At 39.1% G+C, this 144,179-nt stretch overlaps 1 protein-coding gene and 1 pseudogene across 2 annotated transcripts; both read left to right on the forward strand.

Moving 5' to 3' along the window:
* The first annotated feature begins 6,105 nt into the window (after window positions 1–6,105).
* Window positions 6,106–6,213, forward strand: LOC149204083 (large ribosomal subunit protein eL39z/eL39x pseudogene; annotated as a pseudogene).
* Window positions 6,214–17,190: 10,977 nt separating this feature from the next.
* LOC149204084 (putative L-ascorbate peroxidase 6, chloroplastic/mitochondrial) lies at window positions 17,191–107,481 on the forward strand. Of its 2 annotated transcripts, none has more exons than XM_089394635.1 (12): window positions 17,191–17,412; window positions 17,523–17,669; window positions 31,778–31,898; window positions 31,987–32,087; window positions 32,218–32,305; window positions 104,449–104,516; window positions 104,623–104,709; window positions 105,298–105,372; window positions 105,459–105,536; window positions 105,848–105,952; window positions 106,753–106,839; window positions 107,156–107,481. In XM_089394635.1, exons 1-12 carry the CDS (start codon window positions 17,341–17,343, stop codon window positions 107,309–107,311), a joined length of 1,185 nt encoding a protein of 394 aa, XP_089250761.1. In that variant the 5' UTR covers window positions 17,191–17,340; the 3' UTR covers window positions 107,312–107,481. The 2 variants fall into 2 exon arrangements, with proteins under 2 accessions (XP_089250761.1, XP_089250762.1); XM_089394636.1 differs by having other exon boundaries at window positions 17,194–17,412; window positions 107,024–107,261.
* The last annotated feature ends 36,698 nt before the right edge of the window (window positions 107,482–144,179 follow it).

Below are 144,179 nucleotides of genomic sequence, written 5' to 3' on the forward strand. Positions count from 1 at the left end.
TTTCATTCTTTTATTAATAAATTGTCTGAAGTGGCAGTGTTGGCTCAGGCTGTGGACTGTTTCCTTCTTTTATGGTTTTAACCGCATCAAGAATACTGGTGTATTGATCTGTGATCTGTTTGTGAGCAGTGTCCTTTGGTGTTCTATCTGAGGAACTTACCCTAATTCCTACATGTCAAATACATATTTCTCCTTAATTGCATTCATCACGATTAATATCCTTTGATTATGTGGAGTCATGGAATGTGACATATTAATAGTTTTCCTTGCTCCTCCATCAATGTTCCTTGAGCCAAATTGAACCCTAAATTAGCTTGTTCATATGCTAAATGGTTGTTTTCTCGTTTAATATGATAGAAGTATAATTCTTCAATTTATCCATAAGGAGTTGTATTCTTTGGTACAATGGAGGCAATTCATTTTCCATACAGTCCTTCAACTTGTAGCACTTTTGTATAGTGATGAGAGAATCTCCTAATAAACATAACTAGAGAATTCCCTCAACCACAACAATCTTCATCCCTTGCCAAAGTCCTAGAACTTCTGCCTGGTTGTTTAGGCAATGCCCAAACCCCAAGAAACATTTTCTCAATTTCTCCGGTGCGGTGAAGGATAACCCCTCTTGCTCCTACCTCCCCTAATTTAACTTGGTCAAAATTAATGGCAGAAGTGTCCTCAGACACATAATTTTATTAATCAAAAAAAAATAATTACATAATTGATTTTGCAAGAGTTTACACCCGAATAACACAAACACTCTTGCAATGAGCTATTTATAAGCTCCTTGTCCTAACTACCTCTAATTATGGATCGCTTATTAAATAACAAGTGTCCATTTACAATAAATGCTATAAAAACCAACTAGCTAACAAATCTCCTAAAATAGAGCCTAAGATACGACACATTTGGAGAGTCATATCTAGTTACAACAAAATGTTAATTCTAAAAGTCTCCATTAAATAATTAAACATTCTAGAATAATAATTATTAATTTAATATCTTAAATTAATAATTATTTTATTCTAATTTTATAACCTATGATAAAATTGTATTTTTGGATCATCTAACATTCCCCCCTATGATCCAAAGATACATTACAACAGATACCAAGTTCATCCTTGAACTTAGTAAATTTTATTCTGCCAAGCAGTTTCGTGAAAATGTCGGAGATCTGATCTTCGGAAGGACAATAAACTGGTTTGAGGACATCTTTGGCAATGAGAGATCTGATATGATGATACTTGGTGTCCACATGCTTTGTCTTTGAATGAAAAACTGGGTTCTTGGCAAGTTTGATGGTTGACTGGGTGTCAATGAATAATGATGTAGCTTCTGCCTGAGAAATGCCCAAGTCCTGCAAAATTCTGCGCAACCAAACAATTTCACATGCTGCTTCCCATGCTGAAATATACTCTGCTTCTACTGAAGAAGTGGCCACTGTAGCTTGTTTCTTACAACTCCAAGATACTGCTGCTGACCCCATATTCATTAAATAACCTAATGTTGATGCTCGATCATCAATACTCCCAGCAAAGTCGGCATCAGAATATCCACCAAGTACAAAATTTATAGTCTTTGTGTAAAGAAGACCAAAATCTTTTGTTCCTTGGATATATCGAAGAACTCTTTTGGCTGCATTCCAGTGGCTGTCTCGTGGTTATTGCATAAAACGTGAAAGAATACTGACTGCATAAGATAGATCAGGACGAGTATTTGTCAAATAAATCGAGCTGCCAATCAACTGTCTGTAAGTTGTATTGTCCACCTTTTCGCCCCCTTCAAATTTTGAAAGTTTCAAGTTTTGCTCCATGGGGGTAAGAACGGGCTTGCAATCTTGCATGCCAAATCGCTGAAGAACCTCTACTGCATACTTACTCTGAGAAATGAAAATATAATGTGGACATTGGAAGACTTCAACTCCAAGATAGTAGTGAAGTAATCCCAAATCTGTCATCTTAAAACCTGCTTGCAACTCCTTTTTCACCTGTGCAATATGATCATCATGGTTGCTAGTAATGATCAAATCATCTACATACATAACAAGGATTACCAAATATTTTCCCTGTTGTCGCACATACAAAGTATCATCAGATTCACTTCGTTGAAAACCAACTTTCTTAAGGTAGTCATCCATCTTTGCATACCAAGCTCGGGGAGCTTGTTTTAATCCATATAAAGCCTTAATCAATTTGCAGACTTTATGTTCTTGTCCTTCAATTTCAAAACCTGGTGGTTGGGTCATATACACTTCCTCCTGTAAATCCCTGTTGAGAAAAGCACTTTTCACATCCATTTGATGAACTTTCCATCCTTTTTGAGCGGCCAATGCAAGTGTTAATCAGATGGTGTTCCATTTAGATGTAGGAGCAAAAGTTTCCTCATAATCAATGCCTTCCTGCTGCGCAAAACCTTTTGTGACAAGTCGTGCTTTATACTTTTCAAGTTCTCCCTTTTGATTATACTTAATTCTGTAAACCCATTTGCATCCTATGGGTTTAACATTTGCTGGACAATCAACAAGTTTCCAAGTGTTGTTATCAATTACTGCCTGATATTCTTCAACCATAGCTTGTTGCCATTCTTTAAGTTTTACTGCTTCTTTGTATGTGGAAGGTTCAGTAAAATCATTTACTATCAAGGCAAAATTGCCTTCACTTCTATGTGCCCTTCTGGTGCCTGTTTTATTCTGTTCATCAGGCTTTACATCTTTCAAAAGTTGAACTGCCCATTTCGGAAGTTGGTGCTCACTTGTTTGCGCTTCTGTAAAGTCCCCATCATTGTAAAGAGGATTAATATAAACTGATGTTCGTCGTTCAAGTGAAGAATGTGGAGAATCACTGTCAGAAGAACTGCTGCTACTTGGAGATGCAGATGAACTTCTAGAAGACCCAGATGATGTTGTTGATGTAGATGGACTGGATGACTCATCTTCAGAGGAAGGAAAATCAAGTTCATACCAATTTGGTGAAGTTGGTTGACTTTGCATTTTTCCATTTCTTTTACTTCCCTTAGTTTCTAACTTGTGAAGAAGATTTTCAATTTCTTCAGCACTCTTACTTTCAGTTTCATCAAAAATGACATCCTTGCTTACAATAAATTTCCCATTGGTCAAAAGATGATACCCTTTCTTCTCATCAGAATAGCCAATCATTGTGCATTTTAAACTTCTTGACTCAAGCTTAGTTCGTTTTTCTTTCGGAACTAAGGCATAACATACTGACCCAAAAACTCTAAGATGTTTAACTCGAGGTTTGAACCCAAACCAAGCTTCATAAGGTGTGATTCCGTCTAAAGAAGCAGTTGGAGATCTGTTTCTTAAGTAGACAGCTGTATGTATTGCTTCTGCCCAATATGTTGGACTTAACCTCTTGAAAGTTAACATGGATCTCGCCATTCCTAACAAGGTACGATTCATTCTTTCGACTACTCCATTTTGCTGTGGAGTGTAAACATTTGTAAGATGTCGTCTTATGCCATTTTCACTGCAATAAGTTTTGAATTCATTTGAAGTGAATTCTCCCCCATTATCTGTCCTGAGAGTACCTATCTTTTCTTTGACTTCATTTTCAACAAGTTGGCGAAAATTTTTAAATTTATCAAATGCTTCTGACTTGTTCTTCAAAAAGTAAACCCAAGTCATTCTGCTGAAATCATCAATGAATAGTAAGAAATATTTGCATCCACCAAAGGAAGTTTGTAGTGGTCCACAAACATCACTGTGAACTAGTTGTAGCCGCCTGTTTGCACGCCATGAACTTGTTGGAAAACTTTCTCGATTTTGTTTGCCATAAATGCAAGCTTCACATTTTGCATTTTCCCTTTTGAAAGTGGGAAGTCCTTTAACCATTCCTTGTTTCTACAATTGAGAAAGACTCTCAAAATTCAAATGTCCATATCTTACATGCCATAGTCTTATAGGTGAAATACCTGTAGTCACTGCCCCTGCAAAATCAGAATGCCTTGGAATAACTGTCCCTTTCATCCGTAACAGTTTTCCATCTTCATAACCTGTCATGACTGTTTTCAAGTTCTGTTTGATTGAATTAATCTTGACTAAACCATCTTCCATAATCACCTGATGTCCTGCTTGTCGAATCGTGACTAAAGAGAGCAAATTTTTCTTAAAACTCGGTACATACCATACATTGGAAGTCATTTTTTCTCCATTGCCAGGGAGAAAAACTTTAACTGCTCCTTTTCCATAAGGAGTATGTTTTGTATCATCAGCAAGAAAAATGGAATTAAGTTGGCAATCTTGAAAATTCCAGAAAAAATCATGTCGACAAGTCATGTGTTGAGTTGCCCCAGAATCCAAGATCCAGGCATCTTCATAGTCACTTCTAAGATGGGATGAAAGTTGTGATACTGGCGAGGAAGTAAAAACATATTCTGAGTTATCTTCATCTTGATCATTGGCAAATTGTGTTGAATGTTGCTGAAACTTGGGAGTTTTATTAAGTGAAGTTTGACAATCTTCAGCATAATGGCCAAATTTGTTACATCTTCGACACACAATTTGACTTAAGTCTCTTCCTCTTCCTGAAGATTGTCCTCTGCCTCTGCTTTGACTTCTATTTTGAGATTGTCCTCTACCTTGATTATTATATCCTTGTCCTTGAAAATTGCCTCTTCCTTGGTTGTTTCCTCTACCTTGAAAATTATTTCTTCCTCCTCTGTTAAAATTGTTTCCTCTGCTTTGGCTTTGACCTCGATTATGTGTTGCTTGATTCTGATTCCATCTGCCTGTTCCTCGAGAACTATCTACTGAAGACTTACTAGTTCTGGCCTCTGTGAGAAAAACATCTTCACCAACTTTCTTCTTCTTCCCAAAAGTTTTATCATGTTGAGTTAACATTTCACAGAGTTCATCAAACTTTAGTTTCTCTAATTTCCCAGTTACTTGTAGAGTCTCCAAAAAATGCGTGTAGGAAGAAGGAAGTCCAACAATTACAATTGTGACCATAAAGCTATCATCAATTGCGGGAAAACCAGCATTAATAATTTCTTGCCTAATATTCTTAAGTCTTGAGATATATTCAAGAACATCACCGCCTTCAGTTAATTTTTGTTGCAACAATTTTAATTGTAGATCAACTTTCTTTGATTCAGGCTGAGTATCAAAGAGGTCTTTAAAAGTTTTCAAAGCAGACCATGCATCTGTAACATTTTCTATATGGACATACATTTCATCATTCACAGAAGATTTAATAAGAGCTAAGGCTTTAGCATTCTTGATTTCCCATTTTGCTAGTGCAGTTGCATCTGTGGGTTTATTCGGCTTAACATCTCCATCACATATTCCCTGCCATAATTCATTGTAAATGAGAGTGCTTTCGATGAGACGATGCCATGTTTTATAAGATTTTGTGCCTTCAAGTTTGTCGGAATCAGAAATTTTTTTTATCAACTTAGACATTGTAGTGTTAAGACTTCACACCACGAATCAAGCTCCAAAAAAAAACAAGATGCGCAACACAACAGCAACACACGACGCAAAAAACGAACTATTAGGGCTTGGCCTTGGCCCTCGAATAGTCATCAAAACAGGAGAAAATTGACTGAGCTTTGCACTTGGCTCTAGTCAATTTCTCAAATTTTTACAAGGCAACTTTCAAAAATTTGATTTTTACAATGGTGCTTTTGCACAATCTGGTAAAAAAAATGATACCCCCCTCAAAGTAAAATTACTTTGAGTTACAATGTCACACTTAACCCCAAATAAAAATTACATATAGAATCTCCTTATTACTCCAAAAATTACAAATGACCTTATTACTCCACAAACAATAAATTCCCAAAATTAAAAAATCACCAGATCTCTCCAAAATACAATATGCCTTCATATCTTCTTCCAAAACCCATGATTTTTCAGTGAAAGTAAACACACTATAGATGAATTCAATCTAACAGAACTAGTTGTTTTCAGCCGCAAATGTGACGGTAAACTACCATAAAGAATGAACTGCAAACACATGCTTGGGGTATAAATTTACAAGATCTCTTTGATATGCTTAAAAAAAAACTTTACGAAGATCGAATTTTTGATGCTGGCTGACGTTGGAGTGTTGACTGAAGATGATACATTTGTTGACGCTGACTGTGAATATGAGGCAAAACAAGCCGTTTCCTCACTGGATCAGGATGAGGACTGACAACATCATCAAGTACAATGCAAAGCGCACGCATTGGCATAGAACAAAACTTGGCCTATGAGGCTGGAACAGTACATGTTACTTGAGTTTTTATTTGGAATGGATGTATTTTGGTACTGTAGAAATGCCAAGCGCAGGCATTAGCATAGAACAGGTTAAAACACCTATGGCAAAATTGTGTAACAGGCGGATCTGACAATCTTATCTAGCTGCCATTTGTACACCTGCGGAAGAGCCTACACATTGAATTTCAGAGCTGTTGATGTTCTCGAATGATGAATTCATGGCCAAAAACCGACCTCACGTCGTTCTCCTGGAGCAATTTGCGTCAATCTTTAACGCCAAACAATAAGTTTCCCGTTAAAAAAGACTTTATTAATAATCCCTTGCAATAGAAACCGATATTTTCAAATACTGAGCTCGAAGATTTAATATATTCATATTGTTCCGTAAACACAAGCTCTGTGTGCTTGACGTGCAGAAAATGTTGTCAATGTTATGCGTCCAAAGCTCAGAACATGAAAATGTCATCCATAATTAAATACAGAGACTTTATAGATCGATTCAGACTTGCAATAACTACTTCCCTACATTCATTGTTCCAGCCCGCCTACCTCGTTCATCAAGTCCGCGCAGTGTGAAAACTACTAACGCATGACCCACACTCATTTTTCATTGATGGTAGGAATGAAACTAGATTTAAGGGAAATGATTTTTGGGAGCCTGCAAACTTTTCACGCAGGGTGCTTATGTACTTATGAATACGATGAACTAACCCGTTGCAAACAGTAATCTAATGTGACATAAAAAAAACTCAGATCCAAGAACCCACCCAAGATTTTAAATCCTCCATCGCCAGGCCAAAAATCACAGTAAAAAACTTTTATTTCTTCCGAAGGGGCTATTCAATCATTAATAAAATTTCTATTCCTTTTAAACAAAAAATTGGACAAATACCATACCAATCATTTGCTAATCAATTCAACGGAGTGTTCCAAAAAATTTGTAGATCTGGAATCTCCTCCTCCAATTCACTGCATCATTACTGGAGCTCTGATACCACAATAATGGCAGAAGTGTCCTCAGACACATAATTTTATTAATCAGAAAAAAATAATTACATAATTGATTTTGCAAGAGTTTACACCCGAACAACACAAACACTCTTGCAATGAGCTATTTATAAGCTCCATGTCCTAACTACCTCTAATTATGGATCACTTATTAAATAACAAGTGTCCATTTACAATAAATGCTATAAAAACCAACTAGCTAACAAATCTCCTAAAATAGAGCCTAAGATACGACACATTTGGAGAGTCATATCTAGTTACAACAATATGCTAATTCTAAAAGTCTCCATTAAATAATTAAACATTCTAGAATAATAATTATTAATTTAATATCTTAAATTAATAATTATTTTATTCTAATTTTATAACCTAAGATAAAATTGTATTTTTGGATCATCTAACAAAAATCTTAAACATTACATCACAACATCTCTACCATAATGGGCTTGAAAGCACCTACACAAAAAGTGACATGTGTTTCATAATCGACAATTTCATATATATATATTCCTTAATTTTTTTGTTTTGTTTTGTTTTGTTTTGTTTTTTTGTTTTTTGTTTTTTTGTTTTGTTTTTACAGAAATAGTTATGAGATTTCATTAAATGTTTGGCAAAAAGCCATAATTCCGGTTACAAATAACAAAGCTAGTTTCTAGGCATCTCTTCAACAAGCTGGACATAGCGTAAAATGTTTGTGAATCGCCTCTTTTTACAATTTATCAAATGAACTCTTGATGCTGATTTCCCGAGCTTATGAATGCATACAAATTGATTCAATAAAAAGCAGAAGAACATAGAAGTTTAGGGAATTGTGTCCCAAGAGGTTTCATTATCTCTGAGAATAGTTCCGGCAGCTAGCTGGACTGCCTTATTTGCCTCTATGTCTGCTTCTTTGTTGTTGTTTCTTAGGATATGAAAAAATTTCAAATTTATGAGCTTTTTCATGCCTTTAATTCTTGTAATTGTCCTTGCAAGTCGTAGATCTGCTGAATTTGTGTTGGTCGCCATTGCTTTGATGATGACCTGGGAATCACCGAAAACTATTGCCTCCATGTGTCCCAGCTCTTTGAGCAGTTTGATCCCTTGAAAAAGGGCCATCTCTTTAGCTTGTATGCTTGAGGAGTGGCCCAGTCCCCATGCAAATCTGTGTATAGATGTTTCTTTTGGGTTATAATGAGCCCTCCTACGCCAACCATTCCTGGATTTCCCTTGGCTGCCTGTGACATAAAAAAAAATCAGATCCAAGAACCCACCCAAGATTTTAAATCCTCCATCGCCAGGCCAAAAATCACAGTAAGAAACTTTTATTTCTTCTGAAGGGGCTATTCAATCATTAATAAAATTTCTATTCCTTTTAAACAAAAAATTGGACAAATACCATACCAATCATTTGCTGATCAATTCAACGGAGTGTTCCAAAAAATTTGTAGATCTGGAATCTCCTCCTCTAATTCACTGCAGCATTACTGGAGCTCTGATACCACAATAATGGCAGAAGTGTCCTCAGACACATACTTTTATTAATCAGAAAAAAATAATTACATAATTGATTTTGCAAGAGTTTACACCCGAACAACACAAACACTCTTGCAATGAGCTATTTATAAGCTCCATGTCTTAACTACCTCTAATTATGGATCACTTATTAAATAACAAGTGTCCATTTACAATAAGTGCTATAAAAACCAACTAGCTAACAAATCTCCTAAAATAGAGCCTAAGATACGACACATTTGGAGAGTCATATCTAGTTACAACAATATGTTAATTCTAAAAGTCTCCATTAAATAATTAAACATTCTAGAATAATAATTATTAATTTAATATCGTCTGTATGGGGTAGCTCAAGTGGCAATGGCCGTGGAAATATAGTCTCACCGAACCGGAGATCTTGGGTTCGATTCTTGTGCTACCCTCCCTTGAAATGGGGTGAATAACGGACATGTAAAAACTCGAAAATGAGAAGGTCCCACCTAAGCTTACAAAAAAATATAATTATTAATTTAATATCTTAAATTAATAATTATTTTATTCTAATTTTATAACCTAGGATAAAATTGTATTTTTGGATCATCTAACAAAAATCTTAAACATTACACCACAACATCTCTACCATACTGGGCTTGAAAGCACTACAAAAAAAGTGACATGTGTTTCATAATCGACAATTTCATATATATATATATATATATATATATATATATTCCTTAACTTTTTTGTTTTGTTTTGTTTTTTTGTTTTGTTTTGTTTTTACAGAAACAGTTATGAGATTTCATTAAATGTTTGGCAAAAAGCCATAATTCCGGTTACAAATAACGAAGCTAGTTTCTAGGCATCTCTTCAACAAGCTGGACATAGCGCAAAATGTTTGTGAATCGCCTCTTTTTACAATTTATCAAATGAACTCTTGCTGCTGATTTCCCGAGCTTATGAATGCATACAAATTGATTCAATAAAAAGCAGAAGAACATAGAAGTTTAGGGAATTGGGTCCCAAGAGGTTTCATTATCTCTGAGAATAGTTCCGGCAGCTAGCTGGACTGCCTTATTTGCCTCTATATCTGCTTCTTTGTTGTTGTTTCTTAGGATATGAAAAAATTTCAAATTTAGGAGCTTTTTCATGCCTTTAATTCTTGTAATTGTCCTTGCAAGTCGTAGATCTGCTGAATTTGTGTTGGTCGCCATTGCTTTGATGATGACCTGGGAATCACCGAAAACTATTGCCTCCATGTGTCCCAGCTCTTTGAGCAGTTTGATCCCTTGAAAAAGGGTCATCTCTTTAGCTTGTATGCTTGAGGAGTGGCCTAGTCCCCATGCAAATCTGTGTATAGATGTTTCTTTTGGGTTATAATGAGCCCTCCTGCGCCAGCCATTCCTGGATTTCCCTTGGCTGCCTGTGACATAAAAAAAAATCAGATCCAAGAACCCACCCAAGATTTTAAATCCTCCATCACCAGGCCAAAAATCACAGTAAGAAACTTTTATTTCTTCTGAAGGGGTTATTCAATCATTAATAAAATTTCTATTCCTTTTAAACAAAAAATTGGAAAAATACCATACCAATCATTTGCCAATCAATTCAACGGAGTGTTCCAAAAAATTTGTAGATCTGGAATCTCCTCCTCCAATTCACTGCAGCATTACTGGAGCTCTGATACCACAATAATGGCAGAAGTGTCCTTAGACACATAATTTTATTAATCAGAAAAAAATAATTACATAATTGATTTTGCAAGAGTTTACACCCGAACAACACAAACACTCTTGCAATGAGCTATTTATAAGCTCCATGTCCTAACTACCTCTAATTATGGATCACTTATTAAATAACAAGTGTCCATTTACAATAAATGCTATAAAAACCAACTAGCTAACAAATCTCCTAAAATAGAGCCTAAGATACGACACATTTGGAGAGTCATATCTAGTTACAACAATATGCTAATTCTAAAAGTCTCCATTAAATAATTAAACATTCTAGAATAATAATTATTAATTTAATATCTTAAATTAATAATTATTTTATTCTAATTTTATAACCTAGGATAAAATTGTATTTTTGGATCATCTAACAAAAATCTTAAACATTACATCACAACATCTCTACCATACTGAGCTTGAAAGCACCTACACAAAAAGTGACATGTGTTTCATAATCGACAATTTCATATATATATATTCCTTAATTTTTTTGTTTTGTTTTGTTTTGTTTTTTTGTTTTGTTTTTACAGAAAGAGTTATGAGATTTCATTAAATGTTTGGCAAAAAGCCATAATTCCGGTTACAAATAACGAAGCTAGTTTCTAGGCATCTCTTCAACAAGCTGGACATAGCGCAAAATGTTTGTGAATCGCCTCTTTTTACAATTTATCAAATGAACTCTTGCTGCTAATTTCCCGAGCTTATGAATGCATACAAATTGATTCAATAAAAAGCAGAAGAACATAGAAGTTTAGGGAATTGTGTCCCAAGAGGTTTCATTATCTCTGAGAATAGTTCCGGCAACTAGCTGGACTGCCTTATTTGCCTCTATGTCTGCTTCTTTGTTGTTGTTTCTTAGGATATGAAAAAATTTCAAATTTATGAGCTTTTTCATGCCTTTAATTCTTGTAATTGTCCTTGCAAGTCGTAGATTTGCTGAATTTGTGTTGGTCGCCATTGCTTTGATGATGACCTGGGAATCACCGAAAACTATTGCCTCCATGTGTCCCAGCTCTTTGAGCAGTTTGATCCCTTGAAAAAGGGCCTTCTCTTTAGCTTGTATGCTTGAGGAGTGGCCCAGTCCCCACGCAAATCTGTGTATAGATGTTTCTTTTGGGTTATAATGAGCCCTCCTGCGCCAGCCATTCCTGGATTTCCCTTGGCTGCCTGTGACATAAAAAAAAATCAGATCCAAGAACCCACCCAAGATTTTAAATCCTCCATTGCCAGGCCAAAAATCACAGTAAGAAACTTCTATTTCTTCTAAAGGGGCTATTCAATCATTAATAAAATTTCTATTCATTTTAAACAAAAAATTGGACAAATACCATACCAATCATTTGCTAATCAATTCAACGGAGTGTTCCAAAAAATTTGTAGATCTGGAATCTCCTCCTCCAATTCACTGCAGCATTACTGGAGCTCTGATACCACAATAATGCCAGAAGTGTCCTCAGACACATAATTTTATTAATCAGAAAAAAATAATTACATAATTGATTTTGCAAGAGTTTACACCCGAACAACACAAACACTCTTGCAATGAGCTATTTATAAGCTCCATGTCCTAACTACCTCTAATTATGGATCACTTATTAAATAACAAGTGTCCATTTACAATAAATGCTATAAAAACCAACTAGCTAACAAATCTCCTAAAATAGAGCCTAAGATACGACACATTTGGAGAGTCATATCTAGTTACAACAATATGCTAATTCTAAAAGTTTCCATTAAATAATTAAACATTCTAGAATAATAATTATTAATTTAATATCTTAAATTAATAATTATTTTATTCTAATTTTATAACCTAGGATAAAATTGTATTTTTGGATCATCTAACAAAAATCTTAAACATTACACCACAACATCTCTACCATACTGGGCTTGAAAGCACCTACACAAAAAGTGACATGTGTTTCATAATCGACAATTTCATATATATATATTCCTTAATTTTTTTGTTTTGTTTTGTTTTTTTGTTTTGTTTTTACAGAAACAATTATGAGATTTCATTAAATGTTTGGGAAAAAGCCATAATTCCGGTTACAAATAACGAAGCTAGTTTCTAGGCATCTCTTCAACAAGCTGGACATAGCGCAAAATGTTTGTGAATCGCCTCTTTTTACAATTTATCAAATGAACTCTTGCTGCTGATTTCCCGATCTTATGAATGCATACAAATTGATTCAATAAAAAGCAGAAGAACATAGAAGTTTAGGGAATTGGGTCCCAAGAGGTTTCTTTATCTCTGAGAATAGTTCTGGCAGCTAGCTGGACTGCCTTATTTGCCTCTATGTCTGCTTCTTTGTTGTTGTTTCTTAGGATATGAAAAAATTTCAAATTTAGGAGCTTTTTCATGCCTTTAATTCTTGTAATTGTCCTTGCAAGTCGTAGATCTGCTGAATTTGTGTTGGTCGCCATTGCTTTGATGATGACCCGGGAATCACCGAAAACTATTGCCTCCATGTGTCCCAGCTCTTTGAGCAGTTTGATCCCTTGAAAAAGGGCCATCTCTTTAGCTTGTATGCTTGAGGAGTGGCCCAGTCCCCACGCAAATCTGTGTATAGATGTTTCTTTTGGGTTATAATGAGCCCTCCTGCGCCAGCCATTCCTGGATTTCCCTTGGCTGCCTGTGACATAAAAAAAAATTAGATCCAAGAACCCACCCAAGATTTTAAATCCTCCATCACCAGGCCAAAAATCACAGTAAGAAACTTTTATTTCTTCTGAAGAGGCTATTCAATCATTAATAAAATTTCTATTCCTTTTAAACAAAAAATTGGACAAATACCATACCAATCATTTGCTAATCAATTCAACGGAGTGTTCCAAAAAAATTGTAGATCTGGAATCTCCTCCTCCAATTCACTGCAACATTACTGGAGCTCTGATACCACAATAATGGCAGAAGTGTCCCCAGACACATAATTTTATTAATCAGAAAAAAATAATTACATAATTGATTTTGCAAGAGTTTACACCCGAACAACACAAACACTCTTGCAATGAGCTATTTATAAGCTCCATGTCCTAACTACCTCTAATTATGGATCACTTATTAAATAACAAGTGTCCATTTACAATAAATGCTATAAAAACCAACTAGCTAACAAATCTCCTAAAATAAAGCCTAAGATACGACACATTTGGAGAGTCATATCTAGTTACAACAATATGCTAATTCTAAAAGTTTCCATTAAATAATTAAACATTCTAGAATAATAATTATTAATTTAATATCTTAAATTAATAATTATTTTATTCTAATTTTATAACCTAGGATAAAATTGTATTTTTGGATCATCTAACAAAAATCTTAAACATTACATCACAACATCTCTACCATATTGGGCTTGAAAGCACCTACATAAAAAGTGACATGTGTTTCATAATCGACAATTTCATATATATATATATTCCTTAATTTTTTTGTTTTGTTTTGTTTTGTTTTTTTGTTTTTTGTTTTTTTGTTTTGTTTTTTGTTTTTTTGTTTTGTTTTTACTTATGAGATTTCATTAAATGTTTGGCAAAAAGCCATAATTCCGGTTACAAATAACGAAGCTAGTTTCTAGGCATCTTTCAACAAGCTGGACATAGCGCAAAATGTTTGTGAATCGCCTCTTTTTACAATTTATCAAATGAACTCCTGCTGCTGATTTCCCGAGCTTATGAATGCATACAAATTGATTCAATAAAAAGCAGAAGAACATAGAAGTTTAGGGAATTGTGTCCCAATAGGTTTCATTATCTCTGAGAATAGTTCCGGTAGCTAATTGGACTGACTTATTTGTTTCTATGTCTGCTTCTTTGTTGTTGTTTCTTAGGATATGAAAAAATTTCGAATTTATGAGCTTTTTCATGCCTTTAATTCTTGTAATTGTCCTTGCAAGTCGTAGATCTGCTGAATTTGTGTTGGTCGCCATTGCTTTGATGATGACCTGGGAATCACCGAAAACTATTGCCTCCATGTGTCCCAGCTCTTTGAGCAGTTTGATCCCTTGAAAAAGGGCCATCTCTTTAGCTTGTATGCTTGAGGAGTGGCCCAGTCCCCACGCAAATCTGTATATAGATGTTTCTTTTGGGTTATAATGAGCCCTCCTGCGCCAGCCATTCCTGGATTTCCCTTGGCTGCCTGTGACATAAAAAAAAATCAGATCCAAGAACCCACCCAAGATTTTAAATCCTCCATCGCCAGGCCAAAAATCACAGTAAGAAACTTTTATTTCTTCTGAAGGGGCTATTCAATCATTAATAAAATTTCTATTCCTTTTAAACAAAAAATTGGACAAATACCATACCAATCATTTGCTAATCAATTCAACGGAGTGTTCCAAAAAATTTGTAGATCTGGAATCTCCTCCTCCAATTCACTGCAACATTACTGGAGCTCTGATACCACAATAATGGCAGAAGTGTCCTCAGACACATAATTTTATTAATCAGAAAAAAATAATTACATAATTGATTTTGCAAGAGTTTACACCCGAACAACACAAACACTCTTGCAATGAGCTATTTATAAGCTCCATGTTCTAACTACCTCTAATTATGGATCACTTATTAAATAACAAGTGTCCATTTACAATAAATGCTATAAAAACCAACTAGCTAAAAAATCTCCTAAAATAGAGCCTAATATACGACACATTTGGAGAGTCATATCTAGTTACAACAATATGCTAATTCTAAAAGTCTCCATTAAATAATTAAACATTCTAGAATAATAATTATTAATTTAATATCTTAAATTAATAATTATTTTATTCTAATTTTATAACCTAGGATAAAATTGTATTTTTGGATCATCTAACAAAAATCTTAAACATTACATCACAACATCTCTACCATACTGGGCTTGAAAGCACCTACACAAAAGGTGACATGTGTTTCATAATCGACAATTTCATGTATATATATTCCTTATTTTTGTTTTGTTTTTTTGTTTTTTGTTTTTTTGTTTTGTTTTTACAGAAACAGTTATGAGATTTCATTAAATGTTTGGCAAAAATCCATAATTCCGGTTACAAATAACGAAGCTAGTTTCTAGGCATCTCTTCAAGAAGTTGGACATAGCGCAAAATGTTTGTGAATCGCCTCTTTTTACAATTTATCAAATGAACTCTTGCTGCTGATTTCCCGAGCTTATGAATGCATACAAATTGATTCAATAAAAAGCAGAAGAACATAGAAGTTTAGGGAATTGGGTCCCAAGAGGTTTCATTATCTCTGAGAATAGTTCCGGCAGCTAGCTGGACTGCCTTATTTGCCTCTATGTCTGCTTCTTTGTTGTTGTTTCTTAGGATATGAAAAAATTTCAAATTTAGGAGCTTTTTCATGCCTTTAATTCTTGTAATTGTCCTTGCAAGTCGTAGATCTGCTGAATTTGTGTTGGTCGCCATTGCTTTGATGATGACCTGGGAATCACCGAAAACTATTGCCTCCATGTGTCCCAGCTCTTTGAGCAGTTTGATCCCTTGAAAAAGGGCCATCTCTTTAGCTTGTATGCTTGAGGAGTGGCCCAGTCCCCACACAAATCTGTGTATAGATGTTTCTTTTGGGTTATAATGAGCCCTCCTGCGCCAGCCATTCCTGGATTTCCCTTGGCTGCCCCATCAAAGAAGAGAGAAGGGAGTGTTTGTTTGGACATCCAAGATTGGAATTCTTCTTCGTTTTTCTTGATTTTCCAATCTTTGAGAGATATAGATGAGGTTTTCGGTTTTTGGAAATTGAGGTTGAGGGCTGCCCCAAACTCAATATCCTGCTGGCTTAGATTTGTGTCATCGCTTTTGTCTCTTAGCCACTCATTTAACTGACCTTTCACTGTATTTGCTACTAGTCTAAAGTCCTGTTCCTTGTTTCTGAAAATCCTTCTGTTCCTCTCCATATATTCCTTAAAATTTTACTAACCATCTAAAATTACCATTACTTTAGAGGAGTGCCAAAACTTTTTTGAAAAGTGACGAGTGTTTCATAATATATATATATATATATATATATATATATATATATATATATATATATATATTCCTTAACGTTTTCTTAGTCAATATATTTGAAGTTATCTAAGACTACCATCACGAAATCCGCCTCTTTCTTAGCCCAAGGGATAGAGTGAGGCTGCTGGTACCAGGCTAGCCCACATATATACTCACTTAAGAGTTCACAAGGCTCAAAGACAATACAACAATATTTATCAAGACATTTTAGCTCATCATGTCACTAACAAAGATTTGAAGCTGGTAAAGATAATAACCATTTTGCCTAACCAACTAAGATAACCCCAATTAACAAGATTACCCTTACTTTACAAAAAAAAATCAAAACTTAAAAAAAAAATGACAAATATTTCATAATTCCTTCAAATTTTATTAAGTAATATTTTTGAACTTTATAATGTTTATAATTAATTTTTATTTAAAATTAGTAAAAAGATGTTATTTAATCGGGTGACAATTTTGTGCATTTGTGATAAGATTACAAAAACATTGACTTTTTGATGGGAAAAAAAGACCCCGGCAACACCCAAATTCCTTAAACTAGACAACTAAAATATAAATTTCCGAAAATTTCATCAAATTCGTGCTAGATTTCCATTGGTTTTTCAAATAAAATATCGCCTCCTTACACTATTCTCGTTAAAACTGTCAAGCATAATCGTCATACATATAATTTTTTTTTTCGCTTTTGGTTTTCCGCGTTTGTAAGGGGTGCCCTTTGAAGATCTACAAAGTCCAAATACAATGCATCGAACACAAAAAAATAAATAATGGGTCGCTTGCTGTCAGTTCATTCCACTTACTCCCATGTCCTAAATACCCATATATCACTCACATAAGGTGATAAACGTGGCAAAATTCTCCCTGCTGGAGCAGCTTATCAACAAGCTGCGAATCCTTTTGTGGAAAATCAATGGCTATGGCTTTGGGGTTTGCAGCAGGTTCCTCTTTGACCCTCCAGCACAACTCCACACGTTTTCCGAAGGTATGTATGCGGGCAGAATTTTAATCCATGGGATTTCATTTGAGTGAATGCCAGCAATCGTAATAATGGCCATGTTCTTTTCATTTTATTTTTGGATGCGTTGTTTTCAGATATCAACTAGCAGAAGCAGCAGGGGAAGGTGCCGAGTAGGCTATGTGTCTACAGTCATTTGCTTTGCATCCGATCCTCAGCAACTCAAACAGGCCAGACAGGACCTGAACGACCTCATTAAAACCACTCGCTGTAATCCACTTCTAGTAAGTTCCATTCATTCCAACCTCAAATGCAAATTCTGAATTTTCTTCTGATACTGGTAATCAACTGCTGTTTATTGTTTGTTTTTGCTTGCTCAGCCTCCCTCTTTCTCCTTTGTGGTACGTGTTGGGTGGAGTGTCCACAAAGGTAGTGGGGATGAATATCAGTGCTTGTTCGGCCTTCCTCTTGTGCTCTGTGGGACGTGTTGAGTAGGGGAATGTGTATCAGAGATGAACAGCCGCGTGTCTTACAGAAAACCAAATCTGATTGATAGCTTAAATGGGCATGAAGGATAACCCCATCATTATCATTTAAGGAACATCTGAGTAGTGAGTAGCTAGTCCCAAGGGGGAATGGATTTTATGACTCAATAAGTCCTCCTTTTCTCTTTCTCTCGGTTGCCCCCAGAATGCTGCAGTCAATAGGATAGGGACCCTGGATATTATAAATCGATATTGAATGCCTACGGACTTACAAGGAGCCGAAATCTGCGGCCCCCAGAATGCTGCAGTTAATAGGATAGGGACCATGGATATTTAAACCCCATTCTTCATGATTGATTGATATTTTTCTTGGATGGCTTTCTTCCATTCATCATGATTAGTGGCTTGTTCAAATGTGGTTGGTTCTGCTTCAATCAGTTTTGTCATATATGTTGCATATTCGGAATACCTCTTTGGTTTCTTGCTTTCTCTGAAAGAACCTTTCGCTGCTCCATGTCCTTCGACATCTTCCATGTGTGGTTTTCAACCAATTTGGCCGCTTCTTTACTTCGGGAATGATTGTAATTTGTAAGTTGAATGGGTTCACTTGTTCCTTCTTCTTCTTGAAATGTAGGAGCTTTGTCATGTTACTCTTCTTCTTCAAAGAGTGGTATATGTTCTTCATCAGATTCAATGGGAGTTTCCTTGGACTTTTTGTATGCAAAGCTTTCATCAAATATTACATCTCTGCTAACTTCAATTCTATGATCTTTTTTTACGTAGATTCTATAAGCCTTTGATGAAAGGCTATAACCTACAAAGATACCTTTTATATTAGTAGAATCTAACTTCTTTCTCTTAGCCTTAGGAATATGAATGTAGGTAGGGCGTCCAAAGATTCAGAGATGATCTACATTTGGCTTCTTCCCTGAAAATGCTTCTTCAAGTGTCATATTTTCAAGAATTTTATGAGGACTTCTATTTTGTATGCATACTACCGTCATAACTAATTCTCCCCATAAGAATTTTGGAAGGTCTTGGTCATATATCATGGTTCTAATGCATCCTTCGATGGTCCTATTCTTTCTCTTAGCTACTCCATTTTGTTGAGGATTATAGGGAACAATGAGCTCCCTCTTAATACCTGCTTCTTTGCGAAAGGCTATGAGTTCCTTAGATGTATTCTCTCCACCATTTTCGGATCTAAGGGTCTTTATCTTTCTTTCTGTCAAGATCTCCACTTCTTATTTGAACTTTTGAAAGATTTTATCCCTAGATTTCAGAAGATAAATCCAAGTTTTCCTAGAGTGATCATCAATGAAGGTCACATAATATAGATAGACTCTAAGAGGTTTATCTGCCATTGGTCCACATATATCAGAATGAATGAGGTCTAATACTTCTTTAGACCTTGTGTTATTGCTTGCAAATGGTTTTTTTGTATTCTTTCCCAAAGCACATCCCTTACATACTCCTTCATGGTCCTCCTTCAAGTTGGGGATGCCTTTCACCATTTGACTTCGGATGGGAAATATTTTATAATGAAGGTGTCCATACCTTCTATGCCAAAGCTTAGAGGGAATATCCATGTGAACAAGAGCTTGAGGAGGAGGTGTTAGAAGTCTATACAACCTCCTCTCACGAATACTAATAACCCTAGCTTTTTCAACACTAGAGTCCCTTCCCCAAACAAGAACTTTTCCATCTACAAAGGCCACTCTTATCTCCTTTATCTTCGAGACAAGAAATAGAAAGTAAATTCTTTTTTAAACCTGGGACATAGAGAATGTTGTTGAGATGAAGTTTTCCACCATCTTCTATTAGCTCCAATGAAGTAGATCCAAGACCTTTAACTGGATAGTGTGAAAAATCGGTGATCCGATTCCTACTGCAACAAACTGATGATATTTCTCCTATTTGTTAAATACTTGAACAAATTACTTGTAGTTTTCTACAACAAATATCGAAATAAACACACACACACATCTACATAGTTGTTTTTGGACAATGTCCCCAAAAAAACCCAACTTAGGAAAACCGGTGCAACAACTGAGGGTTTTAATTATTATGCAGTAGTAAATATGAGTACAAATTGTTGGATGCCCAAACTGGCTATCCGATACAAAGAAATACTGGCAAAAAGTTAGTGAGAAGATTCTCACACTAATTTGGGAGATCTGACTCTGACTAGGGACTTGCTAACTGGTCCACGTTGCGTCTGCGCAACTTCTGCGTCAACCCTACGCAGATTTGCGTCACATTGGCTGAGCTTTGCGTCAATCCCTCCGTTGTCTGGAAATTCGACCTCCTGGCCCGCTAGTTCACACCCCGGCTTCTGGCACTGAATCTTGTCTCTCCAACTGGAATTCGAACTCCCTTTGAAGCTCTGCATTGCCTCTGCATGGCACTGCGTTGCCTCTGCGTGGCACTGCGTTGCCTTTGCGTGGCATTTCGATGCCTCACTGAACTACTCTCTGCATTGCACTCCTCGGGTCTGGAAAACTTCCTTCGGTTTACTGTCCCTGCCCCTCTCTCATCGCTTCGACTTTACTGAATCACTTCTAGCAACTCACAACTACTACTCAAGAAATCCGTTCTCTAGCAAAATCGAATTGCTCAAGTGTATTTTTCCAACCACATTGAACTCCTCCTTATAATCTCTCATTGGAGCTCCAATGGCCAGGATTAAAACATAATCAATGGCTAAGATTAACTTGGAGTTGATCCTTGTCTTCTTCTAGAAGATTCACACCCGATTTAATTAATACCCTTTAATTAACCAAATTTCCTAAGTTTAGACTTAGGGAACCATTTAAAAAAGTTAATTATTTTAATTAAATCATCTCTAGGTGGAATTTCCAAAAATGATTTCTGGGTTTTGGAGAATGCATGTGTCTTAGCCTCTCTGCAAAGTTTCAAGGCTAGAGCACATCCGATGCTACAAAAATCAACACTCCCTCTTAGTGAGGAATGTGCTCTAGTGATGCTCCAACCCACTGGAGCATCACTCTGACTCTGCAACACCTCTTGCTGCATTGTTGATGTCTAGCTCTACTGCGCACCAACCACTGCACAACTCTGATATGAGCTGCATCTATGCTGCTGCTGACCCTACTAAACTGCTGTCAACTACTGCATTTGCACTGTAATCCTCTCTCCATCTGCTGCTGCTGCAACTGCAACATCTGCAATGGAAAAACATCCAAAATACTGAACTAACTATGTTCAGTATGATGCATCTGTCGTTCGATTTCTGGCTGCTGCTAGACTCTGCGTTGTCACTGAAGCCTCTGTGCTATGCTAACTCTGATTTGTGCCAACTTCACTGCTGCGAACTCTGCTCTGCGCTGCTCAGTGTCTGACCTACTAGCCACTGCATCCGTCACTTTGGCCCCTGACTACACCACCTGACACTAGTCCATCTTGCTACTGCTGACCATGGGCTCCCGTAGCAAGGTCTTGATCCAAGAGGTGGACTCCTCAAGGATCCTGCCCATCCTATAACTTTCTGATTCTACAACTATAGATCACCCCACCTCACCCTTGGAGGCTTCTCGACAATCATGGCAAACTCTTCGTCCAACCTAGAGGAAAGCCTGTCAATATCAACAGATGCAGCTTGTTGATCCTGCTTCTCCTCCTGGTCCGTCTTTCTGAGAGGACACTGAGTGATGTAGTGGCCCATCTCACCACACTTGAAGCCCTTGATCTTTGAAACGTCCTTTTTCCTCTGATGCTGTTGATGCTGCCCCTTTGATGCAAGGGCCACATCCTCCTCTTCCTTCACGACCTTCGTCCCACTGTTGCTACTGTCACTGGTTGTGGCCTTCACCAGATCACGCCTCATCTCCTCTTGTTGTAGATCAGCCCATACACGTTCCCAATTTGGTAGGTGTTCTCTTCCCAGGATGCTCTGGGCAAACACTTGCCAATCTTCAGAAATGCTATTCAGCGCTAATCGAACAAACTCTGTAGGTTGGGGCCTTGACCCTACTGAAGTCAACTGATCCTGTACTTCCTGAATCCTCTTAAGGAAGGGGTCTATTTTGTCGCCTTTCTGCATTCTCGTGCATCTCAACTTCTCTTTGAAGTACATCTTCTGCTGCTCGGAAGATCCCTTGTATAGCGTAGCAAGTGCTTCCCACATTTGTCGGGCAGTATCTTTGCCAGCTATGTGAGACACCATGTGATCTTGAACTCCATCGAGAATCAACTTCTTTGCCTTGGCCATCTCACCCTTGTACTTCTTGAGTGGATTTGCATCGGTGGACACAACTACCACACTATTGACATACATCTTGAGATCATGCTCATCTAGAAGGCAAGAAATCCTGGCCTTCTAGATCACATAGTTGGAGGCTCCATCCAATTGATCTTGATCTCTCAACCCAACTGATGCCATCTCTCCTGAAAAAGTCGAATTGCTCTCTCTTCTCCTCGCAACTGCTACCCAACTATTCACATTCCCTTTTGGAGTGAGAAATCATGCACACAACTATTGCTGCCCTGCTTGGAAAATTCGAACTACTTGACTAGAAGTCCTCTGAGGAAGAAATTCCCTTAGTATGTGCTATTCTTTCCTTCTGACGCTATTTTGCCACTATTGCAAAATAACTGCGTCCCAGTTGAAGATCAACCATGCAAGGAAACTGCGCTGCTCCTTTTTTGTCTCTGGAAAGCTTCGAGATGGAGAATTGAATTTCTTTGTCGACTCACTTAGAGAAATCGATCTCACTCAAAACTTCGCCCTCCTTGGCCCAAGGATTGCGCTGCCTCTGGGGGTTCGAACTACTGCCAAGGCAGGATTTCGAAGCTCCTTTTTCCTTTCTGCTTTGAGCTCTCTTGCTCACGATCTATGCTCTGATACCATGTGAAAAATCAGTGACCCGATTCCTACTGCAGCAAACTAATGATATTTATCCTCTTTGTTAAATACTTGAACAAATTACTTGCTGTTTTCTACAACAAATATCGAAATACATACACTGCAGCCTACACAAAATAACTATTGCGGAAATTAAATACGACACATGAGAGAAATAAACACACACACATCTACATAGTTGTTTTTGGACAATGTCCCTTGAAAAACCCAACTTGGGAAAATCGGTGCAGCATGTGAGGGTTTTAATTATTATGCAGTAGTAAATTTGAGTACAAATCGCTAGATGCCCAAATTGGCTATCCGTTACAAAGAAATATTGGTGAAAAGTTAGTGTGAAGAATCTCACACTGATCCGGGAGATCCGACTTTGATAAGGGGCTTGTTGATTGGCCCCATGCTACCTTTGCGCAACTTCTGCATCACATTGGCTGGGCTTTGCGTCAATCCCTTTGCTGACCTCCTGTTGTTTGGAAATTCGACCTCTTGGACCTCCGGTCTCACACCGTGACTTTTGGCACTGAATTTCGTCTCTCCAGTTGGAATTGGAATTGGAATTCCCTCTAAAGCTCTACCCTGCCTCTGCATGGTACTGTGCTGCCTCACTACTTCTCTCTACCTTCTCTGCCTTGCACTCCCCAGATCTGGAAAAATTCCTCCGGTCTACTATCCCTGCCCCTTTCTCACTGCTTCGACTTTACTGAATCAAACTCACAGCGGTTACTCAGGAAATTGATTCTCTAGCAAAATCAAACTGCTCAAGTGTATTTCTCCAACCACATCAAGCTCCTTATAATCTCTCTTTGGAGCTCCAATGTTAGGATAAAACATCGTCGATGGCTAAGATTAACTTGGAGTTGATCCTCGTCTTCTTCTAGAAGATTCACACTTGATTTAATTAATACCCTTTAATTAACTAGATTTCCTAAGTTTAGACTTAGGGAACCATTTAGAAAAGTTAATTATTTTAATTTAATCATCTCTAGTCTAGAAACAATTTATGGGTTTTGGAGAATGCATGTGTCTTAGCCTCTCTGCAAAGTTTCAAGGCTAGAGCATAGTCGATGCTACAAAAATCAACACATAGTTCTTCTTGTCTCCAAGCTCCACTTAATGAGATGATGATCCTTTTGATATGGTTTGAAGTTGTCCACTTTCTCCTGTCATGTGTTTTGAGGCTCCACTATCAATGATCCAAGCATTGTCATTATCAAATATACCTGTAAGTGCATAAAAGAGTCCTCCATATTTTACTCCTTTTGATATGTTGTAGATGACCTTGATACCAAAGCTTCTTGCTACTTCCAAGAGACCTTTAAGGGTCCTGAGTCCCATCTTCAAATAACTTGCCATTGTTGAGAGATCTTCCTTTCAAGAGTGCTTTCCATCAATAGATAGCCAACAATGTGATCCTTAAATAGTCCTTTCTTCACCTTAGCTCCGATACCATGTTGAGAAATCAATGCATGTAGTTATTAGGGTTTTGATTCCTCTATTTTGATAATTACTTGTGATATGTGTTGGCTTCTTTACTTCTTTGTTATTATGATCTTTCGTCGAGCAATTACCAAACAAAAAATACATGAAGATCGCAAAAACAAGAGACACAAGATGTAGGCATTCAGTTAGGGCAAAACCCAATCAAACTCTTCTTCTATAATAGAACCAAGTCAAAGTGAGACAATCGAAGGCCTTTTGACCAAGACAAAGACTTCCTCCAATCACCAAGTCAACCTCCTTCCAAGTAGCCAAAGTCAACAAGGGTCAACACCCTCAAAATCTTCTCTAATTGAAATTTCGGCCCTCCTGCAACAGTTTGGACTTGCAGTAAGATCAGAAATTTTGGCCTCCTGCAATTGGCCAGAAACCCTAGAAAAACTCACATGTGAGAGAGAGAGAGAGAGAGAGATGCCTTAAACTTGTCTTTTTCACTTCTCCTTGACTTTGTCTCTCTTCCTCTAGACTTTGCTCTTCTTTTTGTCTTCTTTCCACTGCAAATCAAACTTGTGATGGATTGATGCCAAAGAGGTTGAATTCTCCTTATATATATACTGTTTCCATAAGGTCGAATAGCCCCAAATATGGATGACTTCATCAACGCAAGGCTGACTTGATGATTAGGTGTAAAATGACTATTTTGACTCCAAAATAATTTTTCTTTACATAATACAAAAGCCCAATAAGGGTCAAATACATATGGCAATGACTCTTATGGCTCAAGAAAAACCTAGAAGCCTTCAATGGAGGCTTTGACCTAATGTACAAATGAAAAGAGCATGAAACCCATGCTTCAAAAGTAATTTTCTTTTTCTTCTTTTTCAATTTTACAATAAATACATAATGATGAAGTACAATAGCAATTATGAAGACTGACCATAGTTACATTTTCAACAATTTCTTCATTCAAACATCTGATGATCGTGTTTTGACTCCAGTTGCTCAATAGTGGTTGATTGATGCAAATACTCTAGAATGGGTTTTCAAGCTCAAAGGTAGTGACCATTGCCCCTTCTCTGTGGCCCTTGATGCCTTGTCTCGATGCGTGGGAAGGGTTTCTCTTGCTCTTGTAGGTTCAATTCCTCTGTCTGAATAGAATGTTATGGCTAGAAGAACACTAAGTCAATGGAGTATTATTTTAATGATTGTTTAGTATGATTCATTAGTTGCATGTTAGTGCTGTGATCTTCTTGGATGCCAGGCCTGATGCCAGATGGGTCGGTGACAAGGGGAGGTGGTAGGTTCCCCTTGCAGATTGATGTTTAATCATAACAACTTCAATGTTTTCTATTAATTTAGCTGGAAATGTTGTTCATGTAAGAAGTTCTAAATTTGGACCTTTCCATGAGCCACGGGGTCAAAGCAAACTGTTGCATTTTTTAATCTAAGAAGTGGGACCATGTAAATGGATGTTGGGCGTATGAGTCAAAGATAAAATTATTTTCTTGGGGGGTTGATTCACCTTTGTGGGAACTCATTATATTTTTAATGTACATGTGCCAAAACCACTTTTATTATTTTATTTCATGCAATAGTTTTTTAAGTTCTAGAAGTTAGAATAGGTTTAAGGGACTCCATAGAAAATTATTATTTTATTGTAAAGGAATTTCCTTACCTCCTCTATATAAAGGAAGGTTTTCCTCATTTTTGTAATCATGGTTGGATAGCAGGGGCATTCCTCTTCCTGGGGCTGAATGAGCATTTTCTTGGTGCCATTTGTCTTTTGGGTTTATTATGTGATGCATGTTTCAATCTAGTAGGATTTTCTTTCTTGGTTCTTTTTGCAGTATTATTAAGGGTTTAATTTGTAAATGATTTAGGACCACCATAAGACATAGTGGGATTGATCCACCAAGGGACAAGGATCACGCGGAAGGGGGTTGTCATAGACGTAGGTATTCATGTCCCATTTGTTGGTGTGAACTAATTGTTGAGCCTCGTTGCTAGGTAGACCCTCGAGGGATTTCCCTTAGTGAACATTTGTCTTGTTTTATTCTTGTTATCCACCCAAATTAGGTAACCCCGAGGAGAACAAAATTCTCCTCATTTGATGGTTAGCTAGCGAGCAACCCCATGATGTTCAACACAACATTATGCTAGAGTTTACCAGCGATTGCTCCAGTCAAATCGATCCCATCTGGTATTCTTCTTAAAGGAAGGTTGGTCATCTCTTGGTAGGTACTCTAACCATTCTTGTAATCATGTGCTTTCATTTAATGTTATGGTCATATGGATATGGATCACGGGAAAACTGGATGATTGATTGATTTCGAATGTATCCTTGTTCCCACACTTCACTTGGGAGGTTATTTTATGACTCTAGTCCAATGGGAACCCCTTTGAGGCCTTAGGGTTTAAGAAGGGCACTATTTTGGAGGAATTGATTGATACAGCGTGTATAAGGTAATCCATACTACTTTCCATCTCTCCCATTATCCATCTCCATTCTTCGGGCTGGTAGTCATTGGTTATTGGGATTGGCACCCGATATCCACATCCTTGAGTGAAGACCCAAAAAATTGACCCTAGAGGTTGATGTAATGGAAAGAATGTTAAATGCATATAAAGTGACAATGAAAGAAGTTGTATAATGCAAAAAGTGGCTAGGATAATATTTAGCACTTTGGCAAAAGCCTAGCGTGAGCTCTACCCTCCTCAATAGCGACATCTTAAAGGGGTGTTGGAAAAGCATAAAGCAAGCTTTGGCTCCCAAGTGATGCACCAAATAAAGACAAATCATTAAAGTAAAAGGCACACTAGAGGGGTGTAAAAAGTAGGCTGAGAAAAGGGGTAACTCATGCCACCATGATTGCTCCTCCTTACATCATTACACTCAAAATGTTGGACCTCACAGTTGTGGCACCTACCTTGAAGTCTCTTCCACTCCACAAAAACCGTTTCACACACCTATGGATTGATGGGTCAACCTAGGACATGTCACTATCGCTGGAAACACCTAATATAGTTGTTGACCTAATTATCCTTGACATAAGTGAGGTAACTTGTTTAAAAGTCCTATTCTACTTAGAGCTTTGAAGGTGAGTTTCGTGTGAAGTATTTCTATGCCCCTACCATTAGATATGGTTCACTAGGATGCTTTGATGGTTTCATGTCCCTAGTGAAGATGATCTCACTTGATCTTGTGAGGTTTTGTTTAGGTGGTATCACATATGTAGTAGAGATCCCTTGAGGGATAGTTTGATGATCTCACTTGATCTTGAGAGGTTTTGTTTAGGTGGTATCGCATATGCAGTAGAGATCCCTTGAGGGATAGTTTGATTCTTCTTCAACACCTTCTTGCAGGTACTTTTCCCCGTTTTGAGATTAGACTTGATTTTGTCGCCAAAACGTTGCCCTTCTAGAGATGAGCTCCAACTACTACACCACCTCTTAATGAGCCTCCACATGTTGAAACACCAAGCTTGAAAACTTGGGCATTGAACTATTTGATGATGTGCCTAGATGACCTAGGATCTCCCTAAGCTAGCCTTGACCTTGTTTGATGGATGCTACCTTGTTTTGGAGCCTAAATGAGGATGGTTATCACAAAGATGACTTGGAAGGGCTAGCACATCCCTCTTTGATGCCAATACTTGCCTTAAGATTTGCCATGTCACTTCCACACGCATGAAAAGGGTGACCAAGGGCTTCTTTTGGATATTGTCATGGTGGAGGAGGTGACTTTTGGAGATGTACCAATGCAATTTGGGATTTTTTTGGAGTGAGGAGCACTCTTGGACCATTGCCTTAGTTCCTTGATGCATTATTGCCTATTTTGGAGGATGATTTCATGGTGGAGACTATTTTTCTCCCACACGTGTGGGTTAATTTTGACATTTTGCTATGTTTTAAAGCTATTTGAAAGTTGACTTGTGACCTTTGACCTAGTTGAATGCTCAAGTAAAATTGTTTAGGGGTTTTTCTTGTAAAATCATGAAAAAGTGACTTGGTTCCCCTCATATAAATAGAGGGGAGTCACTTTTCATTTTATTGTCACTTATCATCACACTTCTCTCTCTTTGGAAGCGTGCACTAGCTCTTGTCTTCTATTCTACTTGGCCGCAAATGTGATTCTATGGTGCAAATTTGTCTTGGAGAAGGATTTTTGCTTGAGAAAGGTTTCTTGGGATTGATTGAAGAGATTCTTGTAGAAAATTTTTAAGTTTATTATTTATCTTCTATATTTTGCATGCTACCTTATGTAAATTAAGGTTTCTATGTGTGCAAAGGTTAAAATTGTTATATTTATCTTGAAACCTTGATTTCCTATGCCATGCAAATTTGTCCTTAAATCCTTCAAGAGAACTCTAAATTGTGCATCCCTTGAACTTAAAATCTCCCTCTTAAGGAAGCTTCTAGGGTTTGTAAGAAGAGGCCTTAGCCCTCTCACCCTCTTCATCAAGGTTGCCTCCATTAAAATTTGCCCTAGGTAACTCCATTGCCCATTTCGATCAAGGCACTAGTCTAGGAGATGGTGATCAATCTCTCTTCTATAAATATTTTCTCTCTCTTTCCTCTAAAATTCTAGATATCTAAGGTTAGGGTTAGGGTTTCTTTGAAATATTGCTAAAAAGTAATTCTACTTGATGTGTTGCTTTCCTTTTAGTAGGGATTGCATTTAATAATTAATAAAAGGAAAATAAAACATATATTGCTTTATGAAACCCTAATTTTAGGGATGACATCATCATTAATATTACAACTTTATGCATGTTTCATCCATAAAAACTCAATTACAAACCCTAAATCTTGCATATCTAATTTATAGTCTTTCTCCAATGTTGATTTATCACTGTAAGGCTATTTATCTAGCTGTTATATGACATTGCATCCCATATCATTGAAAATCTATCAAACCCTAACTTATGACAACTCTCCAATTTACTTAAGTGGTCTAAGGATAGAGTGCTTGAATTTTGGTGAAGAATATGTTAGCCCTCCTAGCTCCACCAGCACCCTATCCCAATCATTAGAGCTATTCTTCACCTTAAACCCTTCTTGTTGAATATCCTTTAGGTGATCTATATAGAGAGAAGCCTCCCTTGTGGTTTATTTGCCAGTAAACAACTGGTGAAAGGCCATTGAGGGCAAAGTGGTGGTCGATCTTTTGTTTCCATGAGGTTTGGATCTACCTAGTGAGACTTTATGCTAGGCCTGCTAGATTTTGTGATAGCAATGCCATAGTCGATCCTTGTGGTGAGGGCAATCCTATTGAGGCTCTTTAGTGGGTTCTTGACCTTGTAGTTTACCCTCATTTGGCAGGAAAATACCATCCTTAGATACTAGCCCCCCCACACCCCCTTCTAATCCATTTTTCTAAGTAACTGACCTAGGGAGGGTCAATCTTCTTGATCTCTTCTCGTCCTAGCATTCCCTTGACTTCATTGCCGTTGAATATTGGCACTAATCTTCATCACTATTTCCCTTAACTTTTAAAAAAGCATTTCAGTCACTGGGGGTATTTGTGATCTCAATTTTCTCCTTATTGTTTATGCCCTAGTAATCTTTAGGGAAGCACCCCTCGAAGCCAGAGGAGAGTCGGCCTAAAGAGGCAATGTAGGTCATTGAGGTGACAGTGACCTATTGAGGTTCCACTCATATTGTACGATGTGGGTTGGAGCATTCATCATTTTAACTCACAATTTGAGCGGTAACACAGGTATCAATTATCCACCATTTTGGGCACACTATCTTTGCACTTCTATCTATGCAGGCGTGTGTATTGGTTGAGTAGAATAGGTTTTGTCTGGTTCTCCTTAGGTGCTTCGTGCATCTGGTTAAGATACATTGTATCCTCCCTATGTCTCTTGTTCTGTAAAAGGGATCTAGGGCACACCACTATGTTGGTTGGCAAGTTTTACTTTTGGGCTATAGCAGTGTAAATTTCTTCTTTCAGTAATTACAAGATAGACACAATATTTAGTGTTCCGCATTGTGTATTTGTTGTTTGTAATTTTTAGCAATGTGTGTTTGTAGCTTAGTATATTCAAAGATTGTTGTTTTGATTGAGGTTTTCAATTTTTTAGCTATCTAGGTTTATGCTAATTTATCTGAGTGTATAATATACTTACCATGGTTTAAAATTTAATACTATTGTAACACATGCCTCAATAGCTATTTAATTTGATATTGAGTTACTTGTAATGGCTTCTATCAACCAATAATGTCAGACATTTACTTGGTGATGGTAAAAATATCCTCAATGCATTAAAAGTTAAAGCCTGATCTTTTTAAAATTTATTTCTTTGTAGGCATCATGTCAATTGGATTTTAAGAAAACTGCTTCAGTTGCTTTCAAAATTCAAATCATAGTAGATGGATGCCTCATATTTTAGACAAGCTATTCTGGTGCTCTGGTATATGAATTGTGCTCTGAGTATATGAATTATGCTCTGGATATTTGAATTGTTATATTTTACCACTTCGTGGCATGAATTGGTTTCAGTGTCTATATCCTTCAACGGATATCCAGTTAATGTTCATAATAGTGTTGCACATATGCGATAATATCGGAGTTATCGCGATATTATTTCCGAAACCCAGCTTGCTGATAATATTGCTGGTAATTATTGCGATAATTTGCTGAAAATAAAATTATCGCGATAATTTAGGTAATTATCACGATAATTTGGAAATTGTCACCCTGTTTTTTGTCAGGTTCACCTTATAACCAAATTTTTGTTATATTAACCTTCATTTTTTAAAAGTGGGTTAGGGGACTGAGCAGTGAGGGTATTTTAATTTTTTTCCATTAAGCAAAACAGGGGGAAATCTGTTGTTTTCATTTCCCATGATTCATCTCATTAGATACATATGTTCTTTTCAAAATTTGAATATTTTCTGTATTGTTTGGTGGACCAATCTTTTGGTCTGGTTTTGATAACATTGTTGAGGATGCTATGACAATTTTCCATCAAGCAAACAAGGGGAAATTGTTGTTTCCATTGCCATGATATGTGATGTACCATTTGACATCTTATATATTGATTTTATTTTAATATTTATGTAACGATGCGTTTGTTTGATGTTAATGTTGCTTTACAAGTTCAAAAAATGAAAAAAAAATTATTATTTTTTGATTTTTTAAAGTTTCCCAATAATTTCCGATATTTTCCCCGATAATTTAAATTTTAGACCCCTGGAAATAAATTGCCGATAACGATAAATGTAGCAATGGTTCATATTGTGGAGTTCTTGGATTCATTTCTCACAGATTGTTAAGATGTACAAACTGATACCGTGGAAGATTTAAAAAAGCCTTATTATCTTTATAAATTTTTTGAGGATGATCCTCTTCTTCCTGTGATGGCTTGAGCTTGAATGAGTTTGAAACCTAAATCTGGTTAAGTTTTCCTTCTGAAAATCTCTCATCTTCGATGCATTTTTCAGGATAGGACCAACTTACAGCATCATTTGGTTCAATTAGAAGTATATGGATGTGATGTGAGATTAATTATAAGATTACAAGTTATTTAAATATTGCTAAAGGTTCATAGCATAACGACATCTCTCATGTCTTTACATGCAGGTTCGAGTGGGATGGCATGATGCTGGAACATATGACAAGAACATTCAAGAGTGGCCAAAGTGTGGTGGAGCAAATGGGAGCTTGCACTTTGAGATAGAACTAAACCACAAAGCAAATGCTGGTAATGTCCATTATTTCATTTTTTTTTCCCTTAATTTATTACTGGCTTATGTTTCTAAACACTCTGGTACCTATTTTTGCTATGACAGGTCTTGTAAATGCATTGAAGCTGTTACAGCCCATCAAAGACAAGTATCCAAATATTACCTATGCAGATTTGTTCCAGTTAGCCAGCGCCACAGCTATTGAGGTCTCTGTCTCTCTGGGGCATGCACAAATATCTTTTGATGACAATAGTTCTTTTAGCATCATGTAGTTTTAAGTTGATAAACTCTGCTCAGTGTTTCCTATTCTCTAACTGAACAATTGAAATCTTTCAGGATGCTGGAGGCCCTGAAATTCCTATGAAATATGGGCGACTGGATGCACCTAGACCTGAAGATTGTCCACCAGAAGGAAAGCTCCCAGGTATACAAATGCACTTTTGGGGTAACTTGTATCCATGTAGTAAACAACAGATAGGCTTCTGAAAAAAATGAATAATGTCATGGAGTGTGCATATTTTTTGAGTTGATAAAACTTATATGTTTCCATACATTTCATTCTAACTTGTAGTTTAAAGTTATTTTAGGAATCCTTCTCTGTTGTATTTACTATTTTCTAGTTGCAGCCAATATTTTTGGAGCAGCTATTGTGGCAGACCTAGAAGAATTTTGGGATTCTGCAAGTATTTGCTAGTTATGCTAGTCTTCTTAGAACCTTTTCTCAATTAATCAATGCCCCATTGATGACCTTGGGGAAGAATATTTGTGGTTGCTTAAGCTTGATCTAGCAGACTCTGGGCTTCTGAAGTTGACTACGTGTATTTAAGTTCACCCTATTTGGTTTCTTCTGCCACTTGCACCCTTCCATTGTCAACACATCAACCTTGCAGAATCAGCATTCTTCACCATCTATGAAGAATGATTCATGGTATCTTTCAAAATCTTATTCTCTTCATTTATTTTACAAAAATCTGGCTTTCTTGTCTGTGGAAAGCTGCCTATGTTCTTTTGCACCTACCATTCATCATTTTACTGCTTATCATAGCTAAGGATATTGTGTCATGACTCATGAACAACTAGTTTGATGATGGCCATGGATCTGTCATTTGATTATGGTTGTGGATCTGCCCACGATACTGCCTAATTTGATCAATTCACATGAGACAGATAATATGGTATACAATGTACATCATCAATTCTTATCTCTAGCTTCATCTGGACCTTGGATTTTAGGAGTGGATACTGATGGCTTACCTCAGTTGCATCAGTCACTTTGGTCTTCTTGGGTTCCCATCTTGTAAACTCACTTTATAGAACACTTAGCAATAAAGTGTTTCTTTCTTTCCATTTTTTTCTTTCTTGTTTTGGGATGGAGAGCATTGCATGTAAAATTTACATAGCTCATAACTATTGCACTCTGACTCAGTGAAGAAGGCGACTTGACATACTCGGCATACTCAGCGTACTTGACAGTAGAGAAATACACAACACATTCATTTTAATTCAAGAGAAATTGTTGACAAGAATAGCAAGTATTGGCTCGGTGTACCATTATTACTGTCTTTTACTTGCCAATACTTGACATTATGGCTAGTATTGACCAGTCAACAGTAATTACCAAGTAAATGGAAGTCAGAAGAGTGTTGAGTGCATGCTTATCACAAGGCTGTGCTCCCCCTTACTTGGGAGTCATACTCAGGAGTACCACAAACATGACATATCTCTTGGTGCACAAGAGGAATCATTCCAAGAGGACAGCTATCACAAACTCTTGATGGTGTGATAGTTATCTGGATTTTGAAAGAAGGAAGAATGTGGTGAATATTTGGCACATTGATGGGTTACTTCAGAGAATACATAGAATACCATGACTTGGTCGTGCATATCTGTACTCTGCTGTGATGCTACTGGATAGGTTCTTTTCCATCTAGTTAAGTCCAATCAATCCTGGCTGTTTGGCAGACTCCTAATCATCATCCTCCTACAAGAACTTGGTCAGATACGAAAAATCATTCATGTTGAATATAAGTCCTAAAACCAAAGGGGAAACATGCCTAGTTTATAGAAAAACTAAGGAAACTTATTTAGTCTGTAAAAGTTATGCACACTGAAAACAGATTGGCTCATTAATGTGGCACTAAGGCCTATGTTTTGATGGTCTTTTCGTAGTTTATTAGGATAAACAGATAAAGTTTAAACTCCTTTGCAGTATATCCACTAGGTACTTTGTTATACCTGCATATAAGATTATTAAGAGAAAGTACATTTCGGTTGCCTCCTCTTCTGCACTTGTATGACTTCTAGGAACTGATAAGAAAGTTGCTTTGTCTGGACACTTTTTGATAAACAGTTTTGCTTCAAATTTCTCTGATTGTCATTGCAGTATTTATTTGGTATTTTGGGACTTGGACTTCACTCTTTGAAAAACCCATCTACCAATTTCTGTTTTAGGCTTTTATAAACAGTACATTATATCCTTTAGATGGTCCAGACTCCATCGCATGCATTTAATGAAAAATGGATTCCCACACTTCCATGGCCATTGCCAGATCTTTTTTGTGCTTATGATAGTCATAAACAGGATAGAAATATAGTGATTCATGCAAAGAAGAAATACTATCCTAATCAGTTGCCATGATGGATAAGTGTTAAAATTGGCAACTAGGGCCAAACTCCATGTGGGTCATCTTATTTATGGCAGCTGATATTTTTCTTGGATCCCTCTCATCGAGAGCTGTATGATTGATCTAAAGATCATCCGATTCCGATAAGTATCCATGGAGTTATGAATTTATTTACGTTATAAGACAATTCGTCAAGGTCGGCCAGCAACCAAATAAACTCCACATGTGCTCAACGTTTTAGTATAAATAGAGGTGGCCTTTAAGTCATTTCAACACACTTGGGATCTCTTTCTCTCTCTACTTGTCTTTGGGTTTTAGTAGGAGGAGAGATCCTAAGGAATAATGTTGCCTTGATCCAGAGGGCAGAAAGCTGAAATTGCTGGAAAAGCCGGAACTGTTGGAAAATCCGGAATTGTTGGAAAATCCGAAACTATCAGAAAAGCCGGAACTGTCGAAAAGCCGGAATTGTCGGAAAAGGCGGAACTGTCGAAAAGCCGGAATTGTCAGAAAAGACAGAACTGTTGGAAAAGCCAAAAAGCCGGAAAAGCCGGAACTGCCGGAAACGCTGGAAAAGTCGGAATTGCCGGAAAAGCCGGGACTACCGGGACTGTTGGAACTGTTGGGAACAACCGGAACTGCTAGAATTTGGAATTGCCGAAACAGCCGGAGCATCTGTCTCCGAAGGAGACTAGCATGCAAGGGATAGCTAACTAACATTGGTACAATTGTATGGTACTTAGCAGCAAATACATCAAGCATGCAATGTTACAACTAGCATGCAAGGGACAACTAGCGTGCAACAACAATCATGCTAAGGACAACAAGCATGCTAGGGACAACAAGCAAGCAAGGTGTACCCAACACATAGGTCAGGATGGCAACATGGTGTAGCAATGGCACATAATGCAGTGCAGTGATGGGTACAGTCATGATTAATGAAGTGTGATGAGATGCAACATAGTGATGATGGGTGTAGCATGGTGAGGTGCAGCATGATGATGAAATGCAACGCAACGATAGGTGAAGGAGTCACCTTGGAGAATTCGTTGAAGCAGCATGTCTTCAACTGATCTCATGTATCATCTTCTTAGAGATGATCTATGCTCTTATCTAGATAAGTCAAAGTGTTGACTTCTGTTGTAAACGTACTATATTTTTTTCTCTCTCTCTCTCTCTCTCTCTCTCTCTGCTGAACTATTGAAGAACATATAAGAAGAATTGATCAAGGGTTTCCCCACATTGGGGGTTGTCCCTGGCTAGCGTCACATCTTGTGTCCTCTTGTCTTGGCTTGTCTTTTGCGATTTATGTTTATGTTCTATCTACAGTTTACTTTAATGCTGATGTGATTGCTAATATGGAAAATATATGGAGCTAACTGTGAAAATTGAAATAAATTGTTCTAAGCATAGAACATACCTAAAATTAACATGGTATCAGAGTTGAGGTGAAGATAATGCCCAAGCAAGAGTGAAAGAGCAATCACTGAAAATAGTTGGGAAAGGACAAAAGGATCAGTGGATTCTTCATCCTTCTTCAAATTCACCAAGGGTGAAGTCGAGGCAGAGAATATTATCAAAATGGCGCAGCAGAATATGGCCTACCTAAAGATCAGTTCATTGGAAGATCGGATCTCAAGGTGGAAGGAAAGGCAGATAACTAGTTCGGCCATTATGCGAACGAGTGTCCGAATGGTAGGGACACATCACTTGATGATGATAACAATCATTCCAGGGACATCTTCAATGATCAAAGGAATGACATGTAATGCAGATCATCAAGGAAATGGCCGACTCTTCATAGAAAGCAAGGAACCCCAGGTATGAAGAATCAAATGTTGTTTTTGATAAGATGAAGAAGCGTTATCTTGTATTGGCCCTCTCCTTCAGATTCTTTGGGAATATGGCTTATAGATTGTAGTGCTTCAAGGCACTTCATCGTATAGATGGGTGCACTCTCTAATTTGGTAGAGATGGAAACAATCGTGGGATTATACTTGGAGCTGATGCCACCTATCCCGGAAAGGGTGTAGGGAATGTTAACTCTCAATTGAATAAGGGTAACTCGATTCATTTACAAAATCTCTTTTATGTACTTGATTGCAAGAAGAACTTGGTGTCCATCTCGGAAATCAAAGTCAAAGGTTTTAGATTGGCATTCATCGATGGAAAGGTACGTGTTAAAAAATATAATTTTCAAAGATGCTTTTTCTCATGGGTTCAGGGTTGACAATTTGTATCAAGTTGCAGGATGGTTCATTGGGGATCATGTCAATTGACATATCGCATCTATAACACCGGAGGTCTACCTATGGGGCCCTACCTGATGTGAGTCAAATGGTGATAGGGATGTCTGAATTCAAGTAGAGCATGAAGGTACATGTCTGAGATGTACCTAAGGAAAATCTTATAAGGGGACCATTCCCCTCATGTAGCAGGTCCACAAGTTTGGAACAACCCGAGGAGTTTGAGATTCATGATCGGGAATCTCATGTATTCAGGTGGAAGAAAGCCCTCTATGGCTTGAAGCAAAACACCCCGGGTGTAGTATGAGAGGATTGATAACTGTTTGATGAAGCTGAGATTCCCTGGGAGTGAAATCGATCCAAACCATTACCCAAAGGTTGTGGATGATAGACCTCTCATACCGACACCTTATGAGGACGACCTATTTCTGACAAGTGCAGACCCTCTCATTTGCAAAAGTAAGAGGGAGTTGGATTCCGAATGTGGAATGATAAACTGCAAGCCTGTGACTACCTCGAGGATCTTAACTTTCAGAAGTTATATGGTAGTGATGTCGGACCAGATTTGGGAAATGCCTTTGAGTTTCATAAACTCATTCACGTTGATGTTCTTGGTGAACTTTCATCCGGACATATGTTTTGTAGTTAGCACGGTGAGCTCATATTTGGTTGAGCCTCACTGGATTGGTGCCAAGAATCTTTTGAGATATCTTCGGGGCACAATCTCTCATGGATTGAGATACACTGCCAGAAATATGAAACTGCATGATTTTCGAATGCTGACTGGGCAGGTAGTGTGGAGGATCACTAGAGCACTTCTTAGTGCCGGTTCTCTTTGGATTCTGCTTCCATATCATGGATGAGCAAGAAGTAGAAGTTGGTTGCTATAAGCACCGCCGAGACCGAATACATAGCTACGAGTATGATCTCGTGTGAAGCTGCATGGTTGCAGAAGCTCTCTAGTGAGCTGTTTGTACACATGATGAATACCACTATGATTCTTTGTGACAACCAGAAGGGGGATTTGATTATTGAGGAATCCTGTATTCAATGATTTCTCCAGTAGATAGACATTAGACACTACCTTATCTGCGGTATGGTAAGTCGATGAGCGAGGAGGCTCCATCGCATTGAGACTGATGTATAGGTCGTAGACGTTTTGTCAAAGCCTCGGGGAAAGGTCAAATTTATGACTTTCTCGAACGACTTGGAGTCGTGATGCAGGAGCATCCGGACTTAGCCGACGATGTGAAAGTTTGTTCACATGTTGTGGCTAAACAAGCTGAATTTCATTGACATGATTGGTCAAAAGTCAGTTTTACTGAGAGGGTTTGATCTCTCAAGAAATGAGTTGTATTTCATTATTGTAATAGTTAGAAATTGTCTTATTTTAGGTTCAAAGATAAGTTGTTAGCATAGGTGTGTGATAGAGCTAGGAATTAGAAGATTTGCTGTTAGATTGATTAAAAATAGGGATTCAGTTGTTAGGCACAATTAGAGTGATATTCGATTGATAAAAGGAAGGAAAAATGTAATGAAAGGGAGAGGATTGAGTGGTGCGAGAGCAAGAATAGTGTGGATTGTATTTTGAAACAGAGGTCTTTCATTTTTGTAATCGAAGGCCGAGACTCTGTAAGTATTTTATTGTGAATGAATAATATTGTGTGTATGATTGATTAGCAGCCTGTAGAAACCCTTGTGATGCTTTTAGATTCTTCGTACTCGAGAAGAGTGTTTATTCCCTTTGTTTTCTATGTTCACGCCTAAATCATGTGATTGATAGAAGCCGAAGGCTTTATTATAAATCTCGTTGTTTAATCCCAGCCGTTGGATTACATAGTTTTGGCTGAGTTTATTACATATTTTTGGCCCCACAAGCGAAAAACCCAACTTACACTAAGAATCGGTGCAAAACATAGTCGGATTTGAAATCTGGACTTGAAAATTTATAGACGAAAACCTATACCCTTATTGGGTCCGTAAGACTGATCGGATTGACGCATTGGAGCAGAAGGAGCCTGGCAAGTGGACATTGTGACTTGCGATTGGGCGATTAAATCGTGCTCGTTAGATCGTGATATATCACAATTGTTGGATCGCAAAAGTAGTTTCACTACAGTGAGTGGTATTTCGGGCGCATTAAATGTTGTAAGCGGTTTCAAAGGGCAGCCACCCATCCCATTCACCCTTCGATACGTAGCAACGGAGGAGAGATAGAAAACCGTTTATCGGGCGGTTAAAACCTGGTTTGTTGTCCCGCCCGAAATCTTCGACAACCGTTAGATCAAACAGATCTAGATCGACGATCACAAAGGATCGGTGCATTGACTTTCGGTGTACGACAAGCGCGCCGATTAAAAAAGTAAAATTAATTGTTTCAGCTTGTTTTCAAAGGTATTTCAGTTTAAAAGAAAAAGGTCAGGTTATAATTAAAAGGGAACCACGGGGTGATTATTGGGGTTTCCTTGAGTTTTGCTTCCGCCTGCGTCATTTGTGGTATCAAAGCAGAAGTTAAGGTTGATTGCAGCAAAAATGTTGCCAAGGAGAGGAGCTGGCATTGGTCGAGGAAGACCTGAAGCAAATGTAGTACTACTGGAAGAGATCCGAAGTTTGCGTACGAGAATGGAAACAATTGAGACTGCTCAGAGAAGAATACCTGATGAAGGAGTTGACAGTGCTAAAGAAGAATCTTCTGAGGAAGAAGAAGAGGAGGACAATGAAACTACCAGAGTTATCAAGATGTTGGCGAAAGTAGGAGGAAAAGCAAAGATGGAAATTCCTATGTATGAAGGGAGTCTTAATACAGAAAAGCTAATGGATTGGATCAATTCATTGGACAAATATTTTGACTATGAAGAGGAAACTGATGACAAAAAGAAGGTGAAATTTGTAGTTCCCAGATTGAAGGGTCATGCAGCCATTTGGTGGGATGAATTACAAACATCCAGAGCAAGGAAAGGAAAGTACAAGATCAAGTAACGGGACAAAATGGTGAGTAAAATGAAAGCCAAATTTATGCCTAATGATTATCAGTTAAATCTTTTTAAACAATTGCAAAATTTAAGGCAAAAAGGAATGTCTGTTAAGGAATACACAGAAGAGTTTTATAGATTGAGTATTAGAGCAGGACATGCAGAAGATGACATGGAGAAGGTAGCTAGATATATCAATGGCTTAAGGTATGACATCCAGGATGAGATCAGCTTGTTGAGTCTAAAGACTATTGAAGATGCCTATCAAGTAGGTTTGAAGGCAGAAGAGAAGATGTTGAGAAAATAGACTCAGAGGAATAGAGGAAGAAGCTCAGTAAGAGGTAGAGGAACTACCAGACCAAGGGGACAACAACATCAACATGAAGCAAGCAGCTCAAGTAGCAGACCACCACAAAGGGGAGACTTTAATAGAGGAAGATTTGCACCTAGAGGAAGAGGCTGAGGAAGAGATGTTCGGTGTTACACATGTGGAGAATGGGGACATGTGTCATGGGACTGTCCTCATAATAAACCAGCAAGTTAGAGGAATGCGAATGTCGTTGAGGCAAGGTCAGAACCACCTCAACTTATGGAAAAGGAAGAGCCCCCTGAAGTAGGAGAATCCCTGTTATTGAGAAAGACTTTGCTTAAGATAGAGAATGAGATTGAAGAACCAGCGTAGAGGAAGAATTTATTTAGAACTACCTGCAAATCTAAAGGTAAGTGTTGTAAAGTAATAATTGACAGTGGAAGCACTGACAACCTTGTTTCTACAGAGATGGTGGACAAGCTCGGATTAGCAAAGACAATACACCCTACTCCTTACAGAGTGTCATGGTTACAGAAGGGACATCAAATTATTGTGACAGAACAATGCAAGGTTGAGATACAAATTGGTACGTATAAAGATGTGATATTATGTGATGTAATGCCCATGGATGTATGCCATGTATTACTGGGAAGACCGTGGCAATTTGATCGAAAAGCTATTCATGATGGAAGGAGAAACACTTATACTCTGGAGAAGGATGGAACTAAACATACATTGCTGCCATTGAAGGATGATGCTGACAAAGGAACACCTAGAAGTAGTATTATGCTGATAAGCGGAAAGGAGCTGCTACAGGAGGTAGTGAAAAACGAGGAGTTGCATTTTGCTATTGTGGGAAGACCAAAGGTAATTTTAACTTCCACAAACTTGGATGATTTGCCTGAAGAAGTTAAAATTCTGTTAGATGATTTTGCTGATATTATTGTGGATGAGTTGCCAAATGCATTGCCACTGATCAGGAGTATTAGTCATCATATTGATCTAATACCAGGAGCAAGTTTGCCAAATAAAACAGCATACAAATTAACTCCTCAAGAGAACGTAGAAGTTGGAAGAAAAGTGCAGGAGCTGATGGATAAGGGGCTAATCAGAGAAAGTCTTAGTCCATGTGCTGTACCAACAGTACTCAGTCCAAAGAAAGGAGGAGAATGGCGTATGTGCATAGATTCCAGAGCCATCAACAAAATCACTATCAGGTACATATTTCCTTTGCCACGCATGGATGATTTAATGGACTGTTTGAGCAGATCAAAATATTTTAGTATTTTACTAAAATAGATTTGAAGAGTGGATATCATCAAATAAGAATTAGAGAAGGCGATGAATGGAAGACTGCATTTAAAACAAACAGTGGGTTGTATGAGTGGTTAGTGATGCCTTTTGGACTCACTAATGCACCTAGCACATTCATGAGATTAACGAATGAATTCTTGAAGGAATATGCAGGCAAGTTTGTTATTGTTTATCTTGATGATATTCTAGTTTCTAGTAAAATTAAAGAAGAACATCTAGAGCATCTTAAGTTGGTTCTAAGAATTCTGCAGAAAGAGAAACTACTGATAAATCTGAAGAAATGTAGTTTCATGAAGGAAGAATTGATTTACTTGGGATTTGTAGTTTTTAAAGAAGCATTGAAAATGGATCCAGAGAAAGTCCAAGCGATTTGGAATTGGCCTATTCCCAAAAATATATTTGAGGTAAGGAGCTTCCATGGTCTTGCAAGTTTTTATAGAAAGTTTATCAAAGGCTTTAGTTAGATTTGTGCACCAATTCTTGAAACAATCAAGGAGACTAATCAGCGATTCAAGTAGACAGAAGCAGCAGATAGAAATTTTAAATTGCTGAAGAAGAAAATCACAGAGGAACCAATTTTAGCTTTGCCTGATTTTGAAAAAGTATTTCAAGTTGAAACAGATGCTAGTGGAGTTGCAGTTGGCGCAGTTTTGAGTCAGGAACAGAGACCAATAGCATACTTTAGTGAGAAACTAAATGAAGCTAAGAAGAAGTATTCTTCTTATGATAAAGAATTTTATGCTATTGTACAAGCCTTAAAGAAATGGAGACATTATTTGTTGCCAAAGGAATTCATATTGTATTCAGACAATCATGCCTTACAGTTCGTCAATAACTAGCCGAAACTGAACCAAAAACATGCTAAGTGGGTAGAATTTTTGCAAAGCTTTACTTTTGTGATAAAACACAAGAATGGTAAGTCAAATAAAGTAGCTGATGCATTGAGCAGGGTAAGTTTTATTGTGCAAGAATTCAAAGTGGGTGTTGTAGGATTTGAGGAAATGATCGAAATGTATAAAGATGATGCAAATTTCAAAGATATCTATACAACAGTTCAGAATCCAATAGGTCATAACAGATGTCAGTGGTTGGACTATCTCATTCAAGGAGGCTTATTGTTTAAAAGCAACAAGTTGTGTATTTCCCAAATGCTCTATGAGGGAAAACATAATAAAGGAGAAACACAGTGGAGGATTATCTGGTCACTTTGGACAAGATAAAACCTTTGCTCATGGGAATGCTTTTTATTATTGGCCAAAAATGCAGACTGATGTTAAGAAATTTGTTGAGAAGTGCAGGATATGTCAGCATGCTAAAGGAAGGAGCCAGAATACAGGATTGTATCAGCCATTGCCAATACCAAACCGACCGTGGGATGCAGTTAGCATGGATTTTGTTTTGGGCTTACCTAAAACTCAAAGGGGGAATGATTCTATTTATGTTGTGGTAGTTAGATTGTCTAAGATGGCACATTTCATTGCTTGTAAGAAGACTAGTGATGCAACACATATAGCTAATCTATTTTTTTTCAGAAATTGTATGATTACATGGATTGCCTGTAAGTATTATGTCTGATAGAGATACAAAGTTTGTAGGGCATTTTTGGAGAACTCTTTGGAAGAAACTGGGGACTAACCTTAGTTTTAGTTCAGCATACCATCTTCAAACAGATGGACAGACCGAAGAAGTAAATAGGAGCTTGGGAAATATATTGAGAAGTTTAGTGTATCAAAATCCTAAGCAGTGGGATTTAGCACTAGCTCAGGCTGAATTTGCTTATAACGATACTCCAAACCGAAGTACTGGAATGAGTCCATTTCAGATTGTTTTTGGAATGAATCCAAGAGGTGTGTATGAGCTCAGGAATTTGGGTAAATAGGAGACCAAAAGTGCAAAAGCTGAAGAGTTTGCAAAGCAGATGCAGAGACTACAAGAAGATGTCAAAGGCAGATTGCAGGAAAGCAACGACAAATACAAACAGAGGGTAGATATGAAAAGAAGAGAGAAAGAATTCCAAGTGGGAGATTTAGTGATGGTGTATTTGAGAAAAGAAAGATTTCCTGCTACGACTTACAATAAACTGAAAATGAAAAAGATAGGACCATGTAGAATTAAAAGAAAGTTTTCAAGTAATGCTTATGAAATTGAGTTGCCAGAAGGGATTGGAATATAGGATCATGTAGAATTAAAAGAAAGTTTTCAAGTAATGCTTATGAAATTGAGTTGCCAGAAGGGATTGGAATATCACCTATCTTCAATGTTGTAGATTTGTATCCATACAAAGAAGCAGAGATAGAGCTACAGGAGATGAAGTTCAAACTGTGAACTAGGAAGAACAAATGCCAAAGACAGCTAAGAAAGAAGTGGAAGTTGTTTTGGAGAAAAGAGTATCCAAAAGAACTAGAGGACAGACTTATTTCCAATATCTAGTCAAATGGAAAGGACAACCAGTGGAGGATGCTAGCTGGTTGACAATAGCAGAATTGCAGAAGTATGGAGTAAGTCCTGAAAGTTTGAAGGACGATTCTTTTCTTCCCCGGGAGTCTAATGCAGGAGCATCCGGACTTAGCCAGCAATGTGAAAGTTTGTTCACATGTTGTGGCTAAACAAGTTGAATTTCATTGACCTGATTGGTCAAAAGTCAGTTTTACTGAGAGGGTTTGATTTCTCAAGAAATGAGTTGTATTTCATTTTTGTAATCGTTAGAAATTGTCTTATTTTAGGTTCAAAGATAAGTTGTTAGCATAGGTGTGTGATAGAGCTAGGAATTAGAAGATTCGCTGTTAGATTGATTAAAAATAGGGATTTAGTTGTTAGGCACAGTTAGAGTGATATTCGATTGATAAAAGGAAGGAAAAATGTCATGAAAGGGAGAGGATTGAGTGGAGCGAGAGCAAGAATAGTGTGGATTGTATTTTGAAATAGAGGTCTTTCATTTGTGTAATCGGGCCAAGGCCGAGACTCTATAAGTATTTTATTGTGAATGAATAATATTGTGTGTATGATTGATTATCAGCCTGCAGAAACCCTTGTGATGCTTTCAGATTCTTCGTACTCGGGTAGAGTGTTTATTCCCTTTGTTTTCTATGTTCACACCTATATCACGTGATTGATAGAAGCCGGAGGCTTTATTATAAATCTCGTTGTTTAATCCCAGCCGTTGGATCCTCCATATCGGATCGGCGGGGTTATTACATAGTTTTGGTCCCACAAGCGAAAAACCCAACTTACGCTAAGAATCGGTGCAAAACACAGTCGGATTTGAAATCCATACTTGACAATTTATAGACGGAAACCTATACCCTTATCGGGTCCGTAAGACTGATCGGATCGGCGCATTGGAGTGGAAGGAGCCTGGCAAGTGGACATTGCGACTTGCAATCGAGCGATTAAATCGTGGCCGTTAGATTGTGATATATCGCAACTGTTGGATCGCGAAAGTAGTTTCGCTACAATGAGTGGTATTTCGGGCGCATTAAAGGTTGTAAGCGGTTTTGAAGCGCAGCCACCCGATCCCATTCACCCTTCGACATGTAGCAGCGGAGGAGAGATAGAAAACCATTTATCGGGCGGTTAAAACCTGGTTTGTTGTCCCGCCCAAAATCTCCAACAATTATCAGATCAAACAGATTTAGATCGATGGTCACGAAGGATTGGTGCATTGACTTTCGGTGTATGACAAGCGCGCCGATTAAAAAGGTAAAATTCATTGTTTGGCTTGTTTTCAAAGGTATTTCAGTTTAAAAGAAAAAGGTTGGGTTATAATTAAAAGGGAGCCACGGGGTGATTATTGGGGTTTCATTGAGTTTTGCTTTCGCCTACGTCAAGTCATTGAGAGATCTTATAAGGGTCCAGCATGTTGCATGCATTGAGCTCTGGGAGCTCTGGGGGGCTTGGGTACTTACTTGAGCAACATATGACCACAGGGCAACTCACCTTCCCCTGGTGGTGTGCTATGAACATGATGATTAGTTCTTCTGTGGGCCAGGATGATTTGTTCTCCGTGGCAACTATGGAAAAGGATGATTAGTTCTCCTGTGGGCCATGATGATTTGTTCTCCATGGCGACTATGGAACAGGATGATTAGTTCTCCTGTGAGCCAGGATGATTTGTTCTCCGCGGCCACTGTGGAACAAGATGATTAGTTCTCCTGTGGGCCAGGATGATTAGTTCTCCATGGCATCCACTGACAGGATGATTTGTTTTCCTGTAGACAGGATGATTAGTTCTCTTGTCAAGGCATCCTACCCATGCAGTTTGGGACTCATGGGAAGTACCTCTCATCTGATCAATGAGCATGGAAATGAGGATAGGGACCATAGTAGTACTACTGATGGACACATCGCTGTACTGTACTCCCTATGCTAGGATGACCTCCATTGATCTGGGATCAGTATGAGTGGTTTGAGACACTCTCTTGTGACATTGATCTGGGATTTAGTATGAGTGGTTTGAGACACTCTCTTGTGATATTGATCTGGGATCAATAAAATTGACTCCAGGTTAGTAAGAGTGATGTGACACACTCTCTTCAGATGAAACTGACGTCGAGTCAGTAGAGAATGGTATGAGACATTCTCGATCAATTCTTCTTCTTCATGGTTCAGTAGAGTAGAGCAGAGCAGAGCTTAGCAGATCAAAGCAGAGCAGAGCTCAGGAGATCAGAGCAGAGCAGAGTAGTGCACGGCACTGATGGTAGAGATAGTACAGTCGATCATATGGATCAATGGATGGAGTTCTCCCTAGTTGAGAGGGAGTGTTAAAATTGGCAACTAGGGCCAAACTCCATGTGAGTCATCTTATTTACGGCAACTGATATTTTTCTTGGATCCCTCTCATCGAGAGCTGTAGGATTGATCTAAAGATCATCCGATTCCGATAAGTATTCATGGAGTTATGAATTTAGTTGCGTTATAAGACAATTCGTCAAGGTCGGCCAACAACCAAATAAACCCCACATGTGCTCAACGTTTTAGTATAAATAGAGGTGGCCTTCAAGTCATTTCAACACACTTGGGATCTCTTCCTCTCTCTACTTGTCTTTGGGTTTTAGTAGGAGGAGAGATCCTAAGGAACAACGTTACCTTGATCCAGAGGGCAGAAAGCCGAAATTGCTGGAAAAACCGGAACTATTGGAAAAGCCGGAACTGCCGAAAAGGCCAAAGATGCTAGAAAAGTCGGAAATGTCGGAAAAGTCGAAACTGCCAGAGAAGTCGGAAAAGCCGGAATTGCCGGAAAAGCCGGAATTGTCGGAACTGCCAGAAAAGAAGGAACTGCCAGAAAAGACGGAACTGCCAGAATTGCTGGAAAAGTTGGAAAAGCTGGAACTGCCGGAAAAACGGCATTGCCAGAAAAGCTAGAACTTCCGGGACTGCCGGAATTGCCAGAAAAGCTGGAACTGTTGGGACTGCCGGAATTGTCGGGAACAACCGGAATTGCAGGAACTGTCGGGAATTGCCGAAATAGCCGGAGCATCTGTCTTCAAAGGAGAGCAGCATGCAAGGGATAGCTAACTAACATTGGGATAGTTGTATGGTACTTAGCAGTAAATGCACCAAGCATGCAATGTTACAACTAGCATGCAAGGGACAACTAGCATGCAACAACAAGCATGCTAAGGACAATAAGCAAGCAAGGGACAACAATCAAGCAAGGTGCAGCCAACACATAGGTCAGGATGGAAACATGGTGCAACAATGGCACCTAATGCAGTACAGTGATGGGTACAGTCGTGATTAATGAAGTGTGATGAGAAGCAGCATCGCGGTGATGGGTGCAGCATGGTGCATCACGGTGAGGTGCAACATGATGACGAAATGCGATACAATGATAGGTGAAGGAGTCACCTTGGAGAATTAGTTGAAGCAACGTGTTCTCAACTGATCTCATGTATCATCTTCTTAGAGATGATCTATGCTCTTATCTAGATAAGTCAAAGTGTTGACTTCTTTTGTAAACATACTATCTCTCTCTCTCTTTCTGCTGAACTATTGAAGAACATATAAGAAGAATTGATCAAGGGTTTCCCCACATTGGGGTTTGTCCCTGGCTAGCGCCACATCTTGTGTCCTCTTGTCTTGGCTTGTCTTCTGCGATTTATGTTTATGTACTATCTACAGTTTACTTTAATGCTGATGTGATTGCTAATCTGGAAAAGATATGGAGCTAACTGTGAAAATTGAAATAAATTGCTCTAAGCATAGAACATACCTAAAATTAACACTAAGGAATAATGTGTTGCCAACCTGAAATAGGCCATCCATCAAACCTTTGATATTTAAAAGTTGGACAGTCTAAATGAAAGTGGAATGGTGAGAAATCTATCAAAAGCATTCAAGAAATCAGCTCTATAACCAAAGAATACAAAAGCAACAATGAGAGCTTAAAGCAGATTATATTGTCCTTTGAAACCTTGCAACAATGGTTAAAATTTTTATTACAAGGATAGTAAATCTTTAATTAGGAGTTTTTGGTGGTATTTTACAATTTCTTTGTAAGGAACCTTTGGAACTTGATTTCTATTTGGATTTTATATTGTCCTTTGAAATCTTGCAACAATGGTTAAAATTTTTATTACAAGGATAGTAAATCTTTAATTAGGAGTTTTTGGTGGTATTTTACAATTTCTTTGTAAGGAACCTTTGGAACTTGATTTCTATTTGGATTTATCCCCTTTGCATTTCTGGACTCAGATCTGTTTTGGGCTTAATCAACTTAGCTCTGGAAAGGCACTTGATGGAAGCCAATCTTTTGACAGACCAAACAGAGTAAGTACCCCAAGGTGTTTCCCCGCTTGTAAGATGCATAGTTTGGCATTTGACTAATAAAATGCCCTCAAAATAGCAGGAAAACACTTCACAATGTGCTGAACTCTTACCACGTAAACCTTGTCTGTGCATTTCATCAATGCAGACTGGACTGTTTAAAAGGCTAGGGAAGAGGCTCCAAACAAATGCATGTAATGTACTTTTGAAAATCCTTGCATAGAATAAAATTAAATTGTGCTCCAGTGAAATGTTGTGTGAGAAGTTGAGAACATGATGAATTAGTGATCTCCTTAGAGATTTTTCTTAGTTGGGCATAAATGAATCCTCTTTCTGGGCTGGCTTCATCTTGGCGGGCTTGTTTATTGTTGTGTGGAGCTATTGGCTTGATAAATAACTAAGTCCAACTTGGAACATAGGTTTCTAAAGTTAAATGTTTCTAATCCAAACAGCTTGGCAAGTTTCTCAATGCCTTCTGCAGCTGAATTTGGCTTTCTTTCTTACTTGGGTGATTACTAATACATTTTGTATCATTGGATGCCCTTGGTCGCCTTGAGCAGGGTAGTTATACTGTTGTAGAGGATATCTACAGAGCACATTTGAGTCACTTGGATTGCCCCCTATTTCTTTGGCCCTAAGATGGCATTCTACTTTGAACACTTCATGCAACTGAGGGGTCGCCCTATTGTCAGAACTGCATATACTTACATTGGATGCATAGCCTTAGGATCCCTCTTGGCCTCAAATATTGCTCTAATCAGCTTTGGATTGAGAGAGACCTTCATGTTGTTTGGTTGAAGAGGATTTGCCTATTGTCTCAAGCACAAGAGATTGAGTTGGAGGAGCACCTCATCTTCAAATATGCCATTTATTTTGAGATCAGAGGGAGGTTTCACTTCCTCTGCCAGGAATTCAAATGGTTTCCTCATTACCTTCTTCTTCTACTGAGTGGAGATGCCTACCTCCTTTTACGTGGGAGGTTTTAGTATACTACTATACAAGGCTCTGATCTTACATCTCCTGGGCAGATCCCATTAGGGGGATGAGGATCACTTCTTTCTTTCCTTGTATCCCATCTATTATTTGCAGCTAGCAACAGGTAAATACCCAAGGCACTTCCATGACCACATAGGTGAGACCATGGACCTCTTCTCAATCTTCGGTTGATAGACTTGCTCCCATGAGGATGTTGAGGAGTTCTCATTCCTGATCTCAACACATCTCATCTCAACTTTCAACACAAATCAATAGCCCTCCTCACTTTTGAGAGATCAATTTGTGATCACTAGGATCTTTTCGGCAGTGTCAAGTGTTAAGAGAGTCCTGATGAATAGTTCTCAATTTCCTGCCAGGGTTTCACAGTTAGAACCTCTGAAGTCGAGATTCTCCTGTAAGGACATTCCAAGCGATGTATTTGTTCCTTCTTTGTGGTCAATGGTACATGGACGTCTTCATCTTCTTTTTCTTCCTACTTTATCTTTTAACTCTATTTCTGATGTGGTAGTAGGGGCTTCATCTTACCCCTCTTTTTTCACACCTACCTCTGAAAATGTGTAGCCCTCTGTCATAGCGTATCTAGGATTACATCTTTGGCTATTTGTCTTATTTATTGGTTTCACTTATCTTATTTAATTGGTGTAACTGAAAACCACTACCAGAGGTGCTTGCATCACCACTCAATGTTTCAGATTTTGTAACAAAGGGGATATGGAGAGGGAATAGAGTCTTGAAATGTTTCAGAGGCATATCAGATTTTGGAAAAGACGTTTCAGTTTGCAAGGCTGTTTCAAGCACATTTCCACAACGTTTCATGGTTTAGGAAATGTATCCAACCAAAAAGATCATGTTTCAGCCCCAGAATATGACAAAACATCTATTAAAAAATCCCCCAAAACCCTAAAACGAAGCATTTTTTTGTACGAGTATAATAGATATGATTACTAATATCGATGTCTTGATCTTAACACACTTTCTTCCTATCTGTCTCACTGTTTAATTTTTCCTTACAGATTTGTAAAGGTGTTTTTAAGTTGAAAAAAATTGTAACTGTTCTGTTCCGAAAAGCAAAAATTCATTTGTTCACTCATACTTTGTCCTATATATGGGTGACACAAATGCCATTTTCCTTGCCAAATGATCCTATTCCTCCTTGGGATAGATCAGTAATACAAGTTGTGTTGTTCCTAATTTCTGATATTGGGCATGCTATGCATACCAGGAAAAGGTAGGTATACTCATTTATAATTTTTTTCCATCCCAAAAATACGTATCCATGTGCAATATTTCCATGTTCGAGAACAATTCTCACAAGTGCAGTCAAAACTTTATTTAAAAAGCATTGTTAAGTGATAAGCAATCCTTGGTAATCTGATTTTTTTTGTCAAATTAATTAATTGTCTCATGTTTTTCTTTTGAGAAATACATCTTATAAATCTGCTTTGGCTAAGTTGCTGTGCTATGAGGGGCATACATATGCCATCAAAGTCACCCAGGACTTGTTAGCTTTTGGAGTTACTTTGAAAGCATCCACACAATGTTTGGGGGTGCTTTATGTGATGTAGGGTGCATGGTGTATAGTTGACCTGTAGATGATTTGTAATGGACATACTGTTGGAGTTAGCTTGCTCATTTATTCTAGACCTTCTCTTGGTGATTGTGGGTCATTTTTCCTTGTAGCGTTGGAGAACTATGCTTAGCACAATCACTGACTGTGTCTTAATTTTTTCCAGTGTTCTATGTTTAGCACAATCACTTACAACAATTATTCTTCAATTAGCAATCACTTTTCCAGTAAATTCAATCTTCCAATGACAGTAAGTAATTGTAGATAGAATAGTACTTCAAATGCAATAGAAGACAGCCAAGAACAATAACAAGAGACACAAGATTTGGTGAAAGACCAGGAAAAACCCCACAAGAGGGAATACCCTTTCAAATTTTTTCTTCTATTAGATTGTCATCAAATGTTCAGCAGAGAGATACAATATTCCAATTCATCAACAATGAGTCAAAGGTCAACAGTTTTGCCTATCCAATTCAACTAACCAATATCCAATGAGAGATGAGATCAAAGTCAAATCTGATCCAAAGTCAAAGTCTGCAAATTCTGGTCAAAATGAACATCACTCAACAGCAGCCAAAGATGCCCTAACCAGTCAATGTTCAGCATTTAAACCACCTCCAAATCAGCTTGGTCAACAGTCAAAGGATGCGGCTGTCTTTGCTGGTCAAAGTCCAGTCAAAACAGTCAACAAAAGCTTGGTCAAAAGAGATAAAATCAGCAGTCAAACTTCAGAATTTCTCCAGTCAACTTCAGTCAGAGTCTGTGGTCAACCATGGTCAAACTGCCCAGTAACTTCAGCCTCTTGAGTCTTGACCAATCAATTCGGCTTTCCAAAACAGAGATTTTCCCAAGTCAAACAAAGTCAAACCAAGCCCCAAGATCAAGAAGTCAACACTGGTCAAAGTCCAAATCAGAAGATGAATTCAGTCAACAGAAAAACCCTCTCTCTTCTTCGCACGTGTGAAGATAGACCTGCAATTTCAAAGATGTACGAACCAATCCAAGAGAAGAAAGATGTGTGTGATGATGCTCCAAAGTGATGTGACATATGCTCTATTTATATGTGACTAAGGGGGTTGAATTAGCTTGGCCAGACCGATTTGTACTTTTGTGCACATGTGGGTTTCACCTTAAAAATTATATTTTTCTTTGACCAAATTAAATTCTTCCAAGGGCTAGGAGGGGTTTCTCCAGATGAGGAAGACTCTCCAATGGAGGGAATTTGTCCCCGAGCTTCCAACTTAACACTCCCTCTCAACGAGGGAGAAATTTCCAACTGCATCATGAATCTCATCTCAAAAATATTGTCATCGTCATCACTGAATCAAGTCATATCTCGTTTTTGCTCATCCACTGAACATTTTCGAATCTAAAGAAGAAGAATCATCATAGAGGAGCTTTGGCTACCACCCTATATCCGAGGACAATAGGCGAGATCCACTTACCATAAGGGTAAGGATCACACTCTATCCTATTGACCTTTGACAATAGGCGAGATCCACTTACCACCCTATATCCGAGGACAATAGGCGAGATCCACTTACCATAAGGGTAAGGATCACACTCTATCCTATTGACCTTTGACAATAGGCGAGATCCACTGACCATGAGAGGTAAGGATCACACTCTATCCTATTATTCGTTGATCCTTCCCACCTGGACCCTCAAGAGTCAATTGGTAGAATACTTGCATCCCGTTACTTGAGCGAGATACTACTTACCATAAATGGTAAGAATCACACTCTATCTCAAGTATCCTCACCCGTTGGCTCGATGGGGAGGGATAATCCCAACAAGCCCAACTTGTGGGTAGGATGCCCACTGGGATATACTCTACCAAGTCCCATACTTAATGGTAGGGAGAGAACCCACTTGTCATAAATGACAAGGATCACACATATGCCCTATAAGGACAATAGGTGAGATCTGCTTACCACAAGGGTAAGGATCACACCCTATCCTATTGTCCAGAGTTCCATCAACCCCAGGAGCTTTGTGGCTCAATTCCTCTCCCTGTGAGCTCAAACAGGGAGGAAGAGCATAGCTCAGTGTCCTTTTTCAGCCGGGACCCTTACTTGAGAGGGTCACATCCATCAATCCAAACTGCTCCTTGATGTTGATTTGGGGTAGCATCGGATGTGCTCTAGCCACGAAAATTGGTGGAGAGGCTAAAGCACATGAGATCTCCAATACCCAAAAATGGTTTGGGCAGATTCTAAACAGTTTAAGAGATATTAAAATAATTAATATTTTTAATGGAGTCCCTAAGTCTAAACTTAGGGAAAATGAAATATTAATGTGAATTAATATAAAACTGTGTTAGAAGGGTCCAAAAGTCATGGATCAAGCCAAAGTTAATCTTAGCCATTGATTAGGGACTTAATCTCGGCCCTTGATTTGTCAACAAGAAAAGTATAAGAGGAGGCTTGAGGGTCACTTGGAGAACACACCGGGTTGATCAAGATTTCGATTTTCTGGGGCAGGGTTTGCTAAGGAGGTCGAAAGAGTGATCAGAGTTGCAGCTGAGGGGCAGTGAATACAGAAGCAGAGTGGCAGAGATAGTACTAGAAGGATCAGCACAAAAGCCAGGAGAGAGGGATGCAGAGCCAACCAGAGGTTCAAGCAGAGCTAACAAGGGCTCACGTAGAGGCAGCCAGGAGCTACGCAGTGCCTCAAAGAGCCAACGTGGGTGACACAGAGGCTCCAAGGGCTGACGCAGTGCCTCCAGAGGTTGATGCAGGGCAAGCTAGGGTGACGTTCGGCAGGCGCTGGGCCAGAAAGGGCTGACGCAGTCCCTAGAGGCTGACGTTAGGGTTTTCGTGGGGCAGATTGGAGCTGGGAGTTGTCGGAGTGTCCGGGGTTTCAGCCGGAACATTTGTCTCCGACTGAGAGGTACTATTGTTGAGATTATTCTTTGTTGGGTGAGCCGGTTTTGGCACCGAGATTGTATTATGAAACTGCTTAATAATTAAAACCCTCAGATAGTTGTACCGGTTTTCCCGCATTGGGTTTTTTCGGGGACATTGGTCCAAAAACAACGGTGTCACTTGTGTGCTTGTTGTGTTTCCTTCAATTGATGATTTGTAATGTGTTGAGCATGTACTTGTATTTATTTTCAGTATTGACATGTTAAATAACTTGTTATTCAGTCAGAACAAGTAGGCAGAAATAAATCAGAAAATACATGAAGGGTTTCTAACGAGTTAGACTTAGAAATTCCAATATGGTATCAAAGGGTGGTTGTAGATCACAGGAGAACTGAGGACATCAACCGAGCAGAGCAACAACAACAGAAAACAGTTGCCCCAAGTGACAAATGCTGTTCCTAGCAGAGAAGCATCAAGGAAGGGGTGACGCAGTTCTTGCGTCATCAAGTTTGAGCCGGGAAGAGGATCAACGTAGTGGCAGAGGGGAGTAGACTCGACCTACGCAGTGCCCGATCATCTTTCTCAGTCAGGAAGGATTGGCGCCCTAGAAGCTCTAACCTTCAATTTGATGGGGCTTAGGAGGCTGCGAGTAAGTTGCAGAGTGAAGCTGATGGGGTATTGTAGTCAGAACAGTACCTAACAGGGCAAGACCAAGGAGGGGGGAGTTGCTACTGAGGATTTCTAGCCAAGAAATCCATATCAGTGGTACAACTGCACTAACGATCGAAGTGGGGGCATCTAGACATTGGCAAAAGGGTTTCCAGGAGGGAAATCGAGGATCAGAGGGAGTCACACCGAGAACTTCCAAAAGGGAAGTAGAGGAGCAACGAGATGGTAGTGAACAGGGTAAGAGACTAGGACAGACTGGACGGAGCCTCAAACTTTGTAGTCTAGAAGGCTAGAATCTTGTCCGTTTTAGATAGGAATCGTGTTAAGCACTTCACCTTGAGGACGATAGCGATCCCAATTGACCTAGCTGATAACAACAAGTACGATGAGGCAATGACAAGGGCCAAGAGCATCATCCTTGACAGGGTCAAGGGCCATGTAGTACCACATATTGCCAAAAAGGACACGGCAAATGAGATGTGGGAGGCCCTAAAGAAATTGTACTAGCATACTTCTGTGCAGAGAAGGATGCTACTAGAAAATCAACTGCGGTCATACTAGATGCAGAAGGGAGAACAGATCGACATCTTCCTCGGTCGATTGAAGGAGATCTGGGATCAATTGACTTACATAGGGGCCACACCGGATCAAGAATTGATGGTGAGAACTGCCCTGAACGCAGTCTCTGAACACTGGGAGGTGTTTGTCCAGAGTATACTGGGCAGGGCGACCCTTCTAGATTGGGAGGAAATGTGGGCGGTTCTTCGCCAAGAAGAGATCAGAAGGCTAAGCAAGACGAGAAGTAGCGGCAAGGGGATCATGTAGGTTTTAACCCTGTATAGAAATTACTTGCATAGGAATTCTAAAACACAGAAAATAAACAATGCGAGAGCATAACACATACAACACATATGCACAAAGATTTTCCCCTAGATCCCAAAACCAGGACTATCAACTTGATTTTTCATTATGTTCCTTTCAATGTAACAATACACATTTATACATGCCGAAGCATCCAATACCATGGACCGAAAACCATCGTGTCCAAAACCATGGATCAAAAACCATCGCGTCCAAAACCATGTGCGAAAATCATGCACAAAACCATAGGTAGGTCCGCCCAACCTAATATAGGGTCCAGAAAACAAAATTTTCTAGGGCGCTGCCCTGGACCCCATAAAGGGGGGGTTACCTGCACCCCTCAAACCCCCTGTGACCCCCCCGCTACGCAATCGGCACAACTAAGGGGGGGCTTTGCCCCCCTCTAACCCCCCGGTTAACTACGTGGGCTAGTCGTGGAAAGAATATAACACAACCCAACATTCTCCCACTTGTTGTTTTCTTTCCATAGGGGGCCACAAGAGAGCTTAGTCATTTATTCAACCCTGCAACGCCCATTGTTTCTCTACACCAAGAGAACTTCTCAGAGCTCATACATTTTGTCAATGCATCTACAGTATTCTTCAAAGTGTCCACCTTTACCAACAACACCTTTTTGTCTCCTATCATATGCTTTGTCTTTGAATGATATGCAGGATTCTTTGCCAAGGAAATTGCACTTTGGCTGTCACAGTCTATCCTTATAGCTCCCTGTACTAACCCCATACTTGAACACAATCTCTACAACCAAACGGCTTCCTTGCTTGCATGAGTGGCTGCCATGTATTCTGCCTCTATAGTTGATAGTGCCACTACAGATTATTTCTTACTCATCCAATAGGCTGCACCTCCAAATAGGTTAAACACATATCCACTTGCAGATTGGGCTGGAGTTCAACAAAGCCATGAATATCCAACACTTTGTCCAATCTTGGTCTTCTTTGGTAGCACAAACCATAATCACTAGTGCCACACAAATACCTGAAAACTCGCTTCACTGCTGTCCAGTGCTTTTTCCCTGGTTTTGACATAAACCTGCTCAATACTCCCACTGCATGTGCAATGTCTGGTCTAGAACAGACCATTGCATACATCAGGCTACCGACTGCACTTGCATATGGAACATGGGACATGTCCTCTTCCTCTTCTTGTGTCTTGGGACATTGTTCAGCAGATAACATCACGCCTACAGGAATAAGAACCTTCACCGGTTTACTATCCCGCATATTAAACCTCTGCAGTATTGTCTCGACATACTTCCTCTGGTTTAACCAGAGCTTCCTCTTTGCTCGATCTCTTTTAATTTCTATGCCCAAAATATAGTTTGCAGCACCAAGATCTTTCATGTCGAATTTGGAGGACAACTGGGTCTTCAAATCCTGGATAATTTCTTTGTTATTTCCAACCAACAACATATCATCCACATACAAGACCAGATAAATAACACGATCACCAATTAATTTAAAATACACACAGTGATCTGCTTTGCTTCTGGTGAAGCCAAGTCCTCGTATAAATGTATTAAATTTCTGATACCTCATCCTTGGTGACTGTTTTAACCCATATAGAAACTTCTTTAACTTGCATACCAGTCTTTCTTACTCTTCACCGCAAAGCCTTCAGGTTGGTTCATGTAGATTTCCTCTTCTAGATCCCCGTGAAGAAATGCTGTCTTCACATCCATCTGTTCTACCTCAAAATCAAAAGTAGCAGCAATAGATAAAAGTAATCTAATAGAAGCTACCTTGGCAACAGGAGAAAAAATATCACCAAATCAATTCCCGGCACTTGGGAATAACCTTTTGCTACCAACCGAGCTTTGTATTTCTCCACCTTTCCTTCTGCATTTGTCTTCTTCTTGAATACCCATTTGCTGCCAATGGGTTTCCTGCCAGACGACAACTCCACCAGACCCCAAGCCTAATTTTTGTGCAAAGATGCCATTTCATCAACCATGGCTTCTTTTCAGATTTGCCATCCTCTGAATCCACTGCTTCCTTCACATTTCTAGGATCATCCTCAGTAATAGATAAAGCAAAATTTGAACAGAAAGTAGATGGACTATACCTTTTTGGTTGCCTTCTTTCTCAAACTGATCTTTTCACACTCAGAGTTTGTGGCTCTTCATCTTCTGATTCCTCCTTTGTTGTAGAGTCTGATTCTTCTTCCTTAAGCTCAAACTCTATCTTCTCACGTTCCTTTGGTTGGACTTCATGTTTAATCACATCTTTTACCTCTCTAAACACCACATCTCGACTGTACACGACCTTCCTTGTTACTGGGTTCCAAAGCTTATAACCTTTTAAACCATCCTTATACCCAATAAAGATGCACTTTTCAGATTTACTATTTAACTTGGTTCGTTTCTCCTTTGGAATATGTACATATGCATCACATCCAAATACCCTTAGATGTGAAAGAGAGGGTTTCTTACCAGTCCATACCTCTTGTGGAGTCTTATCCTCCAATGCTGATGAAGGTGATCTGTTGACCAGGGAACATGTTGTCTCCATTGCCTTTGCCCATAATTCCTGTCCTAACCCGGCACCACTGAGCATGCCTCTTGCCCTTTCCATCAACGTCTTGTTCATTCTATCTTCAACTCCATTTTGCTCAGGTGTGTATGGAGTAGTCTTCTACTGTGCTATACCACACTTCTTACAGAATTCTTTAAATTCCTTACTGCAAAACTCTCCACTGTTATTTGTACTCAACACCTTTATCCTCTTCTTTGTCTGGTTTTCCACCGGAGCCTTAAATTTTTTAAACCTGTCAAAGACTTCAAATTTCTTCTTAAGGAAATATATCTATGTATTCCTTGAGAAGTCATCTATAAATGATACATAGTACACAGACTTACCCAGTGATGGAAACTTCACAGGGCCAAACACATCACTGTGCACAAATTCTAATATCTGTTTCGCCCTCTTACCACCAGAGGGGAAACTCACCCGATTTTGCTTCCCATATACACAATTTTCACAGAAATCAAAATCCAGAGAGCTATTACTCATACCTTCTACCATACCTTTACCATGAAGTATTCGAAGGCCCTTCTCTCCAATATGTCCAAGCCTTTGATGCCACAACATGGTCTTCTTTCCAGAGACCACTAGATTTTCTGCTCCACTTTTAGGAACCACAGAGCTATTGTACCCATCAACAACAGTGCTACCTTGCAGCTTGTACAGAGTTCCAATCCGAACTCCTCGCATCAATACCAATGCTCCCCGAACCATCTTGCAGGTATCCTTCTCGAACACTGTTTTTACACCCGCATCATCCAACTTGCTTATAGAAATTGTATTTCTGGCCAATGCAGGAATATGTAGAACACCCGGAAGTGTTCTAACCCTTGCAACTTCAACTTTACTTTTTTGCGACCAATGATTCAAGCCTTCCTATCATCCCTTAAGAAGACATAACCACCATTGCATTTCTCATACTCGCAGAACCACTCTCTATGGGGAGTGAAGTGAAAGGATGTACCTGAGTCAATCAACCGTGTCTCATGATCTACATGTGTACTTGAAGAAGCCAAGTACACATCGCCACCTTCATTTGAGATGGTTTTCGCCTCTGCAGAAGGAGCATCATTAGATCCCTTTCCTTTAGCAGGAGCTTTAGATTTACAGTCCCTTTTGTAGTGCCCTTCCTTTCCGCATTTCCAGCACACCACCTTTACAGGTTTTCCTGGAGATTTAAATCTCCCTCTAGATTTAGATCTCCCACTCGATGACTTATTTTTGTTTCTGTTTTGGGACCGTCCTCGTACATATAAAGCATCACCATTCTGGTTCTCCATATTTTTCCATCTCATCTCCTCCGTCAACAAAGATAAGACTATTTCATCAAACTGCAAGGTAGTTGTATTGCTACCTATTGCAATAACCAGACTATCCCACGAATTTGGTAGAGAACTCAACAAACTGATGCACTTTTCTTCATCTGAAATTTTAATATCAACAGATAATAACTGACTTACCACAATGTTAAATGTGTTTAGATGCTCTGTTATTGAGTCTCCATCTTTCATCCTCAGGTTATACAACTTTTTCTGTAGGAACAGTTTATTCACCAGAGACTTAGATTGGTACAAAGTCCCGAACTTGTCCCACAAATCCTTCGTTGTAGCTTCCCCTGATACATACAACAATACTAAATCTGAGACACACAATCGTATTGTGCTCTTTGCCTTCCGATCCAACTTCTTCCATTCTTCATCGAACACTCCTGTTGGTTTAGTCCCCAGATCTACCACGATCCACTGATCTTTATCCACCAATAGATCCTCCATCTTGAGTTTCCACAACTCAAAACTCTGACCATTAAATTTCTCGATCTCTATCTTTCCACTGCTCGCCATCTTCTTTCACCACTAGAATCGATCTCACAGATCTCCCACTGAACATGGTTTACCACAGGCCCGAGCGAAACCCCTCAGCAACAAAGGCATCCCCTTGAAGCCAAAACAACGCTGATACCAAATGTAGGTTTTAACTTTGTACAGAAATTACCTGCATATGAATTCTAAAATACAGAAAATAAACAATGCGAGAACATAACACATAAAACACATATGCACAGAGATTTTCCCCTGGATCCCAAAACCGGGACTACCAGCTTGATTTTTCGTTATGTTCCTTTCAATGTTACAATACATATTTATACATGCTGAGGCATCCCAATACCATGGATTGAAAACCATCGCATCCAAAACCATGTGTGAAAATCATGCACAAAACCATAGGCAGGTCCACCCAACCTAATATAGGGTCCAAAAACAAAATTTTCCGGGGTGCTACCCTGGATCCCATAGAGGGGGGGTTACTTGCACCCCTCAAACCCCCTATGACCCCCCTGCTACGCAATTGGTGCAACGAAGGGGGGGGCTCCACCCCCGCTCTAACCCCTCGGTTAACTATGTGGGCTAGTCATGGAAAGAATATAACACAACCCAACAGATCAGAATCAAGGAGGAAGAGGAGGATGCTGCCCTAGCATCTGAGGGAAAGCAGGAGAAACGAAAGAAGGACCTCTCCAAGGTCAAATGCTTCAACTGTGGGGAACTGGGTCACTATGCGAGCCAGTATCTGAGGAAGAAGAGCAAAAGAGAGGCTTCTGAGACCAAGGCTGCGCCAGCAAGGGCGGAGAAGGAAGTGGAGACAGATGATGACTGTGCTATGAGTGCTCACACGCCACTTGAGCGGAAGTGGGGAGACATCGAGCTGTAGTCAGACGAACTATAGGCAATGCGGGGCGGGATCCTTGAGGTACCCAACCTCTCGGATTATACCTGGCTACGGGAGCCCCAAATAGGAGTAGCAGTGCTGGAGGATGTCGGTAGAGACAGATGCGGATGGAGCGACAAAGGGAACTACAGTGCAGGAGTCCCAAGATAGCATGAAGCAGCAATGCGAGATGCATGGAATTATTGCAGCAACGCAGAGGTTAGAGAGGGAGCACTTGTCAGCGACAGAGGGAGTTTCAGTCTGACAGGGATGTCAGAGTTGGGAGATTAGTTACTTACTTCTCAGTAATTGAGCTGCAGTGTAGTAGTTAGTAGTGGCAATGCTATGGGCAGCACGATGCAACATGATGAGAGGGGTTGCCGTACGGATGCAGCAGCGGCAGTGGCAGGGCCATGGGTAACAGTACATGATGCAGTAGTGCAGAGGATGTTGGGCAGCAGGCCTAGCATCAACACCGGGACTGATGTTGGATGATCAGGGTGATGCTCAATGAGTATTACTAGAGCACAATGCTCGCTAAGAGGGAGTGTTGATTTGGGGTAGCATTGAATGTGCTCTACCCACGAAAATTGGTGGAGAGGCTAAAGCACATGAGATCTCCAATACCTAGAAATGGTTTGGGCAGATTCTAAACAATTTAGACTTGGGGAAAATAAAATATTAATGTGAATTAATATAAAACTGCGTTAGAAGGGTCCAAAAGTCATGGATCAAGCCAGAGTTAATCTTAGCCGTTGATTAGGGACTTAATCTCGGCCGTTGATTTGTCAACGAGAAAAGTATAAGAGGAGGCATGAGGGTCACTTGGAGAACACACCGAGTTGATCAAGATTTCGATTTTCTGGGGTAGGGTTTGCTGAGGAAGTCGAAAGAGTGATTAGAGTTGCAGCTGAGGGGCAGTGAATACAGAAGCAGAGTGGCAGAGATAGTACTAGGAGGATCAGCGCAGAAGCCAGGAGAGAGGGACGCAGAGTCAGCCAGGGCTCATGCAGAGGCATCCAGGAGTTGCGCAGTGCCTTATAGAGCCAACGTGGGTGATGCAGAGGCTCTAAGGGTTGACGCAGCGCCTCTAGAGGTTGACGTAGGGCGAGCTAGGGTGATGCTGGGCCAGAAAGGGCTGACGCTGGGCCAAAAAGGGCTGATGCAGTCCCTAGAGGTTGACGTTGTGGTTTTCGTGGGGCAGATCGGAGCTGGGAGCTGTCAGAGTGTTTATCCGGGGTTTCAGTCAGAACATCTGTCTCCAACTAAGAGGTACTAATGCCGAGATTATTCTCTGTTGGGTGAGCCAGTTTTGGCACCCAGATTGTATTTTGAAACTGCGTAATAATTAAAACTCTCAGATAGCTGCATCGATTTTCCCGCATTGGGTTTTTTCCGGGGACATTGGTCCAAAAACAATGGTGTCACTTGTGTGCTTGTTGTGTTTCCTTCAGTTGATGATCTGTAATGTGTTGAGCATGTACTTGTATTTATTTTCAGTATTTACATGGTAAATAACTTGTTAATTAATCAGAACAAGTAGGCAGAAATAAATAAGAAAGTACATGAAGGGTTTCTAATGGGTTAGACTTAGAAATTCCAACACTTGAAGACCAAGAACTTCCCTTTCGGCAAAGCCTTGGTGAGTATGCCTGCCATTTGCTTGTTAGTCGAAATATGATGGAGTCTTACAACTCCTCTCTGAACGATGTCTCGTATATAGTGATATCTGATTTTAATATGCTTGGACTTGTCATGAAATGCAAGATTCTTTGCTAATCGGATCCCACTCTTGTTGTTGCAATATATCACTGTCGTATCTAGTACCTGCTTAAACAACTCTCCAAAGAGCTTCCTCAACCATACTGCCTCATAGCTAGCCATGCTAGCAGCAATATACTCTGCCTCAGTTGTGTTAAGCGCAATGAATTTCTGTTTCCTCCTCATCCAAGATGTCATGGTAAAAATCAAACTAAAGTAGCACCTTGATGTGCTTTTTCTATCAATAACATTTCCAACGCAGTGAACATTAGTGTACCCATGTAGTCTCACATCTTCGATAGTATATCTCAGACCAAGATTAATCGTCCCATGCAAATTTCTCAGCACATGCTTAGCAGTAACCCAGTATGCATGAAGAGGCTCAATCATGAATTCACTCAAAGTATTAATTGCTAAACATATGTTCGAACCGGTGTTCACAAGGAACATCAATGCCCCAATCAACTGTTGATACTCAGAGGGATTTGCCAGGTCGGGTCTTGTAGCTTCTCTGCATAGCTTCTTGAAGTTCATCTTCATTGATGTGGCCAAGAACTTGCATTTTACCATTCCTAATCTTTCCAACAGTCTCACAACATATTTCCCTTGTGAAAGTAAAATCTCACCGGGCCTTTGCCACACCTCTAAGCCTAGGAAATAGTGCATCAATTCGAGGTCTTTCATCTCAAATTCAGAGGTCAACTCCCTCTTACATTCGACCAACAAAGGTTCACTACTTGTCAAGAATAAGTCATCAACATATAAAACCAAAATAAGGGGCTTACCTTGGACAACTTTGAAGTAGAGATTCAGGCCAACATTGCTTCTTTTAAATCCAAGCTTCATCAGGTAGCTATCAATACAGGCATACCAAGCTCTGGGGGCTTGCTTCAATCCATAGAGTGCCTTCTTTAGCCTGCAAATGTGAATCTTGTTGAAAAATCAATGCTTATAGGAATTAGGGTTTGATTCCTCTTTCTGGATAATTACTTGTGAATTATGTTGGCTTCTTCTACTTCTTTATTAGATTATCTTTCATCAAGCAATTACCAAATTATATGTATATGAAGACCACAAGAACAAGAGACACAAGATGTAGGCACTTAGCCAGGGCAAAACCTCTTCAAGGGGAAAACCCAATCCAACTCTTCCACTAATAGATTCAAATCAAAATGAGACAATCCAAGACCTCTTAGAACTTGACAAAGACCTCCTCCAATCACCAAGACAACCCTTCCTTTTAATAGGTGAGCCTTGTTGAAGTCTCCAAGTGACAACTTCCCAGTAGCAGTTACAACCTAAAATTTCGGCCCCTAACTACAAAATTTCAGACCTGGAGTAGACTTAGAATTTCATCCCTAGCAACTACCCAAAATCTTCGCATGTGTGAGAGATAGATGGCCCAAAAACTCGAATTAGGTCTTCCCATCTTCTTTCGTCCTTCTCTAGCTACTTCGCTTTGTTTTTTGCTTCTCTTCCTTGAAGATCAAACTTGTTGAGTGAGTGCTCCAAATAGGTCGAATTGCCTCTCTATATATAGCCTTTCTGCTATGTCGAATTGCCCTAATGTAGGTCGACTTCACGGGGACAGGGACGTTTGGTGTGGAGGTGACAAATAACCTTTTTGACTAAAAAATAATTCCTTTTACATGATGCAAAAGCCCAAGAAGGGTCTAATAAAAATTACAATGACTCTAATGACTCAAGACAAAACCTAGAAGCCTTCAATGGAGGCTTTGACCTAGAAAACATTGATCCAAGTATGAAACCCATGCTTTAATAAGTCATTTTCTTCAATAATAAATTTTCTTTTGACAAGTACAATTATGAAGACCGATACTAGTTACATTCTTCAACACTCCCTCTTAATTAGGGAGGTATTCATAATTACATAGATATAGGAGTACATGGAAGATCTCAAAATGAAATGAATTATGAAGAGTTCTAGTACACTTAGTGCGACAGATTAGATACCCGACTTGGGTACTCTAATCGGGTGGGAATAAGGTGGACTCAAGCTTTAGCCACTCTAGGTACCATCAAGGTTTTAAGCTCTACCATCAACCCAGGGATCTAGGTGTGTATCCAAGGTAGGAGCTCCATGACCAACGCAACCCTCCCTACTTCAGGATCTAGACATCAACACATAGGCTGATCAGAGGTTGTTCGAAGATCTTGCCATAAGATGCTTCATCTCTCCCTATCAACTAAATCTGTAACATCAACCGATCCAAGCATGCTTCTAAAATATTCAAACTTCTTATTCGGAAGAGATTTCATCAACACATCAACTACTTATTCATCTGTCGGAATATATTGTGGCTTCACGACCCCATCTTATACCAAATTCATAATATAGTGGCACTTGTTGTTGATATGCTACTTCCTTGCATGAAATACAAGGTCTTTAGTCATCTTGATGCTGCTTTGATTATCACAATTTATCACTGTAGGATCCAAAGGCTTTCCAAACAAATATGATAGTAATTTTCTTAACCAAATAACTTCTTTTCCTACCTCACATGCACCAACATATTCCGCTTCGACACTACTTAATGCAACAGGATCTTGTTTTCTACTCATCCATGAAATCATTGCAGGTCCCAAACTGAAACAACCACCGATAGTGCTTCTTCCATCAATCTCACTGCCACCCCAATCGGAATTGGTAAAACCTTTTAACTTGACTTCCTTTCCATCAACTTTAGGCAGTGATGTATTGTGCCACATAGGTATTTCAAGATATGCTTGGCAGCTATCCAATGGTCATGATGAGGCTCCAACTGAAACTGACTAAGAATATTTACAACAAAACATACATCATGTCTCCTATTTACCAAGTACATCAAAGAACCCACCAACTTACAATAGCTAGTAGGATTGACGAGACTAGAGTCGGAGCTTCTCAACTTTTTGAGATTAATGATCATGGGAGTAGTCATAAGCTTGGAATCCATCATACCGAACTTCTGTAACATCTTGATTATGTATTTACCTTGACCAAGATATATGTCACCGGGTTTTTGCCAGACTTCCAAGCCTAAGTAATAGTGCGTGAATCCCAAATCTTTTATTTCAAATTCTATTGCCAACATTTTCTTGCATTCTAGAATTCTATGCTTCACACCTGTAATAAGCAAATCATCCACATATAGCATCTTGATGTAGAGGTTTGCATCGACAAAATTTTTGATGAACCCAATCCTTGAGAGATATGCATTCATTCTTACATACCAAGCCCTAGGAGCTTGCTTCAAGCCATATAGAGGTTCTTTGAGCCTACAAACATGTGTATCCCTGTTATTTATTTCAAAGCCTTCCAGTTGTTTAATGTATACTTCTTCATCAATGGTTCCATTTAGAAATGTTGTTTTCACATCCATTTGATGGATATTCCATCCCATAGTAGCAGCTAGTGAAACCAAAGATCTTATAGTAGTATACCTAGTAGTAGGAGCAAAGGTTTCTTCATAGTCTATCCCTTCTTTTTGTGAGAAACTTCTCGTGGCGAATCTAGCTTTTATATTTGTCTATGCTTCCATCAATGCATGTTTGATTTTGTAAATCCATTTGGAGGTGACAATGGATTTGTCACTTGATCTAGGAATGATTTCCCAAAGCCCATTCTTCATGATGGATTGATATTCTTCTTGCATCGCCTTCTTCCATTTTTCTTGATGAGAGACTTCTTCAAAGGTAGTTGGTTTTGCTTCTATTAATTTCGTCATGTATGCTACATAACATGAATATCTCTTCGGTCTTTTACTTTCTCTAAAAGATCTTTTAGTTGCTCCATGTCCTTCGACCTCTTCAAGTGAAGCTTTTAACGACTTTGGCCTCTTCTTCGTTTTGGGAATCATTATAGGTTGAATAGGCTCACTTGGTCCTTCTTCTTCTTCTTGGTTTGTGGGTGTCTTGTCATAATGCTCTTCTTCTTCAAATAGCAGTACATCTTCTTCATCGATTCAATTGGTATATCCTTGGATCTTTTGTAGTCATGGGTTTCCTCAAATATAACATCCTCGCTAACTTCAATTGGCTTCCTTCCTTGATGTAGATTCCATATGCCTTTGATGAAAGGCTATAGCCAACAAAGATTCATTTTATGCTTGTAGAGTCCAACTTCTTTTTCTTGTCTTTTGGAACATGGATGTATGCGGGACACCCAAAGATTCAAAGATGGTCTACATGTGGCTTCTTCCCTGTGAATGCTTCTTCTGGTGTCATATTATCAGGGATTCTACAAGGACTTCTATTTTGAATATATACTGCTGTCATGGCTACCTCTCCCCATAGAAAGTTTGGTAGATCTTGATCAAATATCATAGTCGTTATACATTCTTCAATGGTTCTATTCTTCCTTTTTGCAACTCCATTCTGCTCGGTGTTTTAGGGAACAATGAGTTCCCTCTTAATACCTACTTCTTTACAATATGCAATTAATTCTTTTGAAGTGTATTCCCCTCCATTGTTGGAGCTTAAAGTCTTTATTTTTCTTTCGGTTAAGGTCTCAACTTCGAATCTAAACTCCTTGAACTTTTCAAATACTTCGTTCTTTGTCTTGAGAAGATAGAGCCATGTCTTTTTAGAGTGATAATCAATGAAGGACAAATAGTAAAAATGGCCTCCAAGAGATTTGTTAGACATTGTCCCACACACATATGAATGAATGAGGTCTAATATCTCCCTAGACCTTGTATCGTTGCTTGTAAAAGGTTTCCTTTTATTCTTTGCCAAAGCACATCCCTTGCATACTCATTCATCATCTCCCTTGATGTTGGGGATGTCCTTTACCATTTGACTAAGAGAGAGTATTATCTTGTAATGAATATGCCCATTTCTTCTATGCTAAAGTTCGATGGGATTAATCTCAATGTGAACTAGGGCTTGAGGAGATGGTGTTATAACTCTATATAGTCTTCCTTCACGATCTCCAATAACCTTTACCTTTTCAATACTTGAATCCTTTCCCCAAACTAAAACTTTACCATCTACAAAGGCAACCCCATCTCCTTTATCTTCTGAACAAGAAATGGGAAGTAAATTCTTTTTGAAACCTGGGACATAGAGTATGTTGTTGAGGTGTAGCTTTGCTCCACTTTCCAACTTCAATGATGTAGATTCAAGGTCCTTCACTGCATAACTGTTGTTGTCTCCTAGCTCCATTGCATGAGTTGATGGTTCCCTTGATAGAGTATGAAATTGTCTGCTTTTTCTTGTCATGTCTTGATACTCCACTATCAATGATCCATGCGTTGTCATCATCAAGAGTACCCGTAAGTGCAACCAAGAATCCTTCACCGTTGACTCTCCTAGATAGATTTTAAATGATTCTTCCAGTCCAACTTCCTTCAATTCTTACGATATTGAATCCCATCTTCAAGTAACTTGCCATAAAGGGAGTAACTTTTTCTTCCAAGATTGCTTTTCCTTTCTTCAAGTGATAGTCAGCAAAGTTATCTTCAACCTTAGCTCTGATACCATGTTAAGAAATCAATCCTTATAGGAATTTGGGTTTGATTCCTCTTTCTTGATAATTACTTGTGAGTTATGTTGGCCTCTTTTACTTCTTTATTAGATTATTTTTCATCAAGCAATTACCAAATTATATGTATATGAAGACCACAGGAACAAGAGATACAAGATGTAGGCACTCATCCAGGGCAAAACCCCTTCAAGGGGAAAACCCTGTCCAACTCTTCCACTAGTAGATTCAAATCAAGATGAGACAATCCAAGACCTCTTAGACCTAGACAAAGACCGCCTCCAATCACAAAGTCAACTCTTCCTTTCAATAGATGATCCCTGTCAAAGTCTCTAAGTGACAACTTCCAAGTGGTAGCTACAACCTAGAATTTCGCCCTCCAGCAATAGATTTTCGGTCCCCAACTATAGAATTTCGGATGTACGGTAGACTCAGAATTTCGACCCTACTAACTGCCTTGAAACTTTGCACGTGTGAGAGATAGATGGCCCAAAAACTTGAATTAGGTCTTCCCAGCTTCTTTCCTCCTTCTCCAAGTACTTCGCTTTCTTTTTTGCTTCTCTTCCTTGAAGATTGAACTTGTTGAGTGAGTGCTCCAAATAGGCCGTAGTCTTTCTATAGGGTCGAATGGCCCTAATGTAGGCTGACTTCATGGGGACAAGGTTGACATTGTGTGGTGGTAATAAATAACCTTTTGACTAAAAAATAATTCTTTTTACTTGATACAAAAGCCCAAGAAGGGTTTAATAAAAATGACAATGACTCTAATGACTCAAGGCAAAACCTAGAAGCCTTCAATGTAGGCTTTGACCTAGAAAGCAAGCATTGACCCAAGCATGAAACCCATGCTTTAATAAGTCATTTTCTTTAATAATAAATTTTCTTTTGACAAGTACACTTATGAAAACTGATGTTTTTTACATTCTTACAAGTCTTCTTGTCATGCACTTCAAAACTCTGTGGTTGCTCACGTTTCAACATATACTTCTTCTTGGAGTAAGCCATGAAAAAATGCAGTCTTCACATCCATTTGGTGAAGTGTCCATCCTTGACTAGCACCAAGTGCAACAATTGATCAAATAGTAGTATAGCAAGCAATAGGTGCAAATATGTCATCATAGTCCTTTCCCTCTCTTTGGGAGAAACCTCTAGACACAAAGCTCGTCTTATATTTCTCAATACTTCCATCAACTCCATGCTTGATCTTGTACTGCCATTTAGAAGTCACAATAGACTTCCCTTTTGATCTCATAACAACTTCTCACACATCATTCTTCATAATAGATTCATATTCTTCGGCCATGACATCTTTCCAAATCTATTCTTTCATTGCTTCTTCAAAAGTGGGAGGTTCAACCTGTATGATGAAAGGTCATAGCCACAACATAACCCTGGTATCGGCAAGTCTTCTTAATTTCTCTAAAAGTTCCTCTGGCAACATCATGTCTTTCAACATCTTGTAAAGTATCACAAAGCCAAGGAGGTCTCTTCCTGGCAGGGGGATCACATGGAGGGGGATCCAAGGGGTCCATAGGTTCCATGGGATCATCAATAACATCTTTCTCAAGCTTAGGCACAAAAAGACCTTCTAGTAGGTCCATATCATCATCCTTCTTTTCAACAGGAGGAGGTGGAATGCGCCGTGCTTTTCCAAGGGCAAGATCTTCATCGAAAGTCACATCCCTACTAAACTCTATAGTCCTTTGACCGGACACATATATTCTAAAAGCTCTAGAGTTATCATAATATCCAACAAATGTACCTTTCTTTCTGGTGGCTTCTAGTTTGTTCTTCTTGTCCTTTGGCACATGAAAGTACAAGAGGCAGCGGAAGATCATCAAATGACCAACATTGGGCTAGATCCCTGTGAACATTTCTTTGGGAGTCTTGTCCCCCAGGGCTTGATGAGGAATCTTGTGTTGAACATAGACTGCTGTATTAGTGGCTTCTCCCCAAAGGAACTTTGACAACTTTTGATCATGTAACATAGCATGAACAACTTCTACGATGGTCGTATTATTCTTTCAGCCACACCATTTTGTTCGAGATTATAGTGTTGAGAAATCTTGGGCATTCAATGTTAACAATTTCTCTGCTTGATAATTGCTTGTGACATGCTTGTTCTTCTTTTACTTATGATCTTTCACTTTGTTAGCTTATAAGTGTGTTCTTTTCATCAAGACAATTATCAAAATAAAGACAAGTGACACAAAATATAGGATTCTGTGGCCAGGGCCAAAACCTCTCACCTCTAGAGAGGAAAACCGATAAAATTCTTCTTCTAGTCTTCAATTGATAAGTACCAAGACCATGACACTAACCCTTTACTATAGTATCCTCTTTCAAGAACCTTGTCACCAACCTAGTCTTCCTTGTCCTTCCTTCTCTTGCTCCTTCTAGAGAAAATCGATCTCTACTTCTTATGTTCCACCTTCACAATTGCCCTAGAGAATTATTGAAGGAAAAGTAACTAGGTTTGGTTTTCATTATGACTTGTATCTATAATATTATGAAGAAAATTGTTATTCCTTGCATCATGGGTTTCATGAGCAAGATGTGTTTACCATAGGTCAAAGACTTCTTCTTGATGTCTTTAGGATTTTTATGTTTCATCATAAGTGTTATGAAAGTCATAAGATCAAAGGTTAAGCTCCAAGAGAAGTGTCACTATTATCATGCAAAACCGCTCTACAATACGTAGTAAATCTCCTTGATATGTCGGCCCAGAACTAAGGCACTCCTGTTGGCTTGATACATGATCGTTGACTCATATATATAGGAGTTAACGTAAGGTCAAAAGGATCATCTTTGGAACAATCTACGCATCACAGTCATCAATAAAAGGAACGCATACATTGTGGTTATCTCGGAAGCATCTCGGTCTCGGAAGTCTGGTCTTGATATATAAACAAGTGTTCCATACCTCGCAAATCTGGAAGCGAAGATAGGTGATACAGTCCTCGCAAGACCGTAAAGAGAAGCTTGGTGATACAGTCCTCGCAAGATAGTAAGAAGGTCGATCATATGCATCTCTCGAAAGTCTGTAAGGAGCTCAGAATAATCCGGTAATATATATTTGGGAAGTTTGTACACAGTGATATCACTCGGAGGATTACTCACTGTAATATATATCTCAGAACCAATTAAGGGACTGTGCATATATATATACACAGTGATAGTACGAAGTGCAACGCTAAGGTGTGATCTCTCTCATATCTATTGCAACCAATGAAGAACCAAAGGATTGTGGCAAATCGATAGAAGAAGGTGTCGAAGACAGTGACAGAGAAGACATAAGGAGAAGGAGTACAGTGATATCAAGGTAGTAAGTTGTAGACCAAGCAGTGCAGAGAATAGTGACAAACATCTTGGAGGTAACCTTGTGTCTATTTTGTCAAGGGTCTTGGTATTCATCTAAATATCTATAAGAAGAGATTCAAGGGTTTTACTCTCAAGAGGAGAGGTTTTGCCCTGGCTTGGAGCCAACATCTTGTGTACTTGTTTTTATTGTTGATCATCCATTTTGATAACTGTTTGAAGATTGAAGAACACACTAATATAACAAAGCTAATTGAAGAAGACAACACAAACTGTTATCAATAAGTTTGAGAAGAATCACTAAGTCATGAATTGCCCTAGATTCTTCAACAAGAATCTCGGTCTCTAGGTCTTCTAGAGAAAGTTGGTCTGTACTTTTCCATTCCAGAGGATTCCTTTCGTCACTATCCCAGAAGAAACCTATTCACTTGCTCCCAAAAATTCCTTCTTCGCTGCCCTAGAAGATTCTGTTGCCCCAAAAGAATCTACTCTGCTGTCCCAGAAGAATCTGCTGCACCAAAAGAATCTACTTCGCTGCTCTAGAAGATTCTACATTGATTTTGTTGGAAATAATATTGAGAGGGGGGGGTGAATCAGTGTTATCAAATCAGGTACTTTTCAATTTCATACTCAGATTCATATACGCGGCTTCAGTTCAATATGTCAGCGTATATACGCGACTGTGTTAAATGCAACTAACGTACATGCAGTAATCTTATGATTCAGTTAGCTTATCTTCAGTAAATTCATTAGAACATTATTAACCATAATAACAGTAATCAGGTGCAGTAAAACAGAACAGATCATCACACATAATAAGCACACATGAACACTGAGATATAAGGTGGAAACCCAATGTGGGTGAAAACCACCAGCTGCAATTCGTCTCTTTCTTCCTTTAATAAGAAACTTCTTTTACAATGTACTGGTGCAGTCCTTTACCAGCACGCAGGCTTCAACCTGCAGAGGGCTACAACCCTCTCTCGTTTTCCAGCTACTTCTGGAAGGGAGCTACAGCCCCCTCAGCTCTTGTACTAGCTAATATACTAGTACGTAGGTGCTGACCTACAGAAGGCTACAACCTTCCTTTCTTCAGGGACCACGTTTCATAAATTTTCAGACTGGATCCATGAGTACAAAACAATCACTGCTTCAATACAATCATCAACTTATACTTGCATCATAAATCTCTAAATCACCCAATACTGAATCACTGAAACCCTGTCATCAAAAACACAAAACACAAACCAGAGCCCAGAACTCTGCAACAACCACTAGAATCAACAACAACCTGAAACACCAAATCTCATAATGCATACACTACTTGACTATATCAAAACCGCGTGTGTACGTGCTTTCACCAGAGACAACCCGCGTTCAGATCTAAAGATAATTACTTATACCTTTGCTGTCATATCCAACCTTAGCCAAGCATCACAAACCGATAACCAACAATACTAGATCTTCCCACTTCGTCAGACATCCATTCCTTGCTTGTCTCCTTTGCCTAATGATATTCTCCTTATATAGGTTAGGCTTCTTTTAATACCACGGTCCAAAACCATAATAAATCAATACCATGGGCCCAATACTTGGGATCAATACTTCTGACGAGACACCATGGTCCAAAACCATAGGTTCAAATACCAAGGGCTAACTACCACGGACCAAGACATAAGTTTTCCCACATGTACGCGCTTTTCCTTGCGTGAAAGTGTGTGTATACGCATACGCGTCTTCAGCACGTCCAACCTGCGTGTATACGCTTATTTGTCACAATGAACCTGCGTATATCTCTTTCTTGACCTGCTGTACTAAGATCTGTCCTCTGATTAAGTTGCCATCACCTGTATCAACCTCTGAGTGAGTTGCCATCAAGGACAACACTTGTATCATAATGCCAACAATCTCCCCCTTTGGACTTGATGGCAACCACCACACCAAGTCACTCTCCCCCTTTGACATCAAGGGCAAAGGGCGGACCAAGATATTCTCTTCCTTGGTATACCTTTTGCTGTCCATACTCCCCCTGAGTACATGTTGAAGTTTCTGATTGAGCTCCCCTTTGTATATGCCAAGTTGTATCAATCCATCCATGCTCCCCCTGAGCAGATGCAAGTTCTAAGACCAGCAATTCATTCAAGACCATGACTATCATTCATCATATATGATCTGCACCATAAGCATCAGCATCCAAACCTGCAATACCATTCCTTTGATCAAACAACAAATTGTATCATTTAGCTTTATCAACAACTTCTAACCATAATGCCAACAATGCATTATTTGAAGTATATGCTCCCCCTGAGCCTGAGCCAACCATGACCGAACCATTTCCTGGGTCTGTTCTGCTGCCCTTTCTTCTGATCTCCATATACGCGACTCTGCAGCCTGTAACTCGCGTATATACGCGACCTATCTTCATTATATCAGCGTATGCAAGATGGAATATTGAATTTCTTCACTTCAGATTCCCCTGTGTCTGTTATGTCAGCTAACTGAGTTATGTCACACCTTTCTGTCTCTAATTCTGTCTTCTTCAATTCCTGGAACTGTGATGATGTATGATCCTCTTGTTTTGAATTTTGAAATTTGCTCCTGCATTCCCTTGCTTTATGTCCAAGTTTGTTGCATGTATAACATTTTACATATTTCATGTTCCTTCTATTGCAATCAATTGCTTTGTGTCCATATGCATTGCAGGCAAAGCAATATCCTCTGAAATACCTGGGATGCGATGATCTTTTGTGATGGTCTTGAACCATTCTACTTCTACATCTGGCTGCAACATGTCCAAGATTATGACATACATAACATTCAACATTATTCAGTGGAGGAAATAATCGTCTATCACTTCCATAGTTAGGAGTAAAGGATTTTCCTTGAGGAATTTCTTTCCTTGGTTGTTCCTTGTTGAGCATTTCAGATTTCTCATTAGCGTTTCTTGCCTCACCTTGTGAGTTAGATTCACCTTCAACGGATTCATAAAAACCAAGACCAGTTTTGATAATAGGGGATCTTTGACTACCAAGAATGTCATCCAAAATCTTAGTACTATCTTGAAATCGAAACAATTTATCCTTTTCTTCTAATTACCTTTTAAGATATTTACCTCAACCTGATGGTGTTCTTCCTTTTCCAGATATTGATTCCTTAGGTCTTCTTCAGCTTTTCTTCCTTCTTCCACTTGTTGCTTTAATTTGATCACTTCATGTTCTTGATCTTCAAGAGCTTCTGTGTTTTGCTCTCTTGATTTTAAGATCTTCTTTTAGAGAGAGGATCTTTGATTCAAGTCTCTGAATTGTTATGCTCTGATCATTTACTATATCCTGCAATTTCTCCCTTACCCTGGTTACTGTCTCCAATTGTTCTTTTAATTTGGTAACTTCCTCAGTTTCTGCATTCTTCTTTTCATATGCCATGAGACTTCTAATGTCTTCACTACCATTGAATGAGTCATTACTTTTAACATGGGTATAATAGCTTCTATTACCTTCTTCAGACATCTTTCCTTTGTTATGAGGGCATCTAGCAGCATAGTGACCAACTCTACGACATGAAAAACATTTGAAAGGTAGCTTACCTTTGAACCATCCAGTCCCCCGTTCAAGATTCTTGACAAAATTTACCTCATCTTCTTCCTCTGACATGTATCCTGACGCTTTGAATGCGGCTTCTGATGGTCCCTCTTTTCGCATTTCAAAAGCAGTTAAGATTCCGTGAAGCTGTGACATGGTGATTTTCTGCAGATTCTCCTTTTCTTCTATGGCAGACACTTTGGAATCAAATTTAGCAGACAGAGATCTCAAAACCTTTTCAACTAAGACAACTTTCTTAAATTCTTCACCCAGATCCCTCATACAATTTACAATTTCATCCATACGCAGGAAATAATTAGCTATGCTTTCATTACTATGCATCTTAAGATTTTCATACCAGATTCTGAGAGTTTGAAGCTTTGCTCTTTTTACCTGATCATCTCCTTCGTAGCTCAGAATGATTTTGTCCCATATTTCCTTAGCTGATTTGAAATGCATGACCTTCATAAATTCTGATTGTGTCAAACTTCCCAATAAGATAGTAACAACTTTGGCATTGAGCTCATATTGCTTTCTCTCTACTGCATCTATAGGAGTTGCTGATGGGAATTTGTATCCTCCTTCTACGATTCCCCAAACTTCTGCTCCAAGTGATTGTAGATATGCAGTGGTTCTTATCTTCCAGTGGGTAAAATTGTTCCCGTCAAAGATTGGTGGCCTGATGTGTGCCTCTCTTTCTGGATTAGTCATTCTGATGGATCTTTTCCTTCAAGCGATCAAGCTACCTCTGAAGGACCTGCTCTGATACCAATTGTTGGAAATAATACTGAGAGGGGGGGGGGGTGAATCAGTATTATCAAATCAGGTACTTTTCAATTTCATACTCAGATTCATATACGCGGCTTCAGTTCAGTATATCAGCGTATATACACGACTGTGTTAAATGCAACTAGCGTACATGCAGTAATCTTATGATTCAGTTAGCTTATCTTCAGTAAATTTATCAGAACATTATTAACCATAATAACAGTGATCAGGTGCAGTAAAACATAACAGATCATCACACATAAGAAGCACACATGAACACCAAGATATAAGGTGGAAACCCAATGTGGGTGAAAACCACCTGCTGCAATTCGTCTCTTTCTTCCCTTAATAAGAAACTTCTTTTACAATGTACTGGTGCAGTCCTTTACCAACACGCAGGCTTCAACCTGCAGAGGGCTACAACCCTCTCTCGTTTTCCAGCTACTTCTGGAAGGGAGCTACAACCCCCTCAGCTCTTGTACTAGCTAATATACTAGTACGTAGGTGCTGACCTACAGAAGGCTACAACCTTCTTTTCTTCAGGGACCACGTTTCGTAAATTTTCAAACTGGATCCGTGAGTACAAAACAATCACTGCTGCAATACAATCATCAACTTATACTTGCATCATAAATCTCTAAATCACCCAATACTGAATCACTGAAACCCTGTCATCAAAAACACAGAACACAAACCAGAGCCCATAACTCTGCAACAACCACTAGAATCAACAGCAACCTGAAACACCAAATCTCATAATGCATACGCTGCTTGATTATATCAAAACTGCGTGTGTACGCGCTTTCACCAGAGACAACCCGCGTACAGATCTAAAGATAATTACTTATACCTTCGCTGTCATATCCAACCTTAGCCAAACACCACAAACAGATAACCAACAATACTAGATTTTCCCACTTCGTCAGACATTCATTCCTTGCTTGTCTCCTTTGCCTAATGATCTTCTCCTTATATAGGTTAGGCTTCTTTCAATACCACGGTCCAAAACCATAATAAATCAATACCATGGGCCCAATACTTGGGATCAATACTTCTGACGAGACACCATGGTCCAAAACCATAGGTTCAAATACCGAGGACTAACTACCACGGACCAAGACATAAGTTTTCCCACATGTACGCGCTTTTCCTTGCGTGAAAGTGCGTGTATACTCATACGCGTCTTCGGCATGTCCAACCCGCGTGTATACGCTGATTTGTCACAATGAACCTGTGTATATCTCTTTCTTGACCTGCTGTACTAAGATCTGCCCTCTGAGTGAGTTGCCATCACTTGTATCAACCTCTGAGTGAGTTGCCATCAAGGACAACACTTGTATCATAATGCCAACAGATTTTTCCAGAAGATTCCTCCTTTGATACCCTAGAAGTGTGTCCTTTTTCCCTTAGAGAAAACCCTTTCTTACTGCCTCCTTTTTCACACTTCTTTGCTGGAATTGAGTTCGAATTGGATGCTTGGAATGGAGGCTGAGTTCACCTACTTATACCCCTCTTCCCTGGGTCTTTAGGCTGACTTGTTCTGGCAGCTCCTTTAATGTTTGTAGGCTGACCTGAAGAGGTTTGGTGACAAGTTCTTGGAGGATACTTTACATAGACAATATTGACCTTTTGTCAAGTATAACATGACTTCATTATATGATAATGACTCTTTTATGACTAGATGAATAAACCCTAAAGACTCTCAATGAGAGTCTTGACTCAAAAACAAAATTCCTTGCTCATGAAACCCATGAAGCAAGTCAATATAATAATTTCATTTTTCTTATTTACATCTCTTTACATAAAATCATAATTACATGTCATTATGAAGATCAAACCTAGTTACACTCTTTCAACACTCCCTCTTAACTAGGGAGGTATTCATAATGGTACCTTGGACTTTCTCAATCTGAAGAATTTCGTTTAAGAAGAATTCAGATTTGTAACTCATTTGTATAGCATCATACCAACCAACATTTATATAGCAAGGCATTGAGTAACAACTCTATTCATAGAGCAAAATGCTGGTGAGACAAATGATTTATAGAAATCTTCACCATTGTCTCCCTCAGAACATACCCCACTCGGGTTCTCTTAAGATATGCTCCATGAGGACTATTCCTTTCTTGGACTCCCTAGTCCCCAAAAGAATATCGATCCCCCACGACTACTCTTCCATGGGATTCCCTAACTCATCCCACTAGAGCATCGGATGCCAAAGGATCACACAATTCTCCATTCAGTCTTCTCAGGTGGAGCACATAACAACATGTCTATCACTCCTTATACCATGAGATTTTATTCCTTTGATGTACCCATTCCTATCACAGAGGAATGTACCTAAGCTTATGACTTAGAAATTTTCGAGTTTATTCCAAGTAAGAAACTTCTTCTCAGGCTCCCTTTTAACTAGGGACCTATAACACACTTGGCTGCATGAAGAGCTCCTATCTTCAATGTCATGAATTTCTTTTAAGGAGTCTTGAACTCTTGGGAACTTCTGTATATAGGGCACAAATCATCCATCACTTTGGTCCATGAATTAGTCATGTCCCTAACTCATCAGAAAGTGATCCATCAGATTTTCCATTTGGCTTTGCTTCATATCATTCTGCTTTCATGCCATATTTCCATAAGAACATTACATCCTTCCATATGGTCTGCTTGGAAGTCATTCACAGATCTTCCCTTTTATAGTTCACCTTTGTGATGATCTTTCACCATGACATCTTCCTGTAAGTATCGACATCCTGCATGTAGATTGACACATCTTCCACAGATATTCAATGTCAAGGGTCTCTATCTTTTTCCGACTTCTTCCAGGAGATATTCTAGTCAAATATTCTTGGACTTTGAATGCCTTCTATCATCGTTGTATATTATCACGATCTCTTCCTTTCTTTTCACACACTTCATTCTCAGAAACTTCCAATCTTGATTGTAGTCAACTTCCTTGTGCTGCATATATTATGTTGATTTCATCTAGTGTGACTTATGCTCTTTTGCAATACCTAGGAGGAAGAGATCCTTTCTTCTCTAGATCATATTGTAACCATATGACTTTCATAATAATCCATGTGAGCATACCTCATTTTTCTTTTGGTCATCCAGACTTCCTGTAGTAGCTTCATCCGAAGGGACTTTATCCTTCAAACTTGCTTTCCTTGTTGTGTCATCATATTATTCCTTGAATCCCACAAGTTGGAATTCCTTAATAAAACTTTTGCTTCCTTTCTCTATCGGTGATTCCTTTGACGAGAATTCTATCAGAGAAACTTGAGGATATTTTATGTCCTCATTCGACAAATGTTTTCTTCTATGATGATCCTAGTCGATGATGATGTTTTATAAATACTCATGAGGTTTCCTAAGAGCTTTCTAATTAGTAGGATTTGGACCAGACATACTTTCTTCCCATGTCACGAGCTCTTACTTCTAATGTTTCTATGCTATTTTTCTAATGAGATGCATCCTATCTAATTTTAAACTGCATCAAGACCATAATTTACAAGTGAAAAGTACCTTCTTGAGAAGAAGATCATCTCAATCATAGTAGAGATCTTTTACTTCTTCATTCTTAGGCTTCTTGGACTCAGGTTCTTGCACTTCTTCAATAATGTGTGCTCCTTCTCTATTCCTCTTGTCCTTACCACGATTAGGACAATCTCTTTTGTAGTGTCCAAGTTCCTGACATCCGAAGCACCTTATCTTATCCATGTTCTTTTTCCTTGAGGGACCAAACTTTCCAAATTTTCCCTTTATTCTTGTCATTGTAGCATATGCTTGATTCTGTTCGCTTGGTCCGACATCAACCTTTGCTTTTAGTCTGGTTTCTTCGATCTTACATAGTGACCATAAATCTTGAAATGGAGTAGTTTCTTTCTTCCCATATAAGCTTGAAGTGAAGCTGCCCCATTCTTCTGGTAGTGCATTTAGTACCACTGTGGTCATCTTTCTATCAGACATAACTTCTCCTAGTTCTTGTAGTTGATCTCGAATTTTTGATATCCTCATGAAGCACGACACTATTCCATATTCCTTGGATATCTTTAGCTTGTAGAGTTCTTGAGTTCTTGCCTTAAGGAGATTACTTCTCCTGCGGTACTTACAGAAAACAACTCTACTAGTTTGTCATATATAGCTTTTTTAGTTTCTAATTTTGATACATATGGAATTAGAGAGTCTTTTAAAGATTCTATAAGAATCCTTTGAGCTCTCACTTCTCCCTTGATGTATTTAAGATGAGCTTGAGTATCTTCTTTTAGAGGTTGGGTTATTGATCCCTTAATGTGAACCATGATCTCATTCTCAATAAGATTGAGGTCAATTCTTTTCTTCCATGCAAGGAAGTTTGCAACCCCAACTAATCTATTGCTTTCCTTGCAAAAAGATATTTTGACATTATCGGATATAGTCATGGACTTACTTGTCAAATTGCTGCTTGCTTCCTCCTTCTTCTTGATGTTGACGGATTCCCTTTTTGATGAGAGAGAGCTTGATTTATGATCCTTTGATGATCTGAAGTGCTTCTAGGGTTTTACTTTTTCTTCCTGCTTCCTTCTTATGATGTAGGTCTTGGACTTGTTGATAACCTTCGACTTGCTTTGATTCCCCTTTCAAAGTTTGATTTGTATGCCAACTTGCTTTGTCTGCCCTTTCTTGTCTTTAGCACTTTAGCTCTGATACCATGTTGAGAAATCTAGGGCATTCAATGTTAACAATTTCTCTACTTGATAATTGCTTGTGATATGCTTGTTCTTCTTTTACTTATGATCTTTCACTTTGTTAGCTTATTAGTGTGTTCTTTTCATCAAGACAATTATCAAAATAAAGACAAGTGACACAAAATATAGGCTTCTCCAACTGGGGCCAAAACCTCTCATCTCTAGAGAGGAAAACCTGATAAAATTCTTCTTCTAGATCTTCAATTGATAAGTACCAAGACCATGTTACTGACCCTTGACTGTAGTATCCTCTTTCAAGAACCTTGTCACCAACCTAGTCTTCCTTGTCCTTCATTCTCTTGCTTCTTCTAGAGAAATTCAGTCTCTACTTCTTATGCTGCACCTTTACAATTGCCCTAGAGAATCTCGGTCTCTAGGTCTTCTAGAGAAACTCGGTCTCTACTTTTCTATTCTAGAGGATTCCTTTATTTGCTATCCCAAAAGAAACCTATTCATTGCCTCCTAGAAGATTCCTTCTTTGCTGCCCTAGAAGAAACTGTTGCCCCAGAAGAATCTACTGTTAGTTTTTGGTAGCATCGAATGTGCTCTAGCCATGAACATTGGTGGAGAGGCCAAGGCACATGAGTTCTAAAGAACCCATAAACCGTTTGGTGAATTCCACCCGGATTGTATTTTATTAAAATAATTAATATTTTTAATGGGATTCCTAAGTCTAAACTTAGGAAAATTAAAATATTAATGGGTATTAATCAAAATATGGGTGAGAATGATCTAGAAGGTGGATCAAGTCAAGTTTTAATCTTAGCCGTTGATAAGAGACTTAACCTCGGCCGTTGAAGTATCAATAGGAAAAGTATAAGAAGGAGGCTTGGGGTTTAGTTAGAGACACACAGAGAGTTGATCAGTCAGTTTGACTTTTCCTAGGGCAAGGTTTGCTAAGGAATTTGAACCAATGATCAAGCAGTGAGGATCAAAGGCAGTACTAGAAGGAAGTGATTTCTAGTTTCAGTGAATATACATCAGGGAAGACAGGGAAGGATAATAGAGCCATCGCTGGGCCAAGGAGGGACAACACAATAGTTGGAGGAGATTGACGCAGAGGGACAACACAAAAACTGGAGAAGGTCGATGCAAAAGTGCTGGGGGACAAGCAGAGATCAGTGCCAGGAATCACTGTGAGTGATTGGCAGGAGAAATCTTGATTTCTTAGCAGCAACAGTCTAGGTTGACGCAGTCAGAGGGAGTCTCCATGCAGAAATCACGCAGTGGCTGCGTAGGCTCACACAGAGACTGCGCAGTGGGTCATCCAGGAGTTGGGGACAGGATAAAATCTCCAGAATCAGTGTGAGAGAATTCTCATTCATTTTCTCTGAGTGGATTGCCATTTTCTCTGGGGCATTCAGATTGTATTAAGATATTTATTGCCAATAATAGAAACCCGCATATCTACTGCATTGGTTTTCCCACATTGGGTATTTCTGGGGACAATTGTCTAAAAACAAGTGTGTCAATGTGATTGTTCATATGCTGATGTTTTTCTTGCCTTTTAATTTTCAGTTCTTAATTTGTGAAGTTTGCAGTTGATTTTTTTTTTTGATATTTACTGAAGCATTGATGAATAACTTATTGAAAATAAGTAGGAGAAATAAATCAATTATTGCAACAAATTTTCACATGGTATCAGAGCAAGGTTTAGCCAAGATGGAAGCAAAGAAAAAGAGCATGGAGAACAATAGGGATCCGAATATTTCCGAATTAGCTTCCAAGTTGGAAGAAGAATTTGCTTGCTTATCAAGTTCTGCATCAACCAAGGATTGGTACATTGATAGCGGGGCTTCAGCTCATATGACTGGAGAATGAGAATATTTCTTGAACTATTAGGAGGAACAGATGAACTTGCAAATCACAATGGGTCACAGGACGAAATGCACCTCAATAGGAAAGGGAACCGTTACATTCCAGACAATAACTGGAGATAGTCTTCGGGCCACGAATGTACTGCATGTGCCAGGTATGGGAATGAATTTGATTTCTGTATCTCAATTACAAGATAAGGGATATGATGTATACTTCATCACTGGTAATAGAGTATATGTCAAGCATCCTAAGTGGAAAAAGAGGGCCTAGATTGGAACTTGAAGCAACAAATTATACAAGTTGCAACTCGAGTCTCCTATGGCACTGATAAACAATAATGTCAGTGGAGAAAAAGAATTAAATGAGCTCTGGCATAGAAGGATGGGACACTTACATCATGGGGCGTTAAGGATGCTCAAGAAAACTGTTACAGGGGTTCTAGTGCTTACTATCAAGTGTGCTGATACATGCAGCGGCTGTGTGCTAGGCAAGTACGCCAAAGTAGCTCATTCCAGAAGCAACAATAGAGCTAAGACTGTATTAGGCTTAATACACTCAGACATCTGCAGTCCAATGTTTACAAGAGCCGTCAATGGTGCTGAATATTTTGTCACCTTCATAGATGACCATTCCAGGAAAACTTGGATTTATTTTTTTAGAACCAAGGATGAAGTCTTTGATCGGTTTAAGGAGTTCAAGGCTCTAGTGGAAAACCTGATAGGAAGGAAGATCAAGATATTGCGCTTAGACAATGGTGGAGAGTACATGGATAAGGATTTCACGAATTTTTGCGCAAGAGAAGGGATCTGAGGAGAATGGACAACACCGTATAATCCAGAGCAGAATGGGGTCACAAAAAGGAAGAACAAAACTATTGTTGGAGCAGCAAAGACAATGTTATATGTTCAGAATCTACCCAAGTTTTTATGGGCAGAAGCATGCAACACGACTATATACATTCATAACAGGACTCCTCATAGGGCTTTAAGAAAGAAGACGCTAGAGGGTGTTTTCACAGAAAAGAAGCCAGAAGTAAGTCACCTCAGGATATTCAGAAGTGTGGCTTATTGCCATATTCCGGAAGAGAAGCAGACCAAGTTAGAGCAGACTGTCGAAGTTGGGTATCTCATGGGTTATAGTGAGACTTCAAAGGCGTATTGAATCTACATTCCGAGCAGTAGGAAGATTGTAGTAAGGCGGGATGTAAAGTTCATGGAAGATAGAGCCTTAAGGAAATCTCAAGAGATGTCTTTTGAAGAATACGTTGAGGATGCTCCTCTGGTCTAGCAACAAGGATCAGATTTGGCAGGAAGACAAGTATCTGGTTCAAGCACGGTAACTAGTACTAGCATCTCCTTAAGAGAATAGGAGCCAGGAGTGTCACAGTAGGTACAACAATTGGAAGAGGAACAGATGGAACCTCCCACCACCAGTGGAAGAACTAGCCGAGAAGTACGACAGATTGTGAGGGACTCAAAGGAATTCATTGGAGCTCCTAGAGCCAAGAAAAGTCAACGTAGATAGCCTGATAGGTACCAAGCATTGGTAGCTCAGGTCGAAGAACCTTCTAGTTTTCAAGAAGCCATATAGCACGAGGTATGGGTGGATGCCATGGTAGAAGAGTACATTTCCATCATGACATATGATGTTTGGGAAATTGTACCGAGACCCGAGAACAGATCAATTGTGGGTTCGAGATGGATCTACAAGATCAAGTATGCTGCAGATAGCAACGTAGACAAGTACAGGCTAGGTTCGTTGCAAAAGGATATGCTCAAAAGGAAGGAATAGACTATGAGGAAACCTTTGCCCCAGTAGCTCGGTATACTTCTATTAGATCCATTATATCCCTTGCAGTATAGATGGGATGGGAGATTCACCAAATGGATGTCAAGGCAAATGTTCTTGAATGGGGTAATAGAAGAAGAGGTATGTATTGAACAACCAGAAGGTTTCAAAATACATGAAAAGAGAACTCATGTGTGTAGGTTGAAGAAAGCCTTGTATTGGCTGAAACAAGCACCTAGAGCTTGGTATGGTCGAATTGACAGCTACTTACAACAGTTGGGATTCATCAAGAGCAATGTTGATTCCAATCTTTATTATCTGTTGGTAGAAGGTGAGCCATTAATTCTGGTATTGTATGTAGATGATCTATTTTTGACAAGATCATCCAGACTCATAGAGGATTGCAAAAGGAACCTAGAAATAGAGTTTGATATGAAGGATTTGGGGCTAATGCACTATTTTCTGGGATTGGAAGTTTGGCAACAAGATGGTGAGATCTTCCTTGGCCAAGGTAGATATGCATCAGAAATTTTGAAAAGATTCAAAATGCAGGATTGTCGACCTATGGCTACGACTATGATTACCAATTGGAAGAAAATAGATACTTCTAGCGACAAGGAAGTGGACCCCACCTTATACAGACAACTCATTGGGTCGCTTATGTATCTGGTCAACACAAGGGCAGACATATGTTATGTTGTCAACACCCTTAGTCAGTTCATGGTGGAACCAAAAAGGGCGCACTGGGCAGTAGCAAAGCACATTCTCTGGTATGTACGAGGAACAATCAATTTTGGGTTAAGATACTCCAAGGGCGATGATATCAAATTGAGTGGATTCATTGATGTAGATTGGGCAGGATGTTCAGTAGACAGGAAAAGTATTGCTTTGGTATTGGATCTGGGATGACCTCCTGGTGCAGTAAGAAGCAGAAGTCTGTAGCACTGAACTCTGCTGAAGCTGAGTATATGGCAGCTAGCAAAGCAACATGTGAAGCTATATGGCTCAGGAAACTACTCGTAAATCTATTCAGGAAAAGGATGGAAGCGATAAAGATCTTCTATGATAATTAGAGTTGTATCAAGCTCTCTGAAAGTGTTTTATGATCGCTCCAAACACAACGATATTCGATGTGACTTCATTAGAGACTGTGTTCAACATGGGGCGGTACAGGTGGAGTATACTCCCACAGGAAATTAGATAGCAGATGTACTCACCAAGGCTCTAGGAAGAACAAAGTTTGTTCAATTTCGAGAACATATGCGTATGTTGGAAAATCCCTTTCAATAATGTGATGCAACATTTGAGAGGGAGCTGTAGTACAGATGCAGCAGTGGCAGGGGCAGGGTCATGGGCAACAATACAGTAGCAACTATAGCCCAGTGTTGGTGGCAACAACAGTTCAGAAAGGAAGTGCTTCAGAGATAAAGCGGCATGCAGTTGGACATTGTTGTTAGAGCACTTTCCTCGCTAAGAGGGAGTGTTAGTTTTTGGTAGCATCAGATGTGCTCTAGCCATGAACATTGTTGGAGAGGCTAAGGCACATGAGTTATAAAGAACCCAGAAACCGTTTGGTGAAATTCCACCCGGATTGTATTTTATTAAAATAATTAATATTTTTAATGGGGTTCCTAAGTCTAAACTTAGGAAATTAAAATATTAATAGGTATTAATCAAAATATGGGTGAGAATGATCTAGAAGGCTAATCAAGTCAAGTTTTAAACTCCGCTGTTGATTAGAGACTTAATCTCGGCCATTGAAATCTCAACAGGAAAAGTATAAGGAGGCTTGGGGTTCAATTAGAGACACAAAGAGAGTTGATCAATCAGTTCAATTTTCCCTAGGGTAGGGTTTGCTAAGGAATTCAAACCAGTGATCAAGCAGTAAGGATCAAAGGCAGTACTGGAAGGAAGTGATTTCCAATTCTAGCGAATATACGTTAGAGAAGATAGAGAAGATAGAGATGGATAATAGAGCCAGCGCCGGGCCAAGGAGGGATAGTGCAGCAGCTGGAGGAGATTGACGCAGATGGATAGCGCAGAAACTGGAGAAGGTTGACGTAGAAGTGCCGGGGGACAAGTAGAGATCAGTGCCGTGAATCATTGTGAGTGGTTGGCAGGAGAAATCTCGATTTCTCAGTAGCAGAAGCAACAACAACAGCCCAGGTTGATGTAGTCAGAGGGATTCTCCACGTAGAAATCACGCAGTAGCTGCGTAAGCTCATGCAAAGACTGCGCAGTGGGTCATCCAGGAGCTAGGGACATGATAACATCTCCAGAATCAGTGTGAGAGAATTCTCATTTATCTTCTCTGAGTGGATTGCCATTTTCTCTGGGGCATCCAGATTGTATTAAGATATTTACTACCAATAATAGAAACCCTCATATTTGCTGCACCGGTTTTCCCACATTGGGGTTTTCCGGGGACAATTGTCCCAAAACAAGTGTCGATGTGATTGTTCATATGTTGATGTTTCTCTTGCCTTATAATTTTAAGTTCTTAATTTGTGAAGTCTGCAACTGAATTTATTTTGATATTTACTGAAGCATTGGTGAATAACTTATTGAAAATAAGTAGGAGAAATAAATCAATTACTGCAGCAAATTTTCACATCTACTTCACTGTCCTAGAAGAATTTGCTGCCCTAGAAGAATCTACTTTGCTGCTCCAAAAGATTCTACTTTGATTTTCCCAGAAGATTCTTCCTTCGATACCCTAGAAGAGTGTCCTTTTTACCTTAAAGAAAACCCTTTCTTACCGCGTCCTTTTTCGCACTTCTTTGCTGGAATTGAGTTCGAACTTGATGCTTGGAATGGAGGCCGAGTTCCCCTACTTGTACCCCTCTTCTCTGGGTCTTTATGCCGATTTGTTTTGGCAGCTCCTTCGATGTTTGTAGGCCAACTTGAAGATGTTTGATGACAAGTTCTTGGAGGATACTTCACATAGACAATATTGACCTTTTGTCAAGTGTAACATGACTTCATTTATATGACAATGACTCTTTGATGACTAGATGAATAAACCATAAAGACTCTCAATAGGAGTCTTGACTCAAAAACAAAATTCCTTGCTCATGAAACCCATGAAGCAAGTCAATATAATAATTTCATTTTTCTTATTTACTTCTCTTTACATAAAATCATAATTACATGTCATTATGAAGACCGGACCTAGTTAGACTTTTTCAACATATAGGGTACAATGGTCTCCTTCTTGATTCCACCCTTCTTGCAGAAGTCAACGAACTCATTAGAAGTGTATTCTTCACCATTATCAAACCTGAAGACCTTGATCCTTTTCCCTGTTTAATTCTCTATTAGTGCCTTGAAATCCCGGAACATATTAAAAGCTTCGTCCTTCTGCTTCAGGTAGAATATCCAAGTCTTCCAGGAGAAGTCATCCACAAAGATTATGTAATATAGATAGCCACCAAGAGATTTTACTGGCATGGGTCCACATAGATTAGAATGTATGAGTTGTAGAATATCACTGGTCTTGCTTTTGCTAGAAGGGAATGGTCCCCTTGACTTCTTTCCACTGGCACATCCCAAACATATCCCATCATGATTAGTTTGAATTTTAGGCATTCCAGAAACCATCATTTTGATTTCAGGCAAGTCTTCATAGTTTAGATGAGCAAACCTTTGGTGCCATAGCTCATTTTGATGATTGCTATCATGTACCATTGCTTGCATTGGTCTTCCATTGACTCTATAGAGTCCTTCAATTCTAGATCCCATGGTGAATGCATCCCTCATGCGAGATTCCATAGGCCAGGTGAGGACCTTTCCTCTTATGAAAGCAACTCTCATTCCTTTGTCTTCCAAGGCAGATATAGATACAAGGTTCTTCTTCAATCCCGAAACATACATAACATCATGAAGAAGTACGACTTCCCCATAATCCAAATGAAATGTAATAGAACCAAAACCCTTAATAGGATAAGTGGAGTTGTTCCCAAGGATGATCTTCAAGTTAGTCTCCCTCTTACTAGGTTTGAGACCACTTCACGATACCCAAAGAAGTGTCTAGAGGCCCCACTATCTATCAACCAACTATCAAACGAATCCGAAGGAGAAGAACTGAAAAGTGCAAAAATAAGAATATATTCAGATTGAGTAGCAGCTGCATTATTTCCATACCTTGAGTTCCTTGATCTCTTTTAAGGACTGTTGCACACGTTTTGTCACAGTTGCAAGGAAGTAGTTGTACCATTTTTTTCAAAGTTTAGAATCATCAACCAACAGATTGTTATGTCATTGTAAACCCATTTTGCAAATTTGTAATGTAAATTATGCTAGTATTACTATTAGTTGTGTAGCAACCTAGGTAAGGCTATGAGTTTGGTGATGAATTTCATCCTAGGAGGTTTTTTATCTCACTGATTATCTGTGTTTCTAAACATAGATGATCGACAAAGTTTTTTTCTTTAGCCTCACCCCAAAGCTAGAGTGGAATTTATCGTCGAAGTCTTAGGTGAGTCTTAGTGTTTTAGTCGAGTATTTTGCAAAAGTGATTTGGGAATAATTTAAGCTATTTGGCTAAATTATTTTATTACAAATCTCTTGGTCTACTAGATCATATTGTGTCACAAAATTGGGTAAATATTATGAGGGTCTATAACAAACGGGTATCCCCCATTTAAGGGTTGAATTTGTAAAATCTTATGTATATAATGTTTTAGTGCATGGTCCCTCATACTTAGACACCATGGCTAAAATATTTGAGAGTGGAAAAAATAATTAATCCCTTCATGATTCAATTAATTAATTTTTTTGGCAAAAATAAAATTAGATTGCAAGCCAAAAAATTAATTAATTTAGAGTCAAAATTAAAATGTTAGAGAAATTAATTTCTCTAAGTGGAAAAAATTATGGGTCTAGAATAAATTAATTTTTGGAGGTCTGCTACGAAGGGAATATTGGAAATTTCAAGAAAATTTGGACCCTTGGACTTTGGTGGTTAAATCAAAGTCAAAATTTTGAGGAAATTAGTTCAAAATAATTATCTTTGAACTAATAAAAATGATTTTAATGAGAAATTCGAAAATTCCTCAAAAATAAGTATTTTCAACGACCGAGATTAAAAGTTGATCAAAGATTTATCAATGGTTGAGATTATTTTGACGGGGATTAAGCCAGCTAGCCGTTATTTTCCACTTGGAGAAATTTCTCTATAAATAGAAGGCATTTTGCTTCTATCTGGATCATGATGATCTTTGGTTTGATGTAATTTTGTAAACGCTGGTGTGAAGCCTATGTCTTGTTGGGAACATTTAAATCTCATAATAAAAGACTTTGGGGTGCAATTCATGGTGTCTTTGTCTCATTGATCTGTGGTATGTGTTGGGTATGTGCTTTCCTATATTGTGCTTCAATATTATCTGAATCGTTATTTCATTTGTAGATGATAGGAACATTCTATTGGTAAGTTTTAGGCTTATCTTAGGTGATCCGATTCATTGTATGTTCTAACGATTATTCTTAAGAAAATATATAGAGTTTGTAGGTTCCCTGATCCTTGGGCCCCAAGTTCACAGTTTGTGGGCAGAAACTGACTTTGTTTGGACTTAAGAATATTTTATGTGATTTTCTTACTTCGCTAAGGCTGTGGTTGAATATCTATCTTTAGAAATACATCAAGCCATTGTCATATTGTATAAAACAAATTATCCTCCAAAATTATTTCAAGCACTGTATATCTGCATATTTTGTAAATTAATTTAATATTTTAATTTAATTTTTGTGTATAAATTTTTCCAATCCCTATTTTGCAGCAACTGGGGTTTTATTTTATTTTTTATATATTGGGTTTTTTTTGGGAAATTTTCTTTTTATTTCTACAAGGGAAATCTCTCAAGGAATCAAAGAAATGAGTAAATTTTTGAGGTTTCTAGCCCTTAAAAGCCCTTGACGTCTAGGGTTTTGAACCCATTTTTGTAGGTTGTTTTATTTTCAAATTGGGGAAGAAACCCATTTTCTGAAGGTCCTAGCCCTTACCCAACCTAAAAGGCTATTGTTTGGGACCTATTTTGCAAGCATCAAGAAGACCGTAAGCTCTACAAGGGCTAGATCTCATTGCAAACAAGGGTTGCTTCAAGGGATTGACATTTTATCTCTAATAATTTGTGATTGCAGCAGTCATAAAGATCCGATCTTTGGGTTTTGAGCCAACATTTTGTAAGTGCAGGTGTTGAGAAGTGATTTCTCTCACATCTCCAAACTTGGCATAGGCCATTAGGCCTTGGGGTTTGCTTCTATTGCTTTCATCTCTCATTTTAATTCACTGCATAATTTATATCATATCTGATATATTGATATAATAGTGGCATAATCATCATAATCCAAGCCTAAAGAACGCACACATTAAGCTAATAACTCATACAAGGCATCAAAATAAATTACAAGGGTTTGATCTATCAATTTTATTGTTTTATGTTGGCTGTCATATAATTTTCAAGGTCTGATCTGAAAGTTTCAGGTCTGATATAATTGTTACAACAATGTATTCAAAGCATAAACAAGCATAAAATAAACCTAAAATGATGTTAGTAACTTAAGGCATTGAACATTAATCTTTTGGTTAAATTGATTGCGTATAAGTTATTTTTTGAGGACTGTTGGGCAATTTCCAGATCTGATATGTTTGCTACAACCATTTATGCAGTCATATAAACTAAATAAGAATCATCAAAATTGACTAAAGATCATCTAAAAATCACTCAAATTGATTAGTTAATCATTGGAGCTTATTTGACATTAATATTTAAGCACCTTGTTGCTTTATTAAGTACTGAATCACTGATTTTCTGTGTTATTACAGATTTGATATACATCATTTTGAGGTCTGATATGAGCATAATAAATCTGATCTATAGTGTCTAAGCAATTCTATAATCAAGTGAATATCATTGGAAGTTAAATGCATTGAATTTTTAACTTATCTTTGGAATCTTGCATCACTTCTTGACTGCTGATATACAATTTGCAGACCTCTAAATACAAGGTTGCAACGATAATAAATCACACATAAGTCTCTAAAACTGGGTAAGGAAATTTTACAATTCATAATCATTCATGGTTGAAGTGATTTGGGCTTAATTTTAGTCATTGGCATCTTGTATTGGAAATCATTGGCTAATTAGATAAGTGCTCTAAGTTTCCTAAATTGCTATCATTGTTATCACTTGTTGGTCAATATCTTTGTGGAATTATTGTAAGAAGATCTCTTGTTGGTTGTTGGCACTTGTATCATTGAGCACTTGGTCTTGTTTAAGATTGTCTTTCAATATATTGTTAAGTACTCTTGTTATAAGATAATCAACATCAAGTACTTGAATCACATAAACAATCTTAACTCAAGACTCACTCATAATCCTTGCATATCATTCTAGGAATATTCTTGCATCTAATAATTTACCTCCAAGCATAAGCTTGGTTGATAGACATTTAGGACAACCTTTCTCACCTAGCTTGAGGAGCCTAACACCTCTTTAGTGGTTAACATAGTGACCTTGCAGTCGTTAGAGCCACAGTCTCTGCAGTGTCAGAGGCATCAGGTGGTTAGAACACAGGGGGAGGTATTGTTAATCAAGCCTCTGCTTGCTTCCCGTTGGCTTTTATCCCACAATCTACTCTAGAGACTAGTTCCAAAATAGTTAAGAGGAAGGAACCATCTAAAACATGCATATAATTAAAAGTAACCAAGATCTTGCATTTCACTTAAATCTTAAGATTTGCATAGCATTAGGTTAGTTAAGCATTCAAACAACGGTTGTTCATTCAGTCATTCGGTCCTTAATTGATATAAATCAAGTAAGTTGAATCCATAAGGCACTGGTCTCATTGATAACTAAATCTAATCTCTAAAAGCTTGCTAAATCAAGCAAGTGGCTAGGCAATTCAATCGTGTCTCCCAGACTCGTTGGTTGCCAACTTGTCCTTCATCTTCACATTTCCATAGGGACTACCCCCGATAGGCTGCTTTTGGGAGACAAGTAGAACAGAGAGGTCGGGGATCAAAGTGACAACCCTCGACCTGAGTCGTTGTCGCAGTGCCTGTACAATCTGAGCGACAACAAGGACAATGACCTTCTTCACGATCATCATGAGCATCTCTTCTTCTTCTATCATTAAATCTGTTGTTGTTGTAGCCATGATTGTAGTTAGACCTTGAAGCATCTTTCTTTTTTGACAGTCTCGGACATAGTGACCATGCCTGTGGCAATTGAAGCATTGAATTCTCCTCCCTCTTCTATTGGAGTCTTTTGATTCAGGGGCAAGCTTTCTTGAACTAGATGGTCTTCACTTTCCTTTTCTCTTCTTATCCTATGCAACAAATGTAGAGGGCTCTCCTTCTACATACTTTTGGATTCTCCTCTAGATATCATCCCGGTGACTTCTTGAGTGCACTTGCAAATGGGCTCATCAAATGATGGGAACTTGTCATTGTTGCTAATAGTTGTAATGCATGTCTCCCAATTTGGAGGAAGGCGTTGGAGTGCAATGAGGACCAACTCTCTATTAGACATAGATTCTCCAGCAGTTAGCAATTGATCCCTGAGTTGTGATAATCTCATGAAGTATGACTGCATAGTCTCTCCCTTGTTCATCTTGATGTCCTTGATTTGATTTTTCAAGGAGAGAATGTGATTCAAATTGTTGACCTCGTACATCCCAACCAACTTATCATAGATATCCTTGGACTTCTTCAACTTTCCAATGTAAATAAGCAAATGATCTTTCAAAGAATCAATAATTATTTCCTTGGATTTGATCTCACCTTTATTATACTTGACCTTGGTAGCAACAGGAGCATTTTCTGAAGGCTCAAGTGCCTTTCTTTCCACATATTCCAAGACATATTTTCATCCAAGGTTACTTCAATCTGATCTTCCAAGCAGCTAAATTTGTTGAATCATTCAACTTCTCTGCGTCCTTGAAATATAAGGTAGATATCTTGATCAAGTAGCTTCTTCCAATAGATTCCTTCAAAGGTGATTGCTTTTGTCTCATCTCCTTGGGCTTGTCTTCACCTAAGCTCTGATACCATGTTAAATTTCTAGTGTTATATGCTTAGCACAAACACTTACAACAATTATTCTTCAATTAGCAATCACTTTTCCAGTAAATTCAATCTTCCAATGACAATAAGAAATTGTAGATAGAACAATACTTCAAATGCAATAAAAGACAACCAAGAACAATAACAAGAGACACAAGATTTGGTCACAGACTAGAAAAAACCCCACAAGGGGTAAAACACCTTCAAAATTCTTCTTCTATTAGATTGTCATCAAATGTTCAACAGAGAGATACAATGTTCCAGTTCATCAACAATGAGTCAAGGTCAACAACTTTGGCTATCTGATTGAACTAACCAATATCCTATGAGAGATGAGCTCAAAAGTCAAATATGATCCAAATTCAAAGTCTGCAAATTCTGGTCAAAGTCAACAACAATCAACAACAGTCAAAGATGCCCTAACCAGTCAATATTCAGCAGTCAAACCACCTCCAAATCAACTCGGTCAACAGTCAAAGGATGCGGCCTTAGTTGCTGGTCAAAGTCTAGTCAAAACAGTAAACAAAATCTCGGTCAAAGGAGATATAAAATCTGCAGTCAAACATCAGAATTTCTGCGGTCAACTTCAGTCAAAGTCTGTGGTCAACCATGGTCGAAGTGCCCAGAAAACTTTGGTCTCTTGACCAATCAATTTGGCCTTCGAAAACAGATATTTTCCCAAGTCAAATGAAGTCAAACCAAGCTCCAAGATTAAGAAGTCAACGCTGGTCAAAGTCCAAATCAGAGGATGAATTTGGCCCAACAGAAAAACCCTCTCTCTCCTTCACACCTGTGAAGATAGACCTGCAATTTCAGAGTTGTAAAAACCAATCCAAGAGAAGAAAGATGTGTGTGATGATGCTCGAAAGTGATGTGACATATGCTCTATTTATATGTGACTTATGGGGTCGAATTAGCTTGCCCAGGCCGATTTGTACCTTTGTGCACATATGGGTTTCACTTTAAAAGTATATATTTTTCCTTGACCAAATTAAATTCTTCCAAGGGCTAGTAGGGGTTTCTTTGGATGAGGAAGACTTTCCAATAGAGGGAATGTGTTCCTGAGCTGCCAAATTAACATTTTTGTCAAATTAAAGTGTCTCATGTTTTTCTTTTGAGAAACACATCTTATAAATCCGCTTTGGTTAAGTTGCTGTGCTATGAGGGACATACATATGCCGTCAAAGTCACCCAAAACTTGTTAGCTTTTGGAGTTACTTTGAAAGCGTTCACGCAATGTTTCAGGGTGCTTTATGTGATGTAGGGTGCATGGTGTATAGTTGACCCGTAGATGTTTCGTGAGGGACATACCATTGAAGTTAGCTTGCTCATTTATTCTAGACGTTCTCTTGGTGATTGTGTGTCATTTTTTGTTGTAGCTTTGGAGAACTATGGAGCTTGGTGATGAGCACATGAAGGTTGGTTGCTTGCTCGGGAGCATGGATTGCTTTGTAGGAGGAGTGTTGGACATCTTGGAAGAAGGTGTTGAGACTGAGATTGCACGGGGATACTTGGTTGCTTACATGTAGGTTTGTACTTAAGGATGCTTGGATTGAGGGCATAATCATGTAGGTGGGGTGGACTTGGAGGAGCATATGGTGTAGCACTCTGGGGAGGATTGTTGGAGATTTGGAGGCTTGAGGAGGGGTAGTGTTGGGCACATATGATGGAGAGTTCATATCTTGGATCCTTGCTTGGCAAACATCTTGAGCTTGGAGCTTGACATGTGTAAGTTGGAGTGGGAGTGCTCCACATGTGAGTCTACTTGTGTAAAGTTAGGGTTCTTTTAGTGTACTAGGTTCGCTTTATATTGTTGGCCTTCCTTACCTCTCATATAAATAGGGGAAGGAGGGAGTCTTTTCTTTTTTCCATTCATTCATTCATCACACACTTGTATTAGAGACGTGAGGAGTGGAGCGCACTTGTCTCTCTTCTCTTTATACTCTTCACTGCATTATCTCTCTTTTTCTCGAAGCTCTAGGTTCTTGGAGGATGAATCGAAATCTAGGGTTTAGGGTTTTGCCTAACGTGGCAAAGAAGCTAGGGTTTATAATAAACCAATGAAAGGTAAAGGAAGCATTAGATCTTGTAGCTCTTGTGGGAGAAGAAGACTAGGGATTTGTGGCATTTGGAAAACTTAGTTTTGCTTGTTATGCTTGTGGAGAAGAGGAGGAGATGTCTTGCATGTGCCAACGAAGACTTGCCATTAATGATGCTAACTTGTTGAGTATCCTTGGTGGAGTGACGACCTTTGGTTAGGAGTGATACCTTGGTAGGAGTTGGTGTGTAGGGTTTTCATTGTTTCCCTAGCCATAGGGTTTTGAGAGCTTGACTTGTACTAGCTTTGTGATGAGGTTGTGGTATGTACTTGTCCTTCATTTTGTACATGCAGATTTGATTTTAAGCATTTGTTATCTTCTTCATTGGGTGGATTCCAGTACTTCTTGTTCATTCTGATTTGACATTATATTGTTGAATTTGTTAAGGGATTTAATGCACATATAGAAGATAAAGGAGCAGATTTTCTGATGTAAAATATGCTGTAATAAAGCTATTTTAGGTCTGTTATAATCTTGGAAAAGTGTGCCCTAATGGTTATACCTTGTTGGCATTTTAGTACACTTGTATGGTATATACTCTTTGGGCTCCCAACTGATCTGGGTTGAAGTAAAGTGAAGTGTTTGCTTCTGTAATTAATACTTCAAATTAGCCCTAAGGCTGAATGTTCACAGGGATTAGATCTGGGAAACTCAAGTAAATGAAATGAAATTTCAGATTTGCATTAATTGCCTTAGATCCAAAGTTTCTACAAGACTTGTGTTTGACATCATTTGCACCTATTAAGAGCATTATGAATCTGGGTCTGTATGTTAACACAAGTCTGAATGCTTGCTGCTTGTGACTAGACCACACTCCCATGGACAGTCTCGTTTTTTTTCTTAAACAATTTCTTTAGTTAATTAATTTGTCAGTGTATATGTTATTTTATGAGAATTTTTCATATCGGTTTCCCCTTGTCTCTTATCTGTTTCAGTGCAACTTAGTATTTAATACTTTACTTTTTAGCTTTTAGGAGTTGCTTTGGCATTCCCACAGTTTGTTGCTATTGGCTTGTACTTTCAAGTCTTAGTAAGCTGCCTTTTTTTTGGTCATTTGTGGACATTAGTAAAAAAATATCTTAATGTTGATAAGTGTGTTGTAATTAATTTGAACTTTGATACAGGGAGTGGTGAACTTTCAGTTTTAAACTAGTCTCTTGATTGAAAATCATTAAGGATTCAATGTTCTAGGTTGTGTGAAGGTTCATGATTGTGAAGTTCGTTTTATCTTTTATAGCTTAATGGACTCATTTGGCTTTATGAATGAAGTGTGTAACTTGGCGCCGTCCCTTTAAATGCTTTCCAGCGAAGTCTCTTGACACAACGATTTGGGGGTTCGATGATTTAATACAGGGTACATAGGCCCCCAAAATGTGACATGGGGGATGATAGTATACGTATACAATATAACTAATTTTTTTAACAGAAATGTGATCCAATCAGGTCGACAAACTCCTATCAGTAAGTCACTTGCATCAGGTAACAAAGGATGCTTTCATGGTGAAGCCTAGCCGAATCCTGCCCCTTGGTACCTCGGGTTAAGGTTTTGTTCTCTCATGTCACTCCTAGAGTGTTGTCTCCTATCCATACTTTGCACCAAATCCAAGCAATTTTGTTATTTGCTCCCTTTCTCTATTAGGGTTTTCTGCAAGAAATTACATGTGAAATTGGGATAAACACCCCTTTATTTCTCTGGTGGGTGTGCTTTTTAGTTTCCCCTCGTTTCCAATATGTTTGGATTCATCCTTCCTACGAGTTGTAGATGTGTCCCACACATGTTTGACTTGTAGAAAGGGCTAGTCAGCAAATCGGATTCATTGGATTTGTGACATGTAGAGTGGGGGCTTATCTCGTATCTTAGCTTTTCAATCATCTGTGGACATAACATTTAATTCCTTTCTTTCATTTATCTTCAACTATTCAGGCACTAGATAGAAAACTGGTATCAAAATGTGTATAAATGCCAAGATGGATTGATGTTATGGATTTATCATCACATTTTGATGTTGTACATGAAGCTGACAAATTGGTGCTGGCTGGTCTCCAATTCTGTGGTTTTGAAGTTTCAAGTAAAGAGCTGGCAAATTGTCTACCTAGAATGCAACCTAAGCATGTTGTTAAAATTGGCAACTAGGGCCAAACTCCACATGGGTCATCTTATTTATAACATCTGATATTTTTCTTGGATTCCTCTCTCCGAGAGGTGTAGGATTGATCTAAAGATCATCTGATTCTGACATGTACAAATGAAGTTATGAATTTATTTTGATTATGGTCAAATTGTCAAGGTCGGCCAACAAACTTATGTAGGCTCAGAAGCCCAACAGTCACGTCTATTCATCCTCAACGTTGCATATAAATAGAAGGTGACTTAGCCTCATTTGGACACATTCATCTTCACACTTCTCTCTCTCTCCTCATTGATTGGGTATGGATTTCTGGGCCTCTCTCTCCTCATTGATTGGGTACGGATTTCTGGGCCTCTCTCTCCGCACATCTGAAATTTCAGGAGAATGAAATTTCAGTAGGACGAAATTTTAGGAGAGTAAAATTTCAGGAGGTCGAAATTTCAGGAGACTGAATTTCTGGACAGTTTGACCAGCATGCGTTGACCTCCTTTGACTGCGTTTTTTTGAGGGCTATCTTTGTTTGGGCAGGTTGCATTTTTGGGCACAAAAATTGAGGCTAAATGTTGATTGTAGCGAGGGCTAACCGCTAGTGGGCTGTTTGACTAGACTTTGACTGGGCTGAATTTCACTGTTTTGAGGGTTGTTTTATCTTGCTATTTGGAGGCCGAAGTTCACTGATTTGCTGAGGGTCAAATCTGCCCTGTTGACCAGTGTTGACTTTTCTGGTTAGGGCTCTTTCGCTGCTATTATAAATTATCAGATTTGTAAATTGTACTATCTCTCTCTGCTGAACTACTGAAGACTAAAAGAAGATTTGATCAAGGGTTCCCCACATTGGGGTTTGTCCCTGGTTGGTGCCACATCTTGTGTCCTCTTGTCTTGGCTTGTCTTCTACTGTTTATGTTTATGTTTTATCTGCATTTTACTATCATGTTGATGTGGGTGCTAATTTGAACATTGATACTGGGCTAATAAAAAAATTGAAGTAAATTTTCTCTAAAACATAAAACATACCATTGTTGTTTAACATGGTATCAGAGCTGAGGTGAAGACAAAGCCCAAACAAGAGTGAGAGAAATCACCAAAGACAGTTGGAGAAGGACAAAAGGTTCAATGGGTTCCTCCTCCTACTTCTCGGTTGAAGACAAGCTCCATGATGAATTTGACTATCATGGATGGAAGATGTCTCTTGATTTGACCTTCAAAGAAAAAGAAGGAACGAACTATGTGTAGGGTAAAATCCTTGAACCTCCTTCAAATGCATTGATTGTTGCGAAGACCAAGTACAATAGGGCTGAAGTCAAAGCAAAGAAGATTATTAGGGATTCCATTGACAAGCATCTGGTAGCTTGCATCTTTGAATTGAATACCTCTAGGAAGATCTACGACAGGTTGGTTGACATGTTTAAGGTTAGTAATGCTAATCAAATTCTATTTCTCAAGAATAAGTTGAAGGATATTAAGAAGGGCAAGGATGATGATATTCAATCCTATTTCTTGAGGATGTCTGGGATCAAGAATGATCTACTCTCGATTGGAGAAGTCATTCCTGACAGGGAACTTACTCTCACCACCCTTGGAGGATTCCCACCTAAATGGTATGTATTTAGAACCACCGTCCTCAACAATGATCGAATTCCAGGGTTTGAAGAATTGATGTTGAGATGTATTCAAGAAGAAACAAGAATGGTGGAGCAAGAAATGCCTTCTAACAAAAGCAACCCCACTGCATTTTCTGCTCATGCCAAAAGAAGAAATAATGCAGGGTCTAAAGGTCATTTCCATGGAAAGCCTGGATCTAAGGGAGGAAGGAAGGGTAGGTGCTTTGTTTGCAATAAGTTTGGCCACTATGCAAGGGAGTGTCCAAATAGAAGGGACACATCACATGATGATGATCACAATCATTCCAGGGGCAACTTCGACAACAATGATCAAAGGAATGGCACGTCGAATGGCAAGGAAAAGGAATGCGGGACATTAAGGAAATGGTTGACCCTCCAAAAAATCAAGAAATTCCAGGTATAAAGAATCAATTGTTGTTAACAATAAGCAAAAAGAGTACTATCTTATATTGGCCCTCTCCACTGCCTCTCCTTTGGACACTTTGGGAAATTCGCTGATTGATAGTGGTGCCTTAAGGCACTTCACCGGATATAAGGAAGCCCTCTCTAATCTGATAGAAAAGGAGACAAACTTGGAGATCATCCTTGGAGACGATGCCACCTATCCTGTCAAGGGAGTAGGGAATGTTACCTTTCAATTAAATCAAGGTAACACTATTCATTTGCAAGAAGAACTTGGTGTCCATTTCAGCCATGGAGGACAAAGGATTCAAGGTGGCATTCATCGATGGAAAGGTATGTGTTTGGAAAAGAAATTTTAAAGATGTTTTTACTCTTGGGTTCAGGGTTGACACTTTGTATCAAGTTGGAGGAAGTCCATTGGGAGCCATGTCTTGCGACACATCTATACAATTTGAACTATGGCACCGAAGGTTTGCCCATCTTCATTATAAGGCCCTACTCAATGTGAGACAAATGGTGACAAGTAAGCCCGAGTTCAAAGTAGAGCATGAAGGTGTATGTCTGGGATGTGCTGAAGGAAAGCTTTCAAGGGGACCATTCCCCTCAAGTAATAGAAAGACCACAGATATATTGCAATTGATCCACTCCGACATATCTGGTATGATGCCCGTACACTCTTTGGGAGGATACTTATATTATCTCAATTTTACGGATGATTATTCTTGCAAGACCTGGATCTACTTCTTGAAGAAGAAGGATGAAGTGTTCACCTGGTTCACAGACTTCAAAGCCTTGATCGAAAACCAATTCGAGAAGAAAATCAAGATATTGAAGACTGATAATGGGACCGAGCACGAATCTTTGTGGGCTATAGTGAAAATTCTAAGGTATATAGAATTTATGTGGCTGGTCAAAAGGAAGTTGAGATAAGTCATGATGTCACCTTCGACGAAGATATGGCCCTCAGGAAGATCAACAAAGAAAAAGAAGCTAACACCGGAAATCAGGGTGCAAAAAAAGACGAAGTGATGCTTGATGTTGATAAACCAATGGATCCTATTGATCCTCCTCCTCCAAAAGGAGACCCTCATGGCTTAGGGAGACTCTCGAAGATGCCGAGAGACACATTGCACCAAGGGGGACTTTCCGTGATATTTGACCTCCATGAGCACTATCATTCAAAATTAGCCTTCATCATTCGAAAAAGCCGCGAAGCATCAAGTATGGAAGGACGCTATGAATGAAGAATACGAGTCAATTATGAAGAATGATGTCTAGGATGTGGTCCCTAGACCCTAAGACAAATCGGTTTTCGCCTCTAAGTGGCTCTACAAAATCAAGCATGGAGCAAATGGAAGTGCAGATCCTCTCATTCACAAATGGAAGAGGCAGTTGGCTTCTGAATTTGAGATGAAGGACCTAAGACCGATACACTATTTCCTAGGGTTGGAGGTCTGGCCAAAGCCAAGTGAAATTTTCCTCTCAAGGAAAATATGTTGTGAAGATATTGGAAAGATTTGGGATGGTGGATTGCAAGCTTGTGACTACTCTGACAAAACTTAACTTTAAGAAGTTATGTGGTAGTGTTGCTGGACCTGAATTGGGAAATGCTTCTGAGTATCGTTAACTCATAAGAACACTGATGTTCTTGGTGAACTCTCACTCTGACATATGTTTTGCAGTTAACACATTGAGCCAATATATGGTTGAGCCTCATCATATACATTGGATTGGTGCCAAGAATCTTCTGAGATATCTTTGGGACACAATCACCCATGGACTGAGATGCACTGCTGGAGATGTGAGGGTGCATGATTATTTTGATGCTGATTGGGCTGGCAATGTGGTGGATCGCAAGAGCACTTCTGGATGTTGTTTTTCTTTGGGTTCTGCTTCAATATCCTGGATGAGCAGGGAGCAGAAATCGGTTGCCTTGAGCACTGCCGAGGCCGAATAGATAGCTGTTAGTATGACCTCTTGTGAAGCTATCTAGTTGAGGAAGCTCTTCAGTGAGCTATTTGGACATGTGCTAGATACCACCGTGATCCTCTGCGACAACCAAAGTGGGATCTGATTATTAGAGAATCCTGTGTTTTATGATCGCTCCAAGCATATAGATATTAGGTACCACTTTATTCGGGATATGGTACAACGAGGAGCAATAAGGCTCCATCACATTGGGATTGATGAGCAGGTCGCTGATATTCTGACAAAGCCCCTGGGGAAGGTCAAGTTCTTGGCCTTTCGAGAACGACTTGGAGTCGTGGAGAGACCCTCTTATGAGGGTCCTATATGAGATGGACATTGAGCTCTGGGAGCTTCGGGGGGCTTGGGGTACTTCTTGGAGTGATGAGCAACCATAGGGTGAGTGGTTCAACCTTCCCCTAGTGGTTTGCTGTGTATAGGGTGAGTGGTTTAGCCTTCCCCTGCAATACCCCTTGGCGACATGTAGGCAGGATGAGTGGTTCATTCTTCTCTTGCTAAGACATCCTACCCATGCAGTCTGGGACTCATGGGAAGTACATCTCATCTGGTCAATGAGCAAGGAAATGAGGATAGGGACCATAGTACTATCGATGGACGCATCGTGTACTATCGTACTCCCTATGCTAGGATGATCGATATTGATCTGGGATCAATTGGAATTGACTTCGGGTTAGTAAGAGTGGTATGAGACACTCTTTTGATTGGAACTGACTTCGGGTTAGTAAGAGTGGTATGAGACACTCTCTTTTGATTGGAACTGACTTCGGGTCAGTAAGAGTGATATGAGACACTCTCTTTTGATTGGACTTGACTTTGGGCTAGTAAGAGTGGTATGACACACTTTCCTTTGATTGGGACTAACTTCAAGTCAGTAGAGAATGGTATGATACATTCTCGATCACTTCTTCTTCTTCATAGTTCAGGAGAGCAGAGCAGTGCATTGATGGCAGATGGATTAGCAGATGGAGTTCTCCCTAGTTGAGAGGGAGTGTTAAAATTGACAACTAGGGCCAAACTCCACATGGGTCATCTTATTTATGACAGCTGATATTTTTCTTGGATTCCTCTCTCCGAGAGGTGTAGGATTGATCTAAAGATCATCCGATTTTGACATGTACAAATGAAGTTATGAATTTATTTTGATTATGGTCAAATTGTCAAGGTTAGCTAGCAAACTTATGTAGGCTTAGAAGCCCAATAGTCATGTCTATTAATGCTCAACGTTGCATATAAATAGAAGGTGACTTAGCCTCATTTGGAGACACTCATCTTCACATTTTTCTCTCTCTCTCTCTCTCTCTCTCTCTCTCTCTTCATTGATTGGGTACGGATTTTTGGGCCTCTCTCTCCACACATTCGAAATTTTAGGAGAGCGATATATTGGGAGGCCGAAGTTTCAGGAGACCTAATTTTTGGACAGTTTGACCAAGCATTGACCTCCTTTGGCTGCGTTTTTGTGAGGGCTATCTCTGATTGGGCAGGCCGCATTTTTGGGCACAAAAATCGAGGCTGAACGCTGACTGTTGACCAGTGTTGACTGCAGCTAGGGCTGACCGCAGGTGGGCTGTTTGACCAGACTTTGACTGGGCTGAATTTGACTGTATTGAGGGCTGTTTTATCTTGCTGTTTGGAGACCGAAGTTGACTGATTTGCTGAGGGTCAAATCTGCCCTGTTGACTTTTCTGGTTAGGGCTCTTTTGCTGCTGTTATAAATTATCAAATTTGTAAATTGTACTATCTCTCTCCGCTGAACTATTGAAGACCAAAAGAAGATTTGATCAAGGGTTTCTCCGCATTGGGGTTTGTCCTTGGCTGGTGCCACATCTTGTGTCCTCTTGTCTTCTACTGTTTATGTTTATGTTCTATTTGCATTTTACTATCATGTTGATGTGATTGCTAATCTGAACATTGATACTGGGCTAATAAAGAAATTGAAGTAAATTTGCTCTAAAGTATAGAACCACAGTAGTTGGTTCGAAACGTCGACCAAATCCTAACAATGTAATTAATCCAAAAGACTTATTTCTAAAGAATAACATTGTCAATATGGTGATTGACACAACCAATAACTAAAGAAACAGAGAAAGGCAATGTACACCATAAAATAATTTATCTGAAAGCAAAAAAGATTGAACGATCATTGATTCCGGAATAAATAATGAAGAAGCACAGAAGTTGATGGTGATAAGTGGAAGACCGGATTTGAGGAAAAGACAACCATAGCTTAAATATGTACATTCAGCAAATTAGTAAATCCCAGAGGCTACCATGGACTGGAAGTCAGATCGAGAAACTTGAAAAAGCTGAGGGCACATAAGGAAGGAGTCATGCAGAAATAGTGGTATAATCATTTGTCTATACAAACACAAAAAGTACTTTTGAAGAGAGAACATAAATTATTCCTGTTATTTGGAGAAGAGAGGTGATAGCTGTAAAAGGAGAGAGACATATCTAAATAAGTTGAAGGGTCAATGAACATGACACAAGGTACAGGACATCACTGGTTATTTTGGATGCTCTAAATGATCATGCAGTCACAAGAAAGCCTACGATGGTTTGCTGTCACGTTGTTCCAACATTCATTGATTCAATGTATTTTCCAAAGTCCACTTCTAGCCTTATTGCATAATATATATCTTAGAAAATGGAATTGCATACTATAAGATGATGTCTAGCATAGATTTTTAATTAACATGTAAGTCTATGGATATGTTGTTCCAAAAGAAACAGGCCAAGTGCAGTGGCTGGACTAGATTACATTGATAACTGTCATAGATCACAAAATTCGACTAAACATTGAGTTTGAAAGTTCAGCATGAATCCCATAGTTGATGGTGGAATAAGTTTGGGAATTAGAGATCAGGATGACCACCAAAGAAGGCTTATAATGAAGAATATTCAATATAGATTCTAGATTATTTCCAGTTCCTTTTTCTGATCAAAAGACAGACATTGTTACAGACACACAGATGGGACAGAGAAAGCAAAGAAAGAAAGCACAGAATATTGGTGAAGTTTATTGTACTGATTAACATCTCCTGTTTGATTTCCTGAGCCAATTCATCCATTTGTGAATCGCTATCTGTTGCCTCTTACACCGTTTTTTTGAACTTCTTGTGCTTGCTATCGCCTTTAAATTATTTATCACTGGAGGAAATTGATGAGTTTGGCCTGGATATTGAATGATATTGAAGAGTGCTAGACTTTTATGTGGTATGTGTGATAGAGAAAGATGTCTTCTAAATTCATCATAAAGTGCCTTTCAAAAAATTATTTATTATTTTGTTTCAACTGTTTTTGATTTTAGAGAAAGATGTCTTCTAATTCATCATAAAGTGCCTTTTAGAAACTTATTTATTATTTTGTTTCAACTGTTTTTTTATTTTATTTTGGGCTGGCAAAGTTCAGGGATCAAATCTAATGCCATACATTTTAGGCATACACTTTCTCACTGTGAATTGGGAGTTCTGCAGAGGCCGTTTTGACAATAAGCTTGCATGTGTGTGTGAGAGCTAGAGTTTGAAATTGAAAAAGCAACTAAGCTTCTAAATAATGACAAATTAAATCAGCTTTTTGTTGTGGTGCTAGATGCTGGTCCTCCTTCACCAGCTGCTCATCTGCGTGATATCTTCTACAGAATGGGGTTGACAGATAAGGTTGGATAGAGACTATTTGCATCTGTCAACTTCAAGGCTTTTTGTCATGCATCTGAATTCTGTCAGATATAATTCTTTTGAAAATGCTTATCAATTTTGTTTTCAGGAAATTGTTGCATTATCAGGTGCGCACACTCTTGGAAGATCCAGGCCAGATCGTAGTGGCTGGGGCAAGCCAGAAACCAAATACACAGTAAGTATGCAGCTTGTCACCCTGATTTCTTGCTTTGGTTGGCATTAGTTGCAGTTGATCCTGATTCAATTTTATGCAAAGGAAAATGAGGAGAAATCTATGCTCAGCTGAGCCATGGTATTAAAGGTGGATGATGAAGGTTGTTGCTAAATCTGTTAGGGTGATTACTGATTATATACATACAGTAGGGGACCGACGATGAAATTATTGTCTAAATCTGCTAGTCCTTATATAATGAACAGTAACAATTTTCTTGTGTGATGCTGATAAAGACTGGCTAAAGTTGATGTTGAACTCAAATAATCATTACTACTAGGATGGAAAATTTCCTAGTCTCGTATGAATGCTGCATGTAGCATGACACAAGCTTCATTCATTGCATTCAAGGGTGCATGTGATACATGTCTATGCATGCCTAGCATTTTAAAGAAAGCAAGGTTGTTTGTGGGGACAAAGCACAACTTTATCTTGGGTTTCATCAGATACATTGTAACTAGTTCTTATATGTACATTGATAACTTCCAGCAAAGCTGTATTCTGGTGCAATATGGAAGCTAAATAAGTGTGATGACATATATGTTTCTGCAGAAAGATGGTCCAGGAGCACCAGGAGGTCAATCCTGGACAGTAGAGTGGCTGAAATTTGATAATTCTTACTTCAAGGTATGAACTTTAAATTGAGATACAACCTAGCTTACTATCTTATATTGTACATAACATGGATTTATTCTTTTACCTATTCCACACAGGAGATAAAAGAGCAAAGGGATCAAGATCTGCTGGTATTACCAACTGATGCTGTTCTTCTTGAAGATCCTGGTTTCAAGGTGATTCTTGTACTAGTCATCCGTGTGAATCTTCTCTTTTCTTTTGCAAAACTAACTAATTTAAAAACCATCTTGTTCCCCTTGTAGTCCGAAAGTCTGATGTCAACTTATGCATAATAATAGTAGCTTGATAAGATTGACATAATATACCAAAAGAACTATGCTGTCTTTAGAAGCAACATAGTAATGATAACAAGAAATTTATGTAGAACTCTGAAGGATTGCACAGACAACTTTTAGAAGAGATGTTGTAACTGATATCAATGCAATACTCCGAGGAATATTGAGTTGCTTTTACTTTCATCTTACAGGTATATGCTGAAAAATATGCAGTTGATCAGGATGCTTTTTTCAAGGATTATGCAGAGGCTCATGCGAAACTGAGTAATCTCGGTGCCAAGTTTGATCCTGTTGATGTAAAGTTGCTAAGTCCAAATACTCTGCCATTCTTTTTAAGTTCAGTTGTTTTACTGTGAACAAAGCTCACTAGGACCAATGTGAATGTACAGTGTTAAATGTCATAATGCAAAATTGAATAATTATGGTGTCAATTTTAATCGTCTTGATGTAAAGTTGCTGAAGTCCAAATACTTTGTTCACAGTAAGACAACTGTACATTCATTTTAAGTTCCGTCATTCTACTGTGAATAAAGGTCACTAGGATCAATGTGAATGTACAGTTGTCTTACTGTGAACAAAGGTCACTAGGATCAATGTGAATGTACAATGTTAAATGTCATAGCTGGTCTAATATTCTTTTATTATGTTATTAGAATATTTATGAGGGTGAAGAAATAAGAATGAATTATATTAATGTCCACTAATGACCAAAGTAGATCAATGGGACTTGAAAATGCAGCAAATAATAACAGCAACATGAGGAGTGCCTAGGACATCTCCTCCCTTTACACAGAATTAAAGTAAATAAATAGCATGATATCCTAACAAAAAAGTGGTGGATTCATAATGGATAAACGGTCTGCATAAGAGTACATCCCTGAAGGTGGAGACATTCCAAACAAGCGATGACACAAAGAAAGAGAGCTGGCTGTATAACTGGCAGAAAGATGAAATAGAAGAACTACCTTTAATTTTATTAATTTTCTTAATTGACGTCAAAAGGTGTCTCATTTAAAAGCTAGCTGTGTTTATTGCTGTTGTTATTTTGCTGCTCAAGGTCAGTACTTCTGAACTTTTATAGTGATGTGCAAATCAGGGATTTTCCATTGCGGATGCTCCTCAAACACCAGCACCAGAGAAGTTTGTAGCTGCCAAGTACTCTTCTGGTGCAACTGAAGACAAGGTAAATATACATTTTTATATCCATCACTATCTTCTGTTATTTTCCCCATTAAATGCTTATTGCTGCCTGAATTGCACACAAACTTGAGATCTTCCAGAGTAGATCCCCTCTCATATGGGCCGTGAAATCTCATCTTCCCTTGTTAGATGTGGAGTTGTATAATGTAATTTTTGATGGCATGCAGGCTTAGACCATCATCATCATGTATTTGATCTACATGAATTTTTATAACACAACGTTTCCAACAATCTAATAATAGGTAAGTTAAATAAGGAGTTGAGAGTACAGGGGAATGACCCCTTGTATTTGAGTGCAGAAGGAACTGTCTGAGGCCATGAAGGCAAAAATGCGAGCTGAATACCTAGCTTTGGGGGGGAGCCCGAATAAGCCTCTCCAGTCTAATTACTTTCTAAACATCATCATTTTTGTCGCTGTGTTAGCAGTTTTGGCATCCTTCTTTGGAGGAAATTGATTTTCACAGGCATTTTATTTTCCTCAAAGTGATCAAATAATGAAGCCATATCAGGCTAAGAGGTTCCTTTTCTGAGTTGGTGATGGTATTACTCATTGCGGACAAGGAACACTTCAATTGTAAGAGAAAAATGTGTTGTTTTAGTCCAATTTTGGTATTTTTGAGCACTATATTTGTGGCCAAGTCAAAAGCATTGTTGTAATGGTTCATATTTTCTTGTGAGAATTTTGCATGTAGAAGAAAAAGAGACATTTATACTTAGGCTTTATGGTTTGCACCATTCTTTCAATTATGAGAGCATTTTTTCATGTCAAAGAATTGAGGTTTTATTCTTATGCTCCATAAAATCTTCAGTTTCATTTTCTTTTCATTTTCAAGCTAAGTCACATGACACAAGGACACGAGACATGAAGGACACGTAAATACCAGTGTTTGACATGAAACGCAACGACCCCGGAAACATGACACGAGGGACACGTTTTATATATATATATATATATATATATTAAAACACTGAAATATAGTGCTTGATCCATATAGATATGAATCATGATGATATCTATTTGGTATTTAGTATACACTATTTAGTATTTAGTAATTTATTAGTTAGTTTATTAATTTACTACATCATTGATGTTCATGTTATAATTTTGTTATTAACTTCAAACAAGTTTGATCATGTTCAAACTTCACATAAGGTAATTTATGAACTATAAATTTTTGTGTTCAAACTTCACATAAGGTAATTTATGAACTATAAATTTATATGTGTTCAAACTTCATTGTTGACCAGAGCGTTAATCGTGCTTTCCCTCCCTTTAGACCTCAAAGGTGTAGTGAGCAATGAATCCGTGATTTTTATTTCAACACACGATCTATACGTGGTCACTCGTGTATAAATAAGTTAAGTTACGTAGGCTATAACTCAACTTACAAGAGGTTTAAGTGCTCCAAACTCTCAGCAAAGCATGCGAACGCTCGTCTCCTACATCTCCAAGTCCAGGTTGATGTGAAGTTGTGAGCATTTCGCTCGAATTTGATGGAATTCCTCACACTGCACAACAAATTGGATTCCAGCGACGAGCAAACTCAACTTCAGTGGCGAACAATGACAAAAAAAACCCAAAAAAAACTATGTTGCAGGTTTTAAATGTCACTTTTCATGGGACACGTGTCCTAAGAACCAAAAACTTTAGGGCACGTTTTCGACACATCCAAAACACGTGTCTCGATTGGAGGACATGAAGAAAAACATTTTCGACACGTTTTAGGGTGGTTTTCGTGTCCGACACGCGAAATACGGGACACGAGACCTTGAGGGACGTGTCTTGTGACTTCGGTTTCAAGAAATGAATGGTGAAACATTCTGTTGAAAGTTCTTTCCTTTATACTAAAAAGAAGTACAAACATAATTAAATGGGCTTGTCCTTTTAAAAACTAGCTAAGGCTGGAAACGTATGTCCTAAAAAGGGATTTTTTAAAGCATACCTCGATGAGCATTCTCAATACAATACAATATTGTATCTTCATCAAGAAGGTTAAATTGTCATTAATTTTGGTATTCACCGCTTGAAATATTTTTGAGCTAATGTGTTTTGAGTGAAACAGTTCACTCATCTTCATGTCAAAAGAGTAGTACAGTAGAGGACATGTTGCAAATGAAGGATAATATCTAATAGAGAAAACTTGATTGTTCCTTGACCTCTCTGCTGCTTCCATTGGTCTTTATTATTGACAATGCAATCTTGTCGCCCACTCCCTTTGAACTCGTCTTGCAACTATGCCCATGTGATCAAAATCAACAGTTTGCTCTAGTGCTGGACAACTTGAAATTCAAAAGCATACATTTTCTTCCCTTGATAGCAATACATCCAAAATATGGTACTAGTGACTACATGCATTATTCTCCTTGTATCTTCCAAATCTTCAGTGCAATCCATTGTTAAGAATGTGTAATGTTTAGTAATGCTAAGTCCTAGATTCATCTTTGCCTTTATTGTATGCAAAGGTTATTGAGTTGGGGAGGTATTATTGTGAAGTTAGCATTTTTTTTAATTGCCATATCTAATATGCAGTAGTAGGTTCGATCAAGTGAGGTTGCAACACTATCTAGTATGTAGTAGTAGGTGCAATCACATTGATATGTAATGGGCCCTAGTGGATGTGATCACAATAGTATTTAATAGCTAATAGGAGCTGTTCTGGCATGATAATTGAATGGCATTTAGTTTGGATAAAATCACTACCGCCCTCCAAATACAAGATCCAAACCATTGTTGGCTAGGGTAACGACTCATTGCAAAAGTCAGTCACAAATGAGGATGGAACTTGAGACCTTTGTCCAATGAATTATCCACTTTGTCGATACACCACAAGCTCATGTAATTCCTCTTTGCTTTGTTTATAGGAGGCCTCATGCTAACAAGGGGGGTGAACAACGAAATATTCAATGGGATCATTTTTACCCTCTTTGTTGTCTGTTGGGATTGTTGTTAGTTGGTGTAACTTGGCTAATGGGCATAAGCTGCGTTGACAATTTAAACGTAGCTCAAATGTTCATGGAAACCATATAAACATCCTATTTTTTAATTTTTTTTGAGAGGAAGATAATAATTTATTTTAAAGAGGCATGCTTATTAATCATTAAGTGATCAATTCCTTAACAAATAACTTTTGGGATGGTATAGTTCATGCAATTATTGAACAAATTTCATAGGATGATTAAAGATGTTGGTTTTCCATACATTGCAATTTTGCAAGCAATGTCATTTAACAACTGCGACCAAAAAGTACCCCACACTATGCTCTATGACTATTCTGAGGATGATGATCCGTTTGTAGTGATTGTCATGGGATGCACCACCTATGTATGATGGAGAAGATGATGTCCAAAAGGAAGCATAAGAAAATATTGTAGACAATTCCTCTCGCTCATTGATAGTACTTCTCAAGAAAAGCTTGACTATGACATTAGTGAACCTTCGGTTGAAGATCCAACTCTCAAGGGAACTCATTGATCCACATGCTTTACAATGTGGATTGTATTATATGAAAGGAACAATTGGAACCTTTGGTAAACGTGATCGCATTAGAAACAATTTGCTATTGACCAAATAGATGAGAAAGAGGAATCCATAGTTGTCAACATTGTAAAGCAATCGAGCAAATATGATGATCATGTAATTGAATTATCTTCAAATTTTTGAAGCTCTTTTATGACGCTATCAAATATTGGATAGATTTTATTTTTTTGTTTGGATGCCTTCACGACTTGATAAGCACCTTGTACTTTGTCTTGAATGAAGTTTACAAAGATTCGTTATTTTCAGTGGTGCATTTCAAGGTCTACCAATCTTACATATTTATGCAAACATTACGAGATTCGTGATAGTATCAAATATCTTTTAATAGTTACATTGGCATTTTTTCACTTGATTTTTTGATGTCTTTACATAGTTACGATAGGAAGTAGATTAGGGGATTTTTTTTACTTTCTTGATGGCTTGACATAGTTATCATAGGAAGTAGATCACGGCATTTCTTTTACGTTTTTCTTTTTCTTTTTATAATGGATTGCTTATGAGTGCTATTTTTTTCCCCGGGGAGAAAATATTGTAATTCCATTAATTGTTGAAATTACATGCTGTAGATGCCCTTAAGCATATGTAAAATGTGACCTTGGTCAACTGATTGTAGTTCAGAAAAGAAATAACTGAGTAGACTCCTTGGGGCCAAACATAACTATTGTTTAATTACAAACCAAAATGTCACTGTTGGGTCCCTATAATACTAGTGATTACCCCATTACTATTGTAGTTATACCCCTTATTTATATTGATGTACCCATGTAGTGCCCATATTGTTACTATTGTGCCACATAGAAGCCCACTATTGTTATTGTTGTGCCCTACAATATTATTGTTATGTAGGCTCTGATTGTATTGGGACCACTTAGACTCCTATATATAGAAAGGAGGTATTTTCATTTGTATCATCCAAGAATTGTTCATTTATGTAATGTAAAGGAGGTTGCCCCCTCGAAGAGGCTGAATTATAAGGCGTGGATCTCTCTTTTCTATCTTTTTGTGAGCTGGTTTCATAACATTTGGTATCGGAGCTTTGGATTCTAGGGTTTCGCTGCTCCAAACAGGTCATCGTGGCATTTTCGCTATAACTTTTTTTCTGGGACGTTTCAGAAGTCGCAAAAAAAAACCCATTTGAGAAGAATTGGCGCTGAACCTTGGGTCCGAATTTCAGAGCTTTTCTCGTGACATTTTCGGAGATATGATCTGAGGAAGTTGGTCTTTTGGCAGACTCCTGAATTACATTCAAAACAGGTGACCTGGGGAAAATCGTCATAACTCTCTCTCTGAGGATCGGATTGAAATTTCGTAAAAAGGTACAGAAAGAGGACGGACTGTAGTTTCTTGTGCGTGTGTTTTAGATTCAAAGGTGGAAACAGTGACTCGTGGCACGTCGTACAAGTTCGCTCTACTGAACCAGTCTAAAAGCAAGTAACTGTGGGAGATTTCACATAACTCTTCCTTGGAGAATCCAATTTGGCTCAGACTTGTGGCATTGGAAAGAGGACGCAGAAGGCTACTACAGGTAGCAATTTCAGAATTGGAGGATCTGAAATTACAGAGATACATCAGATTCAATATCAGGCTTCTATAAAGTGAAAAAAGGTGTGTAGTTTTTTTTAAATTTTTGTGTAAGCTTGGTTTAACGGAATTCAAAGGGCATAGTAAAACTTTATTATCGGTAACTGATGCCCCGAGGAAAAAAAATGAAAACACCTAGTAAGGAACCTGAAAGCTCTAGCATGACTCATGAAGAAGAGGAAGAAATGCTACATGATATATCAAAATTACAAGAACAAGTGCAACAAATGTCACGCTCACAAAAGCTAACAGAAGCTAAGATAAGTGGCGTGGAATCTAAGGTAAATGGCATGGAAGCTAAGATGGATGGCATGGAAGCTAAGATTGATGCTAAATTTGATGGCATGGATGATAAGATGGATGAATTGAAGAAGTTGCTACAAGAAAGGGTCACTAATGGTGAAAAGGTAGTAAAGGAAACTCATGATGAGAACAAAAGAAATGTTAATCATGATACCATAGATGCTAATGTTGGATCGAAGACTCACCATGTTCCAAAAATCGATATGAGGAAGTTTGATGGCAAGGATCCCGCCACATGGATATTACAGATGGAGCAATTCTTCGATCTCAATAATGTGCAAAACACACAAAAGGTACGTATGGCAACTTTATATTTGGAACCAAATCAGTTTGTATGGTATCAATGGCTTTGTTCTCGTAAACAATTTATCACTTGGGCAATTTTTACGGAAGAATTGATAGCACATTATGAGGATACAAAAAGCAACACTTTTTTTAGCCAATTGATAAGTCTCAAACAAAAGGGTTCAATAATGGAGCACATTGAGGAGTTCCAAAAATTGAACATAAGGGTAAAAGATATTCCAGAGGAGCATAGGATTGATGTGTTCATAGGGTCTTTAAAGGATAATATCCAACATGATGTGCGCCTTTGGGAACCTGATTCATTAGAGAAGGCATTCAGGTTAGCAAGAAAAATGGAAAGCAAAATTATGGCAACTAGGAAGCATACCATTCACAACTATAAAGACGGAAGTGTTGTTGCCCATAGTCTTCCACAACCTACAAGGTTGACACCACAACAATTGGAAGAAAAAAGAGCAAAAGGGCTTTGTTACAATTGTGATAGCAAATACACAAAAGGTCATAAGTGTGCTGAGAAGAAATTATTCTACATAGATTGTGAAGAGGAAGAAGAAAAGGAGCAAGAAAGGTCAAAAGAAGAGGATATATTCCAGGAACAAAGCCTAGATGAAGAACAAATAAATCCGACCATATCTTGTAATGCATTGGCGGGAATTACCACTCCTCAAACCATCAAGATAGAAGGACAAATCAAGAAGAAAAAGGTAATAGTGTTGATTGATTCAGGAAGCACCCACAATTTTATTCATTGTAGGGTAGCAAAAGAATTGAATTGCTTCCTATATCCAGCACCAGAGTGTCAAGTGATGATTGCAAATGGAGGAACAATAAATTGTTCTGGAAAGTGCCATAATATCAAGCTATCCATGGGAGAATATGTATTGACTAGCCCAATGCTTTCCATTCCAATGGGAGGTGCTGATGTTGTACTAGGAGTCCAATGGCTACAATCCTTGGGTACAATAGCTTTTAATTTTCAAGAACTTTTCATGAAATTTTCTGTGGAAGGAAAGGAAGTTGAATTAAGGGGTATTGCAGGGAAACCAGGAAAGATAATCAGCTCTAATGGAATGACAAAGCTTCTAAAAAAGGAGCAAAGAGGTGTAATTGCACAATTATGTTCGCTAGATGTTTCCACATTGGAATCATCTATTTCTCCAGATCTCCAAAAAGTCCTGGACAATCATTCCAAGGTATTTGAGACTCCCAAAGGTCTCCCACCTATGCGTGATCATGATCATGCTATTCATCTGATTCCAGGAAGTGTTCCTCCAAACATCAGGCCGTACAGATATCCATATGTCCAAAAAAGTGAAATTGAACGTATGGTTGCAGAAATGCTAGAGGCTGGTATAATTCAACCGAGTCAAAGTTCTTTCTCAGCTCCAGTAGTATTGGTGCACAAGAAGGATGGATCATGGCGCATGTGTCCAGATTATAGGGAGCTCAACAAGCTCACTATTAAAGATAAGTTCCCCATTCCTGTTATTGATGAATTACTGGATGAATTGCATGGATCAATTTACTTCACCAAGTTGGATCTTCGTTCGGGATATCATCAAATCAGAATGAAGATTGAAGACATTCCGAAAACAGCATTTAGAACTCATGAGGGTCATTATGAATTTTTGGTCATGCCTTTTGGCCTTACCAATGCACCTTCAACATTTCAAGGTTTGATGAATTCAATTTTCAAACCATTCCTTAGAAAATTTGTGTTAGTATTTTTTGATGATATACTAATCTACAGCAAGTCTTGGAAGGATCATGTTGAACATGTTGACAGGGTGCTACAACTATTGGAGGAGAAACAATTATATGCAAAAAGATCCAAATGTTTCTTTGGAGTCCAGGAGGTGGAATATTTGGGTCATATTGTATCTCATGAAGGAGTTAAGGTAGACCCTAGCAAAATTAAAGCCATTAAGGAATGGAAAATCCCCACATCCATAAAGCATCTGCGAGGATTTCTTGGGTTGACAGGGTATTATCGCAAGTTTGTTAAGAATTATGGGAGAATAGCAGCACCTCTAACAACATTATTGAAGAAAGATTCATTTTCATGGACTTCGGAAGCAACAAAGGCCTTTGAACATCTTAAAGAGGCAATGTGCCAAGCACCGGTCTTAGCTACACCGGACTTCACAAAAACCTTTATTGTGGAATGTGATGCTTCAGGAAATGGAATTGGTGCTGTTCTAATGCAAGATGAAAGACCCATTGCTTTTGAAAGTCGTCCAATCAAGGGAAAGTTTTTAAGAAAAGCTATTTATGAGAAGGAAATGTTGGCAATACTCCATGCACTTAAGAAATGGCGACCCTACCTAATGGGAAGACACTTCAAGGTAAAAACGGATCATGATAGCCTTAAATACTTTTTAGAACAAAGATTATCCTCTGAAGAGCAACAAAAGTGGGTCACAAAGATGTTGGGTTATGACTTTGAAATCATCTACAAAAAAGGGAAGCAAAATGTGGTGGCAGATGCACTCTCAAGAAAGGATGAGGATGTGGAAGCATTGTTGTGTGCCATTTCTATTATCCAACCAGATTGGATAAACGAAGCAAGGGAGGAATGGAAGAATGACGAAGAAGTGTGGGCACTTATTCGAAAGCTACAACAAGATTCCAGTACTTCTGATACATTTAGCTGGAAAAATGATTCGTTATGGTACAAAGATCGCTTATACCTCTGTAAGAATTCCCAGCTAAAACAAAAGATTCTTATGGAATTGCACACTTCTCCCTTAGGAGGGCACTCAGGATTTTTAAAAACTTACCACAGGGTTAAGAAGGAATTTTTTTGGGATGGCCTTAAATCAGATATTCAAAAGTTTGTGGCGGAATGTTTGGTTTGCCAGCAAAATAAAGTTGAAACAATTAAGACACCGGGTCTATTACAACCTTTATCCATTCCAAGCCAACGTTGGGAGGAGGTTTCAATGGATTTTATCACAGGTTTACCCAAGTCTGAGGGAAAGAGTGTCATCATGGTGGTAGTTGACAGACTTACCAAGTATGCACACTTTTGTGCATTATCACATCCATTTAAAGCCAGTACAGTTTCTACTGCATTTATGGAAACAGTTCAAAAGCTACATGGAAACCCAAAGATTATTGTAAGTGACAGAGATCCCATTTTCACTGGAAATTTTTGGACAGAATTATTTTCTTGTCTTGGTACTCAGTTAGCTCATAGCTCATCTTATCATCCTCAATCTGATGGGCAAACTGAGATAGTAAACAAATGTTTGGAAGGATATCTTCGTTGCTTTGTATCTGATAAACAGACACAATGGGTCAAATGGTTGCCTCTGGCTGAATGGTGGTATAACACTTCCTTCCATACAGCAACAAAAATGACCCCATTTATGGCACTTTATGGGTATCAACCACCATCCATCACATCATATTTAAGAGAAAATTCTAAGGTTCAGGCAGTGGAACATCACATCGAACATCAACAACAAGTCCTCCAACTCTTAAAGGATAACCTTGTGTTGGCACAGAATAGAATGAAACAACAGGCAGATCAACATCGCAGTGAAAGAAGTTTTGATGTAGGTGATTGGGTATTCCTACGGCTACAACCATATAAGCAAATGTCCCTCAAGCAAGCTAAGAAGGATAATAAATTATCACCAAAGTATTATGGTCCGTACAAGGTGTTGCAAAAGATTGGTACTATGGCATACAAATTGGAGCTTCCTGCAGCTTCTCGATTGCACCCAGTTTTCCATGTTTCATGTTTAAAGAAGGTTATAGGCGACAAGCTCCCAGTTCAAACAATATTGCCAGAACTTGACGAGGAAGGAAAAATTATATTGGAACCAGAAGCAGTCATAGAAACAAGAACTCGACAGCTACGAAATCGATCAATTTCAGAGTATCTTATCAAGTGGAAGAACTTATCCGCTGAAGATTCCACATGGGAGGATGAGAATTTTATGCAGAAGTATCCTGAACTACTCAAGCGTTGAGGACAACACTTTTTGAAGGAGAGGGGCATGTTGGGTCCCTATAATACTAGTGATTACCCCATTACTATTGTAGTTATACCCCTTATTTATATTGATGTACCCATGTAGTGCCCATATTGTTACTATTGTGCCACATAGAAGCCCACTATTGTTATTGTTGTGCCCTACAATATTATTGTTATGTAGGCTCTGATTGTATTGGGACCACTTAGACTCCTATATATAGAAAGGAGGTATTTTCATTTGTATCATCCAAGAATTGTTCATTTATGTAATGTAAAGGAGGTTGCCCCCTCGAAGAGGCTGAATTATAAGGCGTGGATCTCTCTTTTCTATCTTTTTGTGAGCTGGTTTCATAACAGTCACCCAGATGGTGATGCGCTGTTCTGCAAATACCAAAAATTGTTAATTACATATTTACAAAAAATACACTGAGATCAAAAACCGCTGATAGTTTAACTAGGGGCTGTCCCCCCTCTGAAGTTCCTGGTCTATGTATGGCCTGTGGAAATACTGGTAGCTTCTTTCCGGAGTGTGTTCAGTGATCAACCATTCCCCTCTAGGATGATTCGTTGCCTCTTTCGAAAGCCTGTCCGCACTTTCATTACGCTCCCTGTAGATGTGAGAGCAAGATATATGGTCAAAATGTGTTTTGAAAAAAACAATTTCATCCATAATAGATCTTAGAGAAAATGCATGGCATGTTGCTGCATTGTTAAACCAATTTATCACATTCTTGGAGTCCCCAAAAATTTGAATGTATCTGCACTGTTTTAGTATAGCAAAGTAAATCAGGTGTCGAAGGGAAATCAGTTTAGCGAAGTTGTTTGTGCCTTCACCAAGGCCCATGCAAATTTGAAAGTAGTGTGAGTCTGTGAGCGCAACCCTGGGTTTGTGCAGCCCCATCAAAATATGCCCAGGGCCGAGATTTGTCAATCTGTTCTGGGTAGATAGTTCTGGGTCTGCTAAAGTTTTCTTCCGCTGGGATTTCCACATACCCCGAGCAAATTTTGGGAATAATCAGGGTCCAGATAATAGGCTTGTCTTTGAAGATGATACAGTGGCGACCTAACCAGATGTGCCAGAAGACTAGGAGTGGTAGATTTCTTAATTTTGTATCGCTTGCTTCACCCCACCAGCTGTCCCAAGCACAAGCAATATCAGTTCCATGCCAAGTTTGGTTTATGTTGAGTGATATCAGAACTTGCGTCCATATCATCTTCGTCTTAGGGCAGGTATGAAATAGGTGATGAGTCGATTCCTCCTCCTGTTGACAAAGGACACACCATGAGGGACCAATGTAGGCCCTTTTCCTTAAATTTGTTCCTGTAGGTGTTTTGTCTTCGAGAATGTTCCACATCAATAGTCTTGTGCGCAGAGGGGCTTTCAATTTCCAGATGAGTGACCACCAGTTTTTCATTCTGTCCGATTTGGTCTCTGCTAGAATGATGTCATAGCCTTGCTTAGAGGAGTAATATCCCTTTTTAGAGTGACCCCATATCAACTCGTCCTCAACATCCTGTAGTCTGACATGGGTTTCAACGAGGGCTTGTTTATAATTGTTCCAAATTCTTTCCTAATGCCTCGGGATGTTCCAATCCACTCGAGAGAGCCAAGCTTGTGAAAGAAAAGTGGTATTGCGGTGATCTCCAAGATGCGAGATGTACTGTATGCCTAAATTGCTTAAGTGGGTGATCAACTTTGGTGGGAGTTGATATGAGTTCCCACTGCCACCCCAGGGGTCAATCCCAATGCGAACTGAGGCACCATTACCAATTTTCCAGATGAGCCCTCCTTTGATGATGGGAAGAGTATTTAGTATAGCCCTCCAAATAACAGAGATTCCTTTTCTGCTCTAGGAGGGGCGCATGATCCAATCCAAAATGGTATTTGGCCAGATATACTTATGGGAAACCACCTCTGACCAAAGACTCTTGTGTTTTAGTAATAGCCATCCCTGTTTTGTAGCCAGCGCTTGTGCAAAGGCCGGGAGCTGCTTTAGACCCCAACCTCCCCATTTTTTGGGCATGGCAATTTTGCTCCACTTAACCTAGGCAAATGGCTTTCCCTCCTTCCGCCCCTTCCAAAGGAAGTGACTGCACACTCTTTGTAATCTATTAAGTATCCCCATGGGTATCCATGCCAATGACATCCAAAAAACAGGGGTGGCTTCTAATACTGTTTTGATAAGAATCAATCTTCCCGCCCTAGATAGGAAGTGATGACACCAAATATTGATTCTTTTTTCCACCTTAGTGATAAGCCAGATCCAATCAACGATTTTATAGCCGTCTGGTTTGAGTCTAAATCCCAGGTACTTCAGGCCATTATGAAAATCCATGACTTGAAAGGAAAAATGTTGGAGCGAGAGTTGAGTTTCCTGTTGTGAGCACTCTGAGAAAGAGATAGAGGACTTGTCCCTGTTGATTTCCATCCCTGTAGCTTTACATAAGAGCTTTAAAGACTCTTTCATGGACATAATGTCCTGTACACTTCCACTGAGGAAGATGAGTATGTCGTCCACAAAGAGGAGATGGGTCAAAATGAAATGTTCAGTAATCTTTAAACCCTTGAGGTTGCCCGATTGCTTCTCTGAGTCTATCAATTTGCTCAGACCTTCCATCACCAGGTGGAAGAGAAGTGGGGATAGGGGGCAACCTTGTCTTAAACCCCTTTCCGCCTGAAAGGGATGGGAAGCAGACCCATTGATGAGAATTGCAAAGGAAACAGATGTAATACAACCCATAATCCAGCTTATGAACTCTAGTGGGAAGCCCAGATGTGTGAGGATCATTCTGAGGTATAACCAGCTAACTTTATCAAATGCTTTTGATAAGTCTGTTTTGAGAGCCATCCCTTTAAGCTTTTTAAGTTTGATGGAGTGGAGGGCTTCCTGGGCCAAGCCAATGGCTTCATGTATATGGCGGTGATGAAGGAAAGCGAATTGTTCCTGAGAGATATGATCATAAAGGATAGGCTTTATGCGATTGGCTATGATCTTGGCTATAATTTTGTAGAGACAGTTGCAGAGTGAGATGGGGCGGAAGTCATTGAAAGATGCAGGGGAGTCGTATTTAGGAATGAGAGCGATGTGGGTGAAATTGAGGGGAGCATATATGTGGCCCAAGGTCTGGCTTTCCTCAATGATTGCAAGGAGATCCAGACCAATAATGTCCAGGAAGGCAATGTAAAATTCCACCGGCCAGCCATTCGGGCCTGGGATTTTATCCCTCTTGAACCATTTTAGAGTGCTTTCTAGCTCCCCCAAGGATATAGGTTTGATGAGATCATCGATGCCCTTTGGATCCAAGTATCTAGGAAAGTGCCCAGCCAGGTTAATGATTTCAGGAAGGGTAGGGGCAGAGGGGGCTTTGAACAGACTCTTGAAATGGGTTGTTCCCAATCTGGCAAGCTGAGTGTTAGTAGTAGCCAGACCTTCCTGTTCCAAGGGCAACTGCCAGATGGTGTTGTTCGCCTTCCTTCCATTTGCATAATTATGGAAAAATTTTGTATTTCCGTCCCCAGCTTGTAGCCAAATAGCTCTATTTCTGAGCCTCCATAATTCTTCCTTTTCCAAGAGGATCTTCGATTTCTGAGATTCCAACTCCACCAGTGGGGTCTTAGAGTCATTGGATAGGAATCCAAGTCCTCGATCGTCAGTTAAGGAAGCTAGCTGGTCTTCAATGTCCACCAGGTTCTGCTCATCCCTCTCTTTTTTCCTTTTCGACTAGTCCACAGTAAGCTTTCTGAGATGATTCAGGTGCCCACAAAAATCAACAGCCATTCTTTGCTCCTTGAGGGGTGGCTGAGCTCGCCAGAAATCTGAGACTAATTTGATATACTCCGGATCTTTTAAGAAAACAGAGTTAAATTTGAAAGGGGCTCGAGGCTTCTTGGATGGACCAGATCCCTAAAGGTAAATGGGAGAATGGTCCGAGAATCCACCCGAGCCTACCCATTGTTTGTAGAGGGTGAGGGTTCGAAGGAGCTCTTCATGTATGAGGAATCTATCCAATCTTCCTTCGAGGGCCGCTTCTCTAGTCTGTCTACTATGCCAGGTGGGCAATTTCTTGTTCATAGGGATATCAATGAGCCCATGGAGATCCAAAAGGGTAGACATCTGGTTGGAGATAGGGTTGATCTGTGAGAGATGACCCCATGATTCCTCATTCCCAATGGAAAAATTTAAGTCACCTCCTATGATAGTATTGCCGGTGATCAGAGGGCTATCCAGTATGGATTGCCAGAAATCAAGTCGATTCTGGTTGGGGGCATAGATGTTAATGATGCGAATATTCTTGCCAAGGTCAACAGCTAGGATATCCGTGCCCAGAAAGCCTAAACTGCCCCAGGAAGAGATCACTTCAATGGATTTGGGATTAAAGCCCATGGCGAGCCCTCCAGATCTACCCATAGCGTCCATGCCTTGGAAATGCCAACCAGGGAGAAGAGAAAGAAGGGTTTTGGTAATCAGATCTGAAGGTCCAAGGGTTTCTTGGAGGAGAAGAATGTCACAAGGGGTGCAAGACAAAAGACGCTTAAGGGCCAGTTTCTTCTTGGGGCTGGCTAAACCCCTGCAATTGAAGGAGAGCCAAATCATTAGGGAACAGATGAATGGGGCTCAGGTGCTCTAAGTGCCCTTTCGATGGTGGACTGTCTACCTTGTGCAACATCAACCACTACTAATTTGATGGCTTTTGCAATCTTTGAAGGTCTTCCTCTTTTAGGTTTAGCCTCAGTAGATGGAGTATGATTACCAAGATCAAGGAGGGGGATGGTGTGCAGAGGTTGAGAGCGAAGGTTGTATGAATGGGAGGCCGATGCAGAGGGAGGGGAGAATGGGAGGGGGGCAGGGTGAAAATGGGGAGGGTCGAGGGAGTGATCGAGAATATGGGTGATCGAGGCCTAAAGCCACAATTTATGGGAGGTTGAGGGCAAGGTAAGGAATCTATGAGAGATGCAGGGATTTGCAAAGAAGTAAGAGCCTGTGAATGAATGAAATGATGAGTAGAGGAGCAAGGTGTAGAATCATTACCCGAAGTAGGTGCAACACCCACCGCAGCCCTTGAGCGCATCAGAGGAGGGGATGGAGATGGGATCCTCGGAGTATTTGCAGGCTGAGTCGAGGCTCCATCCGCGATCTTTGGTCCATGTTCAGATGGCAGCTCGTCCATGTTCGACTCTTCCGATAGACGGTGTTTCACACCTCTAGCAGCCTCCTGTGCCGATGAGGAGAGTAAAGGACAATCTTTGTACAAATGCCCTACCTTGTGGCATCTACGGCAGCGGAAAGGCACACCTTCGTAGTCCAGGTTCTGGCGGCGTGAGAAATGCGTCCAATGAAGGGTAATTTTCTCCTCCAGTCCCTCCCTGGTGTCAAGGTGAACCAAGATTCTAGCCATTGTCATAATACTCGTTTTCTCAAAAGACTGGTCGTGTTCAAGATAAGGCCCCAAAGCATCGCCTATTCGCTTGAAAACTGGAGGGGTCCAGAATTGCATAGGGAGGCCGGGCAAACGAACCCAAATCGGCCCAGCACCCATCTGTTCTCGCTGAGGTTCGAACAAGGGGTCCCATCATTTGAGTAAGACAGGAGCGAGCTCAATGTGCCAAAAGCGGGAAAGGATCGAGTCCTTATACTCTTCTCTGTGGAACCGGAGGGCAAACCAGCCGCGGGCCGATACTTTGATAATGGGAAGTTCTTTGAGTAAGGACCCCCATATCTCCGAAGTCCAGAGGCGGAGGCGTTCCACAGTGTAGTTCCTACCTCGTACACGCTCGACCAAAACCTTCTTAGCTGTATCTGCGACTTCAGCCATCGGGATGTCCCCTCCAAGTGTAAGATTGATGTCTCTGTCCACCGCTTTTAGGCACCTTCTCTTAGAGGATTTATCCATGCGGTTCCTTGAGTAAGCTCCTGCAGTTCTGGTTGACCGTATGGGGGGTGGATGGAGTGGATTTGGGGTGAGGAATAGTGGAACTGAAGCACCCAGACCGAATAGGAGTATTAGGGTTAGAGTTGCAGGGGGCAAGGGTTGCACCAGAGATCACTGGTTTGGGATGAGAGGAGGGCCCAGGCTGTGAATGAGTGCATGAGGGTGCGTTCAGGGGCGTGGAGAGCGGAATGATCCAAGGGGAGTCGAAAGTTGGTGAAGGTTGCAGACAAGTGTCGAGTAAGTTGAGGGTTGCAGGGGATAACGGAGGGCAATCCAAGCCAGGCAGGTCGTCAATGTGAACATCAGGCACAGGGTGCAAATTAGAGCTGGGGTGTAAAAGCACGAACGATGCATCTGTCAGCAGGGGATTCTTCGCAGCCAGGGGACCAAAGCCGTTTCCAGGTCGTTGATGAGCCCACAAGATTTGGTCGGGGTTGGGGTCCGCCTCGTAGTCCACGACATCCTTCGAATCCATCGGGAAGCTGCAGTTACGATTGACGAACAATGGTAGTCGGGAGGCAAAGAAAAACGGGGGTAGGGTTCCTTAACTGCACAGTAACACCAAAAAACCTTATGCATTAACCGTAACGGAGGGGTAAATACTAGGTCGATGGGAGTAGTAACTTAGGGAGACAAGGTAAGGTTAATGTAAAATGGTCAGACCTCGAGGTGTAGGCACTCGAGGCCTCCATGGAAGCCGCAACAGACAGGCTGTGCGTCCGCCTCCATTTTTCCTTCCGACATCAGTTCACTTACGGGTGCTATTATATAATAGTTCACTTCCATTTTATTTCAAATTTACATTTTATTTTTAGTTTTAAATTTATTTTAATTTTAAGATTGGATTGCCATTTCCACGATTCAGTTCTCTTTTTCTTAGAATGCAGATTGTATTTGTCATAATTTCACACCATCAACTTGCATTTACCCTGTGGCACTAGAGATCAAGTCTAGCAAATATCACACTAGAGATCAAGCCTAGCAAACATTGTACATGGCTTTTTGTTTTGTTATGGGTTGAAAATGATGATTTGAATGCGAATCATTGATGCACCGAGATTGTTTCCAAGTGACTTAACACTGACTTTTCCCTTGCTTTATTGCGGTTAATGAGTTTTCTCATTTATTCAATCCCTTTGTATACACTAAATATATCAATAATATGAATTCGAGGGATGAAAATTAAAAAAAATTGATACTTTAATACTCAACAGAATGCAATTAATCCTTGTCAAACTTGTAAATGGTAGATCTAGCAAGGCCATTAATCCCCATCAAACTTGTAAATGGTAGATCCACCAAGGCCATTAATCCCCATCAAACTTGTAAATGGTAGATCCACCAAGGCTATGTTGCTTGACCGAGAGTGGAGCAAGGTTTGTGATGCAATGGTGATTCCATCAAAGTTGGATATTCATGAGTAGTATAGGCAGCAGTTAGGGAAAATTTTATTTCATGTTTGGGGAAAATCTTTTCACTTTTAATATAAATAAATACCGTGATTATGATTATAGAATGGATCATTGATTCATGTTATACAATTAGTAGTAGTCCTCATTATATTTCTCTTTTTGAAAGGTTGATGAGTTGTCAAAGTTGGTTTATAGGGGTGATCATTGACTCTCTTACAAGGAAAAGTTTTGTAAGTACATTTTTTCATAGCTCAACAACTATTAAAGATTCTCGGCTTCTATTGTGCCACCATTTGTCGTTTTGCCCAATTAGCCCATAGTGCTAAGATTTGCCCATTTCCCAGATTATGTTTCAAATATCATCAACAAGCATTCCTTCTTACATGGCTTGTATATTTTATGACGTAAATGTTTTTGAAGGATTGTGAGTTGGTGATTATCTCTATGAGTTGAAGTATGCTTGAATTTTTATGTCTTATTTTATGTACTGTTGATTCCTTGAATGTTGTTCATGTTTTTTTGAAGCTTTGTGCACGACATATTTTATTGCTCACCTTAAAATCTAGTTTGCTAACTGTTTGCATGAGAATGATTTAGTAGCCCTTTATGCGTGCATGTGTTTATTGATTTTTGATCGTGTTGAATTTTCTACAAAGTGAGCAGTAGAAAACAATTTTCTGATATGATAATTACTACTTAATGATATTCAATCAATTTATCTTATGCCATTGATATCATTGAGTAATTATACATAGAAAATATCAATATTAAATGCAATGGAAATAGTAAAGATTATAGAAAGATAGCCATGCACAATTCTACTTCTTGTTTGCCTTAGATAGTTCAAATTGCATGCTTGAGTAGGAGGACGAAATGACTATATATAGTCATCTGTGATGCCGAATGGGTGTCTCTTCCAACTAGGCCAACTTGACATTAGAGGGTCGACTTGATCCTTGTGGATCCAAAAATTCAAAATTCTTTCTTTTGAAATTGACATGAAGAACATGTCTTACATAATTCAAGGGCTAAAATATTAATTATGAAGACCGACCGCAACTACAAAATTCATCACTCCCTCTTAGCTAGGGAGGTATTCATAATGACTATCTAGATGTTCTCTTGTTGACAAATTTATCTAAGAAAATGTTATAACAATTCATCATCAACATCAACATCAACATCATTTAATTACGATAGTCATGGTCAACAACTCTGACCCATGGTAAATCAACAACATCAATTAGTTACCATAATTTTGGTATGTACCTTTGACCTATGGTGCACCATAATCCTGGTCGGTAGTCTTGACACATGGTACATCATTAACATCAACTAGTCACCATAATTTTGGTCCCTCTAACACATGATATATAGACTAGTCTTGGTTCACCATCATCTTGGTCAATATCTTTGACTCATGGTGAATCTTCAAAGGCTTCACCCTTCATGAGTAATTTCAACTTGATGCTAACTTTTCTCACTCAACCTATCTGGAGACTCTGATTCTGACACTGAAAGACACCTACTAAACTGAGTGATTATTGGCTTCTATGACCATTCTTCCTAATTTTGGTTAACATACTTGACACAAGAAGGGTGATTGTCCTCTGCCAGACCATTCTCCCTAATTTTGGTCAACAAACTTGGCATAGGGAGAATGTCTGTCCTTGATGCTATCATATCAACACTATGGACCATTTTCCCTAATCTTGGTCAACCTAACCTAGGAAGAATGTCTGTCCTCAATGCTACAATTTCATCATTCCCTCTTGCTAAGAGAGACATGCTCAATTACTTCAAGCTTGTCCTCGAAGTATACAAACTTTATCTTGGGACATAGGCTTTGTCAACAATTTGCTTGACTATAGAATAGTATTGCACTGATATTGCTTCCTTCTGTACCATGTCTTGTTTCTAGATCTCACAGTGCTTTGACCTGTAATCATGGTCGTCACTTGCACTTGATCAAAAAATCCCGCAAGTAGTTTATGAAGCCATACTGCTTCACAACTCACCAACCAAGTTGCAATATACTCGGCTTTTGCAGTATTGAGTGCAACAGATGTTTGCTTCCTGCTCATCCAAGAAATCATAACAAAGTCCATATTGAAGCGATATCCCGATGAACTCTTTTTTTCTTTTGCGTTCTCTGCCCAATTTGAATATGGGAATCCTTGCAGTTGTACTTCACTGTTTGAGACATATCTCAAACCATAATTGACTATGCCATGATCAACTGTGCCACGTCGAGACTTTAACAATTGTTGAGCCACATGCCTTGGCTCAGCTATAAACTGATTGACTACCTTTTGGTTACCCTAATTAGGTGCTCTTTTTGAAACAAATCATGTTGTGGCAATGATGGCTGCTCCCTTTACCACTGTTGCTTTCTAGTTATTGTAGCATATCAACTATCTAGCCTGACAATCTTAGTGATAGTCCGTCATCCCAAAATCTTCGAGGAATCTGAATAGTATGCTTCAAGGAGATAATGCATCTAATCTACGTCCTTCATCTCGAACTCAGAGGTCTACTCTCTCTAAAGCTAAAGCAAGGCTCTCTTTTTGTTAGAAAAGAAAATCTTTCTACCTCAACTACTCCCTCCGATACATGAGTCCTTCTGCTTCCATTATAAACAAATCATATAGGATCAATGTTGATTCATCAATCCAAGTCTTAGGTGCAATCTGCTATTTGCAGGCAAGAGACTCCTTCATGACCCTCAAAGCCTTGAGGTGGTCACATGTATACTTCTTCCTTAATTTGTTCATGGAAAAAAACAACCTCTACATCCATATGATGTAATTCCATAACGAAAGCGACAACAATTCTAATAGAAGTATACCTGTCAACTGGGACAAATGCGTTTCATCATCCTCTCCCACTTTCTGGGAGAACCTTCTAGTCTTATGTTGCCATCTACATCTACTGCACACTAGATGATCTGAGTTGACTCAACTTCCGGATTTAACCAAGATCTTTTTCTTTCGTGATGTAGTTAGAATTTCATTTTAACAGAGCATAAATGAACATATATGCATGCTTAAGCAAATGGAAACATAATGACAATCAACAAATCATAGACATGAGACATTGATAATGGAGTTTGTCTAGTGTGGACTACGTCTCTGGGCCCGGTGTCAAGATGGTGTTGGCCGCTTCATTCAGTGCTGGAAATGGTGAAGATGTACATGGACTATGTTTTATGTCATACAAGGACATGTGCCCTCTACATGAGTGGCAAAGTCTCTCCACGAGGTGTTTCGCTACTGAACTATCACTCACAATAAACCTCCTATCAACATGACATAAACTTACACATGGTGACAATGAGTATCCCACCATCATGGAATTAAAGGGATCTCAACCAAAACGCCCATGGTGATAATGAGTATCCCGCCATCATGATAACAAAGGGATCTCAATCAAACATACATAACAATCCATGATGAATACATCTCACATGAAATAGACACAAAGATTCTGCATCATATATCAAGCAGGAATCAAAACAACATAGTACATCTCACAACAAATGATCAAAGAAGTACATGACAACAACACTTCATATACCTCAACTATGATGCTGACTGGAGAATAGAATACTCAGATGCTGGATTTGAATGCACCATCGAAATCGTGGAGTCGAATGGCATAAAATCGACTATCCATTCTGAAATCTGACACCGTCGCTTTAATATGGAAAATGGCTGAAAAATAGAAGGCTCAACTGCAAAAATTGACTGCACCACTGAATTTGTGTCGTCGAGAGGTGTGAAATCGACTATCCATTTGTCGAATTCTAACACCGGAAAAATCTGGGCCTATAGGAATCTTTTAGATTCCCCCGTGATTTTGTAAAGATTCCCTCCTCTGGGTTCACTGGGTATTTGCAACTCAAATCAGAAAATTGATCCTGCCATTGAGATCCTTGCAAAATTCTGAGAAGAATGAGTATAAAGTTGGTTGCATTCTGGATCTAGGAAATTTCAGCGTCCAAGGAATCTAGAAGATTCCTTCAAGATTCTCAAAGATTCTCCCCTGTTGGGAATTTGCAAATTTGCTGCTCAAAAGGTGAATCCGTCTTCTCCATTTCTTTCCCTGCGAAAATTTGAGAAAAATCACTGTAAACTTGATTACATTCTCACAAAATGAATTTTTACCTCCTAGGGAATATTAAAGATTCCTCAAAGCATCAGGGAATATTTTGTCTCGAAATCCATGCCAAGAAAGGTTCCACCTCTGTCACTGTGTCAAGGTTCCAGTCTAGTCACAGTTTCGCATAGTCATGGTACTACCTCCACCGGTTGCTCTCATCCCCTCGTGATTCTCCAAAGATTCCCTCCTCTGAGTTCACTGGAGATCTGCAACTCAAATTAGAAAACTGATCTTGCCATTGAGATCTTTGTGAAATTATGAGAAGAATGAGTATAAAGTTCGCTGCATTTTGGATGTACGAAATTTAGCGCGCAAGGAATCTAGAAGATTCCTTCAAGATTCTTGAAGATTCTCCCTTGCTGGGAATCTGCAAATATGCTACTCAAAAGGCGAATCCGTCCTTGCCATTGCGTTCCCTGCAAAAATATGAGAAGAATGACTGTAAACTTGATTACATTCTAACAAAATGAATTTTTACCTCGTAGGGAATCTTAAAGATTCCTCAAAGCATCAGGGAATATTTTGTCTCGAAATCCGTGCCAAGAAAGGTTCCACCTCAGTCACTGAGTCAAGGTTCCGGTCTGGTCACGGTTTCGCACAGTCATGGTACCGCCTCCACTGGTTACACTCGTTCGACGCTTTCTCCATTGCCTTGGGCGAACGAATGAATCAAGGTTAAATATGGGGTCCCAGGCGGACTTATGTTAAGATTGGCAACTAGGGCCAAACTCCATGTGGGTCATTCTATTTATGGCATCTGATATTTTTCCTAGGTTCCTCTTATCGAGAGGTGTAGGATTGATCTAAAGATCATCCGATTCCTACAAGTATTTATGGAGACATGAATTTATCTCCACAAATTGTCAAGGTCGGCCAACAACGAAATGTGTGGCACACATGCCTAGCGAATCATATAAATACAAGTGAGGTTGATTCATTTTCAACTCATCTCATCTCTCACATTCTTCTCTCTCCTTGCATATTGTGTACACACAAGGAAGAGGATCTCTCTCAGGTGGGAAGTAAGAGGACGCACGCTGAAGGAGGATGCAGGAAAAAGGACGCATAAATAGTTCACTGCGTTGACCGAGTTTCACCGGCATAGCTGAGGGTCTCTTTGACGAGCATTGACCAAGCATTGACCTTAGAAGAGGGCTATTTTGGTGTGGCTACCTCTCCTAGGCATGGACATATTTTGTTATGCAAACCGAGGCAATTTGACCTCTGGTTTGACCATCGTTGACTACCTTAGTTTGGGGTAGTAGGTTGACTTTAGTCAACTGCAGTTTGACTGTGTTTTTGGGGCTATTTATGGGCTGCTTCTTTAGGCTGTTCGAGGACTAGATGACCGGGAAATTGACCAAGCATATTGGAGGTCAATTTCATCTCATTTGACTAAGTTTGACTTTGCTAATTTAGGGTTTGCTGTTGCTGATATAAGATTACAAAATTCTGATTTTGTACCATTTCTCTCTGCTGAACTATTGAAGATAAAAGAAGATTTGATCAAAGGGTTTCCTCATATTGGGGTTTGTCCCTGGCTAGCCGCCACATCTTGTGTCTCTTGTCTTGGCCTGTTTTCTATCGATCGTTTAATGTTCTATCTGCGCTTTACTTTATGCATATGTGATTGCTAGTTAGTGGCTAATAAGAAGAATTGAAGTACACTGCTCTAAGCATAGAACATACCATAATTTAACATGGTATCGGAGCCGAGGTGAAGATAAACCCCAACAAAGAGCAAGAGCAATCATCGAAGGTTGGCGAGGCTATCCTAAAAACTTCCTGGTGTCCTCAAAACTCTTCCCCTCTGAAGACAAGCTTCGTGAGAAGTCTGACTATCACGAATGGAAGATGTCCCTCGATCTGAATTTAGAAGATCAAGAAGTGTCAGACCATGTGAGAGGCAGAATCGTTGAGCCTCCATCAAATGCATCTGCTGCTGCTAAGAACAAGTGGACCAGGGGAGAAGTCAAAGCAAAAAAGATCATCTGAGACTCTATCGACAAGCACCTGGTGGCCTATGTTTCCGCGCTGACCACCTCCAAGGAAATATACGATACACTGGTGAGCTTATTTAAAGTTAATGATGCAAATCAAGTTGTGTTCCTTAGAAATAAGCTAAAGGAAATTAAGAAGGGCAAAGATGAGAGCATGCAAGCATATTTCTTAAGGATCACCGAGATCAAGAATGATCTCTTATCAATTGGGGAAGTTATTCCTGACAGGGAAATGGCTATCACCACTCTCGGAGGGCTTCCATCTGAATGGTATATATTCAAAACCACTCTTCTCAACAATAATGTCATCCTAGGATTTGGGGAATTGATGGCTAGATTCAAGAAGAAACAAGGATGGAAGAGCAAGAAATGCCCGCACTTAAAGGAAATCCCTTTGCCTTTTCTTCTCATGCTAAAAGAAGAAACCATTATGGGGCTAAATCCAAAGGAAAGGCCGGACCGAAAGGTGGAAGAAAAGGACGATGTTACAATTGCAACAAAATGGGCCACTATGCGAGGGAGTGCGTTGACAAAAGGGACTCACACCATGACGATGATCAAAAGCACTCTCAAGGCAATCAAATGAATGGTAGGTCCAATCGCAGAGGTAAAAGAAATTCCGGAAATCAAGGAAGAGGACAACCCTTCAAAAAGGAAAGAAACTCTAGGTATGAATCTAACGTTGTTAAGAATAAGTAAGGTGAATATTGTCTACCGGTGACCCTCTCTACTACTCTCTACTACTGCTCCCCCAGACTCGCTGGGAAATTGGCTTATTGATAGTGGTGCCTCAAGGCACTTCATTGGTCACAAAGAAGCTCTCTCTAATCTGATAGAGAAGGAAACCAACCTGGATATTGTTCTCGGGGACAACACAAAATATCCTGTGAAAGGCGTAGGGAATGTCACTCTTCAATTGAATTAGGGTAATACAATTCATTTGCAAGAAGTCCTATATGTACCTGATTTAAAAAAGAGCCTGGTGTCCATTTCGACAATGGAAGACAAAGGCTACAAGGTGACCTTCATCGATGGCAAGGTACGTGTATGGAAAAAGAATTTTAAAGAAGCTTTCACTCTTGGGTTTCGAGTTGATTCATTCGGAGGAAGTCTGCTGGGTGTAATGTCTTGTGACACATCTCTTCAGTCTGAACTATGGCATCAGAGGTTTGCTCACCTTCATTATAAAACTCTACCCAACGCAAGACAAATAGTGACAGGGATCCCTGAGTTCAGAGTAGAGCAAGAAGGCATATGTCCGGGATGTGCCGAAGGAAAGCTCAAAAGGGGACCATTCCCTTGAAGCCAAAGCAAGACCTCTGATATATTGCAGTTGGTTCACTTAGAGATATCTGGTATGATGCCTGTGAACTCCTTGGGAGGATATTTATATTACCTCACTTTTACAGATGATTGTTCTCGCAAGACTTGGATATACTTTTGGAAAAAGAAGGATGAAGTGTTCTCTTGGTTTCGTCACTTCAAAGCCTTGATCGAGAAATAAACTAAAAAGAAGATCAAGATCTTAAGGACTGATAATGGGACTGAGTATGACTCCAATGAGTTTCATGACTTTTGCAAAGAGGCTGGCATTAAGAGGGAGACTACAACACCATATACTCCTGAGCAGAATGGTGTGGCAGAAAGGAAGAATCGTACGATTGTGGAAGCTATCCGTGCTATGCTTCATGATCAAAGACTTCCGAAGTTTCTATGGGCCAAAGCTACAAATACTGCTGTATATGTGCAAAACTGATGCCCTCATCAAGCATTGGGTTCCAAGACTCCCGAAGAGATGTTTACTGGTAAGAAACCTAACGTATTTCATTTTAGAATTTTTGGAAGTCCTGTATATTTTCATGTGCTGAAAGAGAAAATGAATAAATTGGGTGCATCTGGAAAGAAATGAATCTTCGTGGGCTATAGTGAAAATACTAAGGGCCATAGAATCTATGTGGCTGGTCAAAGGGAAATCGAGATTAGCCATGATGTCACCTTTGACGAAGATATGACTCTTAGTAAAGTTGACAATCTTCCTACTCAAAGGGGATCTAAAGACGCTGACACCAGGGAACCAAAGGAAAAGGAAGATGAGACAATGCCCGATATGGAAGAACCTATGGATCCTATTGATCCCCCTCGACAAGAGCCTTCCTCTTCTAGGAAGAGGCCTTCATGGCTGAGGGGGACACTTGATGATGCTGAAGGACACATTACACCCAGAGGGACTTTCCGGGAAAGTAAGACGCCAACCATGTCTCAGGGATACTTGACCATCATGAGCATGATCATTCAAAATGAGCCTTCATCGTTCGTAGAAGCTGTCAAGCATCAAGTATGGAATGATGCTATGAATGAGGAATATGAGTCCATCATGAAAAACGATGTCTGAGATGTGGTCCCTAGACCCCAGGACAAAGTAGTTGTCACTTCGAAATGGCTTTACAAGATAAAGCATGCAGTTGATGGAAGTGCTGAAAAGTGTAAGGCTCGTTTTGTCACTCGTGGCTTCTCTTAGAAGGAAGGTATAGACTATGACGAGATATTTGCACCTGTTGCCCGATATACCACCCTCCGCTCGATCATAGCCCTTGCTGCTTCGCAAGGATGGAACCTACATCAGATGGATGTCAAGACCACGTTCTTACATGGTTCAATCAAAGAGGAAGTCTATGTGGAACAACCCAAAGGATTTGAGATTCATGAGCGGGAATCTCACGTGTAGGTTGAAGAAAGCCCTCTATGGGTTGAAGCAGGCACTCCGAGCGTGGTATGAGAGGATCGATAGCTACGTGATGAAGCTAGGATTCACTAGGAGTGAAGCCAACCCTAACTTTTACTTTAAGGTTGAAGATGACAAACCTCTCATATTGGTGTTGTACGTTGACGACCTCTTTCTAAAAGGTGCAGACTCTCTCATTCACAAATGTAAGAGGGAGTTGGCTTCTAAGTTTGAGATGAAGGACCTAGGACTGATGCACTATTTCCTAGGACTGGAAGTCTGGCATAAACCAGGGGAGATTTTCCTATCTTAAGAAAAATATGTGGTGAAAGATATTGGAGAGGTTCGGTATGGTGCACTGCAAGCCTGTGACTATCCCGATGGAGCTTGACTTCAAGAAGTTAAGCAGTAGTGCTGCCGAACCTGTTTTACAAAATGCTTCCGAGTATCGTCAACTCATCGGAGCATTGATGTTCTTGGTGAACTCTCGTTCTGATATATGTTCTGCAGTCAACACGTTGAGTCAGCGTATGGTTGAGCCTCACCACACACATTGAATTGGTGCCAAGAATTTGTTGAGATATCTTCGTGGCACAATTACACATGGTTTGAGATACACTGTCGGAGATGTGGGACTGCATGGATATACCGATGCTGATTGGGCAGACAGTGTGGTGGACCGAAAGAGCACTTCCAGCTGTTGTTTCTCTTTGGGATCTGCCTCGATATCTTGGATGAGCAGGAAGCGGAAGTCGATGGCTTTGAGCACCGCCGAGGCAGAATACATTGCTGCTAGTATGGCCTCTTGTGAGGCAGTCTGGTTGCGGAAGCTCTTCAGTGCGCTGTTTGGATTCACATTGGATACTACCGTGATCCTGTGTGACAACCAGAGCGAGATTCATTTATCAGAGAATCTTGTATTTCATGATCGCTCCAAGCACATCGATATCAAGGACCACTATATCTGGGATATGGTACAACGGGGAGCAATAAGGCTCCAACATATCGGTACAGATGAATAGGTCGCCGACATTTGACGAAGCCCCTGGGAAAGGTCAAATTCTTGACTTTCCAAGAACGACTTGGTGTTGTTGAGAGATCCTCTTATGAGGTCGTGTATGATGCATATGTTAAGCTCTGGGAGCTCTATGGGGGCACGAGGTACTTCTTGGAGCGACATGCGACCACCGAGCGACTCACCATCCCCTGGTGGTGCACTATGTACAGGGTGAAAGGTTCAACCTTCCCCTATGACACCCCGTGGTGACTGTGGGACAGGGTGATTAGTTCTCCTGTGGGCCAAGATGATTAGTTCTCCTGTGGGACAGGATGATTAGTTCTCGTGTGACGACTATTGGACAAGATGATTCGTTCTCCTGTGGATAGGATGATTAGTTCTCTTGTCGAGACATCCTACCCATGTAATCTGGGACTCATGGGAAGTACCTCTCATCTGATCAATGAGTAGGGAAATGGGGTTAGGGACCATTAGTAATATTATCGGTGGATGCATCATTGTATCTACCATACTCCCTATGCTAGGATGATCTCCATTGATCTGGGATCAATGATACTGACTTGGGATCAGTGGGAGTGGTATGACACACTCTGAGACTGAGTTCGGGTTAGTGGAGGATGGTACGATACATCTTTGATCATTTCTTCTTCTTCATAGTTTAGCATAACAGAGCAGAGCCAAGCAGTGCATTTGATGGAAGGGACAGTATCGACGGTCAGACGGATTAGCAGAGGGAGTTCTCCCTAGTTGAGAGGGAGCGTTAAAATTGGCAACAAGGGCCAAACTCCATGTGGGTCATCTTATTTAAGGCAACTGATATTTTTCTGTTGAGAAGTGTAGGATTGATCTAAAGATCATGTAATTCTGACAAGTATTTATGGAGATATGAGTTTATTTGTATTTACTTGACAAATTATCAAGGTCGACCAACAACGAAATGTGTGGCACACATGCCCAACAAATCATATAAATACAAGTAAGGTTGATTCATTTTCAACTCATCTCATCTCTCACATTCTTCTTTCTCTCCTTTCATATTGGGTACACACAAGGAAGAGGATCTCTCTCACGTGGGAAGTAAGAGGACGCAGATTGAAGGAGGATGCAGAAATAGTTGACTGCGTTGATCGAGTTTGACCGGGGCTGCAGAAGGTCTCTTTGACCAGCGTTGACCAATTGTTGACCTTAGAAGAGTGTGGTTCTGGTGTCACTGCTTCCCCTAGGCATGCCACAAATTTTGGCATGCAAATCGAGGCAATCTGACCTCTGTTTTGACCAACGTTGACTGCCCTAGTTTGGGGCAACTGGTTGACTTCAATCAACTGTACTTTAACTGTGTTTTTGCGCTGTTTATGGGTTGCTTATTCAGGCTGTTCGAGGAGTAGATGACCGGAAAATTGACCAAGCATATTGGAGGTCAATTTCATCTCGTTTGACTTTGCTGATTTAGGGTTTGCTACTGCTGATATAAAATTACAAAATTCTGATTTTGTACTATTTCTCTTTGCTGAACTATTGAAGATAAAAGAAGATTTGATCAAAGGGTTTCCCCGTATTGGGGTTTTTCCCTGGCTAGCCGCCACATCTTGTGTCTCTTGTCTTGGCTTGTTTTTTGTCGATCGTTTAATGTTCTATCTACACTTTACTTTATGCATATGTGATTGCTAATTAGTGGCTAATAAGAAGAATTGAAGTACACTGCTCTAAGCATAGAACATACCATAATTTAAAAACTTACAAACCCTGGCCGTTGGCGCGTTGGTAAAATCAAGTGGTTGAGGAGAGGTCAGGGGATCAAATCCTGCCCCTCCTTATTTACATGAACGTTGATATAACTGTTTTGAAATGGCATAGATTGGAATTTATGGTAATGATTTAGTGTTTTGACGTAACAATTTTGGGCACATTTAATTGTGGCAGTTTGGCTTGGTGTGATACCACATGGGGCCGCTCGGTGGGCGCTGGCCCACGTGGGCCGAGCGGGGTCAATCCTCGCCGGCTTCACTGGAGGTGGCCCGCCCAACCCGTAACAATGTTTGATATTAATGAGGTTTGGGTATATGGTGGTTGGGTTGGCGGGGTCATGGCCTGTCGATCCATTTTTAATTAAAAAATTATTTTTCATATGTTATGTGAAGTCCAATGGAGGTGGCGGGGGTCATGGCGTGCCATCTAACTAAATATATATTTTTTGTTTTATAACAATAATGGACATTTTCGAATTTTCTGAATTTAAGGGTCAATGGGCATTTTAAAGAGGCAACAATTTCGCATGCCCGGTGGCCAGATTTGGTACGCCGGATCGCGGTCAATTTGTAGGACCATTAAACCTGGCCCACATGAGAACTTTGACCAAAACTTTGACTGGCTCTATCTCCTCCATACGAGCTCCGATTTGAGTGCCATTCACACCGTTGGAATCAAGGTGACGCGCACTTCAATCTGGAGCTGGTTTGAGAGTGATTTGACCACTTTGAATTTTGACCATTTTTGAGTCCTCTTGGACTTTTGCATGTGTTTGGAGCCACCTGGATCAATCCTCCCCACTGAGGAGCTTTTGGTCCTCCAAAAGCATGAAAAATAATTTGCAACTTCTTTGTACATTGCTTGCACCACAAGTCTTTGATAAGTTACCCTTCCTTCTCCTTCACCTTTATCCTTCAGAGCCATAAGTAATGAGCTGACACCTGCAACCTCTGCAAACATGTAGTACATTGTTTTTGCAAATTACATGCTTGATTTTCAAGACCAACTAATGGCCCATGCATCCCATACTTGCCATGAGTTTATAACACGTACTTGGTGGTCAAGTTTACATCATAATGGAAACAATACCCCAGCTATGAAAACAAGGCCGAAATATCATTGTTGCTTAACAAGTGATGGAAAAAAAATCATCATTGCAACACATGATTTACAAAAATAAGGCCAAATACTATTGTTGCTTTAAGAAGTGATGGAAAACACATCATCACTTTCACAGTTTCAAATGCAATGCAAAATAAATCCAGACATCATTGTTGCTACAACAAGTGATGGAAAACACATCATCACTTTTACAGTTTAAAAAGCAACCCATGATTGGCAAAAATAAGACCATGAAATTCTATCACACTTAGAACAATCATTTCCCACTTATCAAAGTGAATGGGTCGCCTCCTTGTGGTGCATTCGCTGGTCGAGCAACTGTTGCACCTGGTTCATGCACAGATGCTTTTTCCTGGCGACGCTGATCTAGATGGAGCCTCCAAAATGTGGCCCTTTGATGACCACTTCTGTTGCAATGACTACAATAAGTATTTTTCCTCCAGATCTGCTTTACCTTCTTCTTTGCCTATTGTTGAGAGGGTCTTCCACACCTCATCGTCTTTCATGCTACCATTCTCTTCCAACACTCATCAAATACTTGGTTATGTAAACCACGAAAAGTACATGTTTTTCGATTCTGTGAATTACGTCCATCATTAACAACATGATTGTAATCGAAATGAACATTCGAATATTGAGACTTGTTATACCTTTCCTTGTTGTTTTTGGTGTAATTATGGCGATGCGAGCTTGCCTAAACTCTTTCCTTACAATGGGCACTGCCATGGGATGATGGTGATGTGTTCCAATCATTCTCTTTCCTCTACGATTTCAACAATGTCTCGGAAGCATCTGACACCTTCGAGCATTCTCCTTTGGTGTATCCCAACCCTGCAAATCGAGGTCTCTGCACAACCTCCAATGGCTGAGTTATGCCTTGGCTATTAACACCAAGTCCTTCTTCTTCCTTGTACCTCATCCTGGTAAGGAGCCTCATGTTTGTCCCTGTAATTGGTATCTCCACATTTCCAACAAAAATTATACTATGTGAAGATGAAACTGAAGGGAAATCAACACCTTTTACCTCCATTGTCGAGTTGGAACGAATTGATGAGGGCTTCTCATCCTCTGTTGTTGGTGGTTCGGTGGCTGTCTTGGCGCATTCCCCAACTTCCTTCTCGGCATACCCAAGTCCAGTTCGACAAGGTAATTCTTCTACTTTGATGGGGTTGACAATGCCTTGGCCATTAATGCCCAAGCCTTTTCCTTCATACCCCATTCTCTTCAGCAATTTGGAGCCAATTCCTGTGGTATGATTTTCAAAAATAGTGAAATCATCATCATGAAACATACATGAAGTCGGAGAACTACTTTTTACCTCACATGGGTCACGCTGCAACTTTTTCAAGGCCTCATCCTTAGCTTGCAGCTGTCATAGCATAGTTAGAATTGCATTTTAACAGAGCATAAATTAATATATATGCATGCTTAAGCAAATGGAAACATAATGAAAATCAACAAGTCATAAACATGAGACGTTGATAATGGAGTTCGTCCAGTGTGGACTACGTCTCTAGGCCCGGTGTCAAGATGGTGTTGGCCGCTTCATTCAGTTCTGGAAATGGTGAAGATGTACATGGACTATGTTTTCTGTCATACAAGGACATGTTCCCTCTACATGAGTGGCAAAGTCTCTCCATGAGACGTTTCGCTACAGGAATTATCACTTACAATAGACCTCCTATTAGCATGACATAAATTTACACATGGTGACAATGAGTATCCCGCCATCATGGCATCAAAGGGATCTCAATCAAAACACCCATGGTGACAATGAGTATCCCGCCATCACGGAAACAAAGGGATCTCAATCAAAACATACATAACAATCCATGACGAATACATCTCACATGAAATAGACACAAAGATTCTGCATCATACATCAAGCATGAATCGAAACAACGTAGTATATCTCACAACAAATGATCAAAGAAGTACATGACAACAACACTTCATATACTTCAACTCTGATGCTCATTGAAGAATGGAATACTCAGCTGCTGGATCTGAATGCACCATCGAAATCATGGAGTTGAATGGCATAAAATCCACTGTCCACACTCTGAAATCTGACACCGTCGCTCCAATCTGGAAAATGGCCGAAAATAGAAGGCTCAACTGCAAAAATTGACTACACCATTGAATGTGTGTCATCGAGAGGTGTAAAATCGACTATCTATTTGTCAAATTTCGACACCGACAAAATCTGGGTCTGTAGGAATCTTTTAGATCCCCCCGTGATTCTCCAAAGATTCTCTCCTCTAGGTTGACTGGAGATCTGCGACTCCAATCAGAACACTGATCTTGCCATTTAGATCCTTGCGAAATTCTGAGAAGAATGAGTATAAAATTGGTTGCGTTCTGGATCTGGGAAATTTCAGCGCCCAATGAAACTGGAAGATTCCCTCAAGATTCTCCCACACTGGGAATCTGCAAATATGCTGCTCAAAAGCCGAATCCGTCCTCGCCATTGTGTTCCTTGCAAAAATATGAGAAAAATGACTGTAAACTTGATTACATTCTGACAAAATGAATTTTTACCACCCAAGGAATCTCAAAGTTTTTCAAAGCATCAGGGAATATTTTGTCTCAAAATCTGTGCCAAGAAAGGTTCCACCTCGGTCACTACGTCAAGGTTCTGGTCTGGTCATGGTTCCGAACGGTCATGGTTCCGCCTCCACTGGTTGCTTTGTTCGACGCATCTTCCATTTCCTTGGGTGAATGCATGAATCAGGTTTAAATACGGGGTTCGGGGAGGACTTACCAACCTTGGCCGTTGGCGCGTTGGTAAAATCAAGTAAGTGGTTGAGGAGAGGTCGGGGATCAAATCTCGCCCCTCCTTATTTACATGATTGTTGATAGAACTGTTTTGAAATGGCGCATATTAGAATTTATGGTAACAATTTGGTGCTTTGATGTAACAGTTTTGGGCGTGTTTAAGTGTGGCGGTTTGGGTTGGTGTGTATTGTTGTGATACCACATGGGGCCGCTTGGTGGGGGCTGTCCTACGTGCGCCGAGCGGGTTCAATCCTTGCCGGCTCCACTATTAATGCTATACGTGCATGAGTTGGGGCGTATGGTGGTTGGGTGTGGGTTGAGTCCACCGAAGGTGACCCGCCCAACCCGTAACAATGTTTGATATTAATGAGGTTTGGGTATATGGTGGTTGGGCCGACAGGGTCATGCCCTATCGACCCATTCTTAATTAAAAAATTGTTTTTCATATGTTATGTGAAGTCCGATGGAGGTGGCGGGGGTCATGGCCCACCACCTATTTTAATATATATTTTTTGTTTCATAACAATAATGGACATTTTTGAATTTGCCGAATATAAGGGTCATTGGGCGTTTTAAAGAGGCAACAATTTCGCCTACCTGATGGCTAGATTTCATGTGCCGGGTCTCGGTTAATTTGGAGGACCATCAAACCTACCTCACATGGCAACTTTCACTGGCTCTATTTGCTCCATACGAGCTAGAATTTGAGTACCATTCGCATCGTTGGAATCAAGGCGACGAGTACTTCGATTTGGTGCTGGTTTGAGAACGATCTGACCACTTTGAATTTTGACCCTTTCTGAGTCCTCTTGGACTTCTGCATGTGTCTGGAGCCACTTGGATCACTAGATCTTGTAGATCCATTTAGAAGTCACCACTGACTTGCCTTTGGCACAATCAAGGTATACTTCAAATTTGTTGATTGGCGTGCTCCCGCTAAGCTCAAATCTCATTTAGTACAATATTTCTCAACACAAATCACCGAATCTAAGAGAGTCCTCTTGTCATATACTTTGCTTTGTTCTTCCACTACTTCCATCTGTTTCTAGAGACTTAAAAAACTTTACTATGTACCCGTAATCCTCATTAGGAGGCCATGGAAGAACGATTGCAACCCAACAAAAGAAAAACAAATCAAGCGGATAACTAACAATAAAACAACATCAACAATAATAATTAAGGAAAAGAGATATAAATTACTAATCTTTTTAGGATTATAGGGAAATGTTAGCTCCCTCTTGATCTTGGCCTTCTTGCATCCATTTTGTAAATTTATCAACCATGTCCTCATTATCAGCATGATGTCATTCTTTCATGGCAAGAGCTAGGGTTTATTCTTTCAATAGAAACATTAATCTAGATCCAACTTTAGGGTTTTATTTACAAACACTAGGTTTTCGTATCCAAGACTTTCACTGTTCCCTTGGTCCTTCCAAGTAATTCGTCCTTCTTATTGTAGCAACCACAATAGTTAGATCATGTTATCAAGTCTGAACTCAACCCTTGCGCATGATTCATATAATAAAAATGTCCTATCAGTACATGACACTTGAAACAAGTGTATCCAAGATGCATTTTGCCTTAACAAGGGACTAAGGAATTTGCTTCAGATCAAGATTTTTGAGGGTTGAATTAACTTCTTCTTGGCTCAAGGAGGAACTTCAAAAATGTGTCATCATATTTCTAAAGTTTTGACATAGTAACGTCGCCATCTCTCAGATAATACAATCATAATCACAAACATAGTTACTGATCAAACGAGAAAATGATCTAGTACTTGTTTTTTTGAGATAGCAAAAATCACTCGATTTTGAAAAATGGTGATTTAAAATACGCCTTCTTTTTTGGCATATTTTTGCCACTTCAAATTTTTTTGTGTATCAAGTATGAACAATTTTTTTAAATGTTAGTGACTTTCATGTTGATTTTGAAAAGTGTTGATGAAACATCAACACATTTTTTTAGATGACTTATTTTTGACACTTTAAATTTTTTTATGTATTAAGTGTGAACATTTTTTTGTTATTGATTTTCATTTTGATTTTGAAAAGCGTTGATGAACATCAACCTTTTTTGTTTAAAACGCTTAGTTTTTACACTTTAAATTTTCTAATGAATTAAGTGTGAATATTTTTTTTAAATATTGGTGATTTTCATGTTAGTAAAAAAAAAAAAAAAACATGACAAAAAAATCAAATACAAAATAATATATAAGAAAAAAAAAACTAAAACAAAAAATCTATAAAAATATATAAAAAAAACATAAAACATAAAACATGACAACAATAAAACTAATAAAAACATGTTAGTAATAATAAATATATATATATATATATAATAAAAACACAAAAATAAAAAAAACATGAAAAAAAAATAAAAAATAAAACATGTTAGTAAATCAAACAAGACAATAAAAAATCAAATTAAAAAAAATATATAAAAGAGAAAATAAAAAAACCCTATATAAATACAAAAAAAACCAAAATTAACTAGTAAAACTTAAAAAAATTGAATTAAAAATTAACGAAGAAAACAAATAAAAAAATAAATAGGAAAATATATATATATATATATATATATAAAAAAACAAATTGAAACACAAAACCAAATCTAAAAACATATTTTTAAGTTAAAAATAAAAAATAAAAAACAAACAAAACTTAAAATAATTAAAAAAAAATAATAAAAAAATATAAAAAATAATTAAATTAAATAATTTAAATAAACAAAATTAAAAATAAAATAAAATAAATATTTTTTTAAATAAAAATAAAGAAATAACATAAATTAAAATTTAAAAGAATAACAAAAATAAAATATAAAGATAAAAAACAAAATTTAAAAAAATATAACAATTAAAAAAAATTTCTAAGACAAATTAAAATAATAAAAAAATTCAAAACAAATTAAAATAAAAAAAATAAAAAACAAATTAAAAAAAATATTTTACATTAAATACTCACATTTTATATATAACTAACCTTTGTATTCTAAAACACTAAAAAAAAATCTGAAACCTGAAGAATATAACTTGATGTGAAGAAAGAGATAACCAACCAATTATTTAGATTTGTCATAAAATGACCAGGAGAGAAATAGTATCACAAGTTTGCACATATACAAAGAATGGTGCTTCCATTTCGTAAAAGGTTGCTTCAAGAAAAGAGAAGTGCTTCCATGTCGTAAAAGGTGCTTCAAGAAAAGACGAGTGGGTCATTTTAATTTGCATTTAAACACACAAAACATGTAATCATTTATTATTATTTCACTGTTTGCAGCCGTGGATTTAGTAATAGCGTTGGATTATTAATCTTATCTATATCCAAAAATTTATCAAAATTCTTTGACTTTGTTTCTTCACGCTGATATTTTTCTATTGGTAAGGTTACGGAGTCCAAGCCATGCCGTTTAAGATTATTGTGGAGGAATGCCGCAATGATAAATCTAATTTCTTTTGTTGCTTTGTGGACTTTAGAAAGGGTTTCGATACGGTTCCTAGAAACAACCATTAGAACAGATTAGAAGAGCTAAAGGTTCCTTTTGAGTTGAGAGCTGCTGCTATAAGGTTAAACAAGAATGTAATTGCCAAGTTAAAGAGCAATGAGGGGTGGTTGAAAGATATTAAGTGTAATATCGGAGTTAAACAAGGTTGCCAACTCTCCCCTATCCTATTTGGCATTTACATCGACAAGCTAGAAGGTTGTTTACAGGAAGCAGGATGTGCTGGCACGATCTTAGCTGGGATAGTCATCATCCTTCTTTTCTATGCTGACAATATTGTTCTTCTCACAAGGTGCTCATCTGATCTTGATAAGCAACTTATTCTTCTTAAGGATTTCTGCTCTACCATGGGTATGATTATTAACATTGACAAAACAAAAGTTATGATTATCAAATCCAAGAAGGACACTTACGCTAATTTTATGTATGACAATAGTAACTTGGAGGAAGTGTCTTCCTACAAGTACCTAGGAATTGATATTCATCACAAGCTCAATTGAACTATAACATTGAGAAAATGATTAACGGGGGATGGAAAGCTTATTTTGGTCTTGAAAATAATTGTAAAACGACAAACCTCGTAATGTGGGATAGAAGGAAGTTCCTCTTTGAAACTTTAGTCACTCCGGTTATCTTATATGGATGTGAGGTTTGGGGTTGTAGCATCTCTAGAGAATCCTGGAGAAAGATTGAGCAAATCTAGAAGCGTTTTATAACGTATAATCTCAAAATTAAAAGCAACACACCCTATCTTATTCTCCTTATAGAAGTGGGTCTTTCCCCTATCGAGAGCCTAGCTATGACTAGGCTTTTGTTGTACAAGCACAAACTCAATAACATAGGAGACCATAGACTTCCTAAGCTAGCTTTAAATTCTAGCCAAAACCACCTAAGGCTCAAATGAGGTTGGTATAAAGACACCAGGGCCTGGTTAAACCATTGGGAGATCGACGAGAATGTTGCATTGCAAAACATTAATAACATTAAAAATATTGTTTCTTCTAAGTTCAAAGAAAAAATGTGGTGTGAAAAAGATTTAACAGCTAAAAGGAAATTAAGATATTATAAGGAGGTCATCAACCCCACCCTAGAAGATCAAAAGTATCTCTCTGTTTTAACTAGCTCAAAGAAGAAAATTAAAGCCAAAATTAGAACGAACTATCATGAGCTCCATAGTGAAACAGGTTGTTGGGCAGTTCCTAAAACACCATGGATGGGA

This window comes from Pinus tabuliformis, chromosome 1_2 (assembly GCF_031772625.1).
Source record: "Pinus tabuliformis cultivar Carrire ecotype Pingquan chromosome 1_2, CPIR1, whole genome shotgun sequence".
In the NCBI taxonomy this organism is placed as follows: Eukaryota; Viridiplantae; Streptophyta; class Pinopsida; order Pinales; family Pinaceae; genus Pinus; species Pinus tabuliformis.

Coding starts and splice junctions, on each gene's coding strand:
- LOC149204084 (XM_089394635.1), top strand. CDS start 17,341: ATGGCTATGGCTTTGGGGTTTGCAGCAGGTTCCTCTTTGACCCTCCAG. Junction 104,710..105,297: donor AGCCAGAAACCAAATACACA/GTAAGTATGCAG, acceptor ATGTTTCTGCAG/AAAGATGGTCCAGGAGCACC. Junction 105,373..105,458: donor TTGATAATTCTTACTTCAAG/GTATGAACTTTA, acceptor TATTCCACACAG/GAGATAAAAGAGCAAAGGGA.